Source organism: Natator depressus, chromosome 6 (assembly GCF_965152275.1).
Source record: "Natator depressus isolate rNatDep1 chromosome 6, rNatDep2.hap1, whole genome shotgun sequence".
Taxonomy (NCBI): domain Eukaryota; kingdom Metazoa; phylum Chordata; order Testudines; family Cheloniidae; genus Natator; species Natator depressus.
This window is the reverse complement of record NC_134239.1, coordinates 17093004-17211822: the sequence shown is the minus strand read 5'-3', so window position 1 is coordinate 17211822 and position 118819 is coordinate 17093004. Positions and strand designations below refer to the sequence as shown.

General features: G+C 45.4%; 1 protein-coding gene and 3 long non-coding RNA genes across 8 annotated transcripts; 2 read left to right on the top strand and 2 right to left on the bottom strand.

Annotated features, from left to right (window-relative positions):
• Positions 1-6119: 6119 nt before the first annotated feature.
• Positions 6120-29976, bottom strand: LOC141989941 (uncharacterized). Its single transcript, XR_012640032.1, has 3 exons — positions 29941-29976; positions 24010-24066; positions 6120-6268 (listed from the first exon to the last, which is right to left on the bottom strand). It is a non-coding gene; the product is annotated as an uncharacterized LOC141989941 (long non-coding RNA).
• Positions 29977-65194: 35218 nt separating this feature from the next.
• Positions 65195-92097, top strand: LOC141988737 (acyl-CoA (8-3)-desaturase-like). The gene is made up of 12 exons (XM_074954660.1): positions 65195-65528; positions 75548-75658; positions 76199-76396; positions 77751-77852; positions 78079-78207; positions 83309-83369; positions 84557-84630; positions 85175-85272; positions 85828-85924; positions 86579-86658; positions 86891-87016; positions 89062-92097. The coding sequence occupies exons 1-12, from the start codon at positions 65307-65309 to the stop codon at positions 89111-89113; spliced, it is 1350 nt and encodes a 449-aa protein (XP_074810761.1). The 5' UTR covers positions 65195-65306; the 3' UTR covers positions 89114-92097.
• Positions 81979-96549, bottom strand: LOC141988738 (uncharacterized). Its single transcript, XR_012639822.1, has 4 exons — positions 96328-96549; positions 92890-93026; positions 90407-90709; positions 81979-82452 (listed from the first exon to the last, which is right to left on the bottom strand). It is a non-coding gene; the product is annotated as an uncharacterized LOC141988738 (long non-coding RNA).
• A 1488-nt stretch (positions 96550-98037) lies between these two features.
• LOC141988736 (uncharacterized) lies at positions 98038-116317 on the top strand. 5 transcript variants are annotated; one of them, XR_012639818.1, is made up of 8 exons: positions 98038-98428; positions 108092-108202; positions 109684-109785; positions 110533-110660; positions 110960-111056; positions 111861-111973; positions 112848-112936; positions 115154-116316. It is a non-coding gene; the product is annotated as an uncharacterized LOC141988736 (long non-coding RNA). The 5 variants fall into 5 exon arrangements; XR_012639820.1 differs by having other exon boundaries at positions 110513-110660; XR_012639819.1 differs by having other exon boundaries at positions 109684-110660; positions 111936-111973; positions 115154-116317.
• Positions 116318-118819: the final 2502 nt, after the last annotated feature.

The following is a 118819-nucleotide window of genomic DNA, read 5'->3' as shown; positions in this document are numbered from 1 at the left end:
CTTTGAGAACAAAAAAAAAGGAGTACTTGTGGCACCTTAGAGACTAACCAATTTATTTCAGCATACGCTTTTGTGAGCTACAGCTCACTTCATAAGTGAGCTGTAGCTCACGAAAGCTTATGCTGAAATAAATTGGTTAGTCTCCAAGGTGTCACAAGTACTCCTTTTCTTTTTGCGAATACAGACTAACATGGCTGTTACTCTGAAACTTTGAGAACAGTATATTCTTCAGAAATATCTGATATGTGTGCGGGTATAACCTGGTATAGTTGGTCCTGCCTCAGCACAGGGGTCTTGACTACATAACATCTCAAGGTCCCTTGCAGCCCTACATTGCTATGGTTCTGTAACTAACAACAAAGCGATTCATGCTTACTGAAATATACAAACAAACTCATAGATCTTGGTGGCCTAAATACCAAACCATAAATTTAATAAATGATGCCAAGAATAAGCAAAGAGAAAAATTAATTAACTCACAGGAACATGCAGCTCTGGCAAGTTACAGCCTGCTATCCCCACTGAGCTCTTGCAAGCCCATCAGAGAAATTAACGAATGGTATTGCTACAGTAAAGAAAGCAAGGCTCACAATGCAAACTTTTAAGAAGCTGCCCACACAGAACACAGATGAAAGCAGATTTCTGGCATTCACACAGTGCAAGTAATCCGCTTGCAAAATCTTGTGAGTGCAAGATGAGTTTCTGCTGTGCCAAGGTAATTTTGAAAAAAATAGTAATGGTGTCTTATAAATGTATAAATTTACAAAAAACAACAACAACTATAAAGTTCTCTTTTGCTAGAGAGAAACTGAATTAGATAAGAGAAAGACATGTTCCTTCAGTAGCCTGTATAATAAATACAATTACTATTGTAGAGAAAGAAAGGAAACTAATTATGATTACAAATGAAGCCTAAAAGCAACACCGGGCAATTTGATAAGAAATGACAATATAATTCCCAGCAAAGAGGAAACAGTCACTTACACTGATTGGACGTCAATAGTGGAAAGGAACCATTCTAGATGATAGATAGCCTGGTCCATCTGTGCTGCTTCACTTAAAATACTGAATTGAGTGTTTCTCATTATCTAGCTAGATAGTCCTTTCCAAATTTGATCAAAAAGAGAAAAAGAGCTGGGTGTTATTAGCATACTGATGGAATTGCAGCCAAAACTATGTCGTTGTTTCCCTCAGCAACTTCACATCATTCATAGGGCTTAAGGCCAGAAGGGACCATTAGATTATCTAGTCTGACCCTCTGTGTATAACAGGCCATTAAAGTTCACCCAGATACCCCTGTACTGAGCCCAATAATTTGTGCTTGGCTACAGCATATTTTACAGAAAGGCATCCAGTCTTGATCTGAAGACATCAAGAGATGGAGAATCCACCACTTCCCTGGGCAAAATAAACAGTGACAAAATAAACTTGCAGTGTCCCACATGAGACTCCTCAGCTGAGAGGAATCATCCAGTACTAATTACTGGATATTTTGGACTGTCTCTTACTAGTCAGTGATCTCTTCTGGCAATGGAGACAGTCACTTAGTTTGCCCGATGTCTTGTTGTCTTGTTGGCTACCTAAGTAAGGCAGAGGTGCTGGAACAATTTGTATAGTGGGAGTGCTGAGTGCCATTGAACCAAACTCTAAACCCCAGGTATGACAGAAACCACTTCAAGCAAGGGGTGCAGCAGCATCCCTAGTTCCAGCACCTATGGCTAGGGGAGTATGACCTATAAAAGAGGGGTGAATCACTATAACAAAACTGGTAGCGAATACAAAATTATGTAGGTTAGTCAAAATTGGATAAGACAGTAGGGAATTACAGAAGGATCTAACCAAAGTTAGGTCTTCCTGCCAGAAAGTTAAAGAAGTACGGATTGGATGAATGGACTATAAGGTGGATAGAAAGCTGGCTAGATTGTTGGGCTCAACGGGTAGTGAACAACGGCTCAGTGTCTAGTTGGCAGCCGGTATCAAGCAGAGTGTCCCAGGGGTTGGTCCTGGGGCCAGTTTATTCAACATCTTCATTAATGATCTGGATGATGGATGGATTGCACCCTCAGCAAGTTCGCGGATGACACTAAGCTGGGGGAGAGGTAGATACGCTGGAGGGTAGGGATAGGGTTCAGAGAGACCTAGACAAATTGGAGGATTGGGCCAAAAGAAATCTGATGAGGTTCAACAAGGTCAAGTGCAGAGCTCTGCACATAGGATGGAAGAATCCCATTCCCTGCTACAGGCTGGGGACCAACTGGCTAAGCAGTAGTTCTGCAGAAAAGGACCTGGGGATTACAGTGGACGAGAAGCTGGATATGAGTCAACAGTGTGCGCTTTTTGCCAAGAAGGCTAATGGCATATTGCGCTGCATTAGGAGAAGCATTGCCAGCAGATCAAAGGAAATGATTATTCCCCTCTATTTGGCACTGGTGAGGCCACATCTGGAGTATTGTGTCCAGTTTTGTGCCCCCCACTACAGAAAGGATGTGGACAAATGGGAGAGAGTCCAGTGGAGGGCAATTAAAATGATTAGGGGGCTCGGGCACATGACTTAAGAGGAGAGGCTGAGGGAACTGGGCTTATTTAGCCTGCAGAAGAGAAGAGTGGGGGGGATTTGATAGCAGCCTTCAACTACCTGAAGGGGAGGTTCCAAAGAGGATGGAGCTCAGCTGTTCTCAGTGGTGGCAGATGACAGAACAAGGACTAATTGTCTCAAGTTGCAGTGGGGGAGGTCTAAGTTGGATATTAGGAAAAACTATTTCACTAGGAGGGTGGTGAAGCACTAGAGTGGGTTACCTAGGGAGGTGGTGGAATCTCCATCCATAGAGGTTTTTTAGTCCCAGCTTGACAAAGCCCTGCCTGGGATGATTTAGTTGGTGTTGGTCCTGCTTCGAGCAGGGGGTTGGACTAGATGACCTCCTGAGGTCTCTTCCAACCCTAATCTTCTATGATTCTATGAAAGCAAATTGGGATCTTTCCCATCCCCCAACCATCATAAGTTAGGTTGACTTATGCTCTGATGCTTGAGGGTTCATGTTCCTAATGTATTTGGTTATTATACTGCCTAATGTAACTGTGACCTTTTAGTTAACCATATAAATGTCGACTCTTCTTTTAAAGTCTACTAAGCTCTTAGCCTCAATGGTGTGTAGTGGCTATGAGTTCCACACATTTATTATGTTGGGTGTGGGGGTGCAAAGTTTTCCTTTTATCAACTTTAAATTCCTCACCTTTCAATTTAATTAAATGTTACCCTGGTCTCTTCTCATAAGAGAAAAGATATACCCAAATTACTCACTGCATACCATTGTGATGCTCTGTACCTCAGGGGAACACCGTGCACCCCCATGTTCATCCTTATAATATGGTTGTGTGGTATCCAATGCAAAGTTTGTCATGTTGGGTGTCTTCGGAAGGCTCATGACGCACTGAACATTGTTGCTATAGTAATGTTATAGGTTGTAATTTCATGTATATAGTTATAAGGCTGAAAATGGCTTAAAACACGCCCAGGCAAAACTCTCCAAGAGCAGAGGAGCAGTTCACACCTCATCAAGGCATGTATGAGAGAAACCCAGACCAGCCTCACAGCAACAAAGGGCGCTGGCCTAGGCAACAACAAAGGATCTGTTGGACTCTCGAGTGAGTCACCCCCCCTTCCCTTGGTCAGTTTGGGACTACAATGAGGTAATGTTCATGTTGCCAGCACCCAGTGCCAAGAGGCAAAACAACAGCAGGGGTTGGTTCGCTACCCGGTGTGCTTCACCCAATAATCACAACGGGGTGGAGAAGCAGAAAAGTTTATTTGAAGCTTCAAAAAGGTATAGGGAGAATAGAATCTCAAATCCTGCACACAGAGCAGGAAGTTACACAGGCTTTTATACATCCTTTCTTCAGCATACTTATCCAATAGCAAGCTGCCCTAAGTATCCATATAGCCAGCCAATCCAGTTATCAGCTAGTTCCCTTGTTTTTTGCATCATTTGTTAAACTATACATAAAGCTTTACAGCATTGTTCTTCCATATCTGCCCTGTTTGGCCTTGTTTAGTTTCAGGCAGTCTGACTCTGCAACATATTGTTGCAGATCCTTAGCATAACTGCTGCGAGTGCCTCCAGGCCGGGGCGGGGGGGCAAGGACACTTGGGCCTAGTATGCAGAGCTGCTGCAAGTGCCTCCAGGTGAGGGGGGGGCAAGGACACTTGGGCCTAGTGCGAGGGGGCTTCATCGACACTCGTGGTCTTCCATCCCCTCGAGTTACCTAGTGGCCATGCCCCAGTGTCCCCAACAACTCCCTCCTTTGAGAACACTCAACAGCCTTGGCTCTGAGTTTTCTCACTTGGGCTACTTATTTCTTTACAATAGGACTTTGCATAAGTACTTTGTGATAGCCCTGAAGAGAATGACTTATTAACTTTTGCAAAAGGGCCCTGACACATGATACTGCACAGCATAATACCAGTAATACAAGCAATACAGGAAAGAGAAATTTCAATAACAGGCTAAATAAACCACCAAGCCAAGATGACAAACCCCAGCCTGAAAACAAGGTTTGCAACCAATCGCTCTCTGGGGCAGTATAGGCAACCTGTGCTCCGGCTCGGGCATGGGCCTTAGCTTGTACCACCTTTTCATAGATTTCATAACTGCTATCATTTACATATACACAACATCGGGGCCCGACGAGGGCACAAACCCCTCCTTGGGATGCCAAGAGATAGTCCAAAGCCAGCCTGTTTTGGAGGGAAAACGTTCTGAGCTGCTGTACCTTTTTATTTAATGTTTTTATTGCTGACCTTAAATTAGTTAAAGTTTTTTAACTTTAAGGCAACTTTTTTAAGTACTATTTGCAGCCTTACAGTATAGCGGCCTATGCATGCCATGGCTGGCCCAGAAAACAATGGCACTATTCCCAGTACAGGGCACCCTACAAGCTTCTTGGTTGTGAGGGAATTTTTTATATTGCCCTTTAATACCGTAGTCAGTCGCCGCAGGGTCTTTTCTCATGACTCAACAGAGGTGTTTCGGGCATTTCTAATCTTTCCTTTGGGCAGTGTAGCAGTTATTGACAGATGAGGAACTCCATGAGCTATATAACAGCTACCTGTCCAATTGGCTGGCAGCACCTTGTAAGCCTTTCGGCCACATACAAAATAGTGACCCTGTAGGCCCAGTAAGGAGTGTTTCTTAAGGGAATTCCTGGGATATTTAAGGCTGCTTTGGCTGTTTTTCCAAACAGTTCATATGCCCCTAAGGGGGCATCCCATCCTCCTAATTGGGTACAAGTGGGGGCGTTTCTAATTGTGCCATTCAAATTACACTCGCCATAGGGACCACTACAAACCCACCATTGGCTTGCTACATTGGAGATATTAACTGGACGGCAAATTATATTTCCAAACCTTTCTTTGTGGTAAGATTATTTATAAGAGTTTCCCTAAAAGGGGAGGAACCATTACACCCACACTGCTGGCCTCCCCTTTTGGTCTTTATCTAATACCCATCAGCCCACTGTGTAATAACACAGAAGCTTTTTCCCACAGGACGCCCATAGTAATCAGATTGGTTTCGGGTAAAACATAATACTTCCTCAGTGAGTACTGCAACTGAATACTCCTGGTCCTGGTAGGTGGCTTGCTGTAAAGAGGTCTTATTCCAGAACGGCGAGTCCGTTCTTTCCTGCTCTTTGTTGGCGGCTAATTCTGCTAGGGTCAGGGGCAGCATGTCAAGGGGCATTCCCGTTTTGGGGGACAGTGGAGTTGGAGAACATACCCAGCAATCAGTCTGGTTTGTTAAAGTAGCAACATGGTGCGCAAGCGAAACAAAGGAGTTATGCTCCCGATATGCACAGTTTGGAAATACTAATACAGAGAATAACAATGTTACCCAATTAATTATTACCAGAGTCTTCCCAACCCAGGGTCTCTAGTACCTGGGTGGGCCCATTTTAGCGTTAAGGTGCCCACTATTTGTGTCTTTTAAACAGTAGCTTCAGCCCGAGATCGTCACTAGATGAGGAGTCAGCAGGTTGGACGGTCCACTGTTCTGCTGACGAGGGGGCAGGTACTGCCTTCAGACGAGAGTGATGGATCCAGTTCTTGTGTCCCTCGATCTTTGCCGCTGTATGGGAGACCAGCAAGATGGTATAGGGTCCTTTCCACTTTTCCTGGAGAGGCTCGTCTTTCCAGGTATGAACAAGCACAGAGTCACCAGGCTGTAAGGAGTGGACGGGAGAGTCCAAGGGGAGAGGCTGGGAATCCTTGGTATACCTGTGAAGAGACAAGAGAACAGCAGACAGGGAACACATATACTGTGACAAAAAACCATTACCCAGCTCCCATTCCCCTGACAGAACCGGGGTGCCATTCATAGGCCATGCCCTTCCAAACATAATTTCAAAGGGACTAAGCCCTAATCTACCCTTAGGGAGAACGCAGATACGAAGTAGGACGAGGGGCAAAGCATCAGGCCATCTCAGTGAGGCTTCTTGGCACACTTTTGAGAGATGCCGTTTAAGGGTCTGATTGGTATGCTCCACTACACCACTGGCTTGCGGTCTCCAGGGCGTATGGAGTTTCCAGGGGATCTGTAAGGCATGTGAGATGCTTTGAATGATTTTTGATGTGAAATGTGTCCTGTTGTCAGATTCCATCCACAGGGGGAGTCCAAAGCGAGGAATGATCTCCTTAACAAACTTGAGGGCCACTGTTCTGGCAGTGCAATTACGGCATGGGAAGGCTTCTGGCCATCCGCTGAACCGATCCACTATGACAAGATATTTGAATCCTTGGGACCGGGGAAACTCAGTAAAGTCTATTTGCCACACTTGTCCGGGGCCTGGAGTGGGTTCTAGGGCAGCTGGTGGCGCAGGATGTTCCGGTCGGGGTTATTCTTTTGGCAGACTAAGCAGTCCGCTTATACCTGGGCAGCCAGGGGTCGGAGTCCGGAAGTGATAAAGTATTTTCCCATTAGCTGGATAAGTGCTTCCCTGCCAGCATGAGTGGTTTGATGTAGTTTCTGCAGCACCGGCTGGATCACGCCCTTTGGTAGGAGGACCTTCCCTTCTGGGGAATGCAGCCATCCCTCCTTTTCCCAGAGACCAAGTTTGTCAGTTAGCTGTCTCTCCTCCCTAGAGTACTGAGGGGTTGGAAGCTCCCCTACTGATGGGATAAGGGCATGCATATGGGCGTTCTCAGTCTGAGGGGATGGCAGGGTGGCAGCATGCTTAGCCTCTCTATCTGCCCTAGCATTACCTCTGGCCACATCTTGATCTTCCCTTTGATGGGCTTTACAGTGTACCACCGCCACTTCCGAGGGAAGTTGTACGGCTTCTAGGAGCCAGAGGATTTGGGGCCCATACTTGACTGGGGAGCCTTGGGCTGTCAGCATTCCCCTTTGCCTCCATAGGCCAGCATGAGCATATAGCACACCAAAAGCATACTTTGAATCAGTAAAAATGTTGACCCGCTTTCCTTTTGACAGTTCAAGTGCACGGGTCAGGGCTATTAGTTCGACAAGCTGGGCAGAGGTTCCAGCAGGCAAACCTTCAGCTTCCACAATGTCATGGAGGGTCACAACAGCATAACCTGCCCTCCTTTGCCCATCTATTACAGTACTGCTACCATCAGTGTACCACTCATAATCTGCATTTGGGAGGGGTACATCCTTTAAATTTGGACGGCTGGAATACTGGGCATCTATGATCTCTAAACAGTTATGTTTCTGTTCCTCTGTTTCTGGCAAGAGGGTGGCTGGGTTAAGGGAGGGGCAAGGCAGTAAGGTGACTTCAGAGTTCTCTAACAGCTTAACCTAATACCGAGTAATCCGAGCCTGGGTGAGCCAAAGCCCTCCCTTTGCATCCAATAAGGCTCGGACCATATGGGGAGTATAGATTTGCATAACCCCTCCCAATGTTAGCTTCTCGGCTTCCTCAAGCACTAGGGCAGTAGCTGCGACCGCCCGTAAACATGCCGGCCAACCCTTTGCAACCTGATCCAGTTGCTTAGAAAAATAAGCCACGGGACGTCTCCATGCTTCTAACAGCTGTGTGAGCACTCCTAGGGCCACCCCCTTTCGTTCATGTACATACAACTGAAACGGCTTAGAGAGATCCCGCAGGCCCAGTGCCGGGGCTTCCATCAATTTTCTTTTCAGGATTTTAAATGCCCTGTCAGCCTCTGGGGTCCAATAGAAGGGGTCATGATCTGCTCCTTTTACATAGTCGTACAGGGGTTTAGCCCACAGTCCAAACTCTGAGATCCATATCCTGCAAAAACCTACCATACCCAGAAATGCCCTGAGCCACTTACGATTACTTGGGGTAGGAACTTGACAGATAGCTTCCTTTTTTTTTTTTTTTTTTTTTTTTTAGCTTGAAAGCTGACGCTCCCCTTGCCTTAGCTGTAACCTGATCCCTCTACCTCAGACAACAGGGTTCTCAGGAGGATATTACAGTTGTCCCAATCCGGCTTGTGACTATTGAGGCACTCCTCAAAGACTGAAATAAACCGGCTTGGGTTCATGGAGAATTCCCCAGCCTGTGTTTTATAAGCTGCTAAGTCTATTGGATTGAATGGCACATGGGTGTAAACTTGCATAGTGGTAGCCTGACGTCCGTCTGCCCCTGGGCAAGCCACAACAGTCTCGGTAAGCAAAGGATAGAGTCCCACCGAGGGGGCAATCTCTGTAACCCTAGGCATCCTACCCTTATAAGGTGGGGGTGTGGGGGACGAAGGGGACACCGGCTCTGCTATTACAGTGGGGGTGGGGGTCTGGGGACTAACATTAGCTACTACCAAACCAGTTGGAGTCAAATTACAGCTCTGCAGAATTACAACTCTGTTCTATCTCTTAAAGCCATAAACGCTTGTGCATACAAATGTTCATTCCATTTACCCATTCACTGACAAAACAAAACTAATTGGAGGATCGTGTTGTAATTAATTGACCCTCCTGGTGGCCACCACTCCTGCTCCTCTAGTTGATATTGAGGCCAGTCAACTGTACAGAATCGTTTTAATTGGCTCTTAGTCATCGGATCCGCACCAAATACCTTCCAGTTTGCTAGAATGCACTCTAGGGGCGTACACTGTGCCCTAACCCCCGAGCTCTGTCCCTGTCCCATACCTACAGGGTAACTCTGGGCGTCCCCAGGTTCCAACAGAGCATACAATCTGGATTTCAAAAGGTTCCTACCTTATCCTAGATTGTCAGGCTCAACGGGTAGTGATAAATGGCTCCATGTCTAGTTGGCAGCCGGTGTCAAGTGGAGTGCCCCAGGGGTCGGTCCTGGGGCCGGTTTTGTTCAATATCTTCATAAATGATCTGGAGGATGGTGTGGATTGCACTCTCAGCAAATTTGCAGATGATACTAAACTGGGAGGAGTGGTAGATACGCTGGAGGGGAGGGATAGGATACAGAAGGACCTAGACAAATTGGAGGATTGGGCCAAAAGAAATCTGATGAGGTTCAATAAGGATAAGTGCAGGGTCCTGCACTTAGGATGGAAGAATCCAATGCACCACTACAGACTAGGGACCGAATGGCTAGGCAGCAGTTCTGCGGAAAAGGACCTAGGGGTGACAGTGGACGAGAAGCTGGATATGAGTCAACAGTGTGCCCTTGTTGCCAAGAAGGCCAATGGCATTTTGGGATGTATAAGTAGGGGCATAGCGAGCAGATCGAGGGATGTGATCGTTCCCCTCTATTCGACACTGGTGAGGCCTCATCTGGAGTACTGTGTCCAGTTTTGGGCCCCACACTACAAGAAGGATGTGGATAAATTGGAGAGAGTCCAGCGAAGGGCAACAAAAATGATTAGGGGTCTAGAGCACATGACTTATGATGAGAGGCTGAGGGAGCTGGGATTGTTTAGTCTGCAGAAGAGAAGAATGAGGGGGGATTTGATAGCTGCTTTCAACTACCTGAAAGGGGGTTCCAAAGAGGATGGCTCTAGACTGTTCTCAATGGTAGCAGATGACAGAACGAGGAGTAATGGTCTCAAGTTGCAATGGGGGAGGTTTAGATTGGATATTAGGAAAAACTTTTTCACTAAGAGGGTGGTGAAACACTGGAATGCGTTACCTAGGGAGGTGGTAGAATCTCCTTCCTTAGAGGTTTTTAAGGTCAGGCTTGACAAAGCCCTGGCTGGGATGATTTAACTGGGAATTGGTCCTGCTTCGAGCAGGGGGTTGGACTAGATGACCTTCTGGGGTCCCTTCCAACCCTGATATTCTATGATTCTATGATTCTATCCAAGGGACCGGTTCCTCACCGTCGTCCACAGCTGCGTCTCCACTATATGAGTGCGTTGCACTGTTGTGCCCTCTGGGGTCAATCAAATCGCCTCGCCTCCGAGGCCCCCGATGAACTCACCGGTGCGCGCTGGGTGTCGGTTCTCACCGCAATCCTTGACCTCCAGGAGGGGTCCGGGCAAGGCTAAATAGCAGCCTCGTCGCCCACCCAGGGACGCCAAAAGCTGTTGCCGGCACCCAATGCCGAGAGGGAAAACAACAGCAGGGGTTGGTTCGCTACCCGGTGTGCTTCACCCAATAATCACAACGGGGTGGAGAAGCAGAAAAGTTTATTTGAAGCTTCAAAAAGGTACAGGGAGAATAGAATCTCAAATCCTGCACACAGAGCAGGAAGTTACACAGGCTTTTATACATCCTTTCTTCAGCATACTTATCCAATAGCAAGCTGCCCTAAGTATCCATATAGCCAGCCAATCCAGTTATCAGCTAGTTCCCTTGTTTTTTGCATCATTTGTTAAACTATACATAAAGCTTTATTCAGCATTGTTCTTCCATATCTGCCCTGTTTGGCCTTGTTTAGTTTCAGGCAGTCTGACTCTGCAACATATTGTTGCAGATCCTTAGCATAACTGCTGCGAGTGCCTCCAGGCGGGGGGGGCCAAGGACACTTGAGCCTAGTACGCAGAGCTGCTGCGAGTGCCTCCAGGCGGGAGCCGGGGGGCCAAGGACACTTGGGCCTAGTGCGAGGGGGCTTCATCGACACTCGTGGTCTTCCATCCCCTCGAGTTACCTAGTGGCCGTGCCCCAGTGTCCCCAACATGACTCTGAAGGGGGGGGGTCAAAGCCAAGAGTGAAGAAAGAACATGATAAAAGGGAGAGACATTTGCCACACTCTCTCTCTTCCACCTCCATCTACAGACACCACCACCAAGCGACTGAAGCGCTGATCAAAGGGGAGAGCCTGGCTGAAGGGCAACCAGCCAGTCTGTGGTGAGAAACATCTAAGTTTGTAAGGGCACTGAAAGTGTAAAGATCAGTTTAGAATGTGTTTTGCTTTTATTTCATTTGACCAAATCTGACTTCTTGTGCTTTGATTTATAATCACTTAAAATCTATCTTTTGTAGTTAATAGATTTGTTTGTTCATTCTACCTGAAGCAGTGTGTTTAGTTTGAAGTGTGTCAGAGACTCCCCTTGGGGTACCAAGCCTGGTACATATCAATTTCTTCGTTAAATTGATTAACTCATATAAGCTTGCAGCGTCCAGCAGGCATAACTGGACACTGCAAGACGGAGGTTACTAGGGTTGTGCCTGGGACCAGAGATATTGGCTAGTGTCATTCAGTTTCACAATCCAAGGAGCAGCTTACATGCCCGAGGCTTTGCATGAACAGCCCACGAGTGGAGGTTCTCACAGCAGAGCAGGGTAAGGCTGGTTTCCAGAGTCAAGGATTGGAGCAACCTAGCAGATCACTGGTCTGGATAACACCAAAGGGGGACATCACAATGGGTACTTTTGGAAATTTCACAGGGTGCCTATCTCCATCTTTAGGCACCTAAATATCTTTCAAAATCTGGAATGCAGGCTCCTAAATTACTTAAGGTGAATCTGCATTGCTTCTTTCAGTGGCATGTATTGCACATACCCATGTAACCCTCCTAGCACGGGTATAAATAGCAGTGTAGAATCATAGAATCATAGAATATTAGGATTGGAAGAGACCTCAGGAGGTCATTAGTCCAATCCCCTGCTCAAAGCAGGACCAACACACACTAAATCATCCCAGCCAAGGTTTTGTCAAGCCGAGCCTTAAAAATGTCTAAGGATGGAGATTCCACCACCTCCCTAGGTAACCCATTCTAGTGCTTCACCGCCCTCCTAGTGAAATGTGTAGATGGCAAGGCTTGACTTAACGGAATAAAGACATGACTGAAGGGTGTATATATGTACTTACCATATGCAGCTCTCTGCTTACCAGTTGCTGATGCCTTTCCTGCTGCCTCACCTCTGCCAGATCCTTTCACTGACGTATAGCTACACGCCACAGTGTAGGCACGACGTGCTTTTCACTGCAGCATGTAGGTACACTACACCTACATAACACGCTGCCAAAACTGGTGTGTAGTAAAGATGTAGCCTCAGATGCTTTTGAAAATTTTACCCCTGGACTTCATGTTAAGTCATCTTTATATGTGGTCATCGTTGTCATTGGTGTTCTCCATATTCAGTCATCATTGATCTTCTTAACTGGTTGTCATCTGTCTTTTTTTGATAGGTCATCATCATGGCCCATGTAAATGAGATAGCCAAAGTGGACTGGAAGTAATGAATGGTCCAGGAGGATTGGCGTGATTGAGGAGTGAGGGGCTGACGGTGGCCCAGGTTTTGCTTTTTTTTCCAAGTGTTCATTTGTCTTGTTTTGTTTTTTGCATTTCTGATTTAGATAGGTTAGTGACATAGTGCCCTATTTTACAAAAGCAATTTTAAAAAAGCCCTCTATTTAAAAAATCATAACATATCATTTTTGAAAGTTACCTATTTCTAAAATAAACAAATGTTTTGATAAAAATTCTGCAAAATATTTTTTAAAAATTGGCCTGTTTCTAAAATGAATGGAATGAAAATGGTTTAAATTTTCACACACTTTTCTTTTTGATTTTTGACCAGCTGTAGCAATTATTTGATGGTAGAAAGTTTAATATGTTGATTATCCTAAAATCCATTAATTGCAGACAGGAAATATAGAATATGGTTTCCAGGAAATTGTATGTTCTCAGGCTGAGAAACCAGATAGATCTTGGCAGCCTATGTCCAGTTCACAACTGTTTGCTCACAGATATCAACAACCTAACCACACAGGTGAGTTATTTTTAATTTAATTAAATTCAATTTTTAATCTACCTTTTATGCAGAGACAATAGTCTTTCCATAGTTAAGGCTGTAATGAGCTCTCCATTATAATCCTGATTTAGATACCTCCTCTAAATTCCTCAAATCAAATCCAATCTGCATGACATTTTCTATTTTAATTTCTTGACATAGATTACTATAACAACAATTATTATGACATCACTACAACAACAGTGCTCAGTGCATCATGAGCCTTCCGAAAGTTTGCATTGGATACCACACCATCATTTTACAAGGATGAACATGAGGATGCTGGGTGTTCCCCCAAGGTACAGAGCATCACACCTCTGTGGCACCAAGACACTTCACCCAAGAGGCCCAACTGACCAGTCAGAATATGGCTTTGGACAAAGCACCCAAAGCCAGACTCCAGGGTGGATTCAACTTGTTTTTTTTGCTATGTGATGGTACCATTACCAAGAAAGCCTGCAGTACCATGTATGACGATTCACACATCACCCTGGAAGCTTACATTCAACTGGTTATCTACTGTGACCTCAAAGTCCTTTTCAGAGTCACAGCTTTCCATGATACAGTCCTCTGTCTTACAAGTGTGACCTATATCATGAATTTGCACCATGACAAGCTGGCAGCTTGTCCAGCTGCAATGTCACCATATCGTGTCAAGATGTGCTAACAACTTAAACATCATGATGTGATGTTGCAGTTTGCCCAAACAGAAACTCTTAAATGTGTCAGCCAAATACAAGGGCTGACCACAGGGGCTGATCAGCAAAGTGAGGAAGGGGAGTATAGAAATAGTCACAAAATCCTGAAGTGTCAGTACTGGGACATGCACCGGGATTGGGAATTATTGCTGAACATGGTTTGCTCATTGCATGAGCTTATGCTGTAAACAGAGTTACTCAAATGGAACCGCAAGCAGTGTGGGGGTGTGAGAATGGAATAGAAATGTTCAGGAATGTCCCTAATCCACTCTGACAGATTAATAGGCTTCTTCTTTGGCCTGCTCACACAAGCTACAAAAGAAAAAAAGTTCAGAGAACTACATTACAAGTAAGAAAGCAATGTATTGTGGATGACTATGGAAAGCAGCGGTTTTCAAAATGTGGGGTGCACCCCCTGGGAGGGGGGGCACAACCAACTTATCAGGGGGTCAGTGAGCAGAACAGAGCAGAAGTGCTTCCAAGTCAGCCACATCTTGCAGGCTGCTGCAGGCCCTACCTGATGGTGCCATTAAGAGACTGCTGCCATACCCAACTGGAAATTTGGCCTGAGCTCAGGAAGGGGGCTTCACTCCAGTCCAGGTCAGGTAGGCAGCCCTGAGGAGCCTGCACATTTGCACTGCCAAGGCGCTGGATTTGGCAGGACCTGGAGGGGTCACCATAGCCTCATGCTGTGGGAAACAAGCAGTGCAGAGCAGGCGGAGCCTCCTAGGCAGCTGCAAAGAGGCTCGCTGGGCTCGGCAGCAAATAACAAGCTGGACTCCTGGTAACCTGCTCCTGACAGGGGTGTGGGGGGGGGGGAAGGTGGTGAGAGTGAATGGGAGGCACCTCTGCCTCCCCACCTGCCTCAGGCTCCAACCACCTCTGCACCCTTCCAGGATCCTGCCTCCACCTGCCTCCTGCTCTCCTCAGCATTGCCAGTTTGTCTGGCTGGCCTATCCCTCCCCTGTCTCCCATGGTGGTGGGGGCATATGAATCGCCAAGAGAGGCACAGCAAATAAAGCGTGGGAACCTCTGGTGTAAAGGATATAACGTAGCTGTGTTCCTGCTTCTTTTCCCTCCCCCATCTGTAAACAGAAGAATCTACTCCTGGCTTACAGGTCCCAGGTTCTTGTCTGAGACTCAGGGTCTATCACCTGTGAAGCAGTAATGTCAGTCCCATCTCCCACCAGTGTGGTGCAGTGAAATAGAAAAGCAAGAGAGAAAGATATTCTTCGAAAACAAACTACAGGTTTATTAGGGAACAAAGAATGGGATAACAGGGGAAAAACATAAACATGCAGATGTGATTGCTTCCCTGATTGAGCCTGAAGCTCATGACCCCAAACAACCCCTCCCTTGGTAACAGCCTAATGTAAAACATAAACCCCCCAAATACTGTACTGCAGTCTTATGAATTCTGGACAGGTTGATGATGGTGAGTGCCTTGCTTGAAGCTTGAGATCGTTGGACCCAGGACCTTCAATTGTCCCAGGCCAGGCTCAGTCCAAGGAAGGAGTTCCTGGATCTATGGTTCTGGAACCCGGACCCACAGATGGAGGGTGGATCAGGAACCAGGATACCACAGGTAAGGTGCAGGTAAGATGATGTTGTTGCCCTCTGGATCCGATGAATCTTGGTCCGTTACCCACGCAAACAATATGGCACTTGGCTGTCTCCTGAACGGACAGCAAGACAGTCCGTTTTGCGCAGTCTATTTATAACCTTGGTGGCATGATAATTCTGTGGTAGAGCCAGTTAGAAGTGGTCACCCCACAGTCAGTTACTTTTCATGCAAAACTGTCCATGAAGATGGGGTATCAATATGGAGTCACTGCTGTCCTTCATGGCAAATGCCAATTTGAATGTTCAGACTCCATCTTTGATTTGAATCCCCATAACCTTACATCAACTACAAACATAGAAAAACATTCAATAAATCATATGAAACCTTACAGAACCTTACAGTAAGCATAACCAAACATGAATTGAGGTAAAATTCCCCAACACGTCCCTGGAGGGTAAGAGTCTATGGGAACCATGAATAAATGAGGCTGGCACCACAGAGAAATACTTGGTTTCTATGAAGGGTAGGTGTAGCTCAATATATATATGAAATAAATGCCAACGCCTTTCCATTAGTAGTACTTAAATTAACCTGAGATTTTTTTTCTTAGGAAAATATATGGCAAAGGACTAACATTTATTCTCATGGGAAATTTCCTGAGACTTAAATTGGGTTGAGATGCAATTAACTTTGGATTATGTAGTTGGATTTTAGTGGAAATCACACTTTTCCAGTTTTCCCAATTTTCATCAAAATCAATAATAAATTGGCTCAATGTCAATATAATGGCAGTTTGAGATCTTCTGGGCATGTGTGTAATGTTGAGATATTGACACATTTCAGGTGGTTTTCACATTCATCCTTTAACGTCATTCCTAAATAACTTACCCAAAGCTCAGCAACATCCTAGCACAACACCCTGCCTGTTGCATGTTATTGCTTAATGGGAAAACACCAGACACCTATACTTATGAACCCTTATACAGTAGTTATGTAATCAGAGGATAGGACAGCGGTATATAAAAGGTTTAGGGCTTTATACCAGTTGTTTCAGTTACAGCAAAGTGTGGAGTAATGACACCCAGAGGGGAGCCTATGAATAAATGCACTTTGAACCTAACGATTCTGGGCTCTGATAGCTTCTCCCCTTCTGGATCCTGATCTCTTCCCTCCACCTGGACGATTGTGTGTTTGTCCTGTCTCCAAGCAAATTCTCGAGGCAGTTCAGACTTGTTCTGAGGCTCTAGGGCTTGGCCATATTCCTTCTGCCCACAGGTCTGATTATCTTTTTGCATGTGCGAACAAAGCAGCAGTTCTGTACTCTCACTTTATGTATTTCCATCCTTGCTTTCCAAGTTAATTTTAAGGTAGCAGTGAACAAAAATCATGTTTCCCTCTTTCACTGTACAAGTTTTAATGGGGCTGTGCTCTAGAGGTTTTTCTCTTTGTTTCCCTCTCCCCAGCACAGCAGAGCAGACTATATAGAGTATACCAGTGGCCAGAAGATGCTCCGTCTGTGAGGAGGCCATCTCAGAATCCACAGAAGGGAACCTTTGCTATTAGTTACTCCAAACCATGGCCCCTCAGGCTATCAGGGTTCAGAGTCTCGATGTCATATAGGGAATCTGCATCCCCCTACACCAGCCAAGATGCCTCTGAAAACAGAGTGTCATATTCATCCAGACATTCTCTGGATTAAGTCCAAAGTTTTCCTTTAACTCCGGGAGGGCTAATTCATTTCTATGAGGAAAAGCTAGAGGGTCCTGTCTCATGTGCTTAAATCGCCTTCCATCTGATTCCCTTTCTTCCCAAGAGAAGGAACTGAGCCTGTACAGGGATATACCCCTACCCCTTCAATTACATATGCTGATGAGGAACAAAGTCCCTGGGATTAAGAAATGGAACCAAACCCCTGCCATGGAGGAGAGTCTCTCTCCTAAACAACCAAAGGAAATTAAGAAAGTCAGAAAGGCCTGGAACCACACGAGAACCTAAAAAAGTATCCTACCACCTCTTTCTTCTTCATCAGATCCAGCTCTTCCCCGAGGAAGAACACTCTCCTCAAACCACAAAGATTCCCACATCCACCCCACAGTAACTTGGGCAGTAGTCTTTTGCCTCAGTTTCCCCACCTTACAGTGGACAAATGTCCTTTTAGCACATTGTGGAAGGGGCCACTCGCTCCTGCCTCTACTCAAGTCCACAAACAGCTCAAAGACCTTTATACTGGTAAAACATCTGGTGCAGTTTATTTACAATGTAGATTCCCACACCACCCTTGTACTACATACAGCCTTAGGGAGCCCTCAGCACCTAAGACAAGCAGGAAAATACAATCAATCAATCTCTCACTCACTCTTCCCCCCACTACTTCCTTCCTATGCATTTTTGAATCCTCTCCCTGAGGGCTGAACTAGCCTTCCAGCTCTGGTCCACCCACCAATTAGGCACAAGTATCAGAAGGGTAGCCATGTTGGTCTGGATCTGTAAAAGCGGCAAAGAGTCCTGTGGCACCTTATAGACTAACAGACGTATTGGAGCATAAGTGTTCGTGGGTGAATACCCACTTCGTCGGATGCATGTGACAAAGGCACAATTAGGCACAGTTCTTCTCAACAAGGTCTGTTCTGCAACGCTAGGATTGCTGGGCAGGGGGCACCTTGCTCCGGCAGCATCTCTCATCACCGGGCTGCCTTCAGCTCCGAGGCCAACGAGGTGTTTTGAGGCTCCACCACCGCACCCAGTTCTTAGTGATAACAGTTCTAGCGATTTCACTGCGCTGGGGAGGGGAGCTAAGCAGCTCTTGCCTCCTGGTCAGTCTGCATGTGATGGTAACGCCCGGGGTGAGACGTCCCCTCCCTTTGCCCATTCGAACAGGTGGGGCGGAATGTTGGGTCCGGTAGGTTCCATGGCAGTTGGGATTGGCAGTTGGAGGGGTAAGTGCAGTGAGAGCAGCAGAAGCCAGGCAGGGGGGCAGTAAGGGGTGAGGAGCAGGGGGAGAGTGAGAGACTCACCCGCCCTCGGGGACGGGAGAACGGGGAGAAAGAAACAGACTGAGGACCGCCCCCCGGGGAAGACGTGGCTCCTGGCTGTGCCTCAGGGGCGGGAAGGGACGGCGCGCAAGCGGCTGCCTGGCCCAGCTCGTGTTCAGTGAGCTTTCCCCGCCGCGTGGCCAGCTCGGCATTGACCAGGCGAGCAGCAGGGTGTGCTGTCCCTTTGAGGACCGGCCTCAGGCCCAGTCCTGCCTGTTCTCGTGTCAGCCCAGAACCCAGGGGCATCCTGGGCTTTGTTGTTCCCACAGGGACCAGGGGGGCTCCAGCAAGGAATCCTGGGAAAGGGGCTGGGATATAAATACCTTCCTTGGCCTCCTGCAGAGAGGGAGACTGACCCGCACTAACCCCCCAGCCAGCTCCCTGAAGAACCAACCTGTCACTGGGGGAAACTGAGGCAGTAACTGCATTAGCTCAGCTACAAGGTAAGAGCCCCTCACCAGAGCCCAGTCCCCTGTGTCTGGGTGCTCTCCGGGCCAGTGGGGTCCAGGCTGCTCTGGCTGAATTCCACGAGAGCCCTGTGTGACTTGTCTAGGAGCCGCTGTTCATGCCTCTGAACTAGGTTTTGCTGACCCTGCTGAAAATTTGGCAGGGGTGGATGTTGTTGGTCAGTACCTCAAATCCCTCTGTTCTGACATGTCTCAGAGGCAGGTGTGGAGCTGGTCACAGTCTTTGTTCCAGGGTGGGTTGATTTAAATCAAGCAATTTAAATCACCATGTAGAAATCCTTGATTCAAATCACCGATTTTAATCAACTTTTTCACTTGTACTTTCATTATTTTCTAAAGAATGGTTCTCATTGGTTGATATAACCATTAAAACATGTTGTATTACAACTAAGTAGAGCCTTTACATTAGATTTGGTACATCTTTTTGCTACCTAGGAGGGTATGTTCTAACTATGTACATTTATTTAAGCAATTATATAATTTATATTTTCAGATGTATATGTATAATAATGTATATTTTAGTATGTTAGACAATGGTGACTGATATATTGCTTATTTAAAAGATAATTAACTTTTTGCTCATGACTTGTTAAACTGCAGTAGATTGGTAACTGGACACAAAGCAGCATATAAGACTTAATTTTATTAAACAAAACAACCTTAAATGTTTTGGGTACATAAACTTCTCATCAAAAATGTTTACAACTAAATGATTTATTAAACAGGGATTACATATTAGGTACAGAGAAGGGCAACAAAAATGACTAGGGATATGGAACAGCTTCATTACGAAGAGAAAAGAGATGACTAAGGGGGGAAATGCTAGAGGCCTATAAAAACATGAATGAAGTGAAGAAAGTGAATAAGGAAGTGTTATTTACCCCTTCACATAACACAAAAACTAGGAGTCACCTGATGAAATTAATAGGCAGCAGGCTTAAAACAAACTTAAAGAAGTACTTCTTCACACAATGTACAGTCAACCTGTAGAATTTATTGCCAGGTGATGTAGTGAAGGCCAAAAGTATGAATGGGTGGGTTCAAAAAAGAACTGGATAGGTCCATCAGTGACTACTAGCCAAGATGGTCAGGGATGTAACTCCATGAACTGGGTGTCCCTAAACCTACTGCCAGAAGCTGGGCTGGATGACAGGGGAGGGATCACTTGATAATTGCATTGTTCTCTAAAGCATCTGGCACTGGCCACTGTTGGAAGACGGGATACTAGGCTAGATGGACCATTGGTCTGACTGAGTATGGCCATTCTTATATGTAACCATAGTGAATGAATGAAACTGATTATTTCAGGCCAAGCTGAGAAAATCTTCAAAAATGCCTAAGTGAAAGTGAGTGGAGCATAAATTCCTACTCGCCTAAGTCTTTTGACAATGAGATAGTCTCCTAAATTACTTAGACTGTCCTTCAAACTTTTAAAACTTAGATCTCATTTCCTCCTTCCTTGTTTTTATTCATAGACTGAAAGAGAAACAAGTTTCCCTGCTTTTGATGACTTTGCCAGTCTCTTGCACCAAGTAGCACAGCCTCTGGCTCCTGCACAGGATCAAGCCCTTAATACAGTACATGCTATTTTTATAAAGCTTGACTTCAAAAATTAATCCCCTCCGCCCATCTCTGATTCTTTCTTTATGTAGTAAAACAGGCTTTAACTCAAAGTTTTTGATAGAGGCTTATTGATTCAGCATATTTATTTTTTACTGAAGTGTTTTAAGAGATTATAATTTAGGCATTAACATATTTTGTATTAAATTCAGATTTCATTTTAAACAGGTTTATTTTTAGAAAGAAAACCATAACTTAAATAAGATTTCAGAGTAACAGCCGTGTTAGTCTGTATTCGCAAAAAGAAAAGGAGTACTTGTGGCACCTTAGAGACTAACCAATTTATTTGAGCATGAGCTTTCGTGAGCTACAGTTCACTTCATCGGATGCATACTGTGGAAACTGCAGAAGACATTATATACACACAGAGACCATGAAACAATACCTCCTCCCACCCCACTCTCCTGCTGGTAATAGCTTATCTAAAGTGATCATCAAGTTGGGCCATTTCCAGCACAAATCCAGGTTTTCTCACCCTCTGCGCCCCCCCCCCCACACACACACACAAACTCACTCTCCTGCTGGTAATAGCCCATCCAAAGTGACCACTCTCTTCACAATGTGTATGATAATCAAGGTGGGCCATTTCCTGCACAAATCCAGGTTCTCTCACCCCCCTCCAAAAACCCACTCTCCTGCTGGTAATAGCCTATCCAAAGTGACCACTCTCCTTACAACGTGCGTGAAAATCAAAGTGGGACATTTCCAGCACAAATACAGGTTTTCTCACCCCCCCTCCCCTTTTTTCCAAAACACACACACACACAAACTCACTCTCCTGCTGATAATAGCTTATCCAAAGTGACCACTCTCCCTACAATGTGCATGATAATCAAGGTGGGCCATTTCCAGCACAAATCCAGGTTTTCTCACACCCCCCCCCCAGCCCCAACACACACACAAACTCACTCTCCTGCTGGCAATAGCTCATCCAAACTGACCACTCTCCCCACAATGTGCATGACAGTCAAGGTGGGCCATTTCCAGCATAAATGCAAGTTTAACCAGAACGTCGGGCGGGGGGGTAGGAAAAAACAAGGGGAAATAGGCTACCTTGCATAATGACTTAGCCACTCCCAGTCTCTATTTAAGCCTAAATTAATAGTATCCAATTTGCAAATGAATTTCAATTCAGCAGTTTCTCGCTGGAGTCTGGATTTGAAGTTTTTTTGTTGTAAGATAGCGACCTTCATGTCTGTGATTGCGTGACCAGAGAGATTGAAGTGTTCTCCGACTGGTTTATGAATGTTATAATTCTTGACATCTGATTTGTGTCCATTTATTCTTTTATGTAGAGACTGTCCAGTTTGACCAATGTACATGGCAGAGGGGCATTGCTGGTACATGATGGCATATATCACATTGGTGGATGTGCAGGTGAACGAGCCTCTGATAGTGTGGCTGATGTTATTAGGCCCTGTGATGGTGTCCCCTGAATAGATATGTGGGCACAGTTGGCAACGGGCTTTGTTGCAAGGATAGGTTCCTGGGTTAGTGGTTCTGTTGTGTGGTATGTGGTTGTTGGTGAGTATTTGCTTCAGGTTGGGGGGCTGTCTGTAGGCAAGGACTGGCCTGTCTCCCAAGATTTGTGAGAGTGTTGGGTCATCCTTCAGGATAGGTTGTAGATCCTTAATAATGCATTGGAGGGGTTTTAGTTGGGGGCTGAAGGTGACGGCTAGTGGCGTTCTGTTATTTTCTTTGTTAGGCCTGTCCTGTAGTAGGTGACTTCTGGGAACTCTTCTGGCTCTATCAATCTGTTTCTTCACTTCCGCAGGTGGGTATTGTAGTTGTAAGAATGCTTGATAGAGATCTTGTAGGTGTTTGTCTCTGTCTGAGGGGTTGAAGCAAATGCGGTTGTATCGCAGAGCTTGGCTGTAGACGATGGATCGTGTGGTGTGGTCAGGGTGAAAGCTGGAGGCATGTAGGTAGGAATAGCAGTCAGTAGGTTTCCGGTATAGGGTGGTGTTTATGTGACCATCGTTTATTAGCACTGTAGTGTCCAGGAAGTGGATCTCTTGTGTGGACTGGACCAGGCTGAAGTTGATGGTGGGATGGAAATTGTTGAAATCATGGTGGAATTCCTCAAGGGCTTCTTTTCCATGGGTCCAGATGATGAAGATGTCATCAATATAGCGCAAGTAGAGTAGGGGCGTTAGGGGACGAGAGCTGAGGAAGCGTTGTTCTAAATCAGTCATAAAAATGTTGGCAAATACTGTGGGGCCATGCGGGTACCCATAGCAGTGCCGCTGATCTGAAGGTATACATTGTCCCCAAATGTAAAATAGTTATGGGTAAGGACAAAGTCACAAAGTTCAGCCACCAGGTTAGCCGTGACATTATCGGGGATAGTGTTCTTGACGGCTTGTAGTCCATCTTTGTGTGGAATGTTGGTGTAGAGGGCTTCTACATCCATAGTGGCCAGGATGGTGTTATCAGGAAGATCACTGATGGAATGTAGTTTCCTCAGGAAGTCAGTGGTGTCTCGAAGGTAGCTGAGAGTGCTGGTAGCGTAGGGCCTGAGGAGGGAGTCTACATAGCCAGACAATCCTGCTGTCAGGGTGCCAATGCCTGAGATGATGGGGCGCCCAGGATTTCCAAGTTTATGGATCTTGGGTAGCAGATAGAATATCCCAGGTCGGGGTTCCAGGGGTGTGTCTGTGCGGATTTGATCTTGTGCTTTTTCAGGAAGTTTCTTGAGCAAATGCTGTAGTTGCTTTTGGTAACTCTCAGTGGGATCATAGGGTAATGGCTTGTAGAAAGTGGTGTTGGAGAGCTGCCGAGCAGCCTCTTGTTCATATTCCGACCTATTTATGATGACGACAGCACCTCCTTTGTCAGCCTTTTTGATTATGATGTCAGAGTTGTTTCTGAGGCTGTGGATGGCATTGTGTTCCGCACGGCTGAGGTTATGGGGCAAGTGATACTGCTTTTCCACAATTTCAGCCCGTGCACGTCGGCGGAAGCACTCTATGTAGAAGTCCAGTCTGCTGTTTCGACCTTCAGGAGGAGTCCACCTAGAATCCTTCTTTTTGTAATGTTGGTAGGGAGGCCTCTGTGGATTAGTATGTTGTTCAGAGGTATTTTGGAAATATTCCTTGAGTCGGAATAACTTAAATAACAAAATCAAAATTAAATAAAAATTTTATTTTTCTCTTTTTAAATAAAATCAATTTTATCCACCCTGCTTTGTTCCCTGCTTCTCTGACCATATTTCCAGGTCACAAAGGAAGGAGCCAAGAAACATAATTTTCACCTTCAGCTTTGATTTCTCTGAATGTCTCAGGTTTTTCCTGTTTCACAAGGCAGTCGCAGAGAGTGAGGTTGGACAATGAAAGTGCATTTTCCCCTCTACAATTCCCTTGCCAGTTAACGGAACTTGAGTTATTTGTATTTATCTATATTGTGGCAGGAAGATTCTGCATACCATGGTTATACAGTAGCCCTATATTTTTTGTCTGGACTTTTCCTGTACATATTTGTGTCTTAGTTACTTACCATTCCTCATTAGACTGCTATTGGATATCCTGCTGTAATGGATCTGCAGCCTTTCTCCTGTGCAGAAGATTAGGAAAAAAGTTATCTTGCTCTCCAGAATGTCCTTTCTGCTTTTGGGGGAAAATCTACAAATCCAACCCTCCTCATGTAAAGAATGTACATTTGAGGGAGATGGCTATGCTGATCCTCCTCCATCATTCACTTCTGCTGGTGATTCAAAATGTTATGGTTTGTCACTAGTTGAAGCAAAAGTTACAGTTGCTGTGCTGCAGTAGCGGGTGTTCATGTAGATACTACCTCTGCTTAAATTTTAAGCTATTAGTAGTTTTCCTGTTAGTAGACATAGTTCTGTGAGGCCTCTTTGGAAATCTCAAACTGACAAGGTCTTGAAGTGTATGGCCCACTAGGTTTCAGAAATGTCCGTATATGTCTAGGTCTTTTTTTTTTTATATTATTGCCAGGTCATTTCTAGCTTCTTTTTTTTCTATTTTCTTTTTTTTTTTTTTTAATTCCAGCTCTATTTTTGACGTTTTCCAGTTTCTAGCTTGGTTTTTTCTCTAAAGGTTTTTGCCTATGTATACAGACACTTGTAGATTTAATACCGTTACACTAAGTAAAAATAATTTTGATGTAGCTGCATAATCTGAAACTAGGACCTTCATGAAATTAATTTGCCCTTCCTCCATTGCAGCTGTAATCTCTGCCCTAATTTGTACTACCAGATACAAGTTACTTTTCTCTTTGTGACATTCCTGACACATCACTGTGACCTGATTCTCAGAACCTGTCTGCTTTTCCCCAGCTCCTACTTGAACTAGTCTCCTTTTCTGCACACTATGCCAACTGAATGGTTGTTCTGGTTAAGGTGGGGCCTCTATCTCTTCTGTTTTGGATCTCCCCTCCCAACAACATTCCCTAGTCACTAATAAATGTAAACCCATCTTTTCTGCTCCATCTTGTCATGCCTATACTGCATGTTGTCTGACTAGCCCTGTATGTGAAAATGGAGAATGGAAGGTTTTAAAAATAAAGATATGCTAGAGAAATTTTAAAACTTCCTTTTTTGTAATCTAAAACTAGCTTCTGAGACTCACACTTATCCATGTGTTTGGTACCAATACGTACCATGATGAATTTTCTCCATTTCAAAGGGATGCAGCAGAAATAGGAAAATCCAGAGAAAGGCAACAAAATCATAAGACATGAAAAGAGTATCAACCTTCATGCATCAGGACAAAAGCCAACCATTAAGAGAATGGGCCAGGGAAGAAATTTATCCCATAGGGAGAAAAGTCATTGCATAAATGTTTGTCTGTCATGGCTTTACACCTCCCTTTGAAACCCATGGTACTGGGCCTGTAAGAAGCAGGATACCAGAGTAGGTGCATTGCTGTTCTGATGTAGCATGGCAATTCCTTTGGTCCTGCGGAATCATCTCTGAGTTTTCTGACTTTGGAGTTTTTACAGTCTCTGTTAGTGCAGTGTCTACAGAGTTGAGATCAAATGTGAGCAGTAGGGGAGTTTCCTCTGTTAAGTATGAGCAGGAGGTAGTAGAGATGTCCCTCTTCATAAGTGTTTATCATTTAAACTCCTAATCAAGGCTCCTCTAACTAAACATATCGTTCCCCTGTTGTTCACCTCTGAGTGTTATGGACAGGGACTAGCTGCACTTCTCTGTCCATCCTCCTCCCCAAAAGAAGGAGAAATGGTTTCTCACAGACCATGCTGCTTCTGCAGTATTAGGCATTTACACATTCTTGGCTATTGATGTAAAATATTACATTCAACTGCTTTCCCGCTTCTGATGTGAGGAAATGAGGGCCCTGTAAATCCAGGCAGCTTCCCAGTTTTAGTGCTTGAGCTCTGGTGCCATCATGTGGCCATTTGTCATTTTCATAAAACACTCATGTTTGTTTCTAACCCAGTAGCCCACTAGACACAGGGTCACTGCAGCCCAGCTCCAACACATCCCTTCCATTTGACACTTCATATTTTATTGGCCGCACTCCAATAATATAATTTACTGCTCACTGGATCCTGGATCTTTACCATTCCTCTGCAGAGCAGCCTCACAGATAGTCCCAGATTAGGTTCTTTTCTCTGAGGCTGCAGGGCTCCTGGGGAAAACTAATTCTTGCTCTGAATTTAGTTGTTAATTTTTGCTTTTAAAATATATTGTGGGCCTGATTCAGTGTAATGCCAAAAAAGAGTGGGCTATGTTGAGTTTAAATGTAGAGGAGAGGTGATCTTGCTGGTATTGCCCAAGTAAGTCAGAGTTTCCTGATTCTGTGGAGCCAACACACAGTTATTAAAAACATCAGTGAGTATGTATCAGATGCAGATTCTATTGTAACTAAGCTGCCAACTTTAGATGAGCCAAAGTACAGCAATAGTGGAGTAGAAGCAACCACTCCATTTGTTGCTGCATTCTAAAGGCTATGTACACAGTGGAGCCCAGCATGGTGGGGAGAACAGCAGCAGATTGCTGACCCCTTTGCCTGCTGGGGAGCCAGGGATGGAACTGGGATTCTGACTCTCCCTTCCCCAACTGATCCACTCCTGGGGCAATTAAGCTACATGCTGTGCATTACTACTAGGACAATCTGTGAACTCACAAGTTTTCTGCAATCTCAGTCTAGGTTGAATGACTGTTATTTACGAAATAATATGTGATCAAGTAATTAAAGGTTTAAAATGATGCATACACACAAGGAGGCATGTAACATTAAATTTTCTTTACTTTTGAGTGCCTAGTAGTTCAACTTTTAATATTCTCTTACTGTAGTCTTTTTAATGGAATATAATTTAGTTCATTACCATTGTGGGAGTGATTATATCAAAAACTAGCACCAAAACACTTAATTTGAGGAATGGGAATTATTAAAATGAAGATTTCAGAGTAGCAGCCGTGTTAGTCTGTATTCGCAAAAAGAAAAGGAATACTTGTGGCACCGATGAACTGAGCTGTAGCTCACGAAAGCTTATGCTCAAATAAATTGGTTAGTCTCTAAGGTGCCACAAGTCCTCCTTTCCTTAAAATGAAGATAATATTTAAAATCTAAAGACAAAAGGTGAGAATTTATTCCTCAGAATCAGCACAGAGGTCATTTAAGCAAACTGTTACAATAATAAAAAAATCTGTATATTACTAAACGAAAGAAAGCAGAAAAGCAAATAAAAACAAACTATAGCTCAATGACGAGAATATTCAGGCCAAAATCATATCATTCAAAAAGTGTAAATCCAGCCCAAGTGATATCGACAGAAAGGAATATAAACTACAATGTGAGGTAAAAAGGAAAGTAGAAGGCTTAAAGGGAAATGTGAAGAGCAAGTAGCCAAGGCTAATAACAGGTAGAATGCAGGCATGGTGGATGGGTACATATTCCCCTGGGGTTCAGTGAGCTCTTTGGGAGGCATCAGAGGAACAGTCTGGTAAGCCCTGAAGAATGGTGGGCAAATGAGAACTAGCACAAAATTCTCCCTTTGTTCCTTGTAGGTGATGGATATATGGGACATGTGTTATGCTACCTGAAAGGGGCCCGGAGAGATTCCTATGAGTGCTGCGGTAATGGTTGCCCATCAGTTCCCACTCAATGGAACAATTATCAGAAGCTTTCATGCTAAACACAAACAGGTGTGAATCTAGAGCCTTCCTAATGGTGCGCTGAGATATGGATTCAGATACAGTCCTTCTTTCCTACAGGATCCTCGGTCATGGCTCTGGATGCAGCCTCACTGCAACACATCCAGCTGTGAGTCTGGATGCCACCTTCTGCAACACCAAACCATGACTCATCTGACCCTGGAGTTTGGCTCCTGCCCATTCTGTCACTGGTAAATGATGCTACAGGTCTGGATCCTGCCTCCTTCTCCCACTCTATTGGAGGCAGTTGTGGCTCCAGATCCTACCACTGTGGTTTAATAATACCACGCTCCTGCTGGGGCCATATTCTCCCATTTTAGGATGTGAGTTTCTCCTAATCTGTGTAGGGACATGGTGCTCCTACCTTGCATTTCAGATCCAAGATGTGGTCCTGCCTCCTCTCTCACACACACATTCCCACTGTCACATCACTGTTTGCTATGGGATCTCCCTCCCTTGAGTGCTCCCTCATATGATATTCTTTGCACACACTATGGGAACTCTCCTCCGCACCTTCTCTCACTGTGCAAAGTGCTACACTACAAAGTAGGACTAAGACTATTGACCTTTGAGGCCCAGATTAAGTTGCACACAGGGGAGGAGTGTGGAAAATTCTTGCACCTAGTTGGGAAATCTTTAATTCTTGAGCCACAAGCAGATGAAAACTTGCCAGCTCCTTGTTTTGACTAGTGGAATCTGTTACACAAACTGAGGGTATGTCTACACTTGGAGCTAGGGGTGTGTAAATGTACTCATGCTAGCTCTCATCCAGCTAGCATGTTAAAAATAGTAGTGTTTCTGCAGTGGCACAGGCTAGCCACCCTGAGTACAAACCTGCCTGGACCCTATGCTTCAAATGCAAATGTCGCCTGAATCCTGGAAAAGTCTCTCTGTATTGTTCCCTCCCTCACACCTAGAATTGAATGATGAAACAATAAAATTTATTTTGCAGTAGTGGCCCCTGCAGCATGTCCTCAGGCATTTCTGCCTGTGAAAACCTGCATGTTGGGGGTGGGATCCCTTGAAGGATGCTTTATGGGATTATTTTTGATACTGGGAACATGCACAGTCAGTGGTTAGTCATGTCTTTTTCCTAGTGTGGTCCTTCTTGTTATCCCTGTCTTCCAAGTCCTCTTAACTCTGTTTTTATGATCCAGCAAAGAGTTACTGGATTCAAATAGCTGATGTATGCTCAATGCTTCCAGGAGAGGAGGCAAAGAATACTGAAAGACTGGGGATGGAGGATAAAATTTTAAAAAACACAAGTGCCATTGAAAGTCAATAGCACTTTTGAAAATCGCACCTGGACTCTGCTGTTATAGTCACTTCCTGGTCAATTGCTACAGAACACTTATTGTCCACAGGATATGAATTAAGGGACAAAAGACAAATTGAAGCCACCAGTAATGATTGTTTCGAACCCTTTCACAATGGTGGTTGTTTGAGAGCTGGTTGCTAGGTTTAGGGGAGTCTGTATGTCACAAATGGAGATCTCAGATCTAAAGCATGAAATGCAGATGCTGAGCATCTGCTTTTATGCAAATACAGAAAGAAGCACACGTAGATATTGTACCCATTGACATTCAAGTCCTGCCCCCTTCCCCAGCGGCTTGGCCTCTCTAATCTTATGCTTAGGAGCAATGGCTAGTTTGGATTCTCTGATTAAATGCCTGTGCCAGCTAGTTGGTTGGGTATTTAAGTTTCAGGCATGTAGTTGCTTGATGATCTAGCCTTTTAAAGTCCCTTCCCTTACACAGGACTTGTTTCTCCATATTTCATTTTTCTCTTTCTTCTCTCCCTATTATAATTATGTATTCTGGTAGCTCTCACAACATGCAAGGTCCTGTCCACAGACAAAGGGAGGTATAGTCCTTGCCCCAAATACCTTAAATTGTAAGCTCTTTGGTGCTAAAACTGTCTTTTTTCATTATGTTTCTTTGTTATGCCTAGGACAATGGGTTTGATCCAGGCTTTGATTCTTGACTTTACAAATATATTTTTAGATGCATCAGTTGACAGGGAATTGTCGTCAAGAGGGTGTGTTTGCTGTGGGGTCCTGCAGGGATTGGTTCTTGGCCCTACACTATTTAACATTTTTATCAATGACCTGGAAGAAAACATAAAATAATCGGAAAGTTTGCAGATAGGTAAATGAAGGGAACAGCTCACTTATTCAGAGTGCTCTGGATCACTTGGTAAATTGGGCGCAAGCAAACACTATGCATTTTAATATGGCTAAATGAAAATATATACCTCTAGGAACAAAGAATGTAGGCCATACTTACACAATGGGGGATTCTATCCTGAGAAGACGTGAATCTGAAAAAGATTTGGGGGTCATGATGGATAATCTGCTGAACAGGAGCTCCTAGTATGATGCTGTGGCCAAGAGAGCTAATGCAATCTTGGGGTGCATAAACAGGGCAATCTTGAGTAGAAGCAGAGACATTATTTTACCCATGTAATTTGGCACTGGTGCATCCGCTGCTGGAATGCTTTGTCCAGTTCTGATGTCCACAATTCAAGAAGGATGCTGATAAATTAGAGAGGGTTCAGAGAAGAGCCACGAGAATGATTAAAGGATTAGAAAACATGAATCATAGAATCATAGAATATCAGGGTTGGAAGGGACCCCAGAAGGTCATCTAGTCCAACCCCCTGCTCGAAGCAGGACCAATTCCCAGTTAAATCATCCCAGCCAGGGCTTTGTCAAGCCTGACCTTAAAAACCTCGAAGGAAGGAGATTCTACCACCTCCCTAGGTAACACATTCCAGTGTTTCACCACCCTCTTAGTGAAAAAGTTTTTCCTAATATCCAATCTAAACCTCCCCCATTGCAACTTGAGACCATTACTCCTCGTTCTGTCATCTGCTACCATTGAGAACAGTCTAGAGCCATCCTCTTTGGAACCCCCTTTCAGGTAGTTGAAAGCAGCTATCAAATCCCCCCTCATTCTTCTCTTCTGCAGACTAAACAATCCCAGCTCCCTCAGCCTCTCTTCATAAGTCATGTGCTCTAGACCCCTAATCATTTTTGTTGCCCTTCGCTGGACTCTCTCCAATTTATCCACATCCTTCTTGTAGTGTGGGGCCCAAAACTGGACACAGTACTCCAGATGAGGCCTCACCAGTGTCGAATAGAGGGGAACGATCACATCCCTCGATCTGCTCGCTATGCCCCTACTTATACATCCCAAAATGCCATTGGCCTTCTTGGCAACAAGGGCACACTGTTGACTCATATCCAGCTTCTCGTCCACTGTCACCCCTAGGTCCTTTTCCGCAGAACTGCTGCCTAGCCATTCGGTCCCTAGTCTGTAGTGGTGCATTGGATTCTTCCATCCGAAGTGCAGGACCCTGCACTTATCCTTATTGAACCTCATCAGATTTCTTTTGGCCCAATCCTCCAATTTGTCTAGGTCCTTCTGTATCCTATCCCTCCCCTCCAGCGTATCTACCACTCCTCCCAGTTTAGTATCATCTGCAAATTTGCTGAGAGTGCAATCCACACCATCCTCCAGATCATTTATGAAGATATCGAACAAAACCGGCCCCAGGACCGACCCCTGGAGCACTCCACTTGACACCGGCTGCCAACTAGACATGGAGCCATTGATCACTACCCGTTGAGCCCGACAATCTAGCCAGCTTTCTACCCACCTTATAGTGCATTCATCTAGCCCATACTTCTTTAACTTGCTGACAAGAATACTGTGGGAGACCGTGTCAAAAGCTTTGCTAAAGTCAAGAAACAATACATCCACTGCTTTCCCTTCATCCACAGAACCAGTAATCTCATCATAAAAGGCGATTAGCTGTACATGCTTTAGCTGTAGACTCACAGCTCAATCTATTTAGTTTAATAAAGAGAAGGTTGAATGCTTCCTGCTGCCCTGGTCACAGCAGCTGCCAGCAGGGGAGAACAGACCTCTTCACCTCTGCCACTGTTCCCTTGAACATTTCCCTGTCACTGTGCCAGGCTACTGTGACCTCACAAGGCATCACACTATAGTCTCCTACTTGGTAGATCTAATACTCTGAAATTTGCTGGAAAGCATTTGTTACAGTGATTGCTCTGTGATTGCTGTGTTGAGACTTGCAATCACTTGGCGCATGGGGGGTGGGGGTGGGCTGCAGAGTCTAATTCCAATATCCAAGACAGCATAGGGATTGCTCTCACATTAGAGAAAGAGCTGAACTGGGCACTGGACAAAAGCAGTAGGGTGGACAGTGAGACAGGATGGGTGGCCAGATAGGGGAGGAGAAGGGCCATAGAGCAGGGGGGAAAGCAGAGACAAAGACAGACACAGTAGTAAATCACCAAACAAAACCTTAATTCTGCCCCAAGAAGGATACCAGCCTTCCACTAACCTCTTCACCAAACTTCTCTCTCCAAACACAGCACACTGCCCCTCAACCTTCCCTTCTGCATGACTCCCCTTCCAAAGCTTACTTGTGGATGTTTGGTATAATAGTCTGGAAGTTTGGACAGATTAGTTTGGTGAAAGAGATGCTAGAAGATTGGTAGAGGGTCAGAATTAAGGTTATGAGTGTGTGGTCTGTGGTATATGGTAGTGGTAAGGTGTGTGGCCAAAGGATTCTTCACTATCAGCCAGTTTCTTACAGAAGACTGGCTTGGTGAGTGACCTCCCAAGAACTGAGGGAGAAGGTTCTGGAAGATTCTAGGACAGCTGGAAGCAGTTACCATATCAGTGAGGTGGAAGATTATGCCTCTGACTGAAGTGAAGGTGGGGATCCCCATGCAAAGAGTTTGGGCACAATGACTGTTTCTTCATAACTCAGTAGTGCTGTTGCTGCCACCCACTGGAAAGCCCACCAAACACTTCCAACTGTTTCTGGAGCCACCATGAGGAACATGGACATGTGGAAATTACTGTTAATATTGTTTTTATTTTTATCTCAATTTAAATAACTAAAAAGATGCCTAACACCACTAACAATACAATTTAAATCTCAGCAGCATTAATATCTCAACAGCAACAATACAACTAAATATCAACAGGAACTCACTCAGAATTTTACTGGTTTCAGAGTAACAGCCGTGTTAGTCTGTATTCGCAAAAAGAAAAGGAGTACTTGTGGCACCTTAGAGACTAACCAATTTATTTGAGCATAAGCTTTCGTGAGCTACAGCTCACTTCATCGGATGCATACGCATCCGCATCCGATGAAGTGAGCTGTAGCTCACAAAAGCTTATGCTCAAATAAATTGGTTAGTCTCTAAGGTGCCACAAGTACTCCTTTTATTTTTTCAGAATTTTACTGAAAATCAGAAAGACCAGGCTCAAATTATACATATACCTCCAGTGTGGCCTTGACAGCACTGTTTTTATTTCACTCTGCTGTTCCTCTTGATCAAAGCTCCACTCTCTCTACCTCAGGACCCAGATCTAATATCTCAGGATCCTAGTCGCTTCCTCCACCCCAACTTGTAGGCCTTCTACAGGTCTGTCAGCCTGGATGCTCTGTGGCTAATCTCCCAGGAAGAGTTTGTTCAAGGGAAGTTCAAGATATTCTTTTCAATAGTAGAAAACCGTCCACTAGGTACACTTAACTGGTTAAGTGGAAGGGATTCTCCATCTGGTCCCAGTAGAGAGGGGTTTCCCTGGTCCAGTCTCCAATGCATCATATTCTGAACTATCTGTTATTCCTAAAACCACAAGGACTGGCCATTAGTTCAATCAAAGTTCATCTAGCAGCTATTTTGGTTTTCCACCCTCTGAATGATAATTGTCCTGTCTTTTTACAACTCTCTCTACATAAGGTTTTTAAAGGGTCTGGAAAGGTTATACCCTCAGGTAGAGGAAATTGTTCCCCCTTGGGACTTGAACTTGTTGTCAAAATGAATGGGTCCTCCCTTTGAACCTTTAGGTACCTGTTCCTTGCTACATCTCTCAAGGAAGGTAGCCTTTTTGTGGCAATCACCTCAGCCAGGAAAATAGGTGAATTATATGCTTTAATGTCTCATTCTCTGTACACAGCCTTCTATAAGGACAAGGTTTACCTATGTCCCAATCCAAAGTTTCTGACAAAGATGGTGTCTCACTTCCATGTTAATCAAGCAATATATCTACTTTCTTTCTTCCTAAAGCCTCATGGTCATAATGATGAGGTGAAATTTCACACTTTGGATGTTAAAGCATTAGAATTCTACTTGGACAGGATCAAACAGCTTACATCATCCTTACAATTGTTTATGGCTGTGGCAGACAGGATGAAGGGACTCCCAGTCTCTTCTCAGAGGATCTCATTTTGGATATCTTCTTCTATATTCTTGTGTTATGACTTGGCCAATGTAGCTCCACCAAGCAGAGTAATAGCACATTCAACAAGATCTAAGGCGGCCTCTCTGGCCTTTCTAGCTCAAGTGCCTATTCTAGACATTTGTAAAGTGACAATGTGGGCTTCAGTGTATACCTTTGTCTCACATTATGCCAGATTTCAGCATTCTAGAGATGATGCCAGGTTTGGATGTGTGGTCCTCCAAGCATTATTCAGGTAGACTCTGAGCCCACTTCCAAATCAAACTGCTTATGAGTCCTTTGAAGTGGAATGGACCTGTGCAATCACTCAAATAAATGGTTAACTTGTTCCTTAATTGTTGTTCTTTGAGATGTTTTGCATGTTGTCCATTCCATAGCCCACACTCATTCCTCTCTGTATTGGAGTCTGTCTGGTAAGAAGGAACTGAGGGAAGTTGGGGTTTATACCATTGTGCAGCAGCAGAAGACACGTGTCATGCTGACAGGTACTGCTGAGGGAAAAATTTCCAACAACCATGTGCTTGATGCGCACACACCTAAAGTGGAATGCATATGTGCAACACATCATGAAGAATAACACTTATGGAACAGATTAGTAACCATTTATTTCATTTCTCACTAATGCAAAAAGCCAGTAATGCTCAATTGCGACAGGACATCCAAATGTGTGAGTGTCATGCCAGGTGCCTGACGTTGGCCAGCTGTGTCTGAGCACTTTCCACATTGGTAAAGGAAAAAACAATAAACAAAACTCTCTCCCTCCTCTGCCTGAAGGAGAAGCTTGAAAGGTAACAGATTTTTTTCCCTTCCCCTTTCCTTCCTACTATGTGGGAGTACTCTAACAACAGCGATTGTGGAAGAGCTAAGTCACAGAAATGGGTGTTTCAACATGTCCACATAGAAACAGATGCCAACACCAGGCAGACCTGCCCAAGCAGTTATTTATTCTGTAGATTGGATTTTTCCAGTCCAAGGAGCTGACAGTGCATATCTCCATATCTCAAACATTCTTTGCCTAGCTATTCTGCTTTCTTGAGTGAAGTGGATGCATGTGTAAGTTACAGACCTGGATACACAGATTCATGGCTACCTGGTATTCATCCTGTGACTTCTGATTCCAAATCCATTCTCTAACCACAGGAGACCTGGGTTCTAGCCCTGACTCTGCCTGCCAGTCTTATCCTGTCTGGGTCTATGATGGAAACATTGTGACATCTGTTCCAGATACTACCATAGACATGTATGCTTTTGTGCACTGGAATGGGAGCAAATTATAGCTCCTAGAGGCAGCTCATGTTGTTGTCTGATCTTCTCAGCAGTCATAGGTAGAGGCTGGGACTTTAAAATGGGTCTGTTTCTTACTGGAGGAGAAATAAGCCATGCATCTGTTGAATTTCTGTCCATTGCTGCTCTGAAACAAAATTAAAGATACCCTGCATTGCTCCTTTTGACAAAGGATGCAGGATAACATCACCTTCTAAACAGCAAACCTAGGACTGACTCCTTCAGAGATGACTTATGATGGTCTCGTGGTCTGCAATTTAACTTATCCATCAACAAATATTCCTGTTGGTCAAGTGGAGGGACATTGGAGAAATTTAGTCAGCCAGATGCCACTCCCCTAAGCCATTGCTTCCTAACAAAATTCCATGCTTGTTGATCTAGGACACTGCTAATATTTTACCTATCAACGCTTGGAATAGTCAGCCCATGACTAAAAACAGAAAGAATTGTGGAGGCCATCTGAGGGTCTGCAGCCTGTAGCTCTAAAATATTTATGTGGAGCTTTTATGTTTCATTGACCATAAACCTTCCATTGACTATGAACTGTAAAGGTGGGAAAGTAGATGCATCCTTATTGATTGCTACTGAGGTAGAGGGTGGGTTGAAGAAAAACCTCTTTCAAGACACTGTCCTTTATTTCTCACTAATTGAGACGCTTAAATTTTGGAGTAACATCCAGAGGTGCCTTTATGTCATAGAATCATAGAAAATTATGGTTGGAAGAGACCTCAGGAGGTCATCTAGTCCAACCCCCTGCTCAAGGAAGGACCAACACCAACTAAATCATCCTAGCCAGGGCTTTGTCAAGCCAGGCCTTAAAAACCTCTAAAGATGGAGATTCCACCACCTCCCTAGGTAACCCATTCCAGTGCTTCACCACCCTCCTAGTGAAATAATGTTTCCTAATGTCCAACCTAGACCTCCCACACTGCGACTTGAGACCTTTGCTTCTTGTTCTGTCATCTGCCACCACTGAAAACAGCCGAGCTCCATCCTTCAGGTAGTTGAAGGCTGCTATCAAATCCTCCCTCACTCTTCTCTTCTGCAGATTAAACAAGCCCAGTTCCCTCAGCCTCTCCTCATAAGTCATGTGCCTCAGCCCCCTGATCATTTTCGTTGCCCTCTGCTGGACTCGCTCTAATTTGTCCTCATCCTTTTTGTAGTGCGGGGGCCCAAAACTGGATGCAATACTCCAGATGTAGCCACACCAGTGCCAAATAGAGGGGAATAATCACTTCCCTTGATCTGCTGGCAATGCTCCTACTAATGCAGCCCAATATGCCGTTAGCCTTCTTGGCAACAAGGGCACACTGCTGACTCATATCCAGCTTCTCATCCACTATAATCCCCAGGTCCTTTTCTGCAGAACTGCTGCTTAGCTAGTTTGTCCCCAGCCTCTAGCAGGGAATGGGATTCTTCCATCCTAAGTGCAGGACTCTGCACTTGTCCTTGTTGAACCTCATCAGATTTCTTTTGGCCCAATCCTCCAATTTGTCTAGGTCACTCTGGACCCTATCCCTACCCTCCAGGATATCTACCTCTCCCCCCAGCTTAATGTCATCTGAGAACTTGCTGAGAGTGCAGTCCATCCCATCATCCAGATCGTTAATAAAGATGTTGAAGAAAACCAGTCCCAGGACCGACCCCTGGGGCACTCTGCTTGATACCAGCTGCCAACTAGACATTGAGCCATTGGTCACTACCCATTGAGCCCGATGATCTAGCCAGCTTTCTATCCACCTTGGAGTCCATTCATCCAATTCATATTTCTTTAACTTGCTGGCAAGAATACTGTGGGAGACTGTATCAAAAGCTTTGCTAAAGTCAAGATATATCACATTCACTGCTTTCCCCATCTATATTTGGAGCTTAAATCATTGGCAGCTAATGCTGTAGTGGTGTCATCCAGAGTCTAGCATAATTTATCACATACGTGGTGGTACCCATGAGACCCATTGGCCTCAAAGAACCTTCAAAGACCTATGAAGTTCTTTCTCAGGAGCATTATGGTTTGGTAAATGTCCACAAAGCTTTCCTATGGAAGAAAAACTGTGGCTTAAACTTAATTTGGTATTGCCTGCATTAACAATGTTCTCTGGGTGGGACTCCAGATCTAAGGGCTTGTCTATGTGGGGAAATAGACTGGAACAGATATTGTGGAGTTAAGCTTTGGAAGTGGATTAAACTAAACCACAAAAAGGCACGCTCATTGCAGAATAAGAGTGTCCACATAAGGAATTACTGCAGAATAGCTACTGCATGTTACATTCACATCCTAGCTTTCCGGAATCACTTTCCTGTGTAGACAAGACTTAGGTCTTGATCACAGAAGTACTGGTCCAACAAAAGAAAAATGTAACCATATCCACTGATGTATAGTTGTTGTTGCAGCTTTGTGCTGTTTGGGTTCTGAACTCTGAGCTCTGTCCATAGAAGACCAACAGAAGTTTCTCAAAAATACACTCAGAAATCCAGTTGCATTAGAATCCATGGAATCTTTTACATCTAGTGCTATTCCCTCACCTCCACCACCTAATCTACCTTTCCTATATAGTGTTTAGTCTGGTGTTCTTGTGTCCCATTGACTGTCATCCCATCATGTTTTACACATTCCTGTTCTCTCTTGGCTCTTTTTCATTGCCAGTCATTATAGTTAAAAATGCTCTAGAGGGGGTTATTCAGGGAATTACAGACCAGTAAGACTTACCTGTGAACAAAACAATAATAAAAAATAGAAATGAAAAACACCTAGAAAATCAAACTATAAGAAGCTCTGACCAGCGTGATTTTTGCGAAGGAAACTTGTGCCTCACTGATCTATTAGAATTTTTCAAATATGTAAACTACTGGATAAAGGATAACTAGATGACATAATTTAAAGTTCCAAAAGGTCACCATAATAGGCTACTAAAGATACTAATCGTGGGATGAGAGGCAAAATACTGCCAAGGATCAAAAAGTGGCTAAGAGATAGAAACCAAAAAGCAGTAATAAATGGTAAAGTTTCATTGTGATAAAAGGTTACTACAAGGATCTGTACTAGAATTGGCATTGTTTAAAACATTATTGCTCCTGTTTCTGACACCAGTGTCCTGTTCTGACACTATTGTTTCCCCACTGCCATGCAATGTTAGTGTCTCACTAAAGGAGAAATCAGTGCTGGGGAGGGTGGGTATAGTCTACATGCCTATTGTCAGGACTGGTGTGTGTATATATGTAAATAAGGTAAGTTGCAACCTCTTCTGAATCTCAGTCCAACACTAATGCCTGGTTTCCAGACAGCAACTCTGCCTCAAGAATTGATTTTAATCAGAGCCCAAGTCAGATAGCAAACTCTTCTACATATTGCACAGTTCCCTCTCTCCTGAAGCTGCCTCTGCATGCAAATTTGCATAATCAAAAACTAACCAAGCATGTCTTCCCAAGAATCAAAACTTGCTTACAAGCTAAGAAAAAAACACTTGGAAACTGTTTAAAGTGGCACCTGGTGATGCCTGCCATAACAATATTTAGTAGTGATCTGGAAAAGCAGGAGAGCTGTGAGGTGGCATAATTTTCAGGTGACACAAAAAATGTATTAGTCAAGACTGGAGAAGAGTATGAGGAACCACAGAGCAATGTAACAAAGTTTGAATGGATAACACAATCACAGATAAAATTCAGTGTCAATGATAGTAGTGTAATGCACATTGGAAGGAACAATATGAGCTATTTATGGAACTTTCTGGGTGGCTCACGACCATGAGTGCCAACCTCAGGACAGACTGTCAAGAAGCAGGGCAGAGACCCCAAATTGGTTGTCTTCTATAATTAGATATCACCAACCCAGTAACAAGTGTGAACTCCAAAAGCTGTAAAAATCTTACTATGGAGTCACAGCAAGACTGGAGTGCCCATGGGGCCAATCTTGCCACCCAGGCAAGCTGGACGTAGTGATAGATGGTTTAATTTACACCAAAATTGCAATAGTACTCAGGTTTCTCCCAATCCCAAAGGACTAGTCACTTCCCCCAGGTCAATTTGCACCTTAGATCTCACACCAAAGACAACGCTTGTAGCCAATCCTAAAGTAAACTATCCAAGGATTTATTAACTAGGAAAAGAAATGAGTTTATTACAAGGTTAAAACAGGCAAGCATACATAAATGAGTTACAGTCTATGGTTTTAAAAAGTGACAGAATTGTAGTAATCTATCAGCTTTGAATGTCTTTTATGGCATTAGGTCAACCTAGGTCGACCCTTGAGATCTCTGCTTCAGTTTTGTAACTCCGGCACCATGAGAGTCCAAAGAGCAAAGGAGATTAAATTTTTTTTTGTCAGCTGTTTTTCTTTCCTTCTTTATTTCCTGATGGTAACAGAGCACAGCTGCTCCTGGCATCCCAATGCCACCCAGGCCTGTATGCTGCTAGCCTTTGTACTGCAATGATGTCTGCTGATGTAATCTTTGAGCGGCGTGGGAAAGTGTCCTACTGTGGCAGAAGAAATAAGGCAGCCTTACCCAGAAACCTTTGGCAGAGGATTGCAGAGTACCTCCATGAAAATTTCATGGAGATCTCTACGGAAGATTCACAGGCAACCTGGTGCACATAAACAAACTACTGTGTGTGGCTGCCCCACCTAACTCTAGAAGGGAATGAAAAGCAGATAGCAACTCTACCTCTCTTGGTTGTTCCTCTACCTCTTCTAGCATAAGTAAAAATGAGTAAATCAAAAGATGTGTCCTGCTACTTTGGGAGTGCCATCTCTGCAATTTCAAAGTAAACTGTATACTTACCAGCGGTTCCTGCCCCTGCCTCAGCCCTGCCCATGCTTGACTGGTGGGACTATGGTGGAGTCAAAAACAGATCTTGGCTTGCTTTGGAGCTAGGTCCCTCAGTCGCCTGTCTCCCATACTCTTCCTCCTAGCTGTTCATGGCAGGGGCCTGTCACTCGGGCTCCTCAGAAGTATCCATGGTGGTGTTGGGAGAGGTGGTGGTATCTCTGCCAAGGATGGCGTGTAGCTCTATGTAAAAGTGGCAGGTCTGCAGCTCAGCACCGGATCTATTGTTGGCCTCCCTGGCCTTCTGGTATGCCTGCCGCAACTCCTTGGCTTTCATGCAGCACTGCTGGTAGTCCCTGTTGTAGCCTTTCTTCTGCATCCCCCAAGCAGTTGCTCATAGATGTCTGTTTCTTCAACTGCATCAGGCTATGCCTGCACAGCCTCTCCTCCCCACAAGCATAGGAGATCCAATATCTACTGTCTACTCCAGGCAGGAGCCTGTAGCTGGCACAGTCAGCTAGGCATTACACTCAGCAATGGAGAGCTGCCAGGTGTGTTCGTCAAGCTGGGCAACCAGGACAAGGAATTTTAAAAATTCATGGGGCTCTAAATGGGAGTGGGGGCTTCCTGTCTACCTGAATCCTGGGCAGTGCAGTTCACAGTGGTGACCAGAGCAGTCAGTGTGGGACATTGTTGGACTGCTGCTGGAGGTAGGGTTGCCAATTTTGGTTGGACATATTCCTGGAGGTTTCATCACATGACATAATCCTTTATTAAAGATTAATCTTTAATTCCTAGAGAGTTCAGGACAAATCCTAGAGGGTTAGCAACCCAAGCTGGAGGTCATTAACGATCAAAGTAAGTAACACAGTGTCTACACTCTCACTGCGTCAACGTAACTATATCAATCGTGATTCTACAGTGCTTGGGAAGGTAGTGTTATTAAGTCGGCATAGGAGGGCACTTACAATGGCAGGAGCCAAATTTAAGTGAAGACATATCTACAGTTATGTCAGCATAAGTTGCCTTGTGTCAACCTGACTGTGTAGTGTAGACCAGGATGAACTCTGCAGAATTCTCTGCCTCCAAGCAGCACTGGGCAGATTCCAGGTGTCCTTTTGTAGCAGAGCTTTCACAAGATTTAAAAAATATTTTTAATTACATTTCTCTGTTTCTTTGTTGGCTTGTAGGCTCTCCCTTCTCAAAACCACTAAACAAAAAATAAAAAAAATCTTTTTGTCTTTATGGGGAAGGTTTGAAGGACAGCCCCTATCTTCCCCTCCCCGGTCAGGAATACAAGACAGACAGCAGGATGCAGGAACCCAGCTCCCAGCCAGCTTGTGAATGAAAGAGTCAACCAGCTTTCAGGGAAACCTGGCTGTTGCCAGCACATGGCGAGGTTCACGCCAAGAAAGTTGCACAGCCTGCAGGGAAACATGGCTTTTGCCAGCATGAGGGCGAGGTACACACTGAGACAGCTCAGGAGGCCAAATGGAAGCTTCCTTCACTGTGACCAGGCCAGAATCAGTGTTATTACTCCTGAGGGAATTCTGCACCAAAAAAGTAAACATTCTGTGCACAATATTCTAAAATTCTGCATATTTTATTTGTCAATAAATAAATATGGAGGCTCCAGCATGGTAGTGGGGAGCACAGGCCACTGGCTGCAAAGAGGTCTGAAATCACCCTGCAGCCCCCCGCCCCCACTCCCTGGGACACAGACTCAGCAGTGTGCCTGCACCCAACCCTGACACAGCGTAAGGGCTGGGTCTGCCCCAGAAATAACCCTGGGGCCCTGCCCCTCCATTCCAGATGCACCAAGATAGCAAGCAAGAGGATCAGCATCTCACACGCACACCCAGCCTTATCCCCTAATCCAGGTGTGGAGCAGGCAGGCTCAGCCCAGTAGGAGCCAAGTATAGAGGGGCTTAGTGTGCAGTGAGAGGATTCTGTGTGGGGCAATCTGGGTGTAGGTGGCTCATGGGGGGATACAGGTGCAAGGGGGGATCTGGATGCACAGGAGCTTTTATGGGGGATACAGGTGCAGGGGGAATGGGATTCTGCAGGGGGGTCCAGGTGAAGTTGGTTGGGGCTCAGCAGGGGGTGTTGGGGGAGTGGGACATGGTGGGGTGGAGGTCCAGCTTTGGGGTGGTCTAATCAGGGTTCTCCAGCTATAGGGGGGTGGGGCTCAGTGAGGGGATCTGGGTGCAGGGGGGCTCCAGATGCACAAGGTTGGGCAGATGGGGTAACATCTCCCTGTACAGTGACTCGTCCCCCCATGGCTGCGGAACAATGAGGGCAGGAAGTGGGAGGGAGGAGCGGGGGGAGCTTCTTGCAGCTGGGGGAGGTTTCTCAGGATGGGCTAGCCCTGGCCCAGGCTGCTCCTTGCAGGGGAAGAGGATGTCCCATCCTTCCCAGCTCAGCTCAGGGTAGGAGCCACCAGCCAGGGTATCCCCAGCCTCTCCCCCAAACCCTCCTGTGGTGACTTACCTCTCCACCTGCTGCTCCAGGCACCTGAAATGACGTGCCTGTGCTGCTGTCATTTTTCTGTGGGGAAGCAAAGAATGCAGGGCACATGAATTCGGTGCACATGCAGCGGTGAAGAATTCTCCACGCTCCTACAATTTCTCTGATACACGAGTCGTTTGTCTCCAGTGACTGTCTCACTGCTCATTCTGTGTGGTTGGTCCTTACTCAGCCTGGACACAACATCAGGGAGCATGGATCTACCTCCCCTCCCTTTTCAGGAGGTCATGGCATGGTTGCTGTTTTCCTCACTGAGACATATAGGATATGTATGTGTAGACTGTTCTATACATCTTCCTGGCAACATGTTTTTCCCTCTTACAGGGCTCCACCCCACTCTTCTTTAAGGTATGGCCCAGGGATGGGTGAAGGAGCTTGTGCAGGCTCCGTTAAAAGCAGCATGTGAGCAAAGTCTTACTCTCTTGTGAGAGTGTCTCCCCTCTACATCTCCTAAAGAGCAGAAACCTCTGAAACTGGGAGTTTCAGTGATATTCCTCAAACTCGCTGCTAAGCTTCCCAGAATTAAGTGAGTAAGCACGAATGCAGCTCTAACTTCATGGATTCTTATGTTTTTAGAAAATGAAACAACCACCTGCCTCAGCAAAACCCCAGATAAAACTAACCTTGCAAAGTTTAAAGAGCTCTGTAACTTTTCCTGACCTGGTTTATCAGGTTGTCATTATGGTGAAATGGGAATTTCTATTAAGACATATTTGTGCCTAGGGACAAAAAGCTCTTCATTAATCTGCCTAAAATTAAGCCTGCTGCTGCAGTCTCCTTAGTAAGGTATAATGAAATTAGCTGAAGGGGTATTCCTGGCAAACCCACAGCGAGGAGATCACCACTCAGACTAAACATAGATACAGCAGCTTCTGCCCTGAGAGTATCAGCTGCAATCACTTATTGTGCACATCTGTGTCCAACTGGGAGGCTATTGTGAGCATGCACAAACACATACATTACAAAATCTACTTTAAATTAGATTTCCTTAGAAGCTTTTTCAGGACTGATGCATCACATGACTGATTTGTTGTACATTCAAAACTTCCAAACATGTGTCCCAAGGGCAGTTTTTATTCAACTTGAAGAAATTGGAATTGCACCGGTAATCTGAATTCTGATGTTTTCTAACTTGACTTAACTTGACTTATCTTTCTTTTAATAGATTTTTTTAATGAAACTGGAAAAAAGAAAAATTCCATTCTGGGATTCCACTTGGGTCATTGTCTGGGCTGAGACATGGAGATCCACAGCACAGTTCTCTACCAGAGCTAACAGAGGAACTGGTAGCACTAAACTGTTATCTTCCATGTGGATCATGTACTACAGGAGGGACGAGATGCACTTTGTCAGTGGGTTTCGCAGCTATTTGCTGATAGCAGAAGAGCTCTTGAGTAGAGCTGGTTGGAAAAATTATGACAAAACATTTTTTTTTCCATCAGAATTTTACTGATTTGTCTAAATGTTTTGTGGAGACAGTTTGATTTTGACAAAGTTCTGAGGGAACCCATGCAAGCTTCTGACAGAACGTAGCCTGTCAGGCAGGTTTCCAATGTCTGGCACTTCCCTCTGTTTGGGATTCACAGCGAGGAACCCACTCCTGGAGTTAGGCACCTAACTCCCACTCACAAAAAAATGAGAAGGTGTTACCCTCTTTTCCTTGTAACATTTAGACCACTGGTTAGAGCACTCACCTGAGAGGTGGGAAAGTCAGGATCAAATCCCCCTCTGCCTGATGTAGAACAGGGATTTGAACTCAAATGTGACCCAAGGACCTCTTGATGCCAGCTGGCAGAGGGTACAGGAGTGTATAGGACGGATCCCCTGGGTCTGATGTTTACATTCTAGTTCACCAAAGAGTGTCATGTGTGGTTTCTACTGAAAGCCTGTGTCACAGTGGTCTAGTGTTAAGCAGAGTTGTTCTAAGGTATAGCTAGTAAACTGTGGTGTATTGTTCCTTTGGGAATAGAGGATTTGGTAATTCTGTGACTGCCCAGTGGATAAGGGGTTGGACACTTCAGGAGGACACTTGGAGGACTCTTGGGGTTGGAGAGTATCTATTGCTAACCTGCATGAGGGATAGTGGAGCCCACATGGACTGAGAGGAGAGTACTGTGGCAGGGACTGTTGGGATGCTGACCTCTGGCAGGCACAGGCAAGGCTCCCTCACACTAAGGGCAGGTGGTAGTGAGGTGTCTCACAATATCCCCAGGAAGGGTCACAGTGGCGTAGATGGCAGTAGCTATACCAGTTTGCTGTTCAGCTAAAGATCACATTTCAGGCACTTATATACCAGATAATATAGTTACCGAGAGATTCACAAGTGAGAAGGCTGGAAACAAGTAAAGAAAAAGGTTATGGTCTGTTGTTTTCTGTTTTTTATTTTGGATAAAGGAAATAAAACAGAGCAGCGTACAATGAGTAAGCAAGAATCTTACTCCAAACTAAATAGGCAGCAGCTGGAGCAGCAGCATGCAGCTTGGGAAATAAATGCTGAAGCGAAAATCATTGACAAAGATGATGTTACTTTTTTTTTCAGATCTGTTCTAAACTAGCCTTGGAGCTGCAGCTGCAGTGCACCAACATGCAGTGTCTCATACCTGTTGAGAAGTGGGTCGCCATTGGCATTTGGAAACTGGCCACCCTCAAATGTTACTGATCGGTAGCCAACCAATTTAGAATGGGGAGATTGACCGTTGGGGTTGTCATAGAGGTATGTGCTGCCTTGCAGAAGATATTGTTCTGCTGGGCTGTAATGCTTGGGAGATTATTTATGGCTCTGCATGCCTGGGGTTCCTGAACTGTATTAGGCTTATGGGTCCCATCAGTTGTCCCATCATTTGTCCCCTGCACCAGGGCTCAAAGTTTATAAACAGAGGGGTATTTCTCCATGGTGCTCAAAGGACTATCATGGCAGGTTCACAAAGATAAATGCAGGGAGTTCTGGAAAGGTCCATGGTGCTAGGATCTTTTGGAACTCGTGCATGCCTGTTTACTTTAATGAATCAAGAAGATTTTGTCCTGTTTTATTAATTTGATGGAATAAATGGGCCCAGAGAGTCAGAAGTGTTAATATGACCCTGTCACTGTCCAACATAAAACTGTGTTGTACAATGTTCAGGGTTTGGTATATAGCACCTCACCCTGCTTAGTACCATGGCAAACACATGATTAGAAATCTTTTAAACCTTCTATTAGAGATATAGAAGAGAAGGAAAAACAGCTAAGGCATTTGAAATGTAAAGAATTAAATAAGGCTCCCAGGGATCTGTACTGGACCCAGTCCTATTTAACATATTCATAAACGATCTGGAAAAAGGGGTAAACAGTGAGGTGGCAAAATCTGCAGATGATACAAAACTACTCAAGATAGTTAAGTCCCAGGCAGATTGCAAAGAGCTATAAAAGGATCTCACAAAACTGGGTGACTGGGCAACAAAATGGCAGATGAAATTTAATGTTGATAAATGCAAATGCACACTGGAAAACATAATCCTAACTATACATATACAATGATGGGGTCTAAATTAGCTGTTACCACTCGAGAAAGAGATCTTGGAGTCATTGTGGATAGTTCTCTGAAATCATCCACTCAATGTGCAGCGGCAGTCAAAAAAGCAAACAGAATGTTGGAAATCATCAAGAAAGGGATAGATAATAAGACAGAAAATATCATGTTGCTTCTATATAAATCCATGGTACACCCACACCTTGAATACTGCATGCAGATGTGGTCACCCCATCTCAAAAAAGATATATTGGAATTGGAAAAGGTTCAGAAAAGGGCATCAGAAATTATTAGGGGTATAGAACGGCTTCCGAATGAGGAGAGATTAATAAGACTGGGACTTTTCAGCTTGGAAAAGAGGCGACTAAGAGGGGATATGATAGAGGTCTATAAAATCATGAGTGGTATAGAGAAAGTAAATAAGGAAGTGTTATTTACTCCTTCTCATAATACAAGAACAAGGGGCCATCAAATGAAATTAATAGGTAGCAGGTTTAAAACAAACAAAAGGAAGTATTTTTTCACGCAATGGACTGTCAACCTCTGGAACTCCTTGCCAGAGGGTGTTGTGAAGGCCAATACTATAACGGGGTTCAAAAGGGAGCTATATAGATTCATGGAAGATAGGTCCATCAATGGCTATTAGCCAGGATGGACAGGAATGGTGTCCCTAGCCTCTGTTTGCCAGAAGCTGGGATTGGGTGACAGGGCATGGATCACTTGATGATAACCTGTTTGTTCATTCCCTTTGAGGCACCTGCCATTGACCACTGTCAGAGGACAGGATACTGGGCTTGATGGACCTTTGATCTGACCCAGTATGGCCGTTCTTATGTTCTTATGTTCATTTTAACAGCCTCCCTTGTTCCCTTTCCCGTTAGCTGGAGAGATCTTTAGCCCCTTTGTTTTACAGTCTCTTAGATGGTAATAATAACTGTACTTTTGGGGGAAAAGATAAAAAGTTTGTTGAGATGGGTTGAAGCTGTTGTTAATGGTCTTGTTGTTAAAGTCTGATCCTGTTTCCTAGAAGACAAAATAAGTCAAACCCATACAAGAAGGGAGGGAAAAGACCAGCAAAGATAGAAAACACAGCTTCTGTTTCTGGTTTTGCCTTTTAGTTGCAACCTTGCTGCTGGAGAAACACAGGAAGGAATGCACATGGTCTTATCCAACATTCTGAGAGCTGGCAAACTTGTGCTAGCATTAGGGTAGTTAGGGCATTGACGTTAGCTGTCTCTTTCTGATCACAGGCTTACAGTGGTATGGCAAAATACAGTTTTTGGCTGGTAAGCCAGATTCTGATTAGACAGAAGGAAAAAGAGATATAGGAAAGAGATTAAATAAGTTGGGAAAGGAAAAGGACGCATGGAGGGGAAGATAAAGTGTTACTACCAGGTAGCGTTTGAGATTTAGCTGGAGTTGATGGAGGTAACAATTACAGCGGGGTCCCTCTCTGTGGCCCTATCTGGCCAGGATAGTTCTCAGGCACAAGATGACAAAGGCCAATGGTTTTATGTTAGATCCTGGGGTTCCAGAAGATGGTGGGGTTGGCTGCCCTGATGGTAAATCTCACTACAGCAGTTGTTGGCAGACAGCAGCTTCTTCCACTGCTTTTCCCTCAAAAGTCTTTTCTTTATGAGAACCCCAAAAAGGAGTGTTGGTTGGAATAGCCTGTTCCCTCATTATTTTGTTCACCAATTAGGCCTAATTTCTGACAAATCAGTTTTGATCCATTGATTTTTCTCTCCCACACTTTTCATGTTTACCAGGTATGATCTTAATACAGTATTATATTAGTAGGCCTTTTGTTTGTACCAATACAGTCTGTTTCTCTTTTGCATCTTTTCCCATAAACATTTATTGTTATAGGTTATTGTGATATTTTATGAACTTTTACTTCTTCTTCGAGTGCTTGTTCACATCGATTCCAATCAGGTGTGCACATGCTGCGTGCACGGTCATGGGAAAGATTTCCCTTAGTAGTGCCCATTGGGTCGGCTGTAGAGCCCCCTGGAGTGACGTCTTCATGGTGCTGCTCAATATATGACCCTGCCGACCTGACCCGCCTTCCGTTCCTTCTTACCATCCATGAGAGCTGTTGGAACAGTGCTCACTTGCTCAGCAAGTGCTCCCTTAGCGTTCTTCTGTTAGTCATTACAGTTTATAGTTAGGGTTATAGTTAATTCAGTATAGATAGTTAGTTTAGATAGTAGGTTGGGAGCAGGGTGTCTTCCCAATCCCTAACCCTCCTCAGGCTCCGGGGCAAGCCGTGAGCCCAAGGCTTTAAGCCCTGCAGTGCTTGTAATACATCTATGCCCATCAGTGACCCCCACGACTCTTGTCTAAAGTGTCTGGGGGAAGCGCACCAAATGGAAAGGGGCAAAATCTGCAGGGCTTTTCAGCCAAGAACCAAAAAGGAGTATGATTTCTGACTAAAACAACTGTTAATGGAATCTGCTTTCTGCCCACAGCCGGCTGCGAACTACCAGGACCCAGCACCGAGCGCATCCGTATGGAGTGCTCTGGCATCCATACGCGACACAGAGCCGAGGAAGGACTCTGCCACAAGAGACGCTCGGCACTGGTGCTCCCCCGCACCGCACCCAGGGATAGCAATCTGGCACCACTTGACTTCCCCAGTGCCGCACAAGAGACACAAGAAGGCAGAAAGAGGGCACTCACCAGCTCCAATATCTACAGGACCGTCAGGAGATGCATGGGTGCACACCAGAAAGGACCTGGTGCCAAGTCAGCACGAGTCAGTGCCGTTGACTTCAGTGCCCCACAGGGGACCGTTGAGCCCGTCACGTAGTGACTCTCCAGCAGGGCAATGCCAGGCGGAGGTGTTAGAGCCACCCTCCACGCTGGACACTTTTGAAACCGCCAGAGACCTCATCGAGATGGTGGCTGCACAGCCCCCGGTTCTCAGGGGCAAACCTCTGGTGCCGATAAGACCGATACTGTCTACAGCAGTACTGGGCAACCTGTGGCCCACAGGCCGCACGTGGCCCGTCAGGGTAATCCACTGGCAGGCTGCGAGACAGTTTGTTTACACTGACCGTCTGCTGGCATGATCACCCGCAGCTCCCAGTGGCCACGGTTCAATGTTCCCGGCCAATGGGAGCTGCGGGAAGTGGCATGGGCCGCAGGTTGCCCACCACTGGTCTAGAGCCAACCCCCCTATGATGCGACCCTCGCAGTCCCTGGCTTGGCACCATACCCGGCACCACTCTCTGTCGCCTTTGCCGTGGCACCACTCCCTGGCACCGAGCCCCACGAGAGCACCTCTGGCACTGGCGATGCATTGCTGCCCCTCCCCAGCACTGAGGCCAGACTGACACCAATCCCTGGCACAAGCAGAGAACTGGCACTGACCCACGGAGACATCAGAGGACCGGCACCAACCCGCGGCATTGGGCCTTCATCCTCGATTGCTGGCAAAGACTACCGGCTACTGGTCCCCATTGCCAGATTCCAGGCACCAGTCCCCAGCAACAACGTCCTGGGACTGGTCCGCCGCCTCATCGCAGTGCATGGGCCCTTGGCACCGCCATGGTCCTCATGATTGGGATCCGCTTCCTTGGAGTCTGCTGCCGACTCTTACTACTGGAGGTGCAGTCGACATAGGACTGACTGGCGACGAAGGAGGGCACCGCCAGCCTGGCAGCCACAGTGGTGGCCCCCAGCGCAGTGGCCCTTTTGGACCCCCTGGACTTACCATCAGGCCCAGGGTACCTTTTCAAGGGGGTTGAGATCGGTAACATCAGAACACCGGCCACCCCACTCTCCTAGAGACAGTCCTACACCTCAGGGATTCGAGGTCACTCTGTCCCAACCACCTCCTTCAGGCTCCAGTCACGGCAGAGGTGACCCCAACACGGGACCAGCCACAGAGTCGAGCTACAGCATCCCAGGCTGTAACCTGCCACAGGGGCTTGCACTGACCAAGAGGAGGTCAGGTAGCCGGAGGGCCGGAGGATCCTGTACCCCCTCTGGCCACCTTGTCCTCTTCCCCTGATGAAGTTGTGGCAGGGGCATCAGCTTTGGGCCTTCCTCCGATTGATCATAAGGCACATCAGGACCTCCTTAGGGAGACTGCCCGCAACATGGGGTTGCAAGCGGAGGAGATGGTAGAGGCCAAGGACCCCATGGTGGATATTCTCACTCCCGAAGGTCCATCACAGGTAGCTCTGCCTTTGATCAAAACTGCTCAAGACCCTATGGCAGACCCCAGCCTCAGTTCTGCTGTCCGCCAGGGGTGTGGAGTGCAAATACTTTGTCCCTTCCTAAGGCTATGAATACTTATTATCATACCCACAGCCATGCTCTCTGGCCGTGCTGGCGGTTAATGAGAAAGAGTGTCAGGGACAGCAAGGACAAGCCCCCAAATCTAAGGAGGCAAAAAGGATGGATCTATTTGGTAGAAAGGTCTATGCCACTGGGGGCCTCCAGCTGAGTATAGCTAATCAGCAGGCTATCCTCACTAGGTATAACTTCAATTCATAGTCCTCCATGCTGAAGTTCAAAGAACTGATCCCTGCAGACTCTAGGGCTGAATTCTCCATCATCATAGAGGAAGGGAAGGTGGTAGCATGGACCTCTCTGCAGGTGTCCCTAGACTTGGTGGATTCGGCCGGCAGTACCCTCTCGTCAGGCATAGCCATGAGGAGAACATCATGGCTTCAAGCATCCGGGCTACCCCAGGAAGTGCAGAAAACCCTGCAGGACCTTCCCTTTGAGGGCATGGGGCTCTTCTCAGAGCAGACAGACTCCAAGCTGCACAGCTTGAAAGACTCCAGGACAACCAAGAAGTCGTTAGGAATGCATACGCTGGCAACCCAACGCAAGCCCCAACCACAACAATGCTCGTATCCTTCTTGGCTGAGGCAGGATTTTTAAAGACAAAGGGGCAAGAACTGCAGGCAGAAACCTTCCAACCCCCCTTCAGGGCAAGGTCATGGCCAGTCTTAGCCTTCATCAGGCTCTAAACAGGCCTTTTGAAGATGAGGATGGCGCACCCACCACACCACCGGCTCCTTACCCATGTTTTCTGAATCGTCTCTCCCACTTCTACCATGCTTGGTCCCAAATAACATTGGACTGCTGGGTTCTTCTCACAGTAGAAGTGGGATATTCTCTCCAATTCTGCTCCTCCCCTCCCTCCCAACTCCCTCGCCTGTCCCTCTTCAGGGACCCTTCTCATAAGCCACTCCTTATCCAGGAGGTGCAATCACTCCTCGCCATAGGGGCAGTGGAGGAGGTTCCTCAAGAGCTAAGGGGTAAGGGGTTTTACTCCCATTATTTCCTAATCCCCAAGGCAAAGTGTGGGGAGGGGTCTTAGACCCATTTTAGACCTGCGAGGACTCCACAAGTTCATGGTAAAGTTGAAGTTCTGAATGGTCTCCTTGAGCATGATTATCCCTTCCCTGGATCTGGGAGACTGGTACGCCACCCTCGACATGAAAGATGAGTACTTTCACATAGCCATTCAACCAGACATTTTCTCAACCACAAATACTATCAGTTCACGGTCCTCCCATTTGGTCTGTCGACAGCCCCCTGAGTATTCACCAAGTACATGTCAGTCGTAGCAGCCTTCCTCCAGAGGAGGCAGGTGCAGGTATACCCACACCTAGATGACTGGTTGCTCAGGGGCCATACCAGGGAGCAGGTAAAGTCTCATGTACGATTGGTCAGGCCCACTTTCCAGAGATTGGGGCTCCTCCTCAATATGAACAAGTCAACCTTATCACTGACCCAAAGTATTGAATTCATCTGCATGGTGCTGGACTCTGTACAGGCAAGGTAGTTCCTGCCAGAGACCCATTTCCAGTCCATGACAGACATTATTCAAAGCCTTAGGCAGTACCCAACCACTACCGCCTCGGGGGAGCGGCTCGCACCATTACTGCCATCTGGTGAATGGACATTTCTTTCAGCAAGGGACAAGTTTTAATTCCTACTCTTCCCTTTCAGTTCTTTTACAGCGGTGAGAGTGTAACCCCTCTCCCAACTAGACTGTTTGTATAGCGCTGCACAGAGAGTCCCTGCCCCCAAAGAGGTGACAGCCAAAGACATGCCTGAATCTCCTGAGACACATGGCAGCCTGCACATACATAGTCAGGCATGCCAGAATGCGGCTCAGACCCCTTCAAGCGCAGCTCACCCAGACATACTGACCAGGGCACAACAGGCCGGACTCGGTAGTTATGGTGCCAGGACACATACTCGAGTCTCTACAGTGGTGGCTCAACCCTCAGATGGTATGCGTAGGTGTCCCCTTCAACAGCCCACCACCCTCCTTGTCCCTAATAATGGAGGCGTCAGATCTGGGTTGGGGGGCACACCTGGGAGATCTCCGAACCCAGGGCCTGTGATCGCGGGACGAGCTCTCCCTTCATATCAGTATCAGGGAGCTCAGAGCAGTGCAACTGGCATGCCAAACTTTCCAGTCCCGGCTAAAAGGCCAAAGCGTGGCAGTGATGAAGGGCAACACCACTGCTATGTTCTACATCAACAAACAGGGTGAAGCCCGTTCCTCCCTCCTGTGTCGAGAAGCCTCCAACTATGGGAGTTCTGCATAGCACACTCCATTCACCTGGAGGTGTTCTGTCTCCCAGGAGTGCAGAACAAGCTAGTGGATAACCTCAGTAAATCATTCTGGAACCACGAATGGTCCGTCCACCCAGATGTTCTTCATCCCATCTTCCAAAGGTGGGGATTTCCCCAGGTCGACCTATTTGCCACCCAGAGCAACAAGAAGTGCCCAATGTTCTGCTCCTTCCAGAAACACAGCTCGGGTTCAATGACGGTTGCATTTCTGCTACCTTAGGGAGACCGCCTCATGTATGCCTTCCCACTGGGGTCCCACTCGTACACAAGGGTGCTGCTCAAGATCCTCAGGGACAAAGTGGAGGTGATTCTGCTGGCCCCAGTGTGACCCCATCAACATTGGTACATCATGCTTCTAGAGTTGTCAGTGGACACCCCAATCATGCTACCACTCTGCTCTGATCTGATCACTGAGGACCACAGTCGTCTACACCACCCAGATCTCCAGTCCCTCCACCTCATGACCTGGAAATTTCGTGCTTAAACCCCATGGAGAAACTTGGTCATCGGTGCTTATGTTACATCTCACTATGCTATCACCCAACACGCCAAAGATGATGCAGTATTCAGCAGGGTGGTACTCCAATCAGCAATTCCTACCCCACCTTCTAGGAGTCACCTGATTGGAATCGACGTGAACAATCACTCAAAGAGAAAAAACGGTTACTCACCTTCTCATAACTGTTGTTCTTCAAGATGTGTTGTTCTCGTCCATTCCGATACCCACCCTCCTTCCCCTCTGTCGGTATAGCCAGCAAGAAGGAACTGAAGGGGGTCGGGTCGGCAGGGTCATATATTGAGCGCCATGAAGGTGCCACTCCAGGGGGCTCCACAGCTGACCCGACAGGAACTTCTAAGGGAAAACTTTCTGGCCATCTTGCACGCAGTGCACGCACATCTGATTGGAATGGACATGAACAACACATCTCAAAGAACAACAGTTACAAGAAGGTGAGTAACCATTTTTTCTTACAGTTGAGTTTACAGGTAAGGTAAATTTGTAGGCCCAATTATTACAACAACCCCCAGTACCACTCATCAATAATGGTGTGGACATTGCTCCAGTTATCCTGGGGACCTGTCTTATCTTCTGTTCCCTGGCCAGTGAAGCCATTTACAAGCCGCTTGGACAAAAGATAGGAATTGTTTAACTATCACCTCAGTAGTTACAGAATGGCAGTGCAGTGTTCATTTGGCTGTCTGAAAGCAAGAGGGTGATGTTTTAGGGCTGGATTAAAAGATACAGAACAAAACTTCCCTGGGATTATAGCTGCATGTTGTACTTTGCACAATATTCATGAGTAAGGGAGAAAGCCTTAACAATGGGTGGGAGGTGCAGAGGGATAGCTCAGTGGTTTGAGCATTGGCCTGCTAAACCTAGGGTTGTGAGTTCAATCCTTGAGGGGGCCATTTAGGGATCTGGGACAAAAATTGGGGATTGGTCCTGCTTTGAGCAGGGGGTTGGACTAGATGACCTCCTGAGGTCCCTTCCAGCCCTGATATTCTATGACTCAGGGGTCATCCACTATAAACCCCTGCTCGCACGAGCAATATTCTCAGGTATGCCTATGATGGGTTACCTGCCACTCTGGGAGGTACCATTGAGCCCACCTATTCCACCAGCCTGTGCTCCCTTACACTGTCCTGCTGAGCCAGGCCATCAAGCCTCCTCCAGCACACACACAGGTAGGGACACACCCAGCTGCAGAAAGACACTGAAATCAGCTCTAGATGGGAAGACTAAGCTAGGGAATTGCCCAGGACTCAAGTGCACACCCCCTCTGGGGTCCAAACCCAAAATTGTATTGTCTTGCACTGAACAGAGAACTGTACAGCACAAGCTTATTGAAATTTGTCCCCTCCTTCAATGTGGAGGAAGATATGCACAGTTTTTTGCCTCCCAGTTATGACTTCCACAAACTGATTTTAGAGAAAACAAAAACAAGCTTATTAACTACACAAGATAGATTTTAAGGGATTATAAGGGATACCAAACAGATCAAAGCAGATTACTGAACAAATAAAACAAACATTCAAACTAAGCTTAATACACTAAAGAAACTGGTTACAAGTAGTAATTTCTCACCCTAAATGTTGTTTTAGGCATTTCTTTCACAGGCCAGACACCTTTTCCAACCTGGGCTCAGCTCTTCTCCCCACTTTTGTCTTTGTTTCTTAGATGTTTCCAGCAGACATCCTGGGTGGGGATTCAGTGAAAAATGAACCCTGATTAAGTCACTCCCTGGCCTTAAATAGGTTTTACATATGGCGGGAACCCTTTGTTTTCCCAGCCCTCAGTGGAAAAATACTGGTATTCTATCATGGAATCCATTACTAGGTGACATGATCACATGACTCTGCAGAGTCAAAGCAGCCATGAGTTGTTTGTAGCATCCCAGGAAACTTCTCAGGAAGGTGAGAGGGTAGCATCTTCAAAGACCTATTGTTCTCCCTAATGGCCCATCCAGACTGACTGCATTCTGTCTGGTGGGCATTCCCCAGGTGTAAACTCACTTGTAATTGATACATAATCAATATTCATAACTTCAGATACAGAAATGATTTGAATGATACCTCACAAGACCAATCTTGTGTATCAAAATACATCTTAGATATGCTATAATCATATTATAACAATATTTCCAAGAAGGATATGGGGTGTAGTGTTACAACACCTTTTGTTCTTATTTTGAGTCTGAAGCCTGAAAATGTGCAACTGTATATCCAGCTGTTATTGTGGGGGTGCAGTGGATTGGATTGTGAGCATTGCAGTTGTTTTTTCGGGATGCAAATTGTGTCACTCCTTATTTTATCTTGGCTATGCTTTTACACTTTAGTAAAAGCCTATGGAAAATTATGGTTTTCTTGTGTACCTTGCATTGCATCTTATTTATTAATTTGTAATGGTTTATTGCCCAAATTATTCCATTAAATAGCAACCAAAAATATAAAATATTCTGAGACTCATGATAAAATATCTAGAGTTGACAACACTGCTAAAATACACTGAAAAAGAGAAAACAACACAGGTCATTACCTAGTGGCAGCAGGGCGAGAGAAAGAAGGTAGGTCTCAGGATTAGGTTATGTAACCCACACCCACTCAATGTGGCTCTCTCTCCCACCATGGTGGTGGACCTGGCATGGGTGGAAGCTTGACAAGCCATCTATTCAGTGGCCTCCTTTGCCCAGGTCAACTGGGTCAAGAACTCTGGTCTGATGGACTGGGACGGGTGACAGACAGACTCCCTCCCACCCATGCTTTGTACCATTCTGTAGGGTGTGGATCCATTGCTCTATCTGGATGTAAATCTTTCTGCCACCACTCCCTCCCCACTGGAGAGTTGGACCAGTGTAGAAGCCAGGGTTCCTGACCTGTTGCAGAAGTGGATGGGGCTGCTCCTCTGCCTTCCTTTCAGGGGAGGGCACTGGTACTCAACCAGCTGGTCCAGTCCATGCTCTGGCAACTGTTCAACACCTTGAGCCCATCCTAGGACTCCTGGACAGCCTCGGATGAAGGTCCTGGAGTTTTTCTGGCCAGGGCTGCACTGGGTCTCTGCAGGTATTTTGAGCTTCCCCCTGACAGAGGGCAAACAAGACCTGGTCTTCAGCCACAGCCAGGTCCACTCATTCCACCACCACTTCCTTCAGAGGTTCCTTTATAGTGCAGGTAGTCTGGCATGGAGCATGCTGATGCACACCTTCCTCCACCACCTTTGAGGGCTCCAATATGACTGGCAGCTCTTTTATCTCCACCCAAGAAGTCTCCCAAGACTTCTTTGAGCTGATGGTCTTTTACCAGGACTGCCTCAAACCTTGAACTAGTTTCAACAACCAGGTCCATGGCAGCCACTGAGAGGAAGAACTTCCTGGAAGAACCCCTGCTACACAACCCCATCTATGTGTGTAGGTGGCAGAATCCCTCTTGGTGTGCCGGAGGTTAGTCCTGGCTGATGGCACCAGAATCTGAGACCTCCTGGACTACAGTCAGAGGGACTGGGTGGATCCTGTGGTGCTCAGCCAATGCATGGATTTGTCCACACCGCGGACTCCCTATCATGTGTTCCAGGAGATGAGGGCAGCCTTGCCTCCTGCTTCTCTTCCTTTCCTTGAACAGTTCCTGCAGGAAAGTGCTCTCCACCCACCCCTCACCCCAACTCCTGAGAAACTTGTGTTTGGGCCCCTGCAGTGTGATCTTGCCTGGCCATCCCTGATGCACTACCTGTGTTGGCAGCACAATATCCAGGCAGTCTGCCTCCAAACCACACTCAGAGAACATCTGTACATGCTTGTGCTTCATACCATTCACTTGCTCGCCCTTGTGTCCCATCCCGACACCAACTGGCAGGACCTGTTGCTACCTGAGGAAGGTGAGAAGGCGCATTGGGGCCCCCTGTACTCCACTCTGGTTCCATGGCTTGCCGGGGATATTAGCTGGTGGCTCCTCCATAGAGCTGTGAGCACAGGAGTGTACCTGGCATAGTTCACGAACTCTCCTGACACCTCCCCCTTTTTCAGAAGATCACCTTGGTACGCATCTATATAGGGTGTGTCAGGTTGCAGCCCCTATTCCAACTCCTACAGAACCTTCTCATCAACCTCCTCCTGTGCTGACCAAAATGGCCATCCATCACACCAGGAGGAGGAAGTTCTGTTTATTTCTTAGGTAATCTGCTTTGATCTGTACACTCACTACTTATAATCACTTAAAATCTATCTTTCTGTAGTTAATAAATTTGTTTTATATTTTTTACCTATGCAGTTGTCCAGTGAAAGCTTCATAAGCCAGGAGAGCAGAGGGTAAGCTGCACCTCCTAGAATGACTGAAAAAAATCCAGCCTGTCACCATGGACTTTTCCAGGCAGCCCCACATAAATATTTGTGAATCTTTCCTGATGATCAACAAGGCCTTGTAGTATCATGGAGAAATACCCATTTCTGTTGATGAACTCCAAGGCCTGGTGTTGAGGGTGGGGGGCAAAGAGTAGGCACATGAATCTCATCAATGAACCCTCTACAATAAAGGAACCCTAACCATACAGTCCTTAATAGCTGCCTGCACATTGCTTAGTCTTATGACACGGGGGGGACAGCATCTTCCTTATAGCAGCATACACCTTCATTACAACAGCCCTGACAGTTGATTCTGCTGCCACCAAACTGGTTAGCAACTGACTGGTAGCAATCAGGAGTGGCAAGCTTCCAAATGGCAATAGCCATGCACTTCTCCACACTGAGGGCTGTCATGTGTGGAGGTCTGCTGCTGCAGCTTAAGGGCAAGCTCTGCACAGAGTTCTAAGAAAGTGGCTTTTAAGATCTTGAAGTTCTGCCTCCCACTACTGGTCATCGCAGGTCTGCAGCACTATCCTGTCCCACCAGTCAATATTAGCTGACTGAGCCAAATGCAGTGCTCCACCATGAGATAGTGTTCCAGGAAAAGATGTAAGTAAGAGAAGTGTCTGTTGTCAGCCTCCTTAGGGGCCCTTATCACCCTGGTTCTACAGTCACTGCATGTCTTTAGATCAGGGGTTGGCAACCTTTCAGAAGTGGTGTGCCAAGTCTTCATTTATTCACTTTAATTTAAGGTTTTGTGTGCCAGTAATACATTTTAACGTTTTTTAGAAGGTCTCTCTCTATAAGTCTATATATTATATAACTAAACTATTGTCGTATGTAAAGTAAACAAGGTTTTCAAAATGTTTAAGAAGCTTCATTTAAAATTAAATGAAAATGCTGATCTTACGCCACTGGCCTGCTCAGCCTGCTGCCAGCCTGGGGTTCCATTCACCTAGGCCAGCAGCAGGCTGAGCGGGGCCTGTGGCCAAGGACCCCCGCTGGCAAGGGGTCGGCAGCCAGAACCCCAGACTGGCAGTGGGCTGAGCGGGGCCGGCGGCCAGGACTCCAGACCAGCAGTGGCTGCCACTCAGCCTGCTGCCGGTCTGGGGTTCCGTCCACCGGCTTCTGCCAGCCACGGTCCCGGCTGCCTGCCCCGCTCAGCCCGCTGCCAGTCTGGGATTCCAGCCCTGCCCACATAGAGCGGGTACCTACCGTCTCCCTGGTTCTAGCCCATTCTCTTCCTCTCTCTCTGCACTGAGCTGATGGTGGGGGTGCACTGAGCACAGGGCTGGGAGTCAAGGAGCAGGCTGGGGGTTGGGGTGTAGGGTCTGGCCAGGAGCTAGAATGATGGAGGGGGCTCAGGGTTCGGGCAGGAGGTTTGGGTGTGGAGTGCTTACCTGGGCAGCTCCCATTTGGTGTGAGGGGTGCAAGTGGGAATGTGGGGGTGCGGTGTGCAGGAGCTCCCATTTGGTGCTCAGGGTGGGGGTGAGAATGTGGGGGGTGCAAGAGTCAGGTCAGAGGGCTGGGGTGTGTGAGGAGGGTGCAGGAGTCAGGGCATGGGGTGGGGGGGGGCTGGGTATGTGTGGGGGTGCTGGAGTCAAGGCTGGGGTTGTGGGGGGGTTCAGGGGTCAGGGCAGAGGGCTGGGTATGTGTGAGGGGGGTGCAGGAGTCAGGGCATGGGGTGTGGGGGGCGCTGGAGCCAAGGCTGGGGTCGTGGCAGGGTGCAGGGCGCAGGGTGCAGGGGTCAGGGCAGAGGGCTGGGGATGTGGGGGGGGGTGTAGGGGTCAGGGCAGAGCGTGGGGGTGTGGGCTAGGGTTGTGGGGGTGCTCCCTGCCCAGAGCGGCTCACGGCAGGGGGCTGGAGGGGATATTCCCTGATTCCACCCCCCTTCCCCAAGGCTCTCTCCCCACCTCTTCTCCACCTCCTCCCTGGAGCAGGGAGTGCACTGTGGCTCCGCTTCTTCCCCTCCCTCGCAAGGGCCATCAGCTGATCGGAGGAGGAGGGGCAGGAACCCAGCACGCTGGGGGAAGAGGCGGGGGAGGAGGGACCTTGCCTGCCCTGCAGCAGCAGCCGGCAGGACCAAACTTCTTCACCCTGCCCCCGTGGGCCAGGGCAGGCAGGATTTTTAATGGCACACTGCGGCCTGCCGGGGTCCCAGCCTGGGTTTGGCAGCGGGAAGATTGAGGCCAGCGGCTGGGACCCAGCAGGCAGCAGCGTGCCATTAAAAATCGGCTCGCATGCTGTCTTTGGCACGTGTGCCATAGGTTGCTGACCCCTGCTTTAGATTGTGATTTAGATTTAGTCTACCAGTAGTCTGTTTATATTCATGAGTGAGTGAGGATTAGAGCGATCATCAGCATTTCCTCCATGCTGCCTGACAGTGCTTTAAAAATGGCACTGGATCATAGAAACAGGAAGGATGATTAGGTGAGGTAGGCTGGCTATCCCTCTCTAGTACTCCCTTTGGGAGCACTGCTCCTGTCTCAGAATCCAGGGCACAGCCCTCTAGCTGTGCTGTTCAGAGTGTCTGCCCCCTTGCAGAGTAAAACAAACAAAAAAAGTCAATATGCTTCTGCAGCCTGCAAAAAAACAGTCCTACAGCTTCAGGAAGCCAAAGGGAAAAGTACCAGCTCTTCTTTCTGAGAAGGCCTGGACAGTCAAGGCTCTCCAGCCATTTTCCCAGTGAGAAATTGCTTTTTCCAGGAGCCAGGGAGCTCAGAGTTACAGTCCTGCTTCTTCAGAGTGCCCCCCTGCCCTGAGCAGGCTCCCTTTTAAGTATCCACCCACCTCCAGGCTTACAAGTGCATTGGGTTGAGGCAGATTGTGCCCAGAGGTGCTCTAATGCCTTTCTGATTGGGGTGGTGTGGGGATCTGTCTTACCACATGGTGAAACAAGGAGTCACGGAAATTATTTTGTTTGACTACAATATCCATAATAGCATTACTTTCCAGTAAAAATATCAGAATGCAGAGTTCAAAACATCTCAGAAGACATGCAGCAGAGCTGCGGAACAATGTACCATGGGAAACCTGACCAGAATGCTGAGCACTCGTGAAACACAGCTGTGCTGCATGGCCACATAGATATAATGCAACATTAACTTGGTCACAAGATAACAATGTGGTGTGATGAGCTGATTGCGCGATGGTTGTTGCAGATCACAATACAGAAAAACAACATGTGTGCCAAGTTAAAGGTGTAGACACGCCCAGAGTCTGAACGCTCTGTTCTGGCAACCCCATGGATGTGAAATCATATTCTAGTTTGCAAAACAAGAATACCTTTAGAAAACCTACAGGCTGCTGATGCTAGTATTTTTTTGTATTTGTATGTGGGCAAGTTTTCCATTGTAGACAGTTACTTATGCAGTCATTTTGTATAAACAAATGTGGATTGCCTCAGCTTGTGTTCTCTTCTGGTTCCCAATCAGGGTATTTGCCATCTATTTTATTTGCTTCTTGGGATGGGTTGTGTTTATGGCTCTTAGACTGTATATCAAAGTGACCTGTGTGCGTGAGAGTAACAGAAATATGTTATTCTGATATTGTGGGTGATCATTTGCACACTATATTCTGTCAGTTTCTTAACGACTGGTCTGTGGCCAGTCTGTGCAGCCTCCTTGCCAGTGCCTGAGATTTCCCTGACACAGAATATTAATTCTTAAAATGTAAAGGTTTTTTGTACTGCATTTTACATGACTATATTCATTCAATTATTTTTGAACACTGAAAAATAAACTGACTGGGCTGACATCGGTTGCCATGATGCTGATATGCAAAGCACATTAGTTCACATTTGTTGAAAGAAAGTAGTTAACAGAAAGCAGCAAGCAAAATTTAAGTTCTAGAAAAGCTTTTACTTAGCTAAATCAGACAATGTCATTGTCAAAGCAGTTACCTCTGAATCTATTTTTCAGAACTAACAAAAGTTCAGAAAAACAGAATAGAGATGTGAGTGTCTCTGAACATAATAAGGAAGAAGGATTAGAAAAGAAAAGGAAATGTTCGGCCTTCAATCAAAAATGCATACATTAAGTATGGGTTTGTTGCAAATAGGGCTGTCGTTTAATGGCAGTTAACTCACCCGATAAACTCAAAAAATTAATTGTAATTAATCGCAGTTTTAATTGCACTGTTAAACAATAGAATACCAATTGAAATGTATTAAATATTTTGGATGTTTTTCTACATTTTCATATATATTGTATTCTGTGTTGTAATTGAAATCAAAATGTATATTATTTTTGATTATAAATATTTGCACTGTAAAAATGATAAACAAAAGAAATAGTATTTTCAATTCACCTCGTACATGTACTGTAGTGCAATCTCTTTGTCATGAAAGTGCAACTTACAAATGTAGATTTTTTTTTTTTGGTTACATAACTGCACTCAAAAACAAAACAATGTAAAATTTCAGAGCCTACAAGTCCACTCAGTCCTACATCTTGTTCAGCCAGTCATTAAGACAAACAAATTTGTTTACATTTACAGGAGATAATGCTGCCCTTTTCTTATTTACAGTGTCATCAGAGAGTGAGAACAGGCATTTGCATGGCACTTTTGTAGCTGGCATTGGAACCCTAACCCTTCCAGAGCACTGCAAATTTATAGGAATCCTTCTCACTGGGCCTGTATCCTCCTGAACTGCAGAATGCTTATTCTACAGCTTCAGAAGACTTCAAAATTATCTCCAGTTATCAATGGGACAGACGCAACTGAATAATGTAGCTGTCCTTAATGTGCATCAAGACCATACCAGGGAACTAGATGTAAATAAGATTGCTGACTGTTTCATCCAGAAAGCTCTTGGCAGCCAAGAAATTGTCTCCAGAGCTTAATGATGTCCTCAGTATAGTTGTTAAAATTGTGAATTTTGTGAAAGCAAATGGACTCAATTCTCACATATTTGCTACAATGTGTTAAGGAATGGGGTCAGAACTTATTCTTACATGCTGAAGTGCAGTGGTTATCCCATGGCAAAGTATTAAACCGAGTATATGAACTGCGACATGAACTTGAAGCCTTTCTGTCTCAAAAGAAGTCTCCTCTGGCAGCATACTTTCAGGATTTACAATGGCTCGCCAAACTTGCATATTTGGCAGATATATTTGATCACTTCCATCAGCTCAATCTCTCTATGTTGAGTGTCTTTGTATTGGATGACAAGATCATGGCCTTTAAAAAAATGCTCCAAGTCTGGAAAGAGAGAGTCGGGTGTGATTGTTATGACATGTTCCCATCTTTTGCATTTCCAGATATTGATGACAATAAAGATGTGGATCTGCCTCTCCTATGTGAAATAATTGCATCCCATCTAAAATCAACTTCCCAAAAGTTCAAGGACTATTTCCCATCATACTCTGATCCACAAAAAGGAAAACAATGGGTTCATGATCCATTCTCCCTCTAGAAACTGAGATCTCTTTGTCACTATCATTGGAGGACAAGTTGCTGGAACTGTCAAGTCATGAGGGTCTGAAGTTACACTTTCATTAAGTGATTCTGTCTGTTTTCTGGATCAAAATCAGGAGTGAATACCCACAACTTGGTGAACTAGATGTCAAAACTTTGCTCATGTTCCATTCCACATATCTCTGCAAAATTGGATTTTCAGTGATGACTGCAACGAAAACAAAATACTGCAACCGGCTGAGCACTGGAAAGATGCTTCAAGTGTCCATTGATGAAGTGAGCTGTAGCTCATGAAAGCTTATGCTCAAATAAATGTATTAGTCTCTAAGGTGCCACAAGTCCTCCTTTTCTTTTTACAAAATTATTGGTAACCTGATCTTTATACATTATTTCAAATGAAGGATAAGATTTTTCATATCAGATAACTAGTTGGACTGGACTTTATTTTAACAAATAAACAGAATTGGAGTAGTGGCCCTGTGTTGGTAAGCAAGTAAGAAATGTCTTACATGCAGATAGTACAAAAAGGAAACTCCTGGCAATACTAAGAAAACAGCAAGAAATACCAGTGAAACACTTTTTTGTTTTTTGTTTTGGTCCCCCCCCCCCGCTCTCTCAAGCAGTCCATAACAGTTTAGGAAGGCAGCAAACCCTGGAATCAGAAAGGTTAAGAAACACTACTCTATGTGATGGATTATCCCACCACTCTGTGGTTGTTCCTTTGTCTGACTGCTCACAACCACCAACACTATAGATGTCTGTCCTATAACAATGGTTTTCAACCTTTTTTCATTTGCAGACCACTAAAAAATTTCAGAGGGAGGTGTGGCCACCTTTGGAAATTCTGCCTGTGGTTCATGAACCCCTACCATAGAAGTCTTAGACTGAAAACTGACTGAACAGAATTAAACTATAAATGTTGCATATGCTTGGCATGGTATTTGATGCAGTGTGAGAGAGAGTGCTAAACTGTGGGCTTCTATGGTAACAACATTTCTGGCTTTTGACCTGTAGGTGGGAGTATTCACATACTTTTGATTAGTCAGAAAAATGGAATGCCTTTTCTAGGATCTGAAACTCTATTTTCACAGTCACCTTTTGCTGACCCCTTCAACATAGTCTGTGAACCCCCAGGGGTCCAAGGACCACAGGTTGAAAGCCATTGTCCTATAACATAGCATTTGTCATACATTTTGTTTGATGAGCTCCTTTCTCATTGCTGATATTCAATCAATACTATCTTCCTTAGTGTTCTCCTTGTTACATTCTCCACCCATTCTTGTATTTGCCCCTTCTTCCATGCTGCTCCTTAAGTTTAGAGCACCCCTCCTCTTCTTGTGTGTCAGCCAAGTGCCCTGTTCTCATTCAAATGCTCCCTTAAAACATATACTTCTTTTGTATGGCTTTTCAATATTAACTTGCCGATTGCCATTTAAAAATGTCTATTAAATATTTCAAAACACCCATCCCTGCCTGCATCTTGGGACTAGGACCTACATACTACATTTACTGTATATTAGACTATATGTTTATATGATATTGTACACCATGCTCCATGCACTCTACTGGTCATCGTTCACTTCAGGTACAATTCAAAGTGTTAATGACAATCTTTAAAATTTGTCATGGTCTGGGTCAAAGTAATGTAAAGTGTAGTTCTACTCTGAAAAGGGTCTGTAAAGATAGCATCATGGGGTTTCATGTTTATTGTCTTTCAATGACCTTTGTACCAAATGTAACATAAGTTACACTACATTTTTAATTGCCAGCCCTGAAAACTCAGTCTAGGTGTGACAGCCATGTCGGGGCTCTTTTCTATTTTGTGCATCATCACTAGAAGTAAAAGTTCTGCAGGCTAGTCAAATCATTTATTGCACCTCTGCAGCCTCCCCCACCTTGTCTCCTTCATTATGTATTGTCCTAGCTGTTGAAGCTCAGAGGGGAATCTACCAGGTGCCACAGCTGGTGGCAGCAGGATAGTCTCACTTGACAGCCTGAGCCTGTCCCTCCACAAGCAGCTTCAGGCTAGGGATTCCAGCTCTTTTCCCCTGCTCCCACAGACTCCGGGAAAAGGCGAATGGGAGTGATTTTAGCAACGTGGGCCCCCTTAAAAAATAAAGTAGTAAATTGCCCGGCTGGGATTTGTCCTGCTCTATTGATTGCCGGGATAGCCAGTGAATTGGCTTAGGACTGAAGAGAGCGCGGCAACCAATGGGCTCTTGAGGGATGGGATGGGATGCAGCTTTAGAGAAGTGAAGTTGTGGGTGGGCCTTCGTGAGCCAATGGGTTCTCCAGGGCATGTCCAGGCGGATAGATTAGGGACGGGCGCGGCAGAGGCGGGTCGGTTCGCTCACAGTGCGCAGTTTGGTTATGACAGAGGGGAGCAGCTGGCTTAGTGGGTCTCAGTGGTAAGACAGCGGGCGGGGAATGGCTCCGCTGCGGGGTCCTCAGGCGGGGATGGAGGAGCCGGAGGGCTCCTCCCCGCGGCGCTTCACCTGGGAGGAGATCGGGCTCCGCACGGGCCGGGGGCACCCGCAGCAGGAGCGGTGGCTGGTGATCGACAGGAAGGTCTATGACATCAGCCAGTTCTACCGGCGGCACCCGGGGGGCGCCCGAGTCATCAGCAGCTACGCGGGGCAGGACGCCACGGTGAGCGGCAGAGGCGTCCGGTTCATTAGCGAGCGCAGGGCGGGGAACTGAACTGGGGCGCAGGGGGCGGGTTAGTTGGGTTATCAATTATTGTGTGGGGCAGGATGCCATGCTGGTGGCAGCAGAGGGGAGGGCCCAAGTAATTGGCCTCTGTAGGGTTAAAAGAAAAGGAGTACTTGTGGCACCTTAGAGACTAACCAATTTATTTGAGCATAAGGTTTCCTGAGCTACAGCTCACTTCATCGGATGCATACTGTGGAAAGTGTAGAAGATCTTTTTATATACACAAAGCATGAAAAAATACCTCCCCCCACCCCACTCTCCTGCTGGTAATAGCTTATCTAAAGTGATCACTCTCCTTACAATGTGTATGATAATCAAGTTGGGCCATTTCCAGCATAAATCCAGGTTATCATACACATTGTAAGGAGAGTGATCACTTTAGATAAGCGATTACCAGCAGGAGAGTGGGGTGGGGGGAGGTATTTTTTCATGCTTTGTGTGTATAAAAAGATCTTCTACACTTTCTACAGTATGCATCCGATGAAGTGAGCTGTAGCTCACGAAAGCTTATGCTCAAATAAATTGGTTAGTCTCTAAGGTGCCACAAGTCCTCCTTTTCTTTTTGCGAATACAGACTAACACGGCTGTTACTCTGAAACCTGTAGGGTTAAGACAGCTGCATTGGAGAGCTATAGACAATGATTGATTTATCAAGACAACAGAAGGGGCAAGGTCTCAGAACTGCAGGCTGAGGAGAAAGGTACTTCTCATATGAGAGAGGTTTGTGACTGCGATCACCCTAAACTGCACGGTGTTTATCTGATCCTTTATATCACTGATATCACTAGGCAGGTGACTTCTAGCCAACGGAACTTCCCTATTCAATCTGCTTTGGAGTGTGGTGCCCATAGACAGATGTGTCACTTGAGGTGGTTTATGCTGGGAGTTGAGAGACAGAGGAAACTGCCTCCCCTAATGCCCATAGATAGAAACAAATGTTCTTTTCTCTCAGATCCCTCCCTCCTCCGTGACAGAGGGATTCTTGTGGGAGAAATAATAACTGGCTGGTAAAACACTCTGCCGTTTTGAGGAACTAAGAGTCACAGGTTCCTGAGAGATGAGTTTCCTGTTTCTGTGGGTTGAAAAGAATCTGTTAACTCTTGGCACATTATGTAGATGTGAAAGGATATCCCTGAGCAGACGAACAAAGCCAAAACCCAATATTCCATAGGCCATGCTTCCTGCTCTCAGTCCCTAGCGCCCAGCTGTAGATGTCCCTTTATATGCCTCTTTAAATCAGTCTCAGACATTCAATTATCTGACATCCTATTATCAGTGTATGCTGGCAGACCATAAACATACCCTTGTAACCCCCTGTTTCAGGGGCCTCCAGTCTTATGCCACCCTCTGTGACTTGGGCAGCTGGCTATCGCCCAACCTGAAACAATCAGAGAGAGACAGTTTTTACTAGCAAAAGGTATTTTTCTAAATTGTTTCTGATTCATCCACCTTCTTCACCTAGGAGTTTTTATGACGGTTGGTCTGTGACTGAAAATGCAGCTGCATCTTACAACCTACAGTCCCACTGAAATCATTGGGCTACATTATGGCTGTGTTGCATTTAAATTCTTCTTTGTATTACTGCTCAGTTTTCTTCATATAAAAGTTAATTTCTTGTTCCCCTTTGGAGTGGCTATCATTTCTTTTATTCGCTTTCTCCTTTCGGCTTTTTAATAGCAAGAACTCCTCTCTCACCCTTTCCTTAAATGGTTAATAATTCATTTTTGTTGCTAAGTGATACAGTATTAGATGCTGGGGGACTTGAGAAAGAAAAGGTGGTGTTTAGAAAGGGGCTAAAGATGTCTGCAATTTCATTGGTTCTCCTGCCTCTTAACTGTGTTTTGGGAAACAAAATCAACAGGTAAAAATGGTGGTCTTCCTGCTTCCCTTTCCAATCTTCCTAAAAAAATATATATATATATAAAAAAATAATTGCACTTGCACATTGAGCTCCCGCATATAAGTCACATCTGGTGTTTGGGATATGTTAGCCAATCCATAGGGCTGGGATATCATTTTTGGTAGATAAATTTCAAAATGTAAACCTCCAATTTTGAAGCATTTTAGAACACCGTTTGTACCTTCCTACCCTGAAAGCTGATCCATACACCTTGATCTTATCAGCTGTGCACTACTCCTAGCTGGTTTCACACCAAAAAGCTGACAGGTTCGGTGGGAATAGCACAAAGGTGCTGGAACTGGGGGTGTGGCAGCACCCCCTGGCTTGAAGTGGTTTCCATTATATACAGGGTTTACAGTTTGGTTAAATGGCTCTCAGCACCCCCACTATTAAAAACTGCTCCAGCATCCCTGGAGTTGCATTGAGGGCAGCATGAGAAATATAAGAAGGAAGAGGGGCACTATTGATTTAAAGAAATATTCCTTAGAAAAGGTGATGAAATACAAGTCAGGACATACTGGTAAATATCAGCCTTACTTCAGAACTGGATGTCACCTCCTTATCACCAATCCTGTGTGTGTTGGTCTGATTTTTGCCTGTGGGAATAGAAGCAGGAAATAAAAGGGACTGGGGTTCACTGTAGAAGGATGAGGGGATGGAAGGAATCATGTGTGTGTTTCCTTCCCTTATCCTTCTCATACAAGGTCTTGAAGCTCTCACCATGGAGGGAAGTGTGCAGGGAGCTCCCTGCCTACTTTCAGATAGGGGAAGTGGAATCAAGAGGAAAGAGGTAACCACCAGTCAGCTAATCAGCTTGTGAGGAAGTTGGGTGGCTCTGATATGCTGACTACCTTATTCTCAGAGGGTGGGTTTTCTCCAAGGGATGTAGTGGAGTTAGGAACTCATGAGGAGGCTGTTTTTTCTCCTCATGATCAGATTGTGTGCTTACGTGTGGTTTGTTTGTTTGTTTGTTTGTTTGTTTTACAAAAGGAGACTGATCTGAATGTACTTCCTTAATAGCACAATTACTTTATCTACAGTAACCCCAGGATTGCTGGCCAGAGGTAATAAGGAAATCTAAAATAAAATTCTTTCACAAAAAAAGTGCATGGTCCTTTTAAGAATGTGGCTCATGATTCTTCTTTGTTAGTACTATCCTTTCCAAAAGGTGCATTAGAGACTTTGCCTCCATTAGATGTTACTGCCACTCTACAGCCATCAGGTGAATGAAAGGAGATATCCCAGGGGCTAGGGCAGTAGACTGGACTTGAGAACACTAGTTCAAGTACCTGCTGTCTCAGCCTCCCTGTGAGATATGGGGCAAGTCACTTAATCTCTCTGTGCTGAAGTTTCCCATCTGTTAAATCGGTATAATAGCACTTCCTTAACTTATTGGGGTGTTGTACAGATCCATATAATAAAAGATTGAGACACACTGATACTATGGTCATGGCTATAGAAGCACCTTGAAAGATACAATGACTAGTCTAAACGATAATGTCGTCATTCCTGCTTTGTCTATGTATCCAGGCCGTCCATCAGGAACACACAAATGGAGAAACTAGTAGCCTTAGGCCTATCCAACCTACTCAGTTACATAAGGTGTCTTGCTACCTCATGCCATAATGCCAAACAGCTGTCAGCTCCAGTAACAGAACTGCTGATGTTCTGCATGGGCTTTCTGCTCTATGGCCCCATCTTAGCTTCTCTCTTCCTTCCCTGATCAGCCCATTACCAAAAGCTAGCCATCACCTGCTTTCACTTTCCATCCCTGCTTTATTGTTGTGCTCCTTGTACCCAGATAAGGTGTGGGTGGCATTAAAGTGTATCATACTATAGCTATATGTAACATGTCTGTCACCATAGTACTTATACACCAAAACAATTATTAAGAAATACACAGTTTGCCTATATATCGTGCTTTATATACATAGGGTTAGATTGTTACCTGCATTGCATACTTCTAAAAGGGAGTAAGAAATTCCCATACATCCATGAGTAAGCTACCTGGACATTTGGTTCATTTATAAAGGAGTAAGTGGGGTTACTCACCTGCTTACTACCACCCCAAGCAAGTGAATGGGCCAGAGTAGCTGAGCCAGCATGAGGAGGAAGTAGTTTACTGTTGGTATAGGTCTCCTGAGCATGGAGGAAAGAATTGTGGTTCAGAAGTGTGGCTCAGAGTCACAAGGCATCCCAACATACAGTTGGAGTAGTGCAGCTTGGTCAGGACTGTGCCTAAAGTAAAAATCTAGCCCTGAGATGATAAGTATACTCTAGGTTAACACATTACCTTTCGTCTGAAGATCTCACAGCATTTTACAAGTGTGGGTAAGGATTATTATCCATATTTTTAGGCAAAGAAGCTGAGTACAGACAACTTAAGTGACATGTGCAAGAACACCATAGCAAGTCTGTGACAAACACGGGTACTAGAGCCTGGGTTCTCCTAACTCCCAGTCCTGTATTGTACTGACTAAACGTGTTGGCTGACAAAATTAAGACAAGTCGCAGGCCTACAATAGTGTTGCCAACTCTAGTGATTTTTATCATGAGTCTTGTGATATTTGGCACCAACAGCTCTGAGGGAAATAAGTAGAAATGGGATAAGAGGGAAGGTCCTCTCATGGATCAGTAACTCGTTGAAAGATAGGAAACAAAGGATAGGAATAAATGGTCAGTTTTCACAATGGAGAGAGGTGAACAGTACAGATCCTTGGTTTCTGAGACCTGTGCTGTTTAACATATTCATTAATGATCAGGAAAAGGGGGTGAACAGTGAAGTTGTATTATTTTCCAACTTTGCAAGATAGATAAATCCAAAGCTGATTGCAAGAGGGCTCTTACAAGACTGGCTGATTGGGCAACAACACGGTAGATGAAATTCAATGTTCAAAGTAATACATGTTGGAAAAAATAATCCCCAATATACATAAAGAGGATCCCCCACCCTGTCCAAACACCAGCATCAATGGTCACTTGCACATTCAACTCCTTGGCCCTGGGCTGGCGTTAACCCTGAGTAATGACTTGGGCAGGGATGAGTGGGCCAAGTTGGCACTGTCATCTGCTATACAGGGGCTTGGAAGGAATGTGGTGGCTGGTCCAGGCCAGTGCAGACACCAGACCCCTTCTCCAGGTCTCTGTTACCTTCAGCTCCGCTGCTTGGTGCGTGCAGGCAACGGGGCTACGTGTGCTCAGGGATCTTTCTGTTGCTCTGTTCTGATCTCTATGGCTGGCTGGGTCTGGGGCCTGCACAGTCCCTTCTGCGGATAGACATGAGGCACTGCAGGGCTGTCTGGTCTCCAGGCTGCTGTCATGGCTGCTTGTAGGTGACCCACAAAGTGCTGCCTCTGCTGTCAGCTCTGCAGTGCGATAGCAGAGGCTCCAGTCCTCTTGGGGGAGATATGGCCACCTGACTGCCACCTGAAGTATGCATCAGCTCTGCCTCAAGCCCAGCACCATACATGGACCCAGTAGGAAAAAACTGGGCTGTTAACAGAACCACTTTACAGCACAGAGGGACGTGGGGCAGTCCTTTGAACTCAGGCTCTGTCCCACAAACATCGGGACAGTTACCAATACTGGGCACTGGTCAGTCTGTGTCGCCTGGGATGGGGGCTGCCCCCTCCCTCCAGCTGCTCAAACAGGCACCAGAATCTTCTGGGTGATGCCCCATTAGCAGGGATGGGGCAGAATATTGGGGCCAGCAGGTTCTATGGCCGCTGGGATGGGCAGTTGGAGGGGCTAGGAGCTACCTGGAGAGATGGGAACAAGCAGAGGGATGGGGGAGTGAGCTGCTGGGGAGCAGGGTCGTGAACATGAGAGGGAGAGAATGAGACACACCACCCGCCCCAGCTGGTATGGGGCAAGGAGGACAGTATGGGGTGCAATCCAGACCAGTGGACTGTCCAGGAGAGGGCTGGACTGTGCAGAACACATTTTGTGGGGGCAAAAACTGGGACTGGAAGCCTGTTGGGGTCACCCTGCAAGTAGTAACCAAAGCTGGTGGGAGCCAGAGTGTGGCTGGTATTTGCTGGCAGGCTGCTGGAGTCAGAGCTGGTGGACCAGGGCTGTGACTATACACAGACACTCCGGGTGGGACCTGCAGGCTGATTGTGAGGAGCTTAAGTTTGGAGGCACCCCAGGTTGCAGGGCAAGTGGTGACACAGCCCCTCACTGGCTAGCCCAAGCCACTGCCTATGTTGCCATGGACACACTGCTATATTTAGTGCACTATCTTGAGCGGAGCTCGCGTGTGTCTGTCTGCCTGAGCTGAGAATTACACCACCCTGCTGCAGTGTAGATATAGTCTCAAAGGCCCTTCAATATGGGTTGTTTCCCTGCTAATTTCAGCTTTCAAGCCTGTGCCATTTTGGCTGTAAAGTGGTTCAAGAAAAGGTCACAAGGAGGGGAAGTACTTTTTCCCCAATCTTTCCTTTACTCAGAAATCTTAGTTTGTTGTAGAGAAATAAGTGGCTGGGTTTGCAGAATCTGTATGTGAGGAAAGGCAAAAAGAAGAGTCAAAGATGATGCCCATGATGTCAACTTGGAAGATAGGAAACTGGACTAAATTAGTCCTAGTGAAACCCCACCAAGTCAGTGATCTTAGATCAGAAATGTGTTTGGCCCATTGACTTTTCAGTAGCTATGAGATTTCCAAGGGGAGAATATAGGCAACAGGTGGAGAAGTGGAACTGGACTGATGGTAATAGTTTGGGGTTGAGAGGTAAATTTGGGAAACAGCGTGGAGGTGATACCCAAACCCGGGAGAGTCATCTTTGGATAACTATATTCAATAAGAATGTAAAGGGAAAAGGAGAGAGACCTGGAGGACTCTGATAGAGAAAGGAGTATGTGAAGGTCCTAGAAGGATAAGTCAAAAATGTAAGAGGATACCAAGAAAGTGGAGAACAATGGAAGCCTTGGGCAGAGAAGTGTATGTTTCATAGATTTGTAATGTCTAAAGGCAGAAGGGACCACTGTGATCAACAAGTCCGATCTCCTGTACATCACAGGCAATAAGACTTCCTTGAATTAATTCCTGTTTGAACTAAACTATATCTTTTTGAAAAACATCCAATCTTGATTTAAACATTTCCATTGATAGAAAATCCACCAGAGCCCTTAGTAAGTCGTTCCAATGGTAAACTACCCTCACCATTAAAAACATGTGCCTTACTGCTAGTCCAAATTTGTCTAGCCTCATCTTCTGCCACTGGAACTTTTTCTATCTTTGTTCTACTGTGTCTGAAATGGCGGGGGTCAAGGATAATGATGATGGAGAAGAGACCCATTTGAAATGGCTAAAGGAGAGAGTAATTAGGGATATAGGTGACAGAGATTACTCTGAAGTGAGTGAAGCTCATAGTGTAGAGGGTCAAAGACAGAACTGGAGGAAAGGAAATGGAGGGCACAGAAGTAAACTGCTCACATGAGGTTAGAGGTGAAGGAGAGGAGGGATATGGGTATTAAAGAGACAAGTGGTGTCAAAAGGATATTTTGGGATTGGAGATATAATTGCATGTTTGGAGGTAGAGGGGAGAAAACCAGAGGAGAGATTTAGGATAAGAGAATGACTGGGAGTGGACAAGGTTGAGGAAATACGTTATGGGATTGGAGGCTGGAGATGGACATAATAAAAGAAATTAGATTCCAAGACAGAAATTCAGGAGGGGAGGGAGAGGAAAATGAAGAAATGGAGAGCACTTCACAGATGGTATTGACTTTGGCTTGGATGATGTTGGCAAAGTAAGAGTACATATTTCTGGCTCTGAGCATACCCTCTCTCTCAAAGCACTCAGCTGGTTAATGTGCAACCACAAGTCCTGACTCCAGCATCACTAGCATAGATTTATGGTTAAGAAATGTGCCTATATGCTGTGATGCTAATGGCATCTTTGATTCAAAACACCACCTGCAGTTTCCAACAATCACAGCATCTTCTGGAGGTTGTGCTACGTGGTGGCTTCCACTCAAGTGATGCTAGGAATTTGACTCCTCCTTGAGGTTTCTTGAGGATCAGCGGGTGCCTCTTTGTCAGTGGCTACCTAAAGCCGGGCAGAATTTCAATGTCTGTGAGTATTGACTCGGAGATCAGGGCCAGAAGGGCACAGCCTAGCTAAATATTGTTCCTGAACTTTGGTTTGTTAGTTTGTTTCATTCATTCATTAATATCTATCTAATCTATCTATATTTGTGAGGTTCAGGACAGGAGAAAGAGAATTTGTTGCTCTTTGGAGAAGAAAATGTATCGTGAAAATACAAAAAACAAAGGAGCAGGTTCATTTAAAAAAAAATTTTGCTATCCTACTTCTTTGTTCCTCTGTATTTTGTAATGGATCCCAAAGCAAAATGTCGTGAAGGTCAAAGAGCATGGGAGCTCGCGACTGGGTTTGTTCAAATTATTTGTGGCTGGATCTGGAGGGCATGTGGAGCCTATTGGCTCTAACAACATTTTGCCAACTGAAATATTGTAAAACTGGCAATTAACAAGTTGTTTGCAGTGTTGTTGTAGTGGTGTTGGTCCCAGGATATGAGAGAGACAAGGTGGGTGAGGTAATACCTTTTATTGGGCCAGCTTCTGTTGGCAGAAGAGACAAGCATTTGAGCTACACAGAGATCTTCTAAGAAGTTGGTCTAATACCCCACCCATCTTCTCTCTGTGTCAGTTAATGAGTTGTCTAAAGCTTTATTATTAAGACAGTTGATGCATACTAAGGGCGTAATCCTTCACCATTCAAAATGAATGGGAGTTTTTTCCATTGACTTAAATGGGAGTAGGATCAAGTCCCATTAGAGTTTGTCAGATAGTGTTATTACTGATAACATTAACAATTAATTTATATTGCAGTAGTGCCTAAGAGTCCCAGTTATAGACCAGGACCTCATTGTGCTATGTACTGTACAAACAGGCAGTTCCTGCCTTAAGGTGCTTACAATGTCCATTGAATAAATTAACGGAAACGTTTTACCAATATTTTCAAATAGATTATACTAAAGCTCTAGATACTAAAGATACTTTTAAAATGAGACAAAATGAACATTTCTCTCAAAATATTTTGTTATATTATATTAGGGTTGAAAGAGACCGCAGGAGGTCTTTCAAATTTTCAAGGATTATTTTTTCTGTAATAGGGTCATCTCTTTCAGATGACCCAGATATGAAGCAAGATGTTTTGAATCCATTGAACATTGTCCAAACTACCAAGAATGACTCTTTCTTACCAATTTTTATACCCCTTTAATGCCACATCTCCAGTAATCTTAAGAGTAAATGTATGAGCGCAGATTTATCGTATAGATTTTTTCTTGATGCTATTTTTAAATACAACACATAGTGCTGACTGAAATTTTTTTGAACAATTGAACATGGAAAATATTACCTTGTTGTGAAAATGAAATTTGTCCCAAAAAACTTCACCTTTTTGAAACTTTTCATTTTTTGCAGAATGTTTTGATTTTTTTTCATTTTTTTTCATTAAAAGGGTTACCAAAAACATGATGGAAATGGTTATCAAAACTTTTATTTCATACAAATCATTATTGTAAATAATTAAATTTTTTATTTACAAAATTTCTGAAACACTGATAACCGTTTTAAAAATGTTTTGGATAAATGTTTTGATTTAAAAATTCACAAATAATGGAAGGAAGGAAGGAAAAGGGGTCTGTTTTGAACCTAGTGAAAGGGGAACAATTTTGATATTTTTTGTGATTATTTTTTTTCATGTTTGAAACAGATCTAACATGATTTAATATGTTGAAATAAATTGAGTTTTATATAAAAGTATACATTTGTAATTAAATGTTGCAGGCATACTCAGTTTAGGGTATTATAAAAGTTAAACTTTTTTTAATGAGTATTTTAATGCATTGATTTCAGATGCAGAAGAGAACAGAAAACATACAGTATTTTACTGAATTTTAATCCAGAGTTGCTTCCTGCTGAGATGGGACATAATTTTCTTCGGCTAGCTTAATATCTTCTTAATAAGATGTTAGCTTAATATCTTCTGGGATTTTTCTCACTCCATTCACTTGTATGTTTTTTCAGGATCCCTTTGAGGCATTTCACATTGATAAGGGGCTGGTGAGAAAGTACATGAGCTCATTGCAGATCGGGGAGCTGGCCCTGGATCAACAAAGCTTTGAGCCCACCAAAAATGTGAGTTTGTACAAAAGGCCAGAAACACAAGTGGATCTGGAATTGGGAGGATGCTCTAGAAAAATGCAAATCCACATTTCCATTCATGTGCAGTCTGTCAAAACCCCCAATAGACTTCACATTGCATATAGAAACCAGAGTGTCTGGTGGAGGAAGGCTGAAGAAACATTGGCTGAGAGCTTCCCCTGGTGTCATAGTGACCCACACTGGGAATGGCAGGTCCAGTCTCTCACAGACTTCTGCCCAATACACAATTCCCACAGTGAATCCCACATAGCAGCGACAGTAGGGAAGAATGTGTCAGCCACAGGATCTCCCCAGTGGTACAAAGACTGGCAATGGGGTTGACGGAGCCTGTCAGCTGTTCCCTAGTGTTGCAATGTCTCCTTTCAGAGAGTATAGAACCGGTTGGTAAAATGTTTCCTTCATTGCCATGGTGGCTTCTCTGCAGAGCAGGAGCAGGGTAAACCTGCCGGCTCCTTAAGCTGTTGTTTTGCCAACCCAGAGTGAAGAGTGCTGTAACTTTGGGTCTCCCCACAGAAATTGCTTGTAGAGGACTTCCGGGAGCTGCACACCACTGTTGAAAGGATGGGACTCCTCAACCCCAACCACCTCTTCTTCTTCCTGCTTCTCCTGCACATTCTGATGCTGGATGTTGCTGGATGGTTTGTTCTTTGGTATTTTGGGACATCTTTAGTGCCTTTCCTCATCTCTACAGTGCTGCTGACCATTTCTCAGGTAAAGTCCTCAACCCACAGAATGTAGCTTGGGACCAGCTTACCCTTCCTCACACTCGGGGCCAGTTACATATTCCTATTACATGGCCATCCCCCTTATCTTTGCTATGACTAGTCACCTGACTAGCAGGATGCTCTTTCTTCACCTGAGGTTGTATCAATACCAAAGATAAAAGGTTCAGGTAGAGGTACTCAGAGGACTGCAAATGCTGTTGGAATCCTGATTTGGGGGAGTTCACAGTTACTGGAGTTCTTGTCTTGCCCAGCCAGAGGCACCTTAGAAAATGTCATAGGAGTGATGGATGTGGGGAGCTCACAATTTCTCAAGTCCTCAGCTTTATCCAGCTGGTGGAAGTACAGTAGGCAGTGATGCAGAAATGCAGTTTCTAAGGGGCTCACAGCAGCTCTAGTCACAGCTTCTCCCAGGAGTCTGTGTAAAGAAGTTAGCCTAAGGCAGAGATGCTGCATGTAGTGAACTCAACCCTGTGGAATATTTCTTTTGTTTTATTCTGACTGAGTGAATGAAGTCAGAACTATCAGTACATCTCCTTCCCATAGTCTGCTAGACAACCTCACTCCACACAATCTTCTTCTTATAACAAAAAGGTTGCTTCTGGTCTTTGATCTTTTGAGTCTGAACTTCGAGACACATTCTGTGTATGAACCAAGCTTTTTCTTGAGTCCCAAATGGGAGCATGAGGTGCCCTGGAGCTGAGGACACAGAAGCACTGAAAGACACAGTTGCCTGGTTGGTCCTTTGGCATTACTAATGCTCAGAGGAGATGGCAGCAGGCCAGAGGAGGGTTCTTCTCAAAGGAAGGGTACTCTTCTACAGAGTTCAAACTACTTCTGTAGAGTTAGCTCCAGTCTTAGTTCACAACCCTCCCTTCACCCACTACTCTCGTCCCACCAAAGTAGCTGGTAGTGTGAAAAAAATGCTTTACTGGTACCAGGAACACGTTTTTACCAATCTGGGGTTGAATGCTCTGATAGTGAAAATGGAGCAAGTGCCTTTGAGTTCACTGACTGGAGTCTCAACAGATTTCAGGCAGGGGACACTGCACACAGAGGGGTACTTTAGGACAGAGTATATTGACAATACAAAAGGTTTCCTTCATACCAGCAGAGGGCATTCTCATCGGGTTGGCTTGCACTGACTGTACAGGGAGAGAACATCACTCGAGAGAATGGACATCTCCCTGGTACTAGGAAGAGAAGGTCTCACTGAGTTGGGGAGCACTGATCTCCCAGTTTTCATGGAATTGGTAGGACTGAGCATACCACCACCCTGGCCCTGATGCAGCCGTGTACTAAAACCTGGCCCTGTTTGTTGAATGAATCCTATTCTTTTTCAGTCCCAGTCTGGTTTTCTGCAGCACGATTTGGGGCACCTTTCAGTTTTCAGCAGTACCAAGTGGAACCACTTGGTTCATGAGTTTGTGATGAGCCATCTGAAGGTAAGTGCCTGATACTGGGGGTGTTTACCCTGCTTTGCAAAACTGATCAACCATGGGGGGTGGTTCCCTTTCAGTTTAGATAGCATTACATTGACATTCTGCACTGTACATGTAATTAGAAGAATGTGGTGCAACACTGGGAAGATGGTTAATATGTGACAGATGAGGTGATTTAATTTTTGGTAGTGTTGTAGTCTGATTCCTGTGGTCTCCTCCTTTCCTGCAGGGGCTTTCAGCACAGTGGTGGTCTCTCCACCATTCCCAGCACCATGCCAAGCCCAACTGCTTCCAAAAGGACCCTGATATTGCAATGCATCCCTCCTTGTTTGCTTTGGGAAAGATACTCTCTGTGGAGGTGAGTGTGGGGATGGGTTAGGAATTATTTAGACCACTGAAAAGATATGATGCTAAAAGCATCTGAAATCAGGAGGCTGTATGTTTGGGAACAAGCTAATCACTGGATCTTGCAAGGGGCAAGGATGGGATACAGATCTGCTGCCTGAAATCTCTTTGGGTTCTATCAGAAACAGAAAAAGGAAGAGAGAAACAGAGAATAGAAGATGAAAGGAAAACAGGGCAAAAGGCAACTAGCAAATGAGGGAGAGCTTTTGTTGTGGCCTACATTTGCCTATATCAGATAGGTGTACCACACACCAGGATGGGCTGATTCTCACCTCTGTCTCCTTAAGACGCCAGATTAATTTCCCTTTCCCACTTCCTCTCTGTGACGTGCCCAGGATACAATCTAGACTGATGAACAGATGTGTCACCTCAGCCCTCTTGCCTAGGGTGCCCTTCAGACTGTTTTGCTGCAGTAGTTACCACTCCTGATCTGCTCTCATACAGCCTTCAGAATGTAAGTCACTTTGAGCTATAGAGTGTGAGTGCTGCAGCCAGCCACTCTTGAACCACACTGCAGGGTGACATTAGCACCCTCCCAATCCCAGGCTTTTCCCAGAGATGTACGTCTTGTACTGCCCAGCTTTCTCCTGGACAATACAAGCTCATAGAAAGTCTATCATTTTATTAATAGAAAATGATGTGCACAAATCCTGAAATGCAGTTTCCCAAACACTTCAGTCCAAACACACTGGTTTAGATAAAACAATAAAACAAGTTTATTAAATACAAAGAGATTTTAAGTGAACACAAGTAACAAGGCATAAAAGTCAGAGTTGGTTACAAGTAAAATAAAGGTAAAATGCAACTAATGCCTAATTTAACAAATGAGTAAATCCAAAGCAAAGTCTCTCTCCCCACATGCTTCAGCAGTTCTACTGGCTGAACTTCTTTCCATTAGGATAGCTCCCATAGTCCAATGCTGCTTCCTTTGTTCTTCAGATGTCGTGAATGCCATGGGCAGAGCAAGGGGAAAGATCATTTGGGGCATCCTGCTTTTCTTTTTGTAGTCCTCTCCCTCCTTTGAGAAGCTTCTCCAGCTGGGAGCAGGGTATCAGGCACTCTCCCTGGACAGGAACTTTGTTGTTTCTTTGCTAAGATGCAGACCCTTGCACATGTTTCGTTCCTGCCAATGAACAGCTACCTAGCAAGCAATGACCCGCCAACTATTTTGAGATACTCAAATAACTGACTGCTAAAAATGCCCTCATTTATATATATGACTGGTCAGAATGTGTATCCAGTCCTGTCATACACTGATTTGTTCATAGTAATCCATACATTTGTGAACTTCACGCTTGATTATTGCAATTCATCATATCTATGAATGAACCACAGACCCCGCAAAAAGCTCCAGTTGGTTCAGGATGCACAAGCTGCCTACTCATCAGCCAAGGCCTCTGAGAGCACATTGCCTCTGTGCTCCTCTCTCTGCATTGGCTCTCCAGGCAATACAGAATGATTTGCAGAGTTTTGGTCCCAATATTCAAAACTGTCCAGGGATTAGCCCAGTTACCTGAGAATCTTTTCTTTCTGTGAGACTATGACTACTCACTGCTATGTTCCTGTGGTACCATGGAACCGTCAACTTGAAGGATGAGATTATTGACCATTGGAGACAGAACTCTCACCCGTGGAACATGTGAGAATGAGAAATCTCACTATCTTCAGGACAAAGAGCAACACTCAGTTATATGGCTTAGCCTTCCCGCAATAAAAAAAGTCCATAAAAATATGGGCTTAGTATAAAAATCAAGACAGATAGTATTCAAGCGGTGATGCCTCCTGGTGCTTCACCACTGTGATAAAAGCAGCTCTGTGGATCACCTGGTTGTGTTCCATGCACCACAATCTAACACCCACTGTATTAGAGCTTTGCACAATGCTACTTATTGGTACCTCTCCCCCTTATAAACCAATCTAACAGTTCCAACTGTGACAGGGTCAGGCCAGTTGGCTACAGGAGAGTGATAGAAGGCAGATATATTAGCCCCAGGTTAAGCAGGTCCCTTTTCCCTGGGTAAGGTAACAGGGGCAGTTCCAGAACAATCAGGAACTTGCTGGAACCAATTAAGGTAGACAGGCTAATCAGGGCACCTGGTTTAAAAAGGACCTCACTTCAGTCAGTGTGGGGCATGCAAGGAGCTGAGAGTGAGAGGGCATGCTGCTGCTGGAGGACTGAGGAGTACAAACGCTATCTGGCATCAGGAGGAAGGTCCTGTGGTGAGGATACTGAAGATGTTGGGAGGAGGCCATGGGGAAGTAGCCCAGGGAGTTGTAGCTATCACACAGGTGTTACATGAAACACTGTGGACAGCTGTGATCCACAGGGCCCTGGGCTGGAATCCAGAGTAGAGGGCGGGCCTGGGTTCCCCCCAGCCACCCCCAACTTCCTATTGGATACAGGAGAAGTTGACCTGGACTGTGGGTCCCACCAGAGGGGAAGGTCCCTGGCCTGTTCCCCTATCCACTAGGTGGACCAGCAGAGACTGCAGGGATGGTTCTCCTTCCTTTTCCCCATACTGGCCAGTGATGAGGTTAACTGAGTGAATGGCAGGTTTGACCCACTGGCAAAAGTGGCTAAACTGAGGGCTGCCGTGAATCTCTGAGGTGAGCAAATCCGCCAATAAGCGCAGGACCCACGAAGGCAGAGGAGGAACTTTGACACACAACCTAACTTCATTAACTGCTGGAGTGACATCACTTAACTGTGACAGAACTAAGCTCTATTTCCTATAACAAATGTGTGTATGTGTATATCACTGACTTTTTTAGAGACAAAGGGTACATCTACGTGCTTCCCAGCGTGGGCTGACAGATGTGTGTTAACTCTGCTTGAACTAGTGCATGAAAAATAGCAGTGTAGTCAGGGTAGCACAAGCAGCAGGAATACAAACCCACCTGACCCCCCCCGAGTACTCGGGCAGCTAGCCCAAGCCACTGCCCAAGCTGCACACAGCAACATTGCTATTTTTAGCTTGCTGCTTGAGCACAGCTAGTGCATGTCTGTCTTACTGCACTGAGAAGCTCGCTCCCAGCCGCAGTGTAGAGGTATCCATATTAACCCAAATGAATATCAAGAGTCTATTCTTAGCAGCAGGAGGAGAGATCTGCCAATACCCACTATTGCCATTAATCATGATGAGGCATCTGAGACCTGCACATGGAGGGTCCCCTTCACATTTGATTCTCACCCACTTTACATGGAAGAGTGGGGAAATCAGCCACCTCTGCAGCTACATGCCCCTCCATATGGGTCCTGAGATCAGTAGGTGAGGTCAGGTATGGCATTGTGCTAGCAACTTTGCAGGGAAAGTGGTGGACAGATACTGCATTAACCTATTCATAGAGTCCCCTCTGTGCAGAAATTGGTGACCTTTCTTCTAGAAAACTTGGGTGGAGTTGGAGCAGGGGCAGCAGAGCTAGTGTGGAGGCACAGGGCCTTAGCACAAATGGTGATGGTGTGACAGATTTTTGTTCGCAATCTGCCTGAGGTGTCAGGTGATTAGGCTGAGGCCACAGGATTGTTAGGGGAGGAGATGATGGAGCACACCAAGTAACTGAGTTTTAAAGCTTTATTGATAAAATAATAAAATAACAGCAGAGGGTGCTGGTGGGGGGGGGATGTTCCCCATGTCACTCAGAGGAAGGAAGAAAGCATTCGTGCCCCAAGCTCTAACCTACTTTCATACTCACACCCGCACTACCCGAGTCTGGCCAAGCCTGGGTGTAACATAAGAAGAAGAGGGGGAAGGGTGGACGGGAGTTCTTGTTCCGTGCACGGGTCATTTAGGGTCCTCTGTTGATTTCCAATTTGCTTTAGCTCTCAGGAGGGTTTTAAGTCCTGGGGTCTTTTGGGGGCATTCCGTTCAGGGACCTTTGTCTCCTGTGCTCTCTGTACCAGTCCAAACTGGCCTTCTGAGACTTTCTTGGTTTCCCCAAAACACATTGGCTTCAGGGTCGCGAGACAGTTATGTTACCATTTGCTGAGCTTCGCATTCTTATTAGTTTTGCACCCCCCTTTCAGGTCTGTTTGGTTCAGTTCTCCTTTCCCACAGGCTTTTGGTTGTTTAGCAGCAGGGAGTTTGTTTGTGTGTGCGTTGGCCTTGAACGGCAGTTTCGCCCCTTATCTTCGAGCCTACCTGAATTCTCAAGTTAATCCATTCTTTTCTCTTTTCCTCTCTCTTCAGCCTTTTGCAATCTGCAAAGGAACTCACACCTTTAACCTTTCCCAGAATACTTTTCAATGCCTATAACCGTGTTAGCAACGTACAATGCTGATTTGCTTCCCCAGGGGACCCCCTGAGGGTGGGGGCCATTGGGTTGTGACAATGGCTGCCAGCAGATCTCCAATATCCACAATTTATGAACCTCCAGTTTCTTCTGGAGGGATGGTGAACCCTGCATCATAAAGGAAGAATTTGGAGAAAACTCCTCAACTGGAATCTTGTGGAGTATTCCTCCCAATTGGCGCCCTCCTTCAGGTTTTTCTATAAGGCCATCTGGTCTTATATCTTCTACTAGAATATGCTCCTTAGACAGAAGACAATTTTCGGTGTAAAGTTTCTGGACCAGTATGTCACTGACATTAACTATGCAAGAGTGAAAAAAAATTACAAGATGCTACATGTATGTATTTGAGATTGTAGGGAACATGTTTATTATATTGCATTGTTTGTGAAATAACAGGTTTCAGAGTAACAGCCGTGTTAGTCTGTATTCGCAAAAAGAAAAGGAGTACTTGTGGCACCTTAGAGACTAACCAATTTATTTGAGCATAAGCTTTCGTGAGCTTCATCCGATGAAGTGAGCTTTAGCTCACGAAAGCTTATGCTCAAATAAATTGGTTAGTCTCTAAGGTGCCACAAGTACTCCTTTTCTGTGTGTGAAATAGTATATAATGATGTAAAGAGGCCTCTTCTGATCTCCCTTATGCTGTTGTAATTCAATGGATTTAGATCTCTGAGCAGGTGTATCTTGAGGAGGAGGAGGCAATGAAATTTGAGTGGGCATTTCTCTTGCTCAGCTGACCTGCCATGATCCCTTCTTTTTTACAGCTCGGCATGAAGAAGAAGAAGTTTCTGCCTTACAATCATCAGCACAATTATTTCATCATCAGTGAGTACACCTGCTTTGCCCAATAGATCCTTGTCTAACGATCACCACCAACTCCTACATTAAATAATCCCAGGGGCTGAGAGGACTTCTCTCCCATGACAGCCTTATAGGAGATTACAGTGCTTGGGGTACACAATCTATGGCTGAAATTGTCACCTCATGTGCTAAAGGAACTGACACACAGCAATGGCAAAAAGGTGAAAGGAAAGAGAGGAGAGATAAGGGTAATTGAGAAGAAGTAGATAAAATGAGACGGACAGATTAAAGGAAACTAAGGAGTAGTCATGGAGGAGAGGAGATGGGGGGGGGGGGGATGGAGGGAGAATCCATCTATTCCCTACCGTCACTATGCTATCTGAGCACCTTATAGATACAAATGTTATTACTCAGAAGAGTCTTTGTCTCTGTCCAGAGGTGGAGAGGTGCTGCTGAGGTGATTGACAATTCCATTATTATAGACAAATGTAGCTCTAATGCAAGGTGGAGATTATGGAGAGTGAGATGGGCTGTCAGGGAGATAGGAACAATACAATGGAGGGCTTTAAAGATCAGGATCAAAACCTTGAACTTCATTCAATATTTGACAGGGAGCTGGCATACAGTGTAGTGCCAGAGTCATGCACTGTCCATGGTCTGTGTTGATATGTGTGTGGGTTGCTGCATTTTGAGCCAGCTGGAACACTTTACAGGATATTGCGCTCATTCTGATATATTGCATTACAGAAGTCAAGCCTGGAGCTCATGAAAATGTGGGTCATCATGATCAAGTCCAAATCTGACCAAAAGGAGTGCACTCTCCAGGCTACCAGTGGATAGAAGAGTGTAATTTCACTGCTGTAGCTATTTGGGTATTCAGAAGCACTGATTAGTTCAGAAAGATGGTGTGTAGCATCAGGTTCACCTGTTGACTCTCAGGTGCAGGGAGATGGTACGATTTGCATTCAGTTGGAAGCAGGCACAGAGTTGAGAGTTGTCTACAGATTGCTGGCCTCTGAATGTATAAAATGGAGGGAGAAAGGAAGGGGAGTGAGGAGAAGAGTAAGGAAGGAAGATGAGGAGCGAAATCTCTTGGAAGCATAGTTTGGTGATGAGCACTGCACAGAGCTCTCCTTTCATTCTGGTTTCCAGGGTGTTCATTAACTAGGTGAGGCTGTTAATGTCTCTGCTCTTCTTGTTTTCTTCTCCAGCTATGCCCCTGCTTGTGGTTCCAGTGTTCCAGTTTTACTCCTTGTACTTCATATTCCAGCGCAAACTATGGAGGGTAAGTGCACTCAGCATTTCCCACAAACCTTTGCAAACAGGCAGCTGCTCTTCTAGCTGAGGAGGTTTTAGGACCAGGCCCTTGTTTGTCTAGAATGGTGGAGGAGAATTACAGCATATGGATCCAAGGCATTTTCTGGGGCTGGATTCATGTTGCTCTGAGGTGGTGAAAGGGAACTAGAATGCAGGGGCAGCCAGTGAGGCTTAGAGGATTGATTTCTTGAGCTGGATTCCTGCTACTCCACGGAAGTTGAGGGAAGCTACAGTGCAGGAACAGTGAGTGGGCCTTTCTGGGTGAGGTTTCTCAGGCTGGGCACTCTCTCTGGTGTGAGGTAATGGGGGAAATCCACAATACATAGACCATTAGTGCAGGTTACAAGGAAACTTCCCAAGCTGTATCCTCACTGATATGGGAGAATTGAGGGGAGCTGCAAAGGATAGACACAGAGTGAGCCTTACATGGGGGGATTTGGGGCTTCTATTCCTCCCATTGCGGGGTACTGTTCTGCTGTCCTGATGAAGGTTTCTCTCCTTCTCTCTCACAGGAACTAGCTTGGACTCTGACCTACTTCATCCGATTCTTTCTTTTCTTCGAGCCCTTACTGGGAGTGACGGGTGTCCTGGGTTTCCTCCTGCTGCTCAAGTAATCCTCATTCTAGCCATGACTCCCTCTGCCTACTGGTACTCACACCTGACTGACTGACCCCTCTTCTCTGCCCTCATAGCGCATTCCTTCCCATCTGTGATTGCCTCTGGCCACTCTGCTTTTCTCCCTTTCCCTATCATTACTTTCTCTCTTATAAAAGTACAAATTATGTTTTCCATACATTGCCCTCACTTTTGTGGGGGCCTTTTACTGACAACTCACTGGTTGGAACATAAGAGAGAAGTTATACTTGGTAGCCACTCATTCTGGTGGGTCTGAGGGGGCCTTTTACTAACCAGAAAGCGCTTTACCAAGCAGACATTGGTTTGAGATTGCAGGCATGTTACTGGCCATTGCGAGTTTGCATGGGCATTTTACTGAGCAGTCAGTGCTTTGGATGAGGTGGCCAGTTACTTATCTGTTGCCGGTTTGGACTGGGGTCTTATCTGGCAACATTTGGCTTGGGTCGCAGATCTTGGGTTGGCTTGATGTGTGAGTCTCTATCTGCTGTGACTGTATGTGGCAATGACTGCTTTGTCTGTATCTGCACAGCGTCCTAGAGAGTATCTTGTTTACCTGGATATCACAAATGAACCACATCCCTATGCACATTGATTATGATAACAATATGGACTGGTTCTCTACACAGGTAAGAGACAATCTTTTACCAGGGTCTGTGGGTGTGAATCCCAGGTCAGGGACACAGGGAGCATACATGAAATTTTGCAGTCGGGATAAAGGTCAACAAGGAGCCCATGGATGATGAGATATTGGGAGAGGAGACTTGTGATCATCTGTGTGGGAAGGTGGGGGAAATGAAGCCTGGACTGACTGGGGGTTAGATGAGACTGCATTGATGTAAAAACCAGAATGAGAACATATAGACATGGAAGCAAAGAGATTGGCAGGTAGAAGCTGCCTGATCCAGAGCACTCACATACAGTTCTTCCTGCATAAGAGGCTCTGATAGTCTTCTCCCTTCTGCTTCCTTGATCCTGTGGCCATTTTTCCCCAATAGAAGATATGAGATAAGGAGTGGGAGGACAGGTCTATGCCGGTCCAACTGTCGAGGTCATGTCACTCTACTGAGTGAGGACCTGATTAATGCAGTAACTATTCCATATCCTAGCATGCCATTCTCACCCAGGCCTGGTCTCCCTGTTCTAATGAACAAGGAACTGTAATCCCCACACCACCCTCAGGCAACCCTGCTCAAGTTAGAGAAAAGTGGAGGTCAGGGGTTGGTACCAATTAATCCACTTCCATAGATCTACACCTATTTCTCTCTCTTTTTCTCCCCTAGCTCCTGGCGACATGCAACGTGGATCAGTCCCTGTTCAACGACTGGTTAACTGGGCACCTGAACTTCCAAATCGAGCATCAGTGAGTATAGGCACCTCAGGAGAGGAAATTCCCAGGGGGCACGAGTGGCAATGGGCCTCAGCAGGAGGGGGAAGGAACTCCCAGGGGCACCACTAGGTAATGCATCCAGCAAAAAGGGCAGGAATTCTCAATGGAGCACCAGTGAGTACTGGCCCCTGCGGGAGGGATGGGATTTCTGCAGAGCACTGAAGAGTTTAGATCCTATTGAAACAGCCTCATTATCTCTCCACAGTCTTTTCCCTAGGATGCCACGACACAACTACTGGAAGGTGGCCCCCCTGGTGAAGTCACTATGTGCCAAACATGACATCAAGTACCAGAGCAAGCCTCTGCTCACTGGCTTTGCAGACATTTTGCGGTAAGTATGAACAGAAAGAGTTGGTGCAATAATTGCTGGCAAGATGGGGTCAGGTGTTGAGACAGAGGGATGCAGGATATAGGTGGGTTGGGACTGGATGACTCAAGATTGTGAATGACTCACAGTAAAGATGGTCCAGTGGTTAGGGCACTAGCCTAAGACTTGGGAGACCCAGATTCAATTTTTATTTTGCCAGACTTCCTGAGTGACCTTGGGCAAGTCACTTTGCCTTTCTGTGCCTCAGTTCCCCATTTGTAAAATAGGCTAATAGGGCTCTCAGGGGTATATTGAGAACAAATACATTAAAGATTGTGAGTCGATCACACCATCAGCAGACAGGGTTCATAGAATCACAGAATATCAGGGTTGGAAGGGACCTCAGGACGTCATCTAGTCCAACCCCCTGCTCAAAGCAGGACCAATCCCTAACTAAATCATCCCAGCCAGGGCTGGTTCTCACACAAGTACATATACTGCTGACCAGCTCTGAAGCCAGAGCAGAGAGTGGCAGCTGCTGGCCGGGTGCCCAGCTCTGAAGGCAGCAGCACAGAAGTAAGGGTGGCCTGGTATGGCCAGCCAGCCAGCAGCTGTCTCTCTCCTAAAGCTTCTCGCCCCCCACCCCAGTGGCCCATTTACACTTACTGAGGCTCCACATGGGCCAGAAGCTCCCCCAACTCCCTCCTACAGGAAGGAAGGCAGAGGCTGGGCTCTCTCCAAGCACTATCCTTCACCCAGCACAGGGTAACAGTGGCCAGTCCCTCCTGTGTGGGAACACATGAGTCAAGAGCTGCTCCCACTTTGCGGAAGAAGGGGAGAGAGACAGGGTTGTCCCCCTATTCCCTCTTCTGGGAAAACTACGTTCTCCTGCTGCCAGTTAATGTTGTTAGTTCGGTAACTTGAGTAATAATATCCTGTGATGCCCTGTGAAGGTTTAGGGCTCAAACCCTCTTGATCATTCATGATGGGTTTTGGAGGAGGGATGTAGGTTATTAGAGTTGCACATAATGGAATTTGGTTTTTACCTTTCTTTTTAAGAAAAACCTAGGAAATTTACACACACACACACAACCTCATGAAAAAATTATTTAGTTTGCAAAGTCAAGAACTTGAAAGTTAGGAAATACCAAATTTGCAGTTGAATGTACAACCATAGTTCTGTAATCTTTTCCATATGCATTATGATGATGTCTTTAATTGCATGATCACATACAGTCCCTCCTGCCCCAGACCCTTGCCTCATTCAATGCCTAAAATGGACAAACAAAGGGGCAGAATTAAGGGGTCCTGCCACATAATTTTGGTTTCATGATTAGTACACAAGGACTTGGTCTTAGGCAAACCATTTAGATGTACAATAATGTGCTACTATTAAGTAAGTTTGTACTCGATTTATCACTGGTCTTTTAAATTTACTTTGGTTAGGTTTGTATATGGGCTCTCTATTAGCATTCACCTAATCCCTCGGAGGAAGAGTGTGATTTCTCTGGATCTTGATATCAGCCCCTATCACTGTTGGGCTGCACTTTGGTCGGTGTGAGTATTCAAAACAGCTCAGCAGAGTTCTGTCTCCCAGTGGAAAAAGCTGAGGTTCAGGCTTCTTTTGCCTGTATTGATTTCAACTTTATTTTACATGTTTGGGTTTGTTTCTAAGCAATAGTGAAAATTTATTTCTTCTTCCTGCCCCATCTCTCTCTCTCGCTGGAGAGTGTCAGATCTCTGATGCTTTGTTTCCTCTGGGCACTTTGGTATATGTGCTTCCCTCATAGGTACTTCTCAGTCAGCAGTGGCAAAATGGCCTAGAAAGCTCTGTAGAAACCTCAGAAAGAGCTTCATATTGTGAGGCAGCATTCTCAGGTAGTCCAGTGGCTGAATGCTGTCACGCATGCTCTGAGCCCATCACCTCTTGTCCTTCCAGAGTTCAACAGGGGAGATGGGGCTTCACACTAGATTATTGCGTTCTGTCTCACCCCTGTGTTTTTTTCTCTTGATTTTATGTTCAGTCTCCTTTGCTGACTAATTGGGCTCCAACTCTCTCCCCTCTGCAGCTCTCTGAAGGATTCGGGGGAACTCTGGCTTGATGCCTATCTGCATGGATAAGCAGCAGCAACTCCCATGGGATTGATTGCCATGAAGATGTAGTACACAGCAGAGGAGGGCAAGCAGATTCAGGGAGATGAGTGGGCCTAGCTGCTGCAGTGGGAGGGCTGGTGGACTTAGTTCCAGTATGAGTGTGGGGTTTTATAGTACACTTTTTCTCCTATTCTACCTCTATAAGGTGCGGTATGGGTATATGGGGACCACTAGGGGTTAACCTTACTACGGGAAAGGTGGCTTTAACAATGGGAACCGCAGCCCTTCTCTGCTGACATTTCCCTTGCAGTGAATGTGGCAGTGAATCCTATCCAGCTTCTTCCTAGTGTGACAGAGTCAAAGTGAAAATGGGGACAGTGTAAAACTTTCTGGGGAGAGGGAGAATGTGGAGAAATAAGGAGAAAAACCAGTGCTGAGAAAAAGAAGGAAGAGCCTTTAAAGACTACAGTATACATTTAAAATCTATAAACTAAGTATGTAACCACAAAGTGGATGCGAGACCGAATAGTGTGGACATGAGATTAGAGGGGCCAAAACTCAGGGTGGGGATGGATGCAAGACCATAGAGGTGAAAACACCAAGCAGGATTAGCCATGAAACCAGAGGCAGTATACAAGAGCATAGACATGTTCAGTGGACCACATATATATGTATGTGTGTGTAAAACAGGTAGAGAACTTCGATCTCAGGTTAGTTGTCCATTTGCAATTTCCAGTGAAAAGAGTATGAGCAGTTTCTCCCCTGCCTAAGGCAAATTCAGTTGAATAAAAGGGTTAATTGAGCAAATACTGATATTACATGTATGATAAGGATATACATTAGTCCAGGGGAACCCCTAGTCCATTGGTTTAGCTGTTAAAATACCTCTAGAGGTTTAGCTTAGGAGAAAGAGTCTTGCAAGACTCGGAGGAAGATCTATGGTAGAGTGATTTCATTTTTGTTGTATCATAAGGTGTAAAAGATGTCACAGACACGTCAATACTGTGGCTTTTAGTGCTTACCTATATGGTGCTACCTGAAGCTTTAAGGGACTCCCAAAGTTGCAGCTGAGTGGTGCTGTCTCCCTGGCTTCTCTTAGAAAGTAAAAAAAGGGTTGCTAATTTGAACATGGGTGTTTGGCCAATTAATAGAGCTGAATCATTTCTGTCTGTAATGGACTGTGTAACAGATCCAAGTTCCCCCAGACTTAAAAACTGTCAGTAGAAATGGAACTTGCATCATTCTACTCCACAATCACAAGCCCCTAGCATTTAGAGAATCTTTATTAAATGTAGCAGTATTAAGGCTTATGATACATACCTGACTTTCCATCAAGTTGAGCCAATGATGCACATATGCTGCCTACAGTGTATTACACCTGTTGTTTCTTGTGTTACATGCTTCTGAAGGGGTCCTCATAAATACAGTTCTTCGAATGCTGTCCCTGTTGGTGCTCCACTTCAGGTGTCGGTGCGCCCCAGCGCCACTGATTGGAGATTTTTAGTAGCAGTGCCTGGTCAGGGCGCATGTGCGCAGTAGCCATCTTGTGTCCCGACCCACTCAGTTCCTTCTCAACTGTCCTCGGCTGCAGAGAGAGCTCCAACAGCAGTGTCAGAAATTTACCTAGAAAATATTTAGAAATACTTATTGCTAAGTTTAGTTCCCAGCAGTTAGTTCATAGTTAATCTTAGGTTTCCAGTTAACCACTTAGACTTTCCTGTGTGGTTTTTTTTGTTTTGTTTTGGTTTGGTTTTTTTTACACTCTGAGAGCTCTCCTCTCCGTTTCTATCTCCTTGTACTATGACAAAATTGGACAATGAAAATGCCAGGCTCCCCTGGTTTTAAACACTGCACTTCGTGTAAGGACGCTATGCCTGTCTCCGAGGACTGCAGTACGAGCATCCCTTGATGTCATGGTCGTGGTCGCTCACACAATGGCTACAGCTATAGTCATGAGACTGGCATCCTGGTTACAATCCTCCGGAATCCCCAAGTACCTCCAGATTAAAGACCTTCCCTTTGACAGAGAAAAATTATTTTCTGCAAAGACTGTCGAAGTCCAACACTCAATGAAGGACTCTCGAACAACGCTCCGAACCGTGGGCATAGATATACCCCCAATAGACCTTGGAGATACCAACCTTATAACCAAAAGAGGGACACATTGGTTCACAGACAACAGAGACCTTTCGAGAATTCACGCCAAAGACATCGTCCCCAGAGATGCTGACCACCTCAGTCCCAGTCAACTGCGTCACACGCACCACCGGCCAAGATGCAATTTTGAAGATTTGGTCAAGGGTCTGATTGACCTCCCACAGCAGTCAGCACATATTACACAACCTATCCAGATGTTTGGCCTCTGACTACGGCCATTTTATCGAGCATGGGCATCCATCACCACAGATCACTGGGTACTAGAGATAGTACGATCTGATTACACCATCTCTTTCGTCTCCATCCCACCTACCCATCCCTCTTCAGGGACCCTTCTCACGAGCATCTTTTTCAGCAAGAGGTAATCCATCTTGTACAGCTAGGTGCTGTGGAACACATTCCAGGACACGCAGGGGGAAGGGGTTCGACTCCCATTGCTTCTTGACCCAAAAGAAAAATGGAGGATGGAGACCCGTTCTTGATCTCAGGAAACTCAACAAAGGTATCTGTACCCACAGATTCAAAATGGTCACCCTGTACACTATCATCCCTGTGCTGGACAAGAGGGACTGGTTCTCAGCTCTGGACCTACAAAATGCGTATTTTCACATTACCATCCATCTACTCTAACTGCAGTACAACAATTGACTTCATAGGAGCGTACCTGGACTCAGTGGAGGCCAAAGCGTCATTGCCAATGCTTCGATTCACAGCAATGACCTCCCTCATATCAGTGGTCTCAGACAGCCCATGGGAGTCTACATGCACCTGCCTACAACTCTTGGGATGTATGGTGGCCACCACTTTCATTGTAACACACACCAGACTACACATGCGCTGCCTCCAAGGACAGCTGAGCTTGGTATACATCCCACGGAAGCACATTCTAAACAAAAGACTCACACCGACCCCAGAGGTCACTACGATGGTGGACAAACCCAATAAACTGTTGCTCAGGCATCCCGTTTCAATAAGATCCACCACCCATACAAATCACAACAGCTGCTTCACTGATCTGATGAGGAGCTCACCTGAACCAACATACAATCCAAGGCAAATGGTCCCCCACAGAAACACACTTGCACATCAATCTGCTCGAATCACACATGGTCTGCAACACCTGCCTACATTTTCTCCCTATTATACGTGGAAAAACGACAAGCATCCTGATGGACAACATTGCCTGTATGTTATATATAAACTGACAGGGTGGAGCACGATCCCACTCCTTACGCACCAAGGCCTTAAAACTATGGAACTAGTTCATAAAAAAAACCACCACTATTACCACAGCATACTTCCCAGGTCAACTGAACATAATGGTGGACACATTAAACAGACTGTTTCCCCAAGAACACAAATGGGAAATGAACAACGAAATATTACAACACATTTCATGTGTGGGATCCCTGCACATAGATCTGTTCCCGACATTAGTAAACACAAAGTGCCCAAAGTTTTGCTCACAAACAGGACTGGGAGCATGAGCCCTAGGAGATGCCTTTCTCATCAAATGGAATGCTCCCCTCCTATATGCGTACCCACTGATACCTCTGATCTCCAGGGTAATACACAAAATATGAACCAAGAGGGCCAAAATAATCCTCCTAGTATCGACATGGCCTAGACAGACTTGGTTCCCTTACCTGTCACGCATAGCGATCTGCACACCATTCACTCTCCCTCGTCTACAGAATCTTCTCTCTCAGAATGACACTCAAGTCCTCCATCCGGACCCGGAGAGACTTCACCTGAAGGCATGGCTCCAATGCGATGAACTAACCTGCTCAGAACAAGTAAAACAAGTGTTAATAAACAGCAGGAAACATAGCACACATACTACTTACCTCCAAAAATGGAAAAGATTCTTCTTATGGTGCCAGACCAAACAAATATCTGCAAGACAGGCACCACTTCCACTAATACTGGAATACTTATTATCCCTAAAGAACTCAGGACTTGCTATGAGATTGCTTAAAGTTCATCTTGCTGCCATCACGGCCTTCCATCAAAAGGTAGACGGGACCTCAATATTTTCTCATTTCTAAACTATTTGTAACGGACATACAGAACATGTACCCAGACATCCAAGAACTCACACCAGCATGGGACTTAAACCTTGTGCTCCAAAGGCTAACCAGAGCCCCATTCAAACCTTTAGCCACATACCCATTACTTCATTTATCTATGAAAGTGGCATTTCTGGTTGCTATTACATCAGCATGGACAGTCAGCAAGATAGAGGTTCTCATGTCTCACTCCCCATACACCATATTCTTCAAGGATAAAGTAGTACTTAGAACACACCCTAAATTTTGCCAAAATTTCCGTATTCATGCCACCTCAACCAACCAATCCATGTATGTGCATTTCATCCAGACCCACACACTAACACGTCTGAGGTGACCCTGCACATGTTGGATGTGCGCTGTGCCTTAGCTTTTCACCTGGACAGAACGAAACCCTTCTGAAAATCACCCTGACCCTTTGTGTCAACAACAGAATGGTCTAAGGGCTCTCTCATATCCATGCAAAGATTACCTAAATGGATATCCAGCTGTATCCACATGTGCTATTCACTATACAACACTGAAGCCCCGCCAGGCATCAGAACCCAGTCAACAAGAGCTTTATCTACCTCCATAGCTTTCCTACACAACATTTCCATTCTAGACATATGCAGGGCGGCCACCTGGGCCTCCAAACACACATTCACAAACCACTATGCGTTAATCTCGGTTCAAGCTCAGACACAACACAAGGCCTCATGGTACTAGCCTCAGCAATGAACCGCAATCCAAAGTCCCTTCCATCCTTGTGAGGGCACTGCTCTACATTCACCTGAAGTGGAGCACCCATAGGGACAGCACTTGAAGAAGAAGAAGAGACAGTTACCCTGTGCAGTAACTGAGGTTCTTCGAGATGTGTGTCCTTGTGGGTGCTCCATTACCCACCCTCCTCCCCTCTACTTTGGAGTTTGCTTTAAGGACTCTACAGTAGAGAAGGAACTGAGGGGGTCAGGACGCACGAGCGCTAGATGACGTGCCAGTGGCACCACGAGACGGCTGTTGTGCATTCATGCCCCGACCAGGCACGGCTACCAAAAATCTCCAATCTGGGTCCTGGGACTCATCAACGCCTGAAGTGAAGTACCCACAGGGACACACATCTCAAAGAACTTCAGTTACTGCACAGAGTGAATAACCTTCTCTTCAGGCAGAAAATGAGAATTCTTACCCCCTCTCCCACACACACTTTTAATATTGTATTGCAATATACAAGGAAATATACCACCACCAAAGACATATGATGGATCTAAATTGACATGTTTGTGGAGGACAAGCATACAATATATTGCATAAAATTGTAATTCTTAGTGTATGTAACTTGTAGTAGCAATAAATAACCATTCTTTGCTGTGTGTTAGTTTGATACTGTTTTTGAATCTATAATGATTGCAGGGTAATTATATACTGAAAAGAACTGAACTAGTTAAGGATGCCATGAAGTGGGGAAAATGGGCTTGTAGCTTTTTATTTCAGAATTTATAATGGAAAAAAAATAGCAAAATATTATAAGCTATCACCTATCCCTACCCTAGTCTGTTAAGCTACAACATAAAACAAGCGTTAATATTTCTGGCCTACTACAATCAGGCTTTTGTATTGCACCCCTATTAACTCTAGCAGAAACTGAAACCTAGCAGAAGAGCAGATCTACTAAATTTCATGCACCTCGTATGAACCTTGCACTGATACATGCAAGCCACCAGAGCCGGTGCTAGTCCATTGGGAACCCTAAGCCGGAATAATGGGGGATGGGTGGTCCTAACCCACCCTCTGAGAATTCTAACTGCAGTATCTCCACAATGTGGGGCCCTCTTGAGCTGTGTGGGGGCCTTAAGAAATTGCTTAGTTAGTCGTCTTATGCCTAGCTCTGCCACTCCAACCCAGCCTCTTAATTTGCGTAGACCTATCTGATTGTCCCACATTCAGGTTGAATAGCCTGTATATACAGCTCAGAGCCACCAGAGGCCACTGTGGTGCCTGCAGTCCTACAGCATCTGTCTCACTGCTCCCTCTGCTGGATCTGTGCAGGGGTAGAGCAGTGGGGAGAACCAAGCAAGCCACAGCAAGTGAAGGGAGGTCTAGGGGACCCAGCCACTCCAGACCCCCTCCAGCTTCCTCAATATCCCCCCTCCAGTCACCCAGTGTTCCCCTACACACACACACGCATCTCCCTCAAATTCTTCCCCCACAAATCTAAGTACACCCTCAGTTTTTCCCAACCTCCAACCTCACAAACCCAACTTCTCGTAGCTCACCCCCAGCTTCCCCCTGCCACTTCCACCTACCCAGCCTTCTAGTTTCTGTCCAGACAATCCCACAAAATTAGCTTCCCCAGACATTTTTGAGCACCCACACAGCTGCCAAGTTTTGTGCAGCCCTCTTTGGCCTGCATAATTGTACAATCAGCCTTTTAACAATCTTCCCTTTCCCAGAGACAGAAAATAATTACACTTAAAGCGACAGTGTCTTTAAAACATTCCTTTGCCCCATATACACTGTGACGGGTTTGATCACAGAAACCCCCTTGGGGCTGCCAACTGATGTGCCAAGACTACTACTGCCCCTGCTTTCCCTGCCAGCTTGGGACTCCAGAGCCCTATCTTGTTGTGCCAGACATGCTTGACGGCCACAAACACAGACCCAGGTCTGAACCCAGTCCCACAACCTGCAAGCTTAACTGAAAGCAGCAGATGCCCAACTCCCAGTGGGGTCCAATCCCAAATAAATCTGTTTTACCCTGTATAAAGCTTATACAGGGTAAACTCATAAATTATTCGCCCTCTATAACACTGATAGAGAGATATGCACAGCTGTTTCCCCCTCTCCCCCCCCCCCCGGTATTAATACGTACTGTAGGTTAAATAATAAGTAAAAAGTGATTTTATTAAATACAGAAAGTAGGATTTAAGTGGTTCCAAGTAATAGCAGGCAGAACAAAGTAAATTACAAAATAAAATAAAACACACAAGTCTATGCCTAATACAGTAAGAAAACTGAAAACAGATAAAACCTCACCCTCAGAGGTGTTCCAGTAAGCTTCCTTTTACAGACTAGTCTCCTTCTAGTCTGGGTCCAGCAATCACTCACACCCCCTGTGTTTACTGTCCTTTGTTCCAGTTTCTTTCAGGTATCCTTTGGGGTGGAGAGGCTGTCTCTTGAGCCAGCTGAAGACAAAATGGAGGGGTCTCCCACAGGCTTAAATAGACTTTCTCTTGTGGGTGGAGACCCCCTCCTCTCTCCTATGCAAAGTCCAGCTCCAAGATGGAGCTTGGGAGTCACCTGGGCAAGTCACATGTCCATGCACGACTCAGGTTTTTACAGGCAGCAGCCATTGCCTACATGCTATCTTGAATGTCTGCAGGAAGACTTCTTATGTGGATTGGAGCCTTCCAAGATCCATTGTTTATTAAGTGTTTCTTGATTGGGCACTTAATTTGCACATTCCTTTCTCAAGAAGCTGACCAAATGCTTTACTAAGGCTACTTAAAATTCAAGCAAGTACACAGCCAATATTCATAACTTCGGGTACAAAAATGATACATGCATACAAATAAGATGAATAGATTCAGTAGATCATAACCTTTACAGAGATATGTTACATGGCATATGTAGCATAAAAATATTCCAGTTGTGTCATATATACATTCATAAGCATATTTCCATAAAGCTTTTGGGGTGCACCGTCACATACTTGCCACAGGGCCAGGCTTGTCTGTTTCAGATTTACTTCCATATACATGAAGTATCTGCTGGCCAACAATATGAAAAAACATTCTGGTTTATTCATTCAAATTCTCTCTCTCTCTCTCTCTCTCCCCCCTCTTCCCCCCCCCCCGCCCCGCCCCACCTCCTTCCAGGCAGTGACTTGCATTTCCTTTCATGGCATTACTAGTCCCAGCTGGGTGGTTCTTGGATCACACTAGTTGCAGACATTTAAACTCCAAATAAATAATACCAAACTAGCTAGCCATGCCTCCCACACTGAAATTTTAACAGCTTCCAGTGACTTTAAAGTACATAACAAGGGTTGTTTTGCACAGTTCTGCATCAGTGATCCTTTATTAAAACACCCCTCCATGGACAACTAGAAGCTTTTACTCTTGTTTTTAATTCAGACCAAGCCACCATTCAAGACTTGACAGCTCACCTAAATGGCTAAATTGCAGATTAAGGTATGCATGGTACTTTAAAATTAATTCTTTCACTTCTGATATAACCTCAAACTCGAGGCAGTGAAATAAATGCCAGACAAAACAGAAACTGTTACCCAGCCACCAATAATGAAAACCTGCATGGCTGGTGCAGTACAAGTGGGTGGAGTTGTTGGCAAAAGCTCAACTTCACTGGGCAGTAAGAGGTTACAGTGGTGTAACCAGCCTTATGGTGAATAAGTATAGCAATGAAATAAATCTGTTCTTTAGCCATAAAATCATTGTGCAACAAGAACTACAAAAAATACCCTCCAAAGCCTCAGGGCTGAAAGCACGATATGGGTGAAACAGAGAATTTATACAGATGTGGAAGTGTAGTCGGAATTTGTCCCTCAGGGAAATAAGGGCTCCACAGTTCTGCCCTGTTCAGTGATCCCTAGAACTGAAATTGCTGACAACAAGGTCTAAATACTAAGCCTTGGATCTGCTTTGGGACAGCATTTTCAGTGAAAGCGCCGACTCAGCCTGCACGAGCAGTGAGATTCCCCCAATAACTGCTGAAATCCCTGAGAGCTATATTAAGTGGTGGGACCTCAAGACATTGCAGAGGTTGCAGTAGAGAGGCTGGTGGCAGCAGAAAAAGTGACGGCACAAGCAGCCACTGGCAGCGGAGTGAATGATTGCACGGCAACAGGCAGCGACGCAGAGTAAACGGCGTGGCAGCAGCATCTGAGGCATTGCTTGATGCCTTGCTCCCCTTCCCCACTCCTTCTGCTCCTCAATGGGAGGTGAACACACATGAATGCACTTCTGAATTCTGGGTCTTGGCTGACCAAGGACAGCAAGTGTGAGTGGGGTGCAGTGGAGGAGCAGGGAGTGGTATGTTAAAGGAACATTTGTTTGTCAGACTTTCACACCACAAGGTGAGAAACTGAGGCAAAGGACACTGCCCAACGTACTCTGGGGTAGGTGTTTTACACATGGTCATATGCTTTTGAATCATGGTTGTGGTGTTTTCCCAAGTCAGGTTATTTTCCCTTTTTTATTAAAAGTTTTCTTTGCTATACAGGGCCGCAGTGCTTGCGAGAGGGGAAGCATTGCTTCTTACAGGTGCCCAGAGGTGGTGGTCAGTTTTCCCAGGTTACGGGGTGGGGGCTTGAGCCCGTTCTGTATTGTATTGCTAAGTAGATACTGAACCCAGCCCTGTTGCTGCCAACGCCACCTGGCAGAAGGGCTACATAGAGAAAGGATAGACGATTAGGGACAGGGATTAAACATGAAGGATTTTTTTTAACCTATTTGCTCCATTTTTAGTTTGAAACCTTTTCTATTTGATCCTTTCCCCTGCTTATTTTGAGCCCACCCCTTTTATTTTCCATTTTGACCAAATGTAACTTCCTGCCATGTCCCCGGCTTTAATCTTCCCATCCCCTCTTTAGTTTCTTCTCTTCCTGGACCACGAGACATTGCATCACCAGCTGCATAATGCAAAGACAGAGATTAACTCGATAGTGAATCCCATGTAAATGTCAGTAATAAGGCAATTGCTGGGACAGCAAGTTTGAGAAAATGGCCCCTCCTCCTGCTGGTAAGTCATTGCTCCTACCTCCTGCAGCCACTCTCCTGGAGAAGGAAGGGAAGGTTGGGGTCCTAGATTCAACTACCTAAGAATACTTAGGGAGACCAGTTTGAGAATTCTTGAGCTGTACAGCCATATGGAGGGATTCAATCAACAGGAGAATAAAAATTTAGGGGTGGCAGGCAACAAGTCTCCCTCAGCCCCCAGTGCTCATGCCTACACCTAACTTTCCCTTACTCCTAACTCTGTGCCTTCTTTAACTCTGCCCCTTATGGTTAGAACAGTCTTCCAGTCAATCTCTATCCAGCCCCATGTGATTGTTTCTGAATAGTCCATGCTATTTCTTGCATTAGTATTAGATCAGAACCAGCCTGGATAAATCAGAAATAGCACAAAATAGAAAAGAAAATATTCACCAGTGCTTGTTCTCTGAGGTGATTACAGATATAGAAGCCAGGGGAGGGAGGATGGATCTTCCCTCTACCACAACCCAAGAAATCAGGTCAAGTCAGGGGCTACTACTGACCACACTTTATGTTTTAGGTTATGGAGACCCCTTTTAGATTTATTTTGTGCAAGTTAGACGTCGGCTGGACTATTGAAAGCTAGGTGAGCCCATTTTGTAAGACACTTTGTAAGGCTCAGGCAAGCTGGGACAGTCCTATTGTTCTTGTATTATTGAAAAGGATAAACAGGAGCACCCCCTTTACTGTCCGTATGCTATACATTATTTTGCATATCTCTATTATGTTTTCTCTTACTGAACTCCTCTCTCAACTAAATGGATCCAATCTTTTCATGTCCCCTCATATGGAAATCTCTCGACTCTTCCAAATATTCTCATCCCCTGTTTCTGAACTCCTATTTTTGTTATATCGTTTTTGAGATAGGGTGCCAGAATGGAACACAGTATTCCAAGAAGGGTGAACCATTGATTTATATAACAACATTATATAAACAGCAAGATTAAAGCCAAATAAAAAGACTATTCATCTCAATGGAAACATAATCTTTGCAAGTGGCAGAGAGAGGCTTCCACTCTAGATCTATAACAAAAACATTGGTTTATATAATTGCGAGTTTCCTAAGAGATTGAAAGCATTTAATATCCAAAGTTCTGATCCGGGGCACCAGAATAGGGGGGCCAGAAGACCATACCCCCCTTTTTACTGGCCATAAGGGTGAGCAATGGGGAGGAGGGGGCAGAGAAGAGCGAATTGGGGGTGGGATCTTGAGGGGTAGAGGTGACAAAAGAGTGGGGCTGCAGGGGAAGAAGCGGTGTGGGGGTGGAGGCTCAGAGGGGGATGGGCAACACAAGGGCGGGTGCTTGGGGAGAAGGAGCGGGGCAGGAGCAGGACCTTGGGAGGTAGGGTGGCCAACCCTCCTGGATTGCCTTGGAGTCTCCAGGAATTAAAGATTAATCCTTAATCAAAGATTATGTCATGTGATGAAATCTTCAGGAATACATCCAAGCAAAGTTGGGAACCCTAGGGGGGCGGCACAACGGGGGTAGGACCACAGTTCGGGCACCTATGGCCCCTCTCCCCCACTTTCAGGGCACTTCTGCCACTCCTGGTTCTGATCAAGATAAGGAAAGGCAAGGTCAGGGCTATCCTACTAGTCCCGATGTGGCCAACACAGACATAGTTCCCTTACCTCATTTAGCTGGCTGTTTGCTCTCTGATCACTTTCCAGACCCTCATCTTCTCTCTCAAGAAGCCAGGCAAACCCTTCCCCCGCAGTCTCTGCGTTCTGGCTACGTGGCTGATCTCTTGAGATCAGAAGGACCATTTGTTTGATGAAATTGGTTTTCAGTAACCACTCATCATAGAGTCCAGTGTCTGGGCGGTGAAGGAAGGGCTGGAATGCCTAAAGACAGTGCATTTTTGACTTCTTGTTAACCAATGTGGTGAGACAGAAGTTTACTTTTGTTACTGGCTTCATATAATCTAATGAGAGAATAACCACCAGTTGGGTGTGTTTGCCCTATTTCTCAGCAGTTTATCCTGAATTTGGCATCCTCAGCTGTGACCCACTGAGGCATGGTGATAGGAGGGCTTTGGCCTTTTAACTTGAGAGGACTAAATCTTTTAGAAAGTCTTTCAAATTCTTTCTCTATTGCGGACAGATCTAAAGGGTCGGCCGTCTCCAAGCAGAGACTCTAGGCAGATATAGGGCTGCATTAATTGTTGCTATCAATCTCAGGGTCTCCAACTTCCTTCAGGTGTACAAATGCACTCAACGAGATCTTTCTACTTGAATAGCCTTTCTGAAAAATGTTTCCGTTACTGAAATGTATAGGTCCGGGACTTGGACCTCTATACGTATCTTTTTCTGAACATTATGCAGTAACCCAGATCTCAGCTTCCCGTGCTACGTTTGGCTCTGCTGTGTTATCTTCAGTTTTGGACTCGACTCCAAAGCTCCCTCCTCCTCAGTGGAAACTGCTCGGTAGTCACCCAGAGTGGAGCATCCATAGTGGCACTACTCGAAGAAAAAGAGGTTACTTGCCCTGTGCAGTATCTGCAGTTCTTCGAAAAGTGTGTCCTTATGGGTGCTCCATTACCCTCCCTCCTTCCCCTCTGCTCTGCTCTGCTATAGAACTTCATGGCAGAGAAGGAACTGAGGGTGGATTTACTACAGCGATGGAAGAACCCCTTCTGTTGCTGTGTAAGGCCATGGCTACACTACCACTTATGCCGGCAAAGCTTATATCACTCAGGGATGTGAAGAAAAACACCCCTCCTGAGCGATATAAGTTTCACCGGCATAAGCACCAGTGTGCACAGCACTATGTCAGCAGGAGAGCCTCTGCTGCCGACATAGGTTCTGCCCCTCCTTGAGGTGGTTTTATTAGGTCGACAGGCGAGCTCTCTCTCATTAGCATAGAGCGGCTACACAAGGAATCTTACAGCAGCACAGCTGCATTGGTACAGCTGTGCCGCTGTAAGCTCACTAGTGTAGACCTAGCCTAAATGTCTGTGCTACATTGCTAGAGTAGATACACCTGCTGCCTACACTGCAAAGTTTCACTGGCATAGCTATGTCAGCTGGGAATGTGGGGTTGGGGGGGAAATCACACTGTTTGCAAATGTAGCTAGGCTGGCAATACCCCCAGTGCGGGTGCAACTCGGCAAAGCTAATGTCTTCCAGGGAGGTGGTTTAGCTATGCCTGCAGAAAAACTCCTGCTGGTTTATGCTGTGTCTCCACTAGGGGGCTCAGCCAGGATAGCTAATCCAGCAATGCATGTGTAGTGTAGACAAGCCCTGATAATAGTATTTCACTGTGCTCTAATAACACTTTCCTTCTGTAACCCTTCCTTGCTTTAGGACCTGTAGTGTGATCTGGGATATTGATTTCTTCTCTTTGTTATGGAGAGCACTGTTTGCCATTCTAACAGTGAGTGAGACAATGGGTAGCTGTAGAGATTAGGGAAGGACCAATGGAGTTTAAAAACAAAGGGAGTATAAATAAACCCATCTCCCCTGTGGCTAGAGGTGGGAGCCATTTAAAAATAATAATTAAAAACCTCTTCCTGTTAAAGTGCCAAGTTTTGAAAATGGACTGGGGCCGTGGGACCTGCTCCCCCAAGGTAACTCACTGATGGTGAGACTAGTGGTCTTGGGGGAGCAGAGCATATGTAAGGGAAGAGGCATGTCATGGGCAGCACCTGGTGTATTCAGCATCCAAAGGGCTCCCGAGAGGGTGCGAACCAATGACTGCCAGAAGTGTGTGTGGGAGGGGAATTGAAGAAGTCAGGTTGTTCTCTTGTGGGGAGGCTGGTCAAAGTCATTTTGAATTCTTATCCTATCCTCCACAGTGCTAGCAACCCCTCCCAGCTTAGTGTCCTCTGCACATTTTGTAAGCAGACTCTCCACCCCATGATCCATGTCACCAAGGAAAATACTGAATCGTACCCAGACCCAGGACAGACCCCTGGGGGACCTCACTACAGGTGTCCCCCCACTTTGACAGCAAACCATTGTTAACTACTCTGGAATACAGTCTTTCAACCAGTAGGGCACCCATCTTTTGATAACTCCCTCTATGCCTCATTTCCCTAGTTTGCTTATGGGAATGTCACATGGGACTGTGTCAAAAACCTTACTAGAATCAAGCTACAACATATCTACACCTTCCCCCCATCCGCTAGGCCAGTAACCCTGTCAAAGAAAGGAAATTAGGCTGGTTTGTCATGATTTCTTTTGACAAATCCATGTTAGTTATTATTTATAGCCCAATTGTCCTCTAGGTGCTTACAGATTTATTGATTAATAATTTGTTCACCTCTGTTTTTACACGTAGTGTGGGACAGCCAAAACTTAAGGTTGTAGAATTTGTTGCTGTTCTGTTTTTCATCCCAGTGGAAGGCTTTATTGACAAAGCAAGAGCAGTCAGGATTTTTCTTAATCTAATTTGTTCTGGAATGGCACTTGACAGCTGGGATCATGCTGCCAAGAATGTTCTGGTCCTGGAGCCTGAGCCAGAATCCATGTTTATCCAGTTGCATCATCCCTTTTGGAGTTAAGTGGTCTCAGTGGATCATGTAGTTCCCTGATGAAACTACCGGGGGAGAGAGGTAAATGGCAAAGGGAGTTCTAATAGGAGTGGAACAGAAAAAGTTTGGCAGAACCAGTGGGTTTGCAGGCCCCTGGGAGAGGTGGAACTGAGAGGAGTGCAGTAGCCAATTGGCTCTTGGGTGGGCAAGACTGGGTAGGGTCACTTTCAATACGGATAATGCAGAGAAGGCAACTAGCTCAGTACCAGCTCAGGAGTGTGACGGAAGCAGGGAGAAGAGCGAAGTTGCTCAGTGCCGAGGCAGATAGCTTCAGAGTCAAGTCCTCCTAAAGTGCAAATGAGGGATATAGTGGAGGAGGCAGGCCCCTGCAGCTCTTCACCTGGGAGGAGATCGGGCTCCACCCGGGGCTGGAGGCACCCGCAGCAGGAGCAGTGGCTGGTGATTGACAGGAAGGTCTATGACATGAGCCAGTTCTATTGGTGGCACCCGGAGGGTGCACGGCTTATCAGTCTCTATGCAGGGCAGAATGCCCCAGTAAGAGCCAGGATGGGGGTGGCGTATAGCAGAAGGTACCACTGTGCAGGGCAAGATGACATGGTAAGAACTGAGAAGTAGGGTCATGTTGCTTGTCAGCTACTATGTGCGACAAGATACCATGGTGAGGCCCAGGAGATTTGTCAAGGTGTGACCAACCAATCAAAGGGGCTGGAAAACTGGCTTAAAAAGCCAGCTGGGATTTCTTGTGTCCAATGAATTCAAGGGAAATACTTCAGAGATGTTATGGTCAACTGTATGCCTTCCCCACCCTTTCCCCAGACCTTAAAAGGCTATTTGCAAGTGAATCAAGTGGAATAGGACAGGGCTGGACTGACTGGACTTCAATGACCCCTAATGGTGTGTCACATGCCAAGGTACAATCCAGACCAGTGTGGGGTTGTGTCATTGCCTGCCCTGCAATCTTGGGTGCCTCACAATGCTTTGCTGTTGTAGCTCCCAACCTGGACGGCTCACAAATAGCCTGCCATTGTGCAGGTCAGACTGAAGTGTCTGTGTATAGCAGCAGTCCTGGTCCAGCAGCTCTGTCTCCAGCAGCCTGTCAGCAAACACCAACCACACCCTGGCTCCCACCAGCATTGGTTACTATTTGCAGGGTGACAATAACACACTCCCAGTCCTGGATTTTCCCAAAACTGTGTTCTGCACTGTCCAGCCCTCTCCTGAGTAGTTTGGAGAACAGAGGTCCCTTGCCCATGTAAGTGGGTCAATATTCAAGAGTTTGCTACTTTAACCAGAGTTACCAAACAGTTTGGTTTAAAGACAACACTGGATTGGTTTAAATTAAAAGATAAAACAAGTTTATTAACAGTAGAAGATAGGATTTTAAGTGAGTACAAGTAAAAGGTATTAAAGTCAGCAATGGTTACAAGACAAATAAAGATAAAACACTTTCTAATAGCTAAAACTTTACTTTGAACCAAATCTAGCTTGTTAAGTCCTTACCACATGTTCCCAGCAACATGACTGACCAAATTCTCTGGTCGGGATCCTCCCCTCTCCCCCAGAGTCAAAGGGCTGGTTCCCTTGTTGTGAAAGAGAGAGAGAGATGGAAAGAAAGATGCCTTGGGGTGTTTTTGCCCATCGCTTTTATAGTCCAGTCACCTTTGAAGTGGATTCTTCTGATGATTATCCCTCAAAGCAAAGTTTATTCAAACAGTGAAGAAGGAACTGGTGTTGAAAGTGGCTCCATGCTCTTTCTTCTCACCTCTTCTCTGTTTGCTGAAATGCAGATTTTCCTGGTCTCCTGCCTTTATGCCCCCACACACACACACACTTTGCTGTCACGAGGACTCTGTGTACTACATATATGTAAACTGAGGTACACACGTATTCCTTTGTTTAGGACAGACCTGTTGAACAACTTTTTCCCAGGCAGGGCTGTGTGATTTTGAACATATGCTAATAACATCATAAGGGGGATTTCATAACTTTACATATAATATTGCTACATACATTTCACTGTGATATTATTGACCAGCGCTTTTCAAATGATACCTCACAAAGCATATTTTGTACAAAGATTATTACAAAGTGGGTAGTTTGTGAATACAGGTTTGTTTCTCAGCACACCGTGGAATGCCTCGCTGAGGCCGTTGCAGCCAGCCATAATGTAGAGCAGCCTAAGGGATGTCTAAATTATGTCTGGGACTGGCCTGGCCCTTAACAGTGCAGGTGTGCAGGGAAATACACGGACTTACAGCTCCCTTGTCCTCCATCCCATCCCAGCCCAGCCCAAGCTGCCCTGAGAAGACCTAAGAACATAAGAACAGCCACACTGGGTCAGACCAATGGTCCATATAGCCCAGTATCTTGTCTTCCAACAGTGGCCAATACCAGGTGCTTCAAAGGGAATGAACAGAACAGGGCAATTATTGAGTAATCCATTCCTTGTCATCCACTCCCAGCTTCTGGCAATCAGAGGCTAGGGACACCCAGGGCATGGGATTGTGTCCCTGACCACCTTGACTAATAGCCATTGAGGAACGTATCCTCCATGAATTTATCTAATTCTTTTTTTAACCCAGTTATACTTTTGGCCTTCACAACAACCCCTAGCAACTAGCTGCACAGGTTGATTGTGTGTTGTGTCAAGAAGCACTTCCTTTTGTTTCTTTTAAACCTGCCACCTATTAATTTCATTGGGTGACCCCCGGTTCTTGTGTTATGTGAAGAGAAAAATAACACGTCCTTATTCACTTTCTCCACACCCGTCGTGGTTTTATAGCCCTCTCTCGTCTCCCCCCTTAGTCGCCTCTTTTCCAAGCTGAACAGTCCCAGCCTTTCAATCTCTCCTCATGTGGAAGCTGTTCCAAACCCGTCATCGTTTATGTTGCCCTTCTCTGTACTTTTTCCAACTCTAATATCTCTTTTTTGAGATGGGATGACCAGAACTGCACCCAGTATTCCAGGTGTGGGTGTACCATGGATTTATAGAGAGGCAATATGATATTTTGTCTTATTATCTATCCCTTTCCTAATGGTTCCTAACATTCTGTTAGCCTTTTTGGCTGCCACTGCACATAATATGAATGTCTTCAGATGTGGCACAGCTTGAAGATGTGGGTCACAGTTTTTAGGGATTAAGAATAGAGGTGGGTGGGAAACTATTTTTCTGCCTTCTGAAATGCACCTGAGACCTTTCAAAAGTAAAAATATGTGTGTGTGTTTGTATGTGAGAGAGAACAGCCTGGTGGTTAAGGCCTGCACTTGGGCTGTGGGAAACCCCAGTTCAAGATCTTCTTCTGTACTTTGGTCTCACAAATCAGTGCCTTAACCACCTGGCTATTCTGGGGTGAATCTCTCTCAGACATTCCATCCTGAACCCAAAAAACTTTTCCCATCAAAACTGGTACATTCCCGTGAAACATTTCAGCTTCAATTAATTGAAATTTTCCAAGAACAGCAACAATCAGAAAATTCCCAACCAGCTGTAGTAAGAATCATATTTTCTGTCACGGCTAAGGTTACACAAATCCTAATTTTGGATGTTTATGAAGTAGCAGAAAGAAACAATTTAAAAGGGATGGGCAACTTCCATTCCTTACCTTCCTAATCTGAATATTCAAATTCAGGTAATTTTTTTAAACTACAAAGAGACAAAGCTATTATTTGATGCATATTTGAATTAAAAGGTTTTTTATAGCCCAAGATGTGCAGTAGGATGTTTTTGAACCTATCTAATATTGCACAAACTACTGAGTAGAATGACTTTTCCTTCCCACTCTTTGTAGCTCTTATTGCTAGAATGCCAGTAATTTCTGAACAACCTTATTAGACTCAGACATATCTTTTTGCTGATGCTGTCATGTTTTGTTTATGTTATGTTTTGTGGATGCTGTTTCAATAGATTGAATCTCTACTTGTACTCATTTAGAAAATAAAAAGATCTCTTCTCCTATCCACTCTTACCATCTCTTTATAGTCTCTTCTAAAATGACCACTGAGAGATCATCGCTTTTATAAATTTCAGTCCCCTCTGCCAGATGAGTCACTCACCAGGGGGAACTGGTTCCTCTGGTCTGCAGCCAGATCATTGTTCTGTGGTGCTTCCATTTGATTGGAAGAGCATCAGGTTAATGATTTTGGATTGCTATTTTTAGCCCTTTGCTAGGTGCAGGAATTTCTCCAAAACCTCCAGTGTGTTTTGGCTCAAAATAGAGGCTAAGGGGCAAAACTGAAGAGACAGTCCAGTTTACAATCCAAATGACAATCACAAAACAAAACGCAGTTTGTAGTTTGATATAGACATGTGCAGACATATACCAATCAACCACAGTTTATTTTAATGTAATTAAGCTTAAAATAGAGAGCATGCAGTGTTGTATTAAACTTTATCCCAGCAATATCTTAAATAGACAGAGAAGGAGGAGGGGGCCTTCCCGAACAGTATTGCTTCTTACTGTTTCATGTTGTTTGTGTTTCCCCATGCTTGGTGTGTTGTTTTCTCACCCTATTCCTTTGTGCATTTACAGGATGCCTTTGTAGCTTTCCATATTAATAAAACCCTGGTGAGAAAGTCCATGAACATGCTGCTGACTGGGGAGCTGGCACCTGGTCAACCCAGCTTTGAGCCCTGCAAAAATGTGAGTGTATTTAAGGGATGGATGTAGGGTGGGATCTGGGAGTCAAGTTAGTTCCCAAAAAAATGCAAAACCAGATTTTTCATTCACTCAGTGGCAGCCAGAGCTCCTAGTACACATTATACATCATACTGCATCATAGAGCCACAATGCCAATGGACAGGAATGCTGATCAGCCATGCTTTTACCTTGGTGCAATATTCCTACTCTAGTCACTTCCTCAGCTGCTGACTCTGCTATGGCCCTTTGCCCTGTTTCATAAGATGCAGCTTCTCCAATGGAGTGTCTGCAGCATCCAGCAGTGATGGTTTATTGGAAGGTTCAGGCAAAGTTGTCCAGAACAGCTAAAAATACTGTAGTACTGCTGGGAACAGGGAGCTCACAGCTTTTTTAATCTGCAGGAGGAACTGTGTCTTGTAGAAGCTATGGATGTGGGAAACTCAGACCTCTTAAGTTGTCACCCTGACTCAGAAAAAGGTTCTGAAGAGAAGTAGTGGAGGAGCACTGGCTGTAGGGAGCTCAGACCAACTCCAGTCCCTATCTGTCTCAGAAAGCACATACAAGAGAGATACTGCATGACGTGAACTCAGCCCTCTGTAATGTGCTTTTCATGTGAGTGTAGTTAGAACTAGCAGCCCACATTTCTCCTATCTATAGTTTATTGGGTCCCCTCCTCTTGCCAGTCTTCTTCCCGCACTGGACATGGCATGGCCTGCCTATAAGCTTTTGTGTCTGAACCGATTAGGTTCAAGTATGTTACCTGAACTCCCCCTAATCACAAGCTTTCCCTTTCTGTAGACAGAGAGAACATATTTTCCCTCAGTTGAGTTGAGCTCGTTGAGGTCATCCCTCAAATAACTCAATCAAGATGAAATGTGTTACTCTGCATCTACACTCAGAAAAAGGTTGCAATTAAATTGAGGTTATCTGACCAATGACAACCTCTTTTCACGTGTAGACAAGCTGTGTCTGTCAGCCAAGTCAGGTGGTGCTCTGTACCTTCACCAGGTTGAGGTTGGGATGCACTGAAAAGAGGAGTCCCCAGGAATTCATGTGTAAAGACATGTGTGTTTCTGGTCCCTTTCACTGTGCTCTCCCCAATATGGGCTTGTGATGCACTGATAATAAGGTGGGGGTGTTCTTTAGGACTGAGTGTATAGCGGATACAAAAGATATCCCCCATAATAGCAAAGGGCACGTTCATCAAATTAGGTTGTTTAAATGATAGTCCTAGGGACATCTTTTACCCTGCACTGTGAGTATGGAGGGTAGAAATTGATTCCTGGTGTCATCAGGAGGCACTGCCATCCAGTTGGAGCTGGGGTTCACTGGCTGAGGCTGGTTTTATAGAGTTTAAAGCCAGAAGGGACCACCAGATCATCTAGAACTGCATATGCACAGAGGACATAGCACTGCCCTGGCCCTGTTACAGAAGTGCAAGGAGCCCTGGCCCAATTTTATCAGTGATGCATTTTCTCTTCCAGTTTCAGGGCTGGTGGTTCCAGCATGATTTGGGGCACCTTTCAGTCATCACCAAGTCCAAATGGAACCACTTGTGTCATGAGTTTATGATGTGCAAGCTAAAGGTAAGTGCCTGTTGGAACTTCAGCAAGGTAGGTTAAAAGAGTGAGCCGCTTCTGTTCAGAAAGTCTCTTATGGATAGCCTGCCCCATAAATGTAGCAGAGAGGAGAACATGATGCAGTTCTCAAGGAACGGGTGAACAAATAATGGATGAGGGCTCACGCAGGCTTCCCCATGCCCCAGACATGTGAGCTCACGGAAGGAAAATTGCTAGAGGGCCATCCAAAAACTCATCCAACAGGAGGAGAGGCAAGGCAATGCAGCAGAGACCTTCGGATGCTCTTCCCTTATGTTTATTGGCTGTTCCCTCCAGTTCCTGCCTTCAGAATCTCTTCACTTCAGTCTCACTCAGCCTGCCCTCCCTGTTCCCCTTTTTCACTCCTTTTTTTCTTTCCCTTTGTTCTTTTATCCCCTTCCTTTCTATGTCCCTTTTCTCTTCCTTCTCTTCCTCCCAAACAAAACCTCACTCAGAACTCATTTTTATTTATTTACTTTGTGGAATTAATATGTTTTCAGCCATTATATTATTTGCTCTGCTTGTATATTAGATCTTTTACTCCCCCATCTCTAACCCTTTGTCTTGTCGATTTAAAATGTAAGCCTTTCAGTGCAGGGACTGTTTGTCCAGTGCTTAGCACAACAGGGCCCTGATCTCAGTTGGGGTTTCTAGGCACTACCAGAGTTCAAATGATAAAATAATAAAAAATGAGGCAATTTATATTTGGCAGCAGTTTGTTTTGATTCCTGCAAGGGTTGTCGTCCACGTGGCGGAATCACCAACATAACCAGCATCACGCCAAAACCAACTGCTTCGCCAAGGACCCTGATATTCTACTACATCCCTCCCTTTTTGCCTTAGGAAAGACACTCTGTGTGGAGGTGAGTGTGAAGGAATGGTTTTGAACAAACTTGGTTTCTGAAAGGATTCAGTGCTAAAAGACCCAGATGTCAGGAAGCTGTGGTGTATTGGGAGTAAACTGTCCAGTGTGTGGGATTTTGGGGCCACTGCTGGATTGCAGCCATTCTGGAAAGGGGCTGGTGCTGAGACATACTTGCTGCTTGGAACACTAGTGGTTCCCTGGAGAAACAGAGAGAGTTCCACCTTGTTTGTTCAGTGTGGGTGTATTAATCATTTATCCTGGGCAGTGATTACCTTTTCCCCCTGTTTTTCTTCACAGGGTCCTGGACAGTATTGTAGTTCTCTGGGTATCGCACAGAAACCACATCCCAATGAACATTGATTACGATAAGAACGCTGACTGGTTCTCTGCCCAGGTAAGATCCTCTCCCCTCCTAGGTGTGCTGGAAGGCACTTATAGATGCTTAAAGAGTTAATAGTGTAAATATCATTACTCCTGGCAATAGCACTGAGGATCTGTGTCACTTTAAGGATATTGTTAATGAAGCCTAGATTAGCCTGGAAGGGTGGGAGTGGGGCACTTTTCATCCTGCTGTTCAAAGAGATACAAAATGTATAATTTATGGATCCACACTTTCTCCTTTCATTCTTCCTCTCTCAGCTCCAGGCAACATACAATGTGAACCAGTCTTTATTCAATGACTGGTTCACTGGGCTCTTGAACTTCCAGATTGAGCACCAGTGAGTACAGGTCCTGGGAAGAAGGGTGGGAACTCTCATGGGGCACCAGTGAGTGCAAGCATTGCAGAGGGATAGGGGACCCACCTAAGAGTGAGGGTAATTAAACACTAGAACCGCTTACTCGGGGAGATGTTGAACTCACCAGCACTCGGGAGTCTTTAAAACAAAATTAGGTATCTTTCTAAAAGACACTTTAATCCAGTTTCTGGGGAAAATTCAACAGCTTGGAAGTCACACTAGTTGATTGTAGTAATGTAGGGCTGGAAGGAGCCTCGAGAGGTCGTGAGATCCAGGCCCCTGCACTGAGGCAGGACCAAGTAAACCGAGCCCATCCCTGATAGGTGTTTGTCCAACCTGTTCTTAAAAACCTCCAGTGATGGGAATTCCACAACCTCCCTTGGAAGCCTATTGCAGAACTTAACTATCCTGATAGTTAGAAAGTTTCCCCTAATATCTAACCTAAATCTCCCTTGCTGCAGATAAGAACATAAGAATGGCCATACTGGGTCAGACCAAAGGTCCATTTATTAGCCCAATATCCTGTCTTCCAACAGTGACCAATGCCAGGTGCCAGAGGGAATGAACAGAAGAGGTAATCATCAAGTGATCCACCCCCTGCTGCCCACTACCAGCCTCTGGCAAACAGAGGCTAGGGACACCATCCCTGCCCATCCTGGCTTATAGCCATTGATGGACCTGTCCTCCATGAACTTATCTAGTTCTTTTTTGAACCCTGTAATACTCTTGGCCTTCACAACATCCTCTGGCAAAGAGTTCCACAGGTTGACTGTGCGTTGTGTGAAGAAATAGTTCCTTTTATTTGTTTTAAACCCTCTGCCTATTCATTTCATTTGGTGACCCCTAGTTCTTGTATTTGTGAGGAGTAAATAACACTTCCATATTTACTTTCTCCAAACCAGTCATGGTTTTATAGACCTCAATCATATCGCCTCTTAGTCGTCTCTTTTCCAAGCTGAAAAGTCCCAGTCTTATTAATCTCTCCTTATACGGAAGCTCTTCAATGCCCGTAATCATTTTTGTTGCCCATTTCTGAACCTTTTCCAATTCTAATATATCTTTTTTGAGATGGGGCGACTGGATCTGCACACAGTATTCAAGATGTAGGCGTACCATGGATTTATATAGAGGCAACATGATATTTTCTGTCTTATTATCTATCCCTTTCTTAATGATTCCCAACATTCTGTTTGCTTTTTTGATGGCCACTGCACATTGAGTGGATGTTTTCAGAGAACAATCCACAACGACTCCAAGATCTCTTTCCTGACTGGTAACAGCCCATTTAGACCCATTACTTCTTGCCCTACCTTCAGTGGACATGGAGAACAATTGATCCCCGTCCTCTTTAGAATGGCCCTTCCCACATTGCAAGCTGTTATCAAGTCCCCTCCTGTCGTCTTTTCTCAAGACTAAACATGCTCAGTTTTTTTAACCTTTCCTCCTAGGTCACAGTGGTGCCTTCTGGCCTTGGAGTCTCTGAATCTAGATGTGAGTAATAGGATCCACAGGAGAGAAGCCAGCGGGATTGTTCCTGGTCAGTGCACCAGCTATACTAGCAAGAGGTTTTTAGGATATCATTTTTAATTTTTTCTGTTACCTTTTGTCATAAAAATAAAGGGAAGGGTAAACCCCTTTGAAATCCCTCCTGGCCAGGGGAAAGCTCCTCTCACCTGTAAAGGGTTAAGAAGCTAAAGGTAACCTCGCTGGCACCTGACCAAAATGACCAATGAGGAGACAAGATACTTTCAAAAGCTGGGAGGAGGGAGAGAAACAAAGGGTCTGTGTGTCTGTCTATATTCTGTCTTTGCCGGGGATAGACCAGGAATGGAGTCTTAGAACTTTTAGTAAGTAATCTAGCTAGGTACGTGTTAGATTATGATTTCTTTAAATGGCTGAGAAAAGAATTGTGCTGAATAGAATAACTATTTCTGTCTGTGTATCTTTTTTGTAACTTAAGGTTTTGCCTAGAGGGGTTCTCTATGTTTTGAATCTAATTACCCTGTAAGATATCTACCAACCTGATTTTACAGGGGGGATTTCTTATTTCTAATTACTTCTATTTTTATTAAAAGTCTTCTTGTAAGAAAACTGAATGCTTTTTCATTGTTCTCAGATCCAGGGGTTTGGGTCTGTGGTCACCTATGCAAATTGGTGAGGCTTTTTATCCAACATTTCCCAGGAAAGGGGGGGTGCAAGTGTTGGGAGGATTGTTCATTGTTCTTAGGATCCAAGGGTCTGGGTCTGTAGTCACCTAGGCAAATTGGTGAGGCTTTTTACCAAACCTTGTCCAGAAAGTGGGGTGCAAGGTTTTGGGAAGTATTTTGGGGGGAAAGACGTGTCCAAACAGCTCTTCCCCAGTAACCAGTATTTGTTTGGTGGTGGTAGCGGCCAATCCAAGGACAAAGGGTGGAATATTTTGTACCTTGGGGAAGTTTTGACCTAAGCTGGTAAAGATATGCTTAGGAGGTTTTTCATGCAGGTCCCCACATCTGTACCCTAGAGTTCAGAGTGGGGGAGGAACCTTGACACCTTTATTTACTGCTCCAACAGTAACTGTAATTTGGATTCAAGGTCTGTACCAGGGACTTGCTTTTGCTTGGTTTGCACCAAACAAATTGTTCTTCTTATCCCTGACTTAACACACACAAAATTAAAAAGGGGGTGTAAAACTGAGAACAACGAAGTCATTTTTAATGTAATAAATTCCCTTACTTAATCACACTTTTTTTGTAGTCTTTTTAACATAAAGTTACATTTCTAAATGTCATTCAATGCCTTTGTTGGTGGAAAAGAGTCAGTTTTGGGCTGTAGCTCTCAGAGTGTAATGGTTAAAGTCTGATCCTACTTCTTCTTAGAACAAGACAATGGCACCGGGGCCAGGGGGGAGAAGAGAAAAGTAGAGCAAAAGATAGGAAAATGCCATTTCTCTTTGATGTTTGCAGTTTAGTTCTGTTAGACCAAACCGTAGCACACACAATCTTAGATGCCACTCCAGGACCCAGAAAACGTTAATCAGCATAGGGCTGCTCAAGGCTTTGTGTTCAACTTGCCACTAAGGTTACACCCAATAAAGATAGCAAAGGAAGATTTGTTCCAGCTGGCTTAGCCGACTCTTACTGAAGAGAAGGCAAAGAGCAGTGGGAAAGAAACATATACAGTAGGGAGGCAACAGCAGAACCTTTAGGGTATGTCTACACAGGGATAAATGTCCCGTGGCATGGCCACAGCTGGCCAGGGTCAGCTGACATCGGCTTGTGGGGCTCAGGCTGCTGGGCTAAAGCTTGCTGTGTAGACATTCAGGCTGGGGCTGGAGCCCGAGCTTTCGGGCCCTCCACCCTTGCAGGGTACAGAGCCCAGGCTCCAGCCTGAGTCTGAATGTCTACACTGCAATTTTATAGCGCAGCAGCCCAAGCCCCACAAGCCCAAGTCAGCTGACCCTAGCCAACCACAGCAGGTTTTCTATTCCTGTGTAGACATACCCTTAGGACCTCCTCTAAGGACCTGCTCAAGACAGAGCCCTGGAGAGGATGATCATATTTGGATTCCTGTTTTGGTCAGAACATCCTTCAGGAACAAGAGAGAGGCCTGATGATGTGATGGAAATCCCTGGTTCCCTATGTGTAATAGTGATGATCATGAACCTGGTTCTTATTCTGGTTGATGATCACGATGCTCTAATTGTCCTACTATACTCAAAGCTGGCTTCTGTGCTGAACAAGCTGTGTAATGAAATTGCCTCTTCTCTTCACAGTCTTTTCCCCACGATGCCTCAACACAACTACTGGAGTCCCTGGTGAAGTCTCTGTGTGCCAAGCATGGTATCGAGCGCCAATGCAAGCCCTTGCTCACTGCCTTAGCTGATGTTGTACAGTAAGTGTCATAGGAAGAATTGGTGCAGTAGCAAGTGGCATAGTAAGATGCATGCCTCCAGCTTTCACCCTGACCACACCACACGATCCATCGTCTACAGCCAAGCTCTGCGATACAACCGCATTTGCTCCAACCCCTCAGACAGAGACAAACACCTACAAGATCTCTATCAAGCATTCTTACAACTACAATACCCACCTGCGGAAGTGAAGAAACAGATTGATAGAGCCAGAAGAGTTCCCAGAAGTCACCTACTACAGGACAGGCCTAACAAAGAAAATAACAGAACGCCACTAGCCGTCACCTTCAGCCCCCAAATAAAACCCCTCCAACGCATTATTAAGGATCTACAACCTATCCTGAAGGATGACCCAACACTCTCACAAATCTTGGGAGAAAGGCCAGTCCTTGCCTACAGACAGCCCCCCAACCTGAAGCGAATACTCACCAACAACCACATACCACACAACAGAACCACTAACCCAGGAACCTATCCTTGCAACAAAGCCCGTTGCCAACTGTGCCCACATATCTATTCAGGGAACACCATCACAGGGCCTAACAACATCAGCCACACTATCAGAGGCTCGTTCACCTGCACATCCACCAATGTGATATATGCCATCATGTGCCAGCAATGCCCCTCTGCCATGTACATTGGTCAAACTGGACAGTCTCTACGTAAAAGAATAAATGGACACAAATCAGATGTTAAGAATTATAACATTCATAAACCAGTCGGAGAACACTTCAATCTCTCTGGTCACGCAATCACAGACATGAGGGTCGCTATCTTAAAGCAAAAAAACTTCAAATCCAGACTCCAACGAGAAACTGCTGAATTGGAATTCATTTGCAAATTGGATACTATTAATTTGGGCTTGAATAGAGACTGGGAGTGGCTAAGTCATTATGCAAGGTAGCCTATCTCCCCTTGTTTTTTTCCTACAAACCCCCCCCCAAGACGTTCTGGTTAAACTTGGATTATTGCTGTGCACATTGTAAGATGAGCTATTGCCAGCAGGAGAGTGAGTTTGTGTGTGTGGTTTTTGGAGGGGTGTGTGTGTGTGTGGGGGGGGGTGGGTGGTGAGAATACCTGGATTAGTGCTGGAAATGACCCACCTTGATTATCATGCGCATTATAAAGAGAGGTTTCAAAGAGGGATGGGCTATTACCAGCAGGAGAGTGAGTTTGTATGTGTGTCTGTGTGTGGGGGGGGGGGGGGGGAAGGATGAGAAAACCTGGATTTGTGCTGGAAATGGCCTTCCTTGATGATCACTTTAGATAAGCTGTTAGCAGCAGGACAGTGGGGTGGGAGGAAGTTTTGTTTCATGGTCTCTGTGTGTATATAATGTCTTCTGCAGTTTCCACGATATGCTATGCATCCGATGAAGTGAGCTGTAGCTCACGAAAGCTCATGCTCAAATAAACTGGTTAGTCTCTAAGGTGCCACAAGTACTCCTTTTCTTTTTCCTATTTCCTTTGTCATAGTCAAGGCTCCATGTATTCTCTGGCATGTTAGACCTAGGCCTTGTCTACACTACAAAGTGTTTGTGGGAAAAGCTGCCTTTTGCCGACAAAACGGGAGGAGTACACACTGCAAAGCTACTTTTGGGGACAAAACTCTGCTCTTTTGCTGACAAAATAAAACCACCTCAACAAGAGGCATAAAGTCTTCTGCGCAAAGTTAAAGCGACAAAGCATCAGTGTAGACACGGCTTTTTGTTTCATCGACAGAACTGGCTTCCGCCAGCATCCCACAATGCCTCCCGGGACCGCTCTGCTCACTGTTTTGATCTGTGCTGCCCTGCAGGCATGCGCCCCTCCCCTTTCCAAACTCCGGGAAGTATCTGACAGCTGAGCATGTTGCTCCATTTGGGGAACAAAGAGCAAATCATTGGAGTGCTCCTGTTCCGCCCTGCACTAGGCAGACAGCAGCAGGCAGACTGCTGCTGCGGGGCGGGAGTACTGCTGTGGTGCTTTGACATTCCTAATCAGGGAGAGCTCACAGAGCTGCTCAGGATGCCGCTCCCAGCAGCTGAGGAGGCTATGGGAGACCTCGGAGGGAATCACGGACCCACAGGCAGGCAGAGCAGGCTGCTTCGGGAGAGACCGCTGAGCCGAACAGAGCCGGGGTCTGACGTGAGGGGAGGTGTCCCCTCCCCCTGCCTCAGGCTAGGTCAGTCAGCCTGCTGTCTTCCCCCCGCCCACACACAAACCACCCCACTCTCCTCTACCTTCCCCCAGACGCTTCAGTAGAAAAAGCAGCTGACAATCTGCTAGGATGCCCATGGAACGATGGGATTGAGAAACCTGCATCATGTGACGCTGTGCCTGCCCCATAAGGCATTGCAAACCCTTCCCAAAACACCCTGCAGCCAGTTGCACAGTGGGATAGCTACCCACAGTGCACTGCTCTCTGTGTCGATGCAAGAGCTGCTACTGTGGATGCACTTTGCGGACACAAGGAGCATAGTGTGGACATGCAACAGCAATTTTAATTAAAGCGCCTTAATTAAAGTGGCATAACTTTTGCCAACAAAGTTTTGTAGTGTAGACAAGGCCTTAAATTCAGTACCAAGGCCTCATGCTGAGACAGTGATGCGGTTAAGTATCATATTCCCACTTTGTCCTACAAGAAACCATAGAAGATTTGGATTGGAAGAGACCTCAGGAGGTCATTTAGTCCAACCCCCTGCTGAAAGCAGGACCAGCACCAACTAAATCATCCTAGCCAGGGCTTTGTCAAGTCGGGCCTTAAAAACCTCTAAGGATGGAGATTCCACCACCTCCCTAGGTAACCCATCCCAGTGCTTCGCCGCTCTCCTAGTGAAAAAGTTTTTCCTAATATCCAACCTAGACCTCCCCCACTGAAACTTGAGACCATTGCTCCTTTTTCTGTCATCTGCCACCACTGAGAACAGCTGAGCTCCATCCTCTTTGGAAGCCCCCTTCAGGTAATTGAAGGCTGCTATCAAATCCCCCCTCACTCTTCTCTTCTGCAGACTAAACAAGCCCAGTTTCCTCAGCCTCTCCTCGTAAGTCATAGAATCATAGACTTTAAGGTCAGAAGGGACCATTATGATCATCTAGTCTGACCTCCTGCACAATGCAGGCCACAGAATCTCACCCACCCACTCCTGTAACCAACCTCTAACCTAAACTTTTTCACTAAGAGGGTGGTGAAACACTGGAATGCGTTACCTAGGGAGGTGGTAGAATCTCCCTCCTTAGAGGTTTTTAAGGTCAGGCTTGACAAAGCCCTGGCTGGGATGATTTAACTGGGAATTGGTCCTGCTTCGAGCAGGGGGTTGGACTAGATGACCTTCTGGGGTCCCTTCCAACCCTGATATTCTATGATTCTATGATTCTATGATTCTATGTCTGAGCTACTGAAGTCCTCAAATCATGGTTTAAAGACTTCAAGGTGCAGAGAATCCTTCAGCAAGTGACCCGTGCCCCCTGCAGCAGAGGAAGGTGAAAAACCCCCAGGGTCTCTGCCAATCTGCCCTGGAGGAAAATTTCTTCCTGACCCCAAATATGGCA

What these genes read in the sequence shown, in the direction of transcription:
- LOC141988737 (XM_074954660.1), top strand. Translation starts at nt 65,307, where the DNA reads ATGGCTCCGCTGCGGGGTCCTCAGGCGGGGATGGAGGAGCCGGAGGGC. An exon ending in GAAAGATACTCTCTGTGGAG is followed by an intron (nt 78,208 to 83,308) that starts GTGAGTGTGGGG and finishes TCTTTTTTACAG; the next exon opens with CTCGGCATGAAGAAGAAGAA. An exon ending in GGTTTCCTCCTGCTGCTCAA is followed by an intron (nt 85,273 to 85,827) that starts GTAATCCTCATT and finishes GTATCTGCACAG; the next exon opens with CGTCCTAGAGAGTATCTTGT.